Source organism: Typopeltis vanoorti, chromosome 10, assembly GCF_054136105.1.
Source record: "Typopeltis vanoorti isolate ZY-2024b chromosome 10, IOZ_Tvanoo_1.0, whole genome shotgun sequence".
NCBI lineage: Eukaryota > Metazoa > Arthropoda > Arachnida > Uropygi > Thelyphonidae > Typopeltis > Typopeltis vanoorti.
This window is the reverse complement of record NC_143558.1, coordinates 29635031-29779209: the sequence shown is the minus strand read 5'-3', so window position 1 is coordinate 29779209 and position 144179 is coordinate 29635031. Positions and strand designations below refer to the sequence as shown.

Here is a 144179-nt window from a genome sequence, read left to right as displayed (position 1 = left end):
GCCTGTTTTGGTAAGATTGTTTCCTTTTAATTATTTCATTTAACTGGTTCTAGTTCCTCGCTTTGTGCCCGTATATATATATATATATATATATATATATATATATATATATATATATATACAGGGTGTTCGGGATAAATTTGACAGTTTCGTAAGGAAAAAGAAAATCTTCTTTGTATCTATTAAATTTAATGAATTGACAAAAAAACATTACAGGCAGAGTTAATTACAATACTATCAACAAGATTTACTCAAAATAACCACCATTAGCATCGATCACAGCTTCAATTCTGCTTCGGAACCTCGAACAAGCTGATGCTACAGTCTCCCTGGGAAGGGCCGCAAAAACTGTTTTAATTTTATCCATTAACTGGGCTTTTGTATTACTGGAAGTGCGATTGGTGTCTTTTTCAACTGCGCCCCATACAAAATAATCCATGGGATTCAGGTCTGGGGAATTTGGAGGCCAAACATTTGGACTGGTGAAGTCGTAGAAATTTTCAGACAACCATTTTTGACTTTTCCCAGAGGTGTGGCAAGGGGCCGAATCCTGCTGCCATACATACGGCCTACCATTGGCTACCCTTGTTATCCAGGGCTTGACTACAGTTAGCAACTCCACGAACAAAGCCCGAATTCCAATGTCAGGGTTCTTCAACACCTGTTCCTGCAGATTTGCGAGGAATTCTGCTGTACGAACGCAATCAGATCGTCTGCTAGGGATCTTTCTTCTTGCTACATCCTCGTAGTCACCATTGCAAGTCTCTAGTTCATGCCTGATTGTTTTTACTGTATTCAGGGAGCATTGGGCAGCAGTCGTAATATCCTTATTTTGATGGCGGGCACGAATCATCATGATACAAGTTATTCTCTTCCATGATTCAGGTGGGTTCCAGCTATCCATCCTTTCTGACATCTTGTATATGAATGAAGAAGGGTCCAAACTTTTAAATGAAGAGAAGTGTGTGTTAATACATGTAACTTACGGAAAAATATAATTAATTATAAATATGTCAAATTTATCCCGAACACCCTGTATATATATATATATATATACGAGTACAAAGGTTGTCTATATATATATATATATATATATATATAGACAACCGAACATTTATATAGTGGAAAATATCAAACTGTTGTTAGGATATTGAAACAAGAGAGAAACTCTTAGATGGCTTTGAATGTAGTGGGGGAAAAATAGCCCCCCCTTATGATGGCAGTATCCTCAGGACGGTCAAGATTGATAGATTCCCACTTGAATAACATATAAAACAGTGACGCAAGGTATTTTCAAAGTCAATGACATAGACAGCCATGCAAAGCAATAGGCACAAAATCCACCAACTTTTACAAAAACGTCGTTGGGAAAAATAAAAAATAGGTGAGCGCCCTTCCCTGCTAACAACACCCCAGTGGATGAAGAGAATCAGAGTACTCCCACCTCATCAGAAGTTGGTAGAGAGGAAGAGAATACTTCCACCAAGCACAGCATTAAAGGGGAGCATAAGATCCTTTCAGGGAACATCAGCGACGCTAGAAAAAATAAAAGGTTAAGTTAAGGTGCACCTGAGTTAAGGTGCCCTACATGGCACCTTAACTCAGGTAGCGAAGGGCAGCATTTTACCTTTTTAAACTATGAATAACACACTAGCATTCCGAGCTGCCACTCTTAACGTGAATGGATTTGATTTGGCAATCCTCTTGCTCAACGCGCTGTCTGGAGACTTACTAATCTATAATATTAATATACTTTTCATACAGGAAGTACATTTTTATAAGCATTGGGACGTGGAGAATTTTTCAAGAAGTTTCCCGGTCAAAAGCTATTGGTGTATTGGGAATTCCCATTCGAGGGAGGGGGGGGGGATAATCATTTGCCATAAGGATGAAAAAAATTGGATTTTTTTTTATCTTTAGAGCATTATCTCTTGTGGATGCAACAGCTAATCATAGCGAGTGATTGGAACTGTATAGAGCAGGGGTCTTCAACGCACGGCCCGTGGGCCACTTGTGGCCCGTGGAGCTCTTTGCCGTGGCCATTTTGAAAAAATAACTACTTAACATTAAAACGCGATTAAATAAAAAATCATTTCAATGAAGCTCGCGGGCCACTAAGCTATACTGCGGTGTCTAGTGCCTTCCAGATACATCTCGAAGGTTTTCGCTACTTCGTTATTTTCATATAAATACAAGAGGATCTCATCCACAGGAAGTCAGTCGTGAACAGTGTGATATTCGTGTATAAGGTCACGCAGGTTCGTTGTGTCAGCCATAGCCTATTGTGGTTTTATATTGCCAAACTTTTTTCATTAGTGTGAGACATATTCAGTGGATAATAACCGTACCACGGCCATTTTGGATCATTTTTTTGGGTTCATCTTCCATTACTATGCCGTCTACGAGTAAAAAGAGTAAATCAAGTGATTCTTGTCGGATTTTTAATAAAAAGCCGACCAATTTGCACTTTTTTGGGTCTATCGACGATAAGCCAGTGCGTTTAATTTGTCGTGAGTCAGTGTCAGTATCAAAAGAATACAATATAAAACGACAAAATGAGACAAAGCATGCGTCTAGTTTCGATCACCTTTAACGGCAGCTTCGTGTGGACAAAAAGTGAACCGTCTCTCCAAATTGATTTAAAATGCCAGCAGGGTATACGTTTAAAAGGCAGAGGGAAGCGCGCGTCAAAGTAAGTTATGTAATAGCTGAAAAAATTGCTAAAAAAATCAAAAGCCTTCTTGGACGGCGAGTTTGTGAAAGAGTGTCTCATCGCTGCTGGGGATATTCTGTGCCCAAATAATAAGGAAGTGTTTAAAAAAACGAGTTTGTCTGGGATAACTGTAGCACGATGTGTCAAAGAACTTGCCAATGACATTGAAGGAACTTAAAAAAACGGTCGTCCGAATTTACATCGCTTTAGATGAGAGCACAGATGTGAAGGATACAACACAACTGGCTATCTTTGTCCGTGGCATTGATCAACAATTCCATGAGACCGAAGAACTGCTAGCGCTCGTACCTATGAAGGGAACAACGAAAAGCACTGATATTCTTGAAGCCGCCAAGAAAATGCTCCAGCGTTTCGACCTCAGCTTAACCAACCTTGAAGGTGTGGTGCCCCTGCTATGATGGGAAAGAACGAAGGGTTTGTTGCGCTGCTACGGAAAGAACCGGAACTAGAAGGAAAAGATTTCGTCCATTATCACTGTTTAGTCCAGCAGGAGAATTTGTGCGCGAAAACTCTTAGATTTGAGAATGTCATGAACGTTATTGTGACTGTCGTCAACATTGTTAGGGGAAGGGGATTGAATCATCGTCACTTCCAAGAGTTTTTGACCCAAGAGTGCGAAGCGGATCACGGCGATGTGGTTTATTATAGTGATGTGCGTTGGTTGAGCAGAGGGTAGGTTCTTAAAAGAGTCTTTGACTTAAGGAGCGAAATACAGCAGTTCATGCAAACCAAGGAGAATCCGACTGCGAAATTTAACGATCCGAAGTGGATGACAGACTTTGCACTTGTGAATGAATGACCTAAATCCTTGTTCTTCAACCTGTGGTCCGCCGACCGGTCTCTCACAAACAACGCTCTAGCCACGTACATCAAATTTTCTAACCTGTAAGCAGCAGCAGATGTCGCACTAGCAAAAAATTGCAATTTTATAACATCGGATTTAATAAATAAAATACTATCTACATTGGTTTATGTTTCTGTCTTAGCCGACAGCCGGTCCGCGAAATATTTCTCCTATTTTCCCCGGTCCGTAGGTGAAAAAAGGTTGAAGAACGCTGACCTAAATGCGCGGCTACAATCCCAAGATCAATTGGTGCACACTCTGTTTGATCACATCAAAGCTTTTGTGGCCGAGCTCAAACTTTAGGAGCCACAACTCACAAAAAAAAAGACTCAACTCATTTTCAGCTTCTCGCTGAGTCCAACTGTTCGTCTCTTGATGAATATGCTACAAAAATAACCGCCTTGCGAAGTGAGTTCGAAGAGAGATGTAGTGATTTCCGTAACCAACAGTCTTCTTTAGATTTATTTTCAATGCCATTCAGTGTCAACGCTGCCGAAATGCCAGGCTCAGTACAAATGGAGCTGTTTGAACTCAAAAACAACTCTTCTTTGAGAGAAAAATTATTCAATGTGCCCTTGCTTACATTTTACAAAGACTACATTTCTGAGGACACATTTCCTAATCTTCGACGGCATGCTTTGAAGATTTGAGCTTTGTTAGGAATTACATAATTATGTGAGCAGTTCTTCTCCAGAATGAAACATGTGAAGTCCAAGACAAGAACTCAGATTACGGACCAATATCTCGAGAATACTCTGCGCGTAGAGACTTCCAACAAGGAATAGCATTGCTAAGTTTCCCATTGACATTGTAAAAAATGAATGGTATCCAAAATGTCATAACCAGTTCGCAGGTTTATGGCGCCCGGGATAGATCGATGGAACTAAATCGCTTTCGCCTCCGAGATCTAATCGGTCTAGCCAAAAACAAAGATTATCCATTTGCACTTCCCTGGAGACCTTTAACCAAAAAAAAAAAAATAATAATAATAAAAAATAAATAAATAAAAATTACAGAACCGAAAATTACAAAACTCCTGCATCTAAAGAAACTAAAGCCTTTTAAGGCCAGATATTTGTCTTTCTACGGCAGAGTAATAGTAATAAGAACCATCATTACCTCACTCATGCACACTGTAAATGTCACAGACATAAGAAAAGTGCAAGAAGCCTTTATAACACATTAATAGATTTTTTTTTTTTTTGGAATAACAGGAAACACGAAAGGAGTATTTAAAACTTAAACCTTCCCAAGGCTGATTTTACCTACCCAGTCTAAAACTCATATTTTGTAAACACCTTTAAAACCATACGGAAGGCCTTAATCTCGAACCACACAGCCGTAATTTTGGTAAAATACTTTCTAGGACATTTTATTCCCTACTTTGGGAGCAGTGATCATGCGGGTCCTCGCGCAGAGGTTGTGCCCGAGTGGTATTAACACAAGAAAATTTACTACAGATGGCATAAACGTTTTATAATTAACATCGCAAAATTTATACCGGGAATTATTTCAGTTATTTTGGATATGACACCCCTGACCTGGGAACAAATCCACGGGTATTATTTAACAACATAAAAAATAACTGGGGACCGTGACTTAACCTGGAGAAGCCTATGGGCATCTTCCGGTGAAGTGGGTAAAGTCTCGTTTTAGACCAAAGGCTGTATGACTCATAATACGAGTTTGCCAGAACGTTGAAATCTATGTAGATATCTAAATTATGGACATCTATGTGATTATTTCTTTTTTCACTCGATATTTGAATCATTTTTTAAGACGGTTATGTGTAAAAGTGAAGTTCAATGACCTTTTACTCGCAACCGTAACAGTTATATAGTTAAATTGGTCGACTGAGACCTTTTATAGCCTTATACTATCACATTCCAACTTTAAATCTCTCCCCCTCTGACTACTTGCTGACCCCTCAGCACTCTATTATATTATAAAGGCCGATGAGGGACATGAACTCCCAAAAAATCTTGAACTGCTTAGAAATCCTCCTAAGTACTGAGGGAAAAACAAAAATGTATAGCTCTTTTTTTTAATAGGTAACGACTTCATTTATTTTTTTCTTTATTTCTTAGTCTACTTGGGTGTTGGGCGCCCTACTTTAGCAACTTTATTATGAATTTTGTATCTTCAGGTTAAAACTAAACGTCCAGTAAAAGTAACTCAGACAGTAATGATCCCAGTGGGAAAAAAAAAAAAAAAAAAAAAAAAATATATATATATATATATATATATATATATATATATATGTGTGTGTGTGTGTGTGTGTGTGTGTGTTTCATTACTCAATCTTATTAGCCTTAAGAGTTTCATGTAAAAAAAGCACTGCAACCTTATTCATTAAGTGCAATGAATTAACATTTCAAACAATCCAGATTTCTTATCCCTAGACATCAAAGTAAGTGAGATTATCATTAACAATTAACCAAAGATATCGTAACGAGGAAGTTTGAAGAACGCGATCTCGAGAGATTGGTGGAATTGCAGTCGTCAGAAAGCTCTTAATTTGAGTTTTGTACTTTGGAATTTTTGTTCAAATAGGACTATCGTGCAAAAATTCATGGCACAAACCATTACGAAAATATTAAGAACAAAGACGAAATAAACCAACAGGGACTTAAAAAGTACTGTAGAAAAGTACCTTTTTATTTTCTAAAATTAGTTTTTATTTATTTATTTTCATATATAAGCTCTTTAGAGTTAAGTCACGACGCCTGTTAGAGCCAATATTTCTACTGAATACGATTAAAATTGTATATTAATCCCATTTCTTCGTAACAGAATGTTATATGAGATCAATAGAAATTAAGCAGTTACCTTCTGCATGACCGAAATACATTAAACATAAAAAATTACTTGTAATACTCATCCTTAGGGAATATACACCTTCATTATTTTACCAATAAAACACTTGTTCAAAGAACAAGTATAATGCAGAAAACTACATAAGTTGTCATTGCAGAATAGATGATGGAATAGGTTTCCACTTCCGTACATGCAGGCCACACTCAATAATTTACCACCTTTCCAAAAACACTGTATCGATCACTATCTATCACACACACGCAACGAAACAACGTATGTTCTCAGAAACTGTTAGAATTGTCAGCATAACATTAGCGTATTATCATATAAGTAAGTACATTGCGGCAGACTTTCCTGTTGACAATATCGATTCCGAAAAAAACACATTCCAAACTAAACATGATTTGTCTATTTTCGTATTTTTCTTTAATAAAATTATTATTTAATAAAACTATCAATTTTTTAGCTTATTATTTTTTATAGCTTATTATTTTTATGTAAAAAACTATCAAATATAGTTTATAATCCATATTTAACTTTTTTTCTAAAAACAAAATACAGCAAATATAATTTAATGTACTTTTTTAAACTTTGTCGAAGTATTGTTCAAAGAATATGCAATATTTTAAATACTGTATCTTTTATAAAGCAAATTATACGTGTTTCAATGATAATTTATTAAAGAAATTAAGAAAATAATTAAATAAATAAAAGTTACATTTTGGTTTTATAATTTTTATACAATTTGAAGATTGTCCAACTTTCTACGATCTTCCATCCTTATTGGCTTAGAACAAAAACTGGTGTTTATCTCGATTTTCCAGGCAGTCTCCAATAAGCCTTTCCGCACTTGCAATGGACTTAAGCCTCAAAAAAAGCCAAATTTATTACCTTGAGTAGCACCTCCCTAAACCCCTTTAATTCCAAAAGCGAGTGGCTGCAGATTTATCATTCACGCTAAGGATCGATTAAAATACTTCATCTGCATATTATCACTGCTTTTGCTGCGAGAATTAGCGGTATATTTTATCTTCAGGAGTAGACCAGCTGACAAACCTCTCGTTTGTTGATACGTAAAATGACATTTAAATAACCACAACTCTTCCACACTTCAACATCCTAGGCCACTAGAATGCTTCTTGTAATGCCTCGTAAAAGTGTTATGTTAGGTATATAGTGTTGCGATAGAGCGCTCTAGGAAAGGAAAAAAACAGGCCTTCCGATAAAGTTATGGCACTGTTTGCTACTTAATCATTCGATGAAGGATCTTAAAAGAAAATTAACTTTAAGATATAAATCAATAAATTAAATTAAAATCGCAAAAATTACAACTAGTTTTGTAAATAATCATACAGATTCTCCATATCACGTCTTTTACAAGAATGCCACAAAGTTAACTCCATTATAAGTGAACTCTTGATAGGTATATAATTAAACATTAAAGTATGGAGGTAAATACAAAAATTTCTCAAATTTAATAAGCTATAATAGAAAAATATTATAAGTGCATCTATATTTTATATTTAATTATTAAAGATATTTAAAATTTTAGACGTTTAATGGCATCTTTAAGAAACTTTGAAGCCTTTTGGCTGTATATTTAAACAAACCTTTTTTTACCCTTATTCTAATGTTAAAATATCAGTAATTGAAATTTATAAACATATCTCTGCGTACAATCTAAGCAATTCAAATAGACAAATAAATGAATATATGCAGTAAGAATAATTATATATTAATTATGAGATTTGGGCGCAAAATTAGTAATAACAAAAACAACATGCATCTTTAGAATCAATCTCATTATTCATGAGAAAAGAAATTGATAATTTTTGCGAATAATTAGTATTCTTTCTCTATGTTTATCGGATCGCTGTATTTTCTAGCGAATTCTAAACGATAAAAATAATGGATGTATCACAGAAAGGTTAAGTGTTCCTGGAATGAATAAAGAATAAATCGTGGCTGCTTTTATGTAATATCTTTGTTCTCTTTCGGTATCCGATTATTAAAAACAATGATTGCAGAATTAATTATCGTCCTATCATCGATAGACGAGAGGTTGAAGTATTGTAAGGAAATGGGTAATGTTTACGTCGAGTACTAGGAATTGAGAAAACGAAACAAAACAGACAAGCTACACTGTAAACAATAGAATCCCATGATGTATGCATGTTAGCCATTATTAAAGAGACCTAGACTCATGTATTATAAGCGTTTAATGGTTTCTCGGACATATGAATCACTTTAATTAGACACTTAAATGACAAAATGCTGACACAAAGCTTTCTGATAATTTACACCGTCAAACATCTCCGATCGTACTTCGAAGTCGTATTCATACGATGGGAGATGGTGGTGGTGACGCGAAACTATGGCGATGATTTACGGAACTCCGCGGTTTCAGCCCACTGGTCCCTTGCTCGGTATTATCGCTGTTGATAAGATGATTTAGTATAACCGTACACTGGCAGTCTATGTTGCCTCGAGACAATAAGGTTGTGGACTTTTGTGTGCAGTTTTGGTTAATGTGTGTATGTGTATGAGTGCGTGTGCGGTGCTTCTCTTTTCCCCCCATCTCATCCCCCCAGTATCTCCAAGGGAGTTTTCGTACAGGCGTGAGGTGATCTGTTATTTAATATCAGTTTCCTCACCGATAACCGTGACTAGAAAATTGCACCAGGGATTTAGTTTTAAGAGTTTTCCTTTGTTTACCTCAAGGAAAGATAGGACTGCTTGCAATGATCCTGAGTGGAACAAAGCCAGTGAAATATGATATTATGTTAGGTTTACGAACCACTGATTTATTCAGATATCCTGTTTGTGTTCGAGTGTGTTACGTATTTGTAATTCAGAGTAAAATAGCCGAAAGAAAATGAGTTTCACAAACAAGAGTTTGAAAACGACTTCATTCAGGATAGAGGTTTACTAAGTTGAGACAATAAAATTGGTTGAAAATCGCTTGATGATTTCTAGAATAGAGAAAAGTAACTTCTGAAAATGGAAATATTAAGTTTTATTAGGGGATGGATATGCAAAACAAAACTACAATTTCCAAACCAAGGTTTAAAGTAGAACTTGACTTGTTTTGAAAGAATTCAGACTCTTCCATATGCTCTATACAAGTATTTATAGAAATACTTCGTACTTTAATTTTTTTCCTATGTTAAAACTTTTTTTTTGTAGGCAGTGTTTTGAAGCACTGTAACAACAGTAAATACCGAATTACATACGTTTTTTTTTTTTTTTTTTTTTTTTTTTTTTTTTGTAAATATGAATCCCATTCGCGCGAGGTTAATAATCTATAGTAGATTAGCAACTTATTCAAACCAGTTTAGGTCACAATAAGCGCGCTGGTGGTCTCACATCGGGCGATGAATGAATTCATGTGCCACCTATAGACATTTTAAACCCAAGGTGGGATTCGTACCCACCACTTGCTGGTTGGAAAGCGGGTACGCTGTTCATTTGTGACTCCAAGTTGTTTCGAAAAATGGTGACCATATTTCACTGTACAATAGACAGAGCCAGATTTTACCTTTTTAAAGTCTTAGGCTAAAGTAAAATTTGGAATTTTTTGTCTTATGAGGTCACTTATTTCTAATAGGCTCCTTAGTTACTGCTTAGAATATCGATATTTAAACCAAGCGTTGTTTATAGATTATTATTATTATTGTAATTATTATTATTAATTTTCTACATTTCACCATGCAGTGGTGTAGCTAGTGGGGGGGGGGGCGGTCCGCCTTGGGCGGCACTTTTCACGTGAGACACAATTTTATTTTTCGACGATTCTTTGAAGTTAACTTAGTAATTTTTATTACTTAATTAATAATTACTTTTTAACAACTATACTTACAACTAAAATAAACATAAACATAGTATTTTAATTTATTTCTCTATACGTCGTTTTGACTTTTGTAGTATTTCTGGTGTGTATTGAGAGGGCAGAAAACTCAGGAACCGCCCCGAGCGACAAAAAACTCTAGCTACACCACTGTCAGCATGCAATAAAAGCTTGTAAAAGTGGAGCCTATGAACTCTATCACTTACCACAGTTCATATTTATATATTCATCTTGAGTAGCTTCACCAATTTAGAGGTTAGCAATTATGATACGCCAGAGTGTCCGTTCCTCTGCCATGGTCGGTTTTATATTTGTGAGAAGAAAACGTGGTTAGCCAAATATGCCACGAGCAGGCTTAAATGAGTTACAACTAACTACCCAATTCTCATGGCTATCACAATCAACTCAGATTTCACACTTAGTCAGTCTTCTCTAAATACCTTCCGTTTGTGTTTGTCATCCATTAATTTTTGGTCTGACTAAAGACTTAAACTATCATTACTTCACTTCTCGTGCAATGACAGAAGATTCTAACAGTCAGTACACATATGCTATCAGAATATACTATAGTACATATCTGAATAAGGTTTCCGTTAGTCGTAGATGGGATTATTTATACAATACAAAAAGGTGGGAATAAAGAAAGAAGGGAATGCGCGCAACACAAATAAAGAAGAACCATGATTCTCTTGCCTGCCTAAAACAATATACAACTTCAGTATTTAACTTTCTTTAAGTAAATAAAGTGGTGGTTTCTATATATAGTCTCGTCTCCTTCACCGAAACAGGTCCGAATTTCTGACGTATATTTAGAAAATACTTGCACTGATAAAAAATAAACAGCATCAAATCCTTAATCAAATGTCATATAAAATACTGCAATTTTGGTTACTGAAAGGTACGTGTTTTTGTTACCAGAATTATATTATAAATACCATAATACCAAAACGATAAATTTTTAGTTCAAGTCTCATCATTGGCCTTTCGAGCATAAAAGTGGAGCTGAGATTCAGCAGAGAGAGAGAGAGAGGGGGGGAAGAGAAAAAGACAGAGTGAAATAGTGACAGATGACAGAAAGAGGCCTCAGTTGACCAGTTTTAGCTGTTGACCCACCGGACACTTCTAAAACGGTAGTTTGACTTTTCACTCATTAAACGAAATGTCCCAAAAAAGGGAAAAAATAAGATAAAAAGAATTAAGTTAAACGGGATAGTAAATCCCGTATTATTTTACAGCCGGGCACGAAACTCGGTACGAAAGCCCGAGTTTCGTACCCGGCCGTAAACTAATACGGGATTTATTATCCCCCTTAACTTAATTTATGTCGCCGGAAAAAAATAGCTTCTTGGCTCTTTATCGTAGATAAAAAGAATATTAAAATACTATTGAAACACTGGTATACGAAGTATGCCGGCTTGGTTTGCCGTATCCGCTCTCCAGCCAAAACGGTTGCGGGCTCAAATCCCGTCTATGGATATTTGTGATTGTCTTTCACCTTCATACATTTATTCATGCAAGTGAATAAACACTCCCCCAAGATGGACTGGGTCACCATGGGGGTAGCAGACCTAACTCTCCCGCAAAGCCTGTTAAACCCAATAAACGGATGAAAACAATAAAATGAACAAACGAAGGTCCGCCTCGATATTGGCATTCGCAACCGGAGTTTGTTCAGGCAAGCCCCCCCCCCCCCCCGCGCACACACACACACATTAAAATGAAATGAAATTAGACTAAAATGACGAAACTAATAAATCTGAGTTTAAAAGGTCATAACAACAATGATGTTACAAATATATGCACACTTTAATCCCCCCCCCCACACACACCTGTGTAATCTGACATATGGTTTGTGGCCTACACCATCTCCTTAGAAACTGTTCTTCGCCTAGGAGGTATCGTTCCTACTCCAGGAATCGAGGGAGATAGGCGGAGAAGGAGTTCTAATTCGATGGTAGATTCTGTCTTCTTCAGTGAGAAGATTTTTTTTTCCATACTTTCCACATGTGATATTTTATAACATTGATTAGAAAAATTAGGTATTTTTTGTTTTTTCTCACCGGTGGGGAACTGCAATAGTACCACTTCAGAGTAAGTGGGCAACGAGTTCCTAAGCACTTCAGCCAGCCTTCGCGAAATGCGCTGCACTGGTGAGCAGTGGTAGAGGAGGTTCCCCTATGTTTTCAATTGCATGGTATACTTCGCAAAAGGGGGGTCACAAGGTCGGGGACGATATTGTGATTTTACTAGTTTCACCGGGAGTCGGCCATAAGCGATTCTCCAAGCCAAATCCCGGTGAAAACGTTATCCCCAGCTGTTTTTGATATTCGTTAAAAAAGCACCTCTTCATTCGTGCCCATATCAGGCGTCTCGAAACCAAAGAAATCGAAACGTTTCCAGTACAGTTACTTTAGGCTTAGCGGAGGCATCCGAACCCCATCTCTAACAAATCTTTTTAGTGTTTTACGTATTGTAAATACACATGATCCCAAAACAGGATACGAAATATCCAATATAGTATTTAATTAGATTGCCAGATGGGTAAATTGATGACAATCCTTTCCGTAAGGTTCGAACAGTGGGAGTGAAATATGAGTATTTCAAGATTGACACTGCAAACCCCCACTTGTGTGGGGTGGGGGGAATGGAGAAAAGCCTGCGTACCTCATGTTTCCTGTTGCTCCAGAAGAAGTCGATGAGCTGCTTGTAAATAATTTCATACCACCATAACAATAACGGATGTCAAAATCCTCTTTATGTATTATTATTTTTTATTTTATTTTATTTATTTATTTTTTGAGGGGAAGATGGACTGAGTCCTTGACTCTTAATCCCGTCATCTGAATGAAGAAAATCTGTGTGGATCGGGTGTTATTGAGCTAAAAGCTCTAGTCATGGCAGGGTAACGGCAATAGCCGAGCCTCAGTTAAAACTTCATTGGCTTCAGCATTGCCATCCGTTACCATGGATCAGATCTTCTCACTTCCGGCTTTTCCTCATTATGTATTGCAATCTTATTTTCAATTTGTAATCCATTTTTCTTATTAATAAAATGATGTATACTAAAAGGTATCGTTAACAGTCTTATTTATAAATATTGCAATAAACTAAAATAAATATCATGAAAACTGTTTTTGACAATTTTTATTATACATCGTTTAAATAATCCTAAAACAATCCTATAAAGCTAAAAAAAAAAGATTGCCCATGACAAGGAAGGGCTATAGTAGATTTATTTCCAAATTAACAGCGAGCTTTATCTATCTATCTATTTATCTATCTATATATTTTCAGTGTGCTAGAAATATGAGCAACATTACTACTTCAGTTGTCCACTCAGTAGACTTATTCGTGGGCAGGAATCGATGATTTTAATCTCTCTCGGATGTACGAGGCTGCTCTGAAATGTTCTCGACCTAACAATGAAAAAAAAAACGAATTTATAATTTCAAAATTATTTTTATTTTTCAACATAATCCCCCTTAAGACTAATATATTTATTCCAGCGATGCTCCAGCGCCATTATCCCGTCCATGTAGTGGTTCTCAGTAAGATATGCAAAATACCCCTCTACAGCTGCAATCACCTCTTGATTCGAAGAAAAACGCTGACCAGCAAGGAAGAGTTTTAGTTTTGGGAAGAGATAGAAGTCAGACGGAGCCAAATCTGGAGAATAGGATGGATGTTCCAACAATTCATAGTGCAGATCCCTTAATTTTCCCATTACCAAAAGACCTTTGTGGGCAAGTGCATTGTCCTGATGAAAGATGATTTTTTTTTCTTCTGCAAACCGGATCATTTCTCACGAATTTTCTCGTCTAGTCTGGTTAAAAGATCGAAATAATATTCCCCGGTTATAGGTTTACCATTTTCAACATAATTAATAAACAAAATGCCTTTAGCATCCCAAAACCACGATGAAATGACCTTTCCTGCTGATGGAACCGACTTTATCTTCTTTGACGCTCAACACCCGGCTTCTGTCCACTGTTTTGACTGCTGTTTGGATTCTGTGTAATGATGAATCCAATTCTTATCCATAGTAATAAATCGACGCACAAAATCAGTTTTATTCTTGTTAAAACGCTCCAAGCACTTTTCAGATATTTTCATGCGAGTGCGTTTTTGATCTGCTGTGAGCAAGCGGGGCACCCATCTTGCACAAAGCTTTTCCATTTGCAATTCTTCATGCAAAATATATCCTGCACGTTCTTTTGAAATGCCTAGAGTCTCAGCAATTTCACGCACTTTGACTCGCCAGTCATCTAATACCATATCGTGCACTTGATCAATGATTTCTGGTGTTGTTACACTTTTTTGGACGTCCTTCACGTGGGTCATCTTCAAGGCAGGTACGGCCATGTTTAAACTCGGCAGCCCATTTCTTAATTGTCAAAAACGAAGGAGAAGAGTGCCCATAAACTTTTATGAACTTCGAATGAATTTCCTTTGGCGTTAAACTTTCTTTTACAAATAATTTTTAAACCTCACGATATTCAAATTTTATCCATTTCAAGGGATACAGACAACACTTTTGCTTCAGACAGCTGTAGAAAACAAACTACTTGACTTGCAATTTCACATGGATGCTTATGACAAATGTATCAACTTAGAAAAAAAAATCTTGCCGATAGTGTTGACTTCTATTAAATAATCAGTAAGAAATTACGCCATGAATAATCATTTGAAGACTTACTCCATATCTACTTAAAGACAATATACAGTGCTTGGAAAGAAGTCAACGGACACCATAGTGTGAGGAACAAACAATCACGAAGCCCACCTTAATAAAATGTAGGATCTCTTTTCGCTGCGATGATTGCAGCAATCCTACGGGGCATGCTTCCCACAAAAGTATGATATTGATCAATGGGAATTTTGGAACATTTTTCTTGTAGGCATGTAATATGGTCCTGGACTGACGTCCCTTGACCTCACCCGACGCTCCAGTACATTCCACAGATGTTCAATACGGTTGAGATCAGAGCTTTCTGGAGGTCAGTCAAGTGTGGTGACATTCGAGTCCACAAAGCACGCAGTTACAGCAGCAATCTTATGACCCAGTGCCTTGTTGAAAGAGACAAAGATCAGTTCCGTAGAAACGCCACAAAGTAGAAAGCATCACATTATCCAGAATGTTCACATAACTCTCAAACTTCAGTCGTGACACCACAAACAGAGATCCAAGCCCAAACCAGGAAAAACAGCACCATACATGGGAATGGGAATACCATCACGCCCCCACCTCCGAATTTCATAGTTGGGGTTATACACTCTGGTAACAGACGTTCACAGGGCATCCACCACACCCGTCCATCTCGGTAGAGGGCGTAGGGTGATTTGTCGCTCCATCACAGATTTCCCAGGTTCTACGTCCCACTCCACACGCTCTTTCCACCACTTAAGATAATGCTGCATGTTGATTCGGGTAATGTAGTGTTTGCATATTGCGGTCCTACTATGGGAACCCATGTTACGAGCCTCGGTATATGAATGTTTTTGTGCAGATTCGTATTCCAGTCGATGCTGGGAACTGTATATTCAATGTGTCTTTTGTAACACCCTATGGTCATTGATTAATAGAGTGAATCGTCCACTGCGAGTTGCAAATCCAGTTGACTCCACATCTCAGTATGGTATCAATGATTCTTGATCTGGGATGGCCCAATTTGTCAACAATTTACCGAACAGATAGGCCTGCGACATGGCATCCTATCACAATGGTTCTCTCAAACTCCATCAGAGCCCTTCTCGCAATCATTTCACCAGGACACTGTTGCACTGGTACGAACACTCGTAACGCGTTACCTTGCCCATGGGAGTGTCCGTTGACTTCTTTCCAAGCAGTGCATGCTATACAAAAGTCATCCATCAAAAGTGGGGGGGGGAGAGATAAATCAGTTGGAGAGCACATGCAATTATTATTATTATTATTATTTAAGACATAAACAGGTACTCGGCTATTTAAGATTCGATATTTAGAATTTATAATTTAAAAAAACAATAAAGTAATATTGTTATATATTACTTTCTTCCCATTGTACCTCTTCAATGAAAGCTAATGCTGAAATTTTAATTCAGAACTGTTACAAATCTCAACTTCCTACTTATATGTGTATATAGTGTTAAATATCTCACAGATATGTATAAAAGCCTTTCATTGCTACTGTTTTGGTTCTAAACCGGCTGTGCTTACTCCTCATCCATAAATACACAGTTTCAAAATAGCGGTCTTTGTCCTTTCATTTAAACATGTTTGTAAAACAGTAACTTAGTACCCGAATACAACCCAGCTTAAGACTACACATTATTAGTATTTGTTACATGACTAAGTATTCTGCATTTGTTACTGCAGCGAAATCTTGTCCCAAACGCAAATTACGTACATTAGCTGCTTGTGGTGCTTGCGTGTTGCACCTGTGTATTTTAAATAAGCCATAGTATCCAAGCTGGTCTTGTACAAAAGGGCTGTTCAAAGCAGAGTGAAAAATAGAAGTGGGTCTGGTGTTTCGAGGGTAGTGGAAGGTACAGGTAATTCTCCTCTTAGGTTAAAAACCGCATTATCTGCTTCATTTATTAACAGACTGTCAGCAGTTGTGTGAGTACAAGACTAGCCTTCATTATGAAACTTACAGAGAGAAATACGATATTCTGAGAAGGGAACAACAGAAGAAGATAGCAATAGCGAAAAGCAAGTTACTTAGTATATCTTTTAATGTACCATTTATTATTATTTTTCTTTCGCAGAGGACACTTTATTCAAATATATTTCATTCGAAGCACACAGCAAGTTATGTTAGGTAGATACAGTAAAATATGAAATGTTCATAATTATTGGAATACCAGCGACTTTATTTGCTTTAAAATATTAATTTCCTATTTTATTATTATTATTATTATTATTATTATTATTATTATTATTATTATTATTATTATTATTTTACAAGTCCCGGTCATTAACCGGCGTATATAGTTTTGCTCATGAAAATTATTATTTTTAAAGTATATTTATTATATTCCAATAAATTTCATTGCTTTTTTTTATTACCATTAATACAATTTATACAACTGATAAAATACAGATTTTAAATTAAAGTAAAAAAAGATTTATTAGAACAAATTTTATTTTGAATTCACATATACAAAATAAAAAATTTACGCACAAAGTGAGCAAAAAATAGCAAAAAAATATAACATTCACAATTAATTACATATAACAAAATATCTGAAAATTAACATATATCAGATACATACAAAATGAAATTTCAAGATGGTATCTAATGATATAAAAAATTTGAATGAAAAAGTAAAAAAAAAAAAACTTTGAATTCGATATTTCATTTTCAAAATAAGTTTTAAAAAATATCGCAGCATTTGCGGCTGCATTAGTTAATCAACTTCGTATTTTAGTTGACACTAAAATACGAAGTGGCAGGTGATTTTTACCTGCCACTGAACATATTTTTTAACATTCTGTGCTACTCTGTTTAGTTGTCAATAATGCTTCATATAATAGTTCTAAATTATTTATTCTTTTCCAGTTGATTCCAAGACACTAAATCCTGTTTTGACAGTTTTTGTGGCGCTACTCGTAGTAGTAATATTTTGTTTTAGTTTAACTAACGAACCACCTGATAGAGGGAGTAATTAATTCTGTCAATCTGCTTGGATCGGTTAATAAAACCGTCTAGTTTAGGCTATGATGTACAGCTTCATTTATAGTCATGTAATATTGTTAATGCAGATAGGGTTTAAAGGCTTCGCCTATTCCCTCTAAGGGAATAAAAGGCGTTAGCTTATTATTATTATATTATTGTTAATGTATTACATTTTAACAAATAGATGTTTAAAGAACGGTTTCGATGTGTTAATTCGTAATAAAATTTTAATCATAATCTATACGATATAATATTCATTTTACTAAAAATTAAAAAAAAAATATATATAAAAATTAAAATAAATTCGATACTTTTCTGTTTCCGATTTGTAAATTGAAATTTATGAAATATTTCGAGCTGTTTCTATTGGGATTCGAGACAAGAAAATTTCCAAAATTTTCCGAAATAGCGAATAGCGAATGAGAAAATCCATCCCATAGAAACATGGTATCTTTTTTTTCAGCCATTTCAGGGTTTCAATTATCATTCCATATCAGCATCACTGTTTCACACACACACACACACACACACACACACACACACACACACACACACACACACACACACACACACACACACACACACACACACACAAAATGCATTTAAAATGTTGTAAGGATACACAACCAGACATCCAAACCTCTTCAGTTTCAACTTTTAGGTGAATGGCAGCATTGTAATTGTTGCTGAGCGTTAAGCTTTATGATTATGGGTTTGTGACATGTCATAAAAATGAAATCCGTGTTTATACAGTCTCTGTGTATGTACATACAGTTTGTTCACGAATATTTTAAGTGATATTGATGAAATTATGGATGCGACTTTGGCGCAAGGTGATCGTATTATTATTGCTGAAATACTTGGTCACCAGTTCTAATTCAAATTTACTGTGGACTTTTGCTTTCCACTTGTTTCCGATGTTCCCCATAGTGGTCTTCGGGACATAAGGAGTTGTCTAACACTAATAACTGAAGTGGTAACACTTGCCCAATTAGAATTCGGTGAGTTTCACTTCCAGTAACAACAATCATCAGTAACATCCCAAAGAAGGATGTGCTTTGCTTACTAACAGTCACTATGAGTCCTTATTGAATCTGTTTGTTCTCTTATATCATGTTCTTATGGTCATATGTTGAGATGCTTTATGAAATCGGAGTCCGAGATTCTTCTGTGCCTTCCACAACAAGCTTTCGTTGGTCCTTTGAAGCCTTTTGATATAGTTATTTAATTATATTCTCTTAAATCATACTAACTGAAAGTCTCCAGGACGATAACTTAAGAATCTAAAACAGCTTGAAACTTTAAAAATTCGACTACTTGATTCCGTGATACCATATTCACTTCCGATAGAGAGAGAGAGAGAGAGAGAGAGAGAGAGAGAGAGAGAGAGAGAGAGAGAGAGAGAGAGAGAGAGAGAGAGAGAGAGAGACTTCACACTCTTCTTTTTTTTATGTTTACTTTTTACCACAGTCCAATCAGTATTCCAAACAGAAATAGAATCTGCCAGTTACTTGAAAAGAATCCGCAGTGAACTATATGAACTAATTTACACACCAAATAGTTCACAGTTCAAACTTAACCAAACTCTGATCCATCAACAATCAACTTGTGATTTTTCTGCAGATAGAAATCGAAATCGCTAAAATCATACCCACGTTTGATTGGTAAGACCAGGTTTAAATCTAATCTAGAATTTAAAATTTATAAGGATTTTTTTTTCAACCAGAAGAGGTGATTAGTTTGTCTTACATGGGAATAGAATGTTTTATTTTAAGGACACTCCAGAAGTCTTCCCTCTCTCCCTGTAAAACATGCAGATCAACCAAAGACGATATCTTCAATTAAGGGATCGAATACACTCACCTGATAGTCTGAAGTTTCTGTAGTGCCAAAAATAGCAACTATTGATACTTCTCTCATTATCTATATTCATAAAGAAGATTATGTTAGTAATAAATTAAAAAAATAGCCAAATTAGTACAGAGACCGGCTAACTTACTTCCAGTTGAAAATCAGTAATGAAGGTTCTTCGTGTCTTACAGGATTCGAACCCAGGTCCCTCCTACCAAAGGTTTTTGTATATACTGACTGAGATAAGAGACTCTCCTGTTCTTTATGCAAACGTCATTATATGGTGGACCGTTTAATGTAGTTCAGCCGAAGAATTAACACATTTTCTGTCTACAAATCAAAAATGAAATATAGTAATGAAAACAAACAAACAACAACAACAAAAAAAAAACGATTGCATTTAAAATCTAACCCATGGCACCAATTACAATAGCGGTAATTATAAAGCTCATCGGTAGATGATTGTTGATAGGAAGTTAGTAATGTAAACTCGTGTAGTTTTTTTTTTTGTCATGCTACTATACAAACCATTTAAAATTCATTCACTGAAAAGTTTCACTAAGAAATATATTGCAGGGAATCTCTGGAGCACGTACGATATCTGAACAAAAAGAAATAGTAAATGATTGAACGATAAACTAATTCAAATCGATTCATTTTAGTGACTTGGCAGGACTCGTGAATAATAGTCAATGATAGATTTATCGTTTCCGGTCAAAAAGATTTAAACTTTCTCTGCTACAAGGGATCTTTTTCAATCTTTGAATCATTTTCAGGTCTTTTTTAATCACATGGTGAGTTATCAGGTCTATATGGTGATAAAGGGTTTTTTCTCCCAGGAAATCTGGTTTTTCGTCCATCAGAACAAGCAAACCAGCCCCCGTGAACACACACACACACACACACACACACACATCTACAAGAATAAACACCACAAGATACACCCGTAACTAAAACCAAAACATGTCCAAAGTCGCTTTTATATTTGTGAAGAGGAAACCGGAACGCCCGTAGGAAAAATATTTCCATATCCATAGCTTGACTAATCAATGCTGAAAAAAATTAATCATATACTTAACTAATTACTATCCATAGTTTAGGTTTTAATTACTCATATTTTTACTTTACTGGTATTTAATGAGTAACAAGAAAACCATTGTATATATGCATAAAAAATATTCTTCATTATCACAAATGAATCCACAGCCGATTTTAGACATATGTAGACATGATTTTGTTTTTTGTAACTAATGGCGCAATACCATATTAGTTGTTCTTGCGCCATCAAATCTCTTGTTAAATTTCTAAATATCAAACTTTATTAAGTTTCATTAGACCATGAGGGAGTTATTATTACAGATTTTTATCGTTGTATCAATCTTGCACCCTATTTTATTATATGAAATAAACATTATTTTTAATTTCCCCTTATAATTGTAGATAAAGTATACGATCTTGCTTCTGCAAATTGTTCATAGAGATTTCTTAGCTTAGTCGGTAAGGAGGCTCTATCGAACTATTGGAAAGACCTGGATTCGAATCCCATCTAGGACGCGAGGAACTTTTATCTGGTGTCATATGGAGGTGGAAGGATTTTTTCTTCTCGGAAACTCGAGTTTTTCGTCCCACAAACAGGCAAACTGGCGAGTAGAACACACGGATTGAAAAGAATTACAGACAAAAGAATACGTATAGGCTAAACACCTCGAATTAGGTTACGAAATCCAAGAATAACTGAAAAGTCGTGGGCGCTTAAGTGCCTGCTAGAATAATTGATGATGATGATGAAATTGTTTGATTGAACATCAAAACTGCAACGATCGAGAAAATCTACTGTAGAACTCACACTATTTCAGACAATAATTGTATTTGGTTTACGAACCAACAGAGATAGATAGATAGATAGTACGCAGATGTCCGTGGTACTTTCTTCACCGGCTGCCATTTTACATCATTATTAGTTTCAGCCAACTATCACTGATTGGCTGATAGTGGAGATTGATTCCCACTGATTTCCCCCCAAAATGGCTTGCCTACTCCCTTTGGGAATAAAAGGCGAATGATTGGTATTAGTATTATTACAAAGGCAGCGAATCGACAAATTCAATCCAATGATTATGGTTCTCAAACGAAATACAGACAAGAAAGTTACAGAGAAACAAGTGTACCTTAACTGAGAAAGAATTGAGGAAGTCAACAAGTTCGAGTACCTGGAATTCATTATTAATATGAAGAATTGTAGTTCAGAAAACGTCAGAAGAAGAAGTTTAGGAATGCTAAAACAACAGTCAGAGACGTGTCTAAAATCTACAACAATAGATCTAGCTCCTCAGCAACAAAGTTGAGGATTTTGGATGTAGCTGCTTTTCCAACATCGAATTATGGATGTGAGATCTGAAACCTAAAGAAGTCTAATAGAAAAAGGACAGCTGCTTTTGAGATGTGCTTAAAGATATCATATATTGAAAGGCAGACAAATGAATGTGTGCTAGAAAGGATCAGTAGAACTTTAAGACTCCTTAATGATATTTACAGAAGAAAAATTGAAATCCTTTAGACATAGTGAAAGGATGAAAGGTGGACTTCCCAAAACAGTAAGAGGAGGTAAAGCTCCTGGAGAAAAAGAGAAAGGGGTTGACCCTCAGCGAGATGGATGGATAGCGTACTAGACTGACTGATCTTCAGAGAATTGAAGCCTCCAGAAAAGCATAAAATAGGACCACTAGGCAATGACTGGTGTCGTACATCACCGAGCAACAGTGATGTATAGCTTCTGATAATGTCAAATGAATAGATGGAGTGCAGATTTGTCAATCTTCTTCTCTCCCATAGTCCTAAATGGACCGTTGGGTTATTCATGGCTGGTAGGTGATATTCTTTGTTAGCCTCCTCCAATTATCTCGGTTTCTTGTTCTTGATGTCAGTTGAGAAAGGGAGGAATGTGTTCATTTTTTGATGTTATCAGTCCATTTTAATCGAGGTCGGTCTCTAACCCTTGATCATGGAACAATTCCTTCTAGTGCTTGCTTTGGAGTGCCATTAGCCCTCTCCACATGTCCGAACCATTTCATCTGTCTTCTTCTGATTACTGTCAGAATATTTTCCCTTCTTCTCCCGTTTATTGAATCAATCAGTTTTCGGACATTTTCATTGGTTTCGTGAGCGGTATAGGGAACTCTCAAAAGTCTTCTGTAAATTTTCATTTCAAATCAAAAGACAGGCGTCTCCTCTCATCTTCCGTCAATAAAGTCCGGGCCTCACAACCATACAAGAGGATAGAATTCATCAAGGTGTCAATTAGTCTTAGTCTGGTGGTGAATGCTATTCTGTTATCTCCCTACAACGGTTTTTACTTCTGTACGGCCACGGTTGCCTTAGCAGTTCAGTTAAATACCGAATTGCTAAGGTATTTAATTGTCGGTTTTTGAAACCATCTTGACTCAACATTCTTCCTAGATAAGTGAACTTGTTTACATTCTCAATTTGTATATTTGAGAATTCAATGTCTGATTTTGAGGTTATCAATGTAGGTTTATGTATAATCCATATTTTTTTAATGTTCCGAAAACGCGGCTGTTTATCTCTTGTAATCCCGATTTGTCAATATTCGACGAAATTATTTTGCAGTCAAAATGATTCAGTGAAACCAAAATTGAAAAACATGGGCATTTTCTTGTGCATGTACATCCTGAATCCTAGAGTTGATTAAAATTCCGTCCTGCCAGAATGGTGTTTTTGTAATATATAATTTCGACACGTTTTATCCGTTTGTGTCTCAGCAATTAAATCAGACTGAAAGAAACATGGGAATGTCCCAACCAATTTTTGTAAGTATTCCAAATTTTAAAAATAAAGGAGAGATAGACGGATAAAACGATTCATATGGGTGTTTACACATTTTGCAAAAAACGAATACCTAAACATGATCACTAATATACATGCATTTACTTGTATGTATTTGCTTGTGTGTATATATATTTACCTGTATATGTTTGCTTGTGTATATATGTACTTACTTGGATATATTTGCTAAACCATAATACAAACTTGGCTAGCAAACGCATCCAGTTAAATGGCATAATACAGTAACCTCGAACCCAGTTGGTTGAGCAGTCTTTTTCAGAATTGAAACATATCTCCATTGAAACATAACATATAAACAGTTTCCCTGACTTGGTTAAAAAGCTTGATTGAAATGTAAATGGGAAAAGAATACACCTTGATTCTCCTCAAACGAGAAGAATCTTCATATGGACTTATCAGCTGAAAGTCATACGGATATACAGTTCTTTAATATTCGTAGCCGATGCGCATTTTACCACTTGTTATTATTATTATTATTATTATTATTATTATTATTATTATTATTATTATTATTATTATTATTATTATTATTATTATTATTAAAAGAGACCTCCAGGGAGTCACGAACTCAGCGAGGGAGGCCACATACTACATGCACCAACTATCATACTCATTCTTAAATTCATTTAGTCTACTTGCACTCACAATATCCAATGGCAATCCATTCCAATCACGCACCACCCTATGAGAGAAAAATATAGCCCTAACCCCCTTCTTAGCGTCATTCATTCTCAGCTTTCAAGGATGCCCTCTTGTCCTTTCCTCACTCTCCATAAATTGAAAAATTCCATCACTTGAAATCCTGTATGATCTTTTGAGAAGTTTGTAAGTCTCAATCATATCACCTTTCTTTCTCCTGTTTGCTAGTTTCTGCAGTCTACAAATTCTCAAACAATCAAATTCTCAAACAGTCTACAAACACTCTCCTTTGCACTCTCTCCAATGTATCAGAATCACAACGGAAAGAAACCAGGAGATCAGGAGACATTGGATATCTAATCAAGCCGAAGTGAATGACTTTACATATACTGACATTGAACTGACATCCATTTTCCGATGCCCACAATTGCAACCTATTCAAATAATTCTGCAAGTAGTACATATCAGCACCATTCCTGATTATCCTACCTATCTTTGCATCATAGCAAATAGCTGTATGTCGCTTGTCAAACCCTTCCCAATATCATTAATGTATAGATTGAATAACAGTGGACCCAGCACTGACCCATGTGGTACAACATTGGTTATTTTATTTATTTATTTTTTAATCTTTGTACTGATTATGGGCAGTACTACCTTTACATCACGTCCAGACTTGATATAGGCCTAATCCTTTACAAACCTATGCCTGTTCTAATTATCATTGTAGTCATTCTCTTGTGGCATCGCCACCAAAGAATTTTAGAATAATTGTTGAATTATTACCTCTTCAATAATATTGAAATATTATTGAAGAGGTACAACGGGAAGAAAGTAGTATATAACAATATTAGTTTTTTTTTAATTATAAATTCTAAATATCGAATCTTAAATAGCCGCATGTCTGTTTATGTCTTGAATAATAATAATAATAATAATAATAATTGCATGTGCTTTCCAACCGATTTATCTTTTTTTTCCAGCTTTTGATGGATGACTTTTGTATAGCATGCGCAGTGCTTGGAAAAAAGTCAACGGACACTCCCATGGGTAAGGTAACGAGTTACGAGTGTTCATACCAGTGCAACAGTGTCGTGGTGAATGATTGGAAGAAGGGCTCTGATGGAGTTTGACAGAACTATTGTGATAGGATGCCATGTTGCAGGCATATCTGTTCGGTAAATTGTTGAAAAATTGGGCCATTCCAGATCAACAATCAGTGATACCATACTGAGACATGGAGTCAACTGGATTTGCAACCCGCAGTGGACGACTCACCCGACTATTCAACGTGTCTTTCGTAACACCCTATGGTCGTTCGGTGAGTAGTCGGGTGAGTCGTCCACTACGGGTTGCAAATCCAGTTGACTCCATGTCTCAGTATGGTATCACTGATTGTTGATCTGGAATGGTTGATATGGAGTTCCGGGCGTCGACTGGAATACGAATCTGCACAAAAAACATTCATATACCGAGGCTCGTAACATGGATTTCCATGGTAGGGCCTCAATATGCAAAGCACTACATTACTTGAACCAGCATGCAGCATTGTCTTCAGTGGTGCAAAGAGTGTGTAGAGTAGGACTTGGAAGCTTGAAAAGCTGTGATGGAGAGACGAATACACCCTCTACTGAGCAGATGGACGGGTGTGGTGAATGAACCACACCCGTCCACCAGGTGAACGTCTGTTACCAGAGTGCATAACCCCAACTATGAAATTCGGAGGCGGCGATGTGATGTTATGGTCCTGTTTTTCTTGGTTTGGCCTTGGATTTCTGTTTGTGGTGCCACAAACTGACCTCCAAGAGGTATCTGAATCTTCTGGACAATACAATGCTTCATACTCTGTGGTGTTTCTATGGAACTGACCAGTGTCTCATTCAGCAAGACAATGCACCATGTCAATAAGGTTGCTGTTGTAACTGTGTGGTTTGTGGACACGACCGTCACCACACTTGACTGACCTCCAGAAAGCCTTGATCTCAACCCAACAGAACATCTGTTAAATGTACTGGAGCATCGGGAGGTCAAAGGACGCCCTCCTAGAACAGTCCAGGGCCTTATTACATGTTTACAAAAGAAATGGTCCAAAATTCCCGTTGATTGATATTGTACTGTTGTGGAAAGTATGCTTTCCACAACGGTAGGATTGCTGCTGTCATCGCAGCGAAACTCCTCCTACATCTTATTAGGGTTGGCTTCATTGCTGTTTGATCCTGTTTTTCCCGGTTTGGCCTTGGACCTCTGTTCCGTGGTGCTACGAACATTGAACTGAGATTCCAAGAGATATCTCTTGGAGTTCAATGTTCGTGGCACTACAAAACAGAGGTCCAAAGCCAAACCAGGAAAAACAGGATCAAACAGCCATGAGGCCAACCCCCTAATAAGATGTAGGAGGAGTTTCTATGTAACTAATCATTGTATTTTTAAGCAAGACAATGCACTGTGTGTCATACGGTTTCTGCTGTAACTGCATAGTTTGTGTACATGAACGTCACCACACTTACCTAACCTACACAGAGCTCTGAATCCAACCCTATTTAACATCTGTAAAACTGGAGTATCTGATGAGGTCAAGAGAAGTCCACCCCACAACAATCTAGGACCTCATTACATGCCTACATGCTCTCACACTATTTTGACTTCTTTCCAAGTGTATACCTGTTAGGATTTTGGCTTACGAGATGGTAGGAGGTGGCTGCCACTCTCTTCCCTGAAAGTCTGGATTCACTGATATCTTGAGCTTATCTGTCAGTGAAAGTTGAAGGGAAGAGACTTGACAGAAATCTTAAAAAAGAAAATAGTTAGATAAGGCTAAAGGAGCTCTGTCTACTTCCTTAGGAGAATAAAGAGCATTATGGATTATTATTATTATTTTGCTTTCTTCTCTGACTTTAGGTTCTTATACTTCCCTAATGGATCAAGTGTTTCATGCTTTATTATATGCTTTCTAGACAGTAATGTACACTAAAAAAATACATTTATATACCAAAGATGATATATGATTCGTACAGTTATTGAGATAACTTTGTATTATTGTGTATTATATGGTGAGCGACGGAACAAAGTGTTACATCTTTGATGTTTGCTTTTTTTCTCTGACTACCTAAGCCCACTCGCATAAGAAAAAAAAAACTGGTATTCTTAAAATACGTAAAACGTCGATTATCCGAGACTTAATTATCCGTGGGATTAGATAAACCGTGGTCCTCTGTAATACATACAAATTTCATTAAAAAAAAAAAAAATTCTCTATGCAAGTGGATTTGTAGGATAACAGAAGTAATTACTGCGCATTTTAAATAACATTGCACGATTTGTGAACTAGAAGAAACATAAATGAAAAAAATAATGCTACAAAGAAAACAAACAAAAATCACGGACACTTTTCTATTTACTTCTATTTAAATAAAAAGTGAATTTTCATTTAAAAATTCGGTTTTGTATTTATATACTATCCTATCCTATTCTATTCCCTCAGTCATATGGCCTGGTAGCGGTCGCTATATGCAAACATATTAAGGAGATGACTGTAGCCGTGTGTGATCACGGGACTGGTTTGCCTGTTTTGAGGGATGAAAAACCCGAGTTATTGGGAGAAAAACCCTCCACTTCAGTATGAGACAGGCTACCTCATCTTTAGTCGAAAGATGACTACATAAAAGTTCCTCACGTGGAGGGGAATCGAACCCATGTCTTTTCGCCCAAAGGGCTTCGTCTATACTGACTGAGGGACGGAGGCTCCATTTATATACTACAAGAATGTTTATCTTATGTTTTTATAGGCTTATTTATTTATTTTTAACTCAATAAAACATAATTTGGGTTAACCGTGTTTATCAATTATCCAGCCCTAGGGTCCCTCATTTACCCTGGATGATTGGCGTTTTGCTGTATTTATTGCGCCTTGGTATCCAGATTAGTCATTGATATCTGTCCAAGGGTAAGGCTAACTAGATATCTCCTATACCTAAGAGTGGTACCATGCTCACAGTACTTGATAGATGTTACAATTTAAAAAAATCCCATTTGAGTTAGTAATTATTATTGATCTGAAAAAGAAAAAAAATCAGTCGCCGATGAGAAAAAAGTTTGCGAAAGTTAAAAAAATCTTGAGTTGCTTCACTCTTGGAACGTATTTTGGCACAGGACCAGTCAGTTGGTCACGAACCTGACTGAACTCATCAGTTCACTGAAGACTTCTAATCCCATCATTTATGTGTAAAACTTTTATAAGGTTTAGCTTTAATTGTATTCCAGTTAACCGGTTTTATACGATGTGTAAAATCGGTTAACCGGTCTGTGAAGAAAACTCCATCGAGTTTTCTTCACAGACCCCCCCCCCCCCTCCTCCCGTCCTTTAGACCAAGCAAACAATTCGGAACATACACACATCTACAGACGTAGCCCAATCTATTGTTACCTTATGGTAATTCCTTATTGATTACAGACATGCACAATATTCCTCAGTATAGGGATACAATAACAACATTAACTTTTTCCTATGAATTAATTAATCGAAATAGCAGACGTTTGTTAATGACCGCTTCTCTGCGAAGATGTGTACTTGAGAACGAGAGTTCCTTAAGTGAAAAATGGCGTCTCTCGTCTCTTTAAGTCAGCGAACTGTTGATGTAAGTAATTTCATTCTGATTATGCTTTTCGTGATGTACTTAGTTTCTTGCAATTTATCAGAAACTTCAGCGGGGTGAAAATTTCAAGAATAGCTACAGAGACCATATTATGCCAAGTATTTGATTCACCATAGTGTTATAAAGTTAAACGTGGGTGTTTGAAGGTCGTTTGCCATGTGTTAAATACTACTTAATCATAAGTACCGATAAAAATCTCCTGTCCGTTATTAGGTACATTAGTTTCAGGCCTTTTCTATTTCATCTGTTTCACTGAAAGTTTCTCTCTTGTCATGCAGTTACTTAATTACTGGTCATGAACGACATGAATTTATCTGATTTGATATAATTTGATCTGCTATGTGGAGAGGATGAGGGAATAAAGATACATTTATGTCGTTCATGACCCACTCTTAACTGCCTTTCTAATGTTAAGTCTATAGCCACTTCTGCATTAGGCTTTTCTACTCCCCCCCCCCCTTGTTAGGCGTGTTTGTTCGAAGCAATTACCAATTTAGTGAGAGATACATTAAGAAATCTAGGTCGGTGTGCGTCTCAAATCCAGCACCCTAACCATCGCACTACGAAATTCCACAGTGGGGGGAGCAGTAGTGCACTCAGAATTTAATCTTAGGGGGAGGGGGGGGTCGAATTGAGTAGATGATTTGAGAATGCACACTACGCATCGCATACGACCTATGACTGAGTGTCTTCAATGATCGCTAATTCATGAGTAGTATAGAAATAGAAGACACGACACAACATAAATAAAATAAAAACAATTATTTTAATTAGGAAAAGATTTTTTGAAAATTTTCTAGTGTTTTTTTTTTCCCTTTTTCTTTGGAGGGGACGTGGGCCCTCACCTCTGGGTGCGCCACTGGAGTAGAGGCGGAGCTAGCTCTCAGCAATACTGAAATTCTTTCTCTGGATACAGCAAAATTCATTGTTACTCACTGCTCAACTGCATTTTGCTTGTTCTGTAATATTCTATACAAAAGAAAACGAATACGCAATTTGAATACTTTTTTTCAAAGTACAACCAGTTTCGAACCGAAAATGTAAATTCCGATATCATTAGAAAAACTCCTCAAAGTACAGGGGCAAATGCTGGTCTTGAAATTCATGCTTGCTCTTGTTATCATTCAGGGAGTGAGAGGTGTGATTCATGTCTGATTAGCGGTATATGTATGTATATATATATATATATATATATATATATATATATATATATATAGGTCTGATTTCAGTATATATATATATATATATATATATATATATATATATATATATATAGGTCTGATTTCAGTATATATATATATATATATATATATATATATATAGGTCTGATTTCAGTATATATATATATATATATATATATATATATATATAGGTCTGATTTCAGTATATATATATATATACTGAAATATATAATTTTAAATAAAACTATATATTTAGAAATTTATGTATATTTAATCATAGAAATACAACATTTATTTTACAAATGATATTCTATCTTTTTCAATTTGGCTACTTGAATACAAATTCTACCCTAACGGTTCTTCTTTATGAACTGGTCAATAACATCATCATAAAAAGTTGGTTGTAACTTAATTTTCCCAAGCAACATGCACGCTTGTAAAGGCTGGCTGGATGAAGCATATGGCCCGTGTTTAAGCAACAGAGTGAGACGACATGAAATGGCTATGCATGCACATGAAATCACAGTGCTGCTGCTGCAGGATCTGGAAGCTCCTACAACCGAGCAAGCCAAGGTAGCTTTGACTAGACGAGCAAGCATCGGCTCTTGATACACAACGCAAAGCTCAATTATTGCCACGTGAGCTTAAGACGTCTTCTGGCTACAAAAAATAAAAGCCTAAATGGAATGCTTATAAATGCATGCATTTATTAACAAATAAATATTACTTCTTTCTCAATTAATATTGCACAGCAAGCATGGAGAATTCGCCACTGCCAAAGTAATAGAGAGTATATATTCTTCTTACTTTGTATTACAGAATCTAAAAAAAAAATGTTGCCATCTTTCAACTATCATGAACATTAACTGACAAATAACGTTATTTGTCAGTTATTCTCTTTGGAACAGATTTTTTTTTTTTCAGTAATAATATTAAATGTATTATATCTTTCTTTAAATTAAGATAAGAAGCACTTTATTCTGTCGTATATGTGAATATCTATGCATAATATTAAATGTAATGCTGGTAAGCAAAGCTTATATCACATGGATATCAGAAGTTAAGAGCAGAAGACCTGTTACTACTTTATGGAAGCTACTGTTCTCAGATAACTCACAAATTGACAAAACCACATGACCTACATGTACATGATTGATGCCAGTCACACTACACTATGAACATTAGGAATCATGATACATGACATAAGAAAAAAAAGCATATATGTCTAAAACAAAACAAAACACACACACAAAAAAAAAACAGTATAAGAAATTTTGTTAATTTTTAACCAAATATTCAACAGTAATAAATAATTCAACAGTAACAAAATATAATGATGGCACAAAGTAAACACACAGGAAGACACATCACTTGCAACACCAACTCATTTTTAAAGAAACAGCAATGGATGAAGCAAACACTTCAAGAACTTATTTTGTAGTAAGGCAGGTAAAATTTCAATAGCATGCAGACCAGAAACAGCTAAAGAGAAAGGAAATCATCCAAGTAAAGAAATAACATCAACAAGAATCCTGACACTGATATTAAAAAAAGAAAGACAAAAAGAAACACCAGCAATACACACAAAAGACAACTGCCAGTGCCATCAACAGTGGTAATGGTACTGACAAGCACAAGAATTTATAGAATGCCAGATGCAATCTTGGGTTAAAGCAGTTATCAAAAAGGATAAAGATAAGTTTTTTTAACTATCATTTGCAAATAATTAAAGTATAACAGAAAAATAAAATTACAAATGTAACAAAAAACACAGTGAATGAATAAAAAAACAAACTACCACAGACACTTACTGAGAACCAAAATACCAAATATCTCAAAAGTATGGCCCAAACCTCACATTTAAAATGCAGTGAAATCAACATATTACCCTTTCAGAAACAAATATACATACCACAATACTAGAAGCTAATACCAGAACCCAACAGCACACTATGCAGCACCTTCAGATTGCCAGCCCTCAAAACTAACCTAACCTTTTAAAGTCAGTTAAACTAACATATGGAAACAAAAAAGACACAAATAATAATGCAGGCACCAAGAGTCAAACATTTTTAGCATGCAGCACTCAAAAACTAATTCTATCCTTTTAAAGTCAGTAAAACTAATGTAGCACCATCCTAAGGAAACAAAGACAGCTACAAATATGGAAGCCCATACCAGACATGCAGGCACCAAAACTAAACATCTCTATTGCAGCCCTCGAAAGCTAATATGACCGTAAGTGAGTAAAAACAATATATCACCACCCTACTGAAACAGCTTCAAATATAAAAATGCAAGTAACTAGAAATTCATGACCTAAGTACCAAACACTTCTGGGCTGTGATCCTCAAATCCTCAAAAGCTAATTTGGCTTTTTTAAAATCAGTGAAATCAACATTATAACCATTCCCATGGTGAAAAAAATGCCACAAATATAAAAGTACTAAATCCGTGCACCAAAAATCACAAACACTTAGTCTGCAGCCTTTGGAAAAAAAACATACCAACCAATAATAACACATTTATTTTAAATATTAATAAATTACTATTTTCAATAGTGTTACGTCATTGGTTTTCTTATTTATATCTTTTCTTTCTATCTTTCAGTCACTATTTTACTTCTTCAGATATCGGGCCTAATATACTTACATCTAGGATTGTTTCCTCTTCGGATACTGGCAAATTTATATTATGCTGCACCAGCCAGTATCCTATAGCAGAAAATATCCTTACTCATGGAGACAATACTAAATTCCGAGGCCCTCTTACAATGTTTTACTTTAATACGGCTATATAGATTCAGACTGCAGTCGTGACCTAAATCTATGATTATATACACTTTCTAATTCCTTCCCGCCAAAAGAGGTTCTATTTTTATGAGTGGTAATTCGGAATTGTAGTCAGGCATGACTCAGGTTTAGGTAAATAAATCATGTTTATTGGAATATCAGAGAAAAATACACTAAAGAATTTCATGCATTCAGTTCATCTCAATACTAAATAAGGAAACTCAAGTTAAAGGATCAACACACTTTAAGTTTAAATCAAAGATTATAAAGCATGTAAAAATAGTAACTGATAATTGGGATAGATAGCAAATGATATGGTGTTTAACCAAAAGTCCTTTCTGCAAGCAATTCTTAAGATAATATGACAAACATTCTACTGTTATTCAGTTACTATAAATCTATAATCCTAGTCTCATTATGTTAAATCAATTGCATACAACACAAAAGATCTCTTCCAAACAATTCTTCTTATTCTCAAAAAGGAGGCTAACTATCTTATTAGAGTCTGTCCACAAAGTCCTTTAGAATAATGTTCATAATTTACATTCACAAATAATTTTCTCTCTTCTAAGGAATTCTAAACACAAAATAGAGTAATTCTACTTTACCGAACTTTTCCCGACGTCTTTCAACACCATGTGTACATCTGGTTACCTCTTGTCGATTGGCTGTCCTTACGGCAGCGTAGAGGCTACGCTATGTTCATAATTACTGCTGAATGTGGACTCGATTCTTTGCATCTCAGGAAACATCTCTATTCCTCTCGATGGGACTTTTCATCGAGGGCTCGATTCTGCTAGGACTGGAAATTTCACCTTCAGCTCTGCGTGGAATCCTACCCCATTCTTAGGAAAGCTCGCCGTCTGGCATCGTAGTACTGATGCTTCATCCCCCCTTACTCAAACCACCGACTAACGTCCGAACCAGGAAAATGATAAGACAAGAGAGAGCCAATATGGTGCTCATTCCCTTATATTCTTTGTTCAAGCGCCCCCTTTTTCGGAGTCCCCTTTGCACACGACCTATATCTTTTCTCCCTTTGGGTTCATCCCTTGCTCTCCCTTTTGCTGTTATACTCTTGTATTCACGGAATTCGAATCGACGTACCTTCCACGTAAGCTCCTGCCTCCGGCGTTGCGCTGGACACGTAGTTGTATACCTTCTATGAATTGTTACTTAATATCTACCTGATGACTCACAATTATTCTATACAGCTAAAGTGAGGCTTAAATAATATTAACAAATTCCTCTTTTAAGACATTCTCTAATTTGATCTTGGTATGATCACAATAGATTAAAGTAAATGATACATAAAACAAAAATGCAATTTTACACACATGTGAAGAAGATTCACTTTAATTTCAGCTGATGTGCAGGTATTTTTCTTTGTCTGTGTAGTTTAGTATGTTAGACCCTGAATGAATGATTTCTTTGCAAGATTCCTTCATTCAGGATCTAACAATAGGAATTTATTAATCCACTTTTATTATCACCACTTGAAAAACAAAATGCTAATTAAAATACACATTCTGCCACTACACACTAAGACACTTGTAAAAGAGTACAACAAACCCTTTTGCAGAAAGATCTGGGTTCGATTTCCGTCCACAACATGAGGAACCTTTATGTGGTCTCTTTTGATGAAAGGTGAGAGCCGGTCTCATATGGAGGTAGTGGGTTTTTTCACCCAGAAACTTGGGTTTTTCATCCCCTACAACTGGCAAATCGGCCCCATGAACACACGCACCTAGTCATAGGACACACTTTTATTTAAAAGGTAGAAGATGAGGATTAAGAAAGAAAGAAAGAAAATTATAAATAATGGGAAAAAAGTTATCTTGTAACCAAGATAACTTTTTTCCCATTATTTATCAAAAGAAACTGGTCTAGGTAGTAAATTCTTCTCGTAATAGTTTTGCGTTATGAGATATTGATGCAACTGATGCGAAGTTAGCAGACTCTATATGCACAAGTAGAATTGTTGTGAAGATACTTCATGTGCAAACATTGTTTGCTTATTTGTGAGTAAAGGATTAAAACAAGAATATAATTTGTTGTCAAGTATGGTATACATCTTAAAATCACATAAATAATATATATATTATTTATGTGTTATATATACATAAATAATATATACATAATGTATAATATATACATAATATATACATAATGTGTTATATATAAACTTAACACATAAATAATATATATATTATTTATGTGTTAAGTTTATTTTTTGTGTTATGCTGATTATTCTTGAACGTGTATGTGGATAGTTTCTGTATGCTGCTATTCTTTTATTCTTCCCCCACCACCTAAAATGAAGACCAGACTACCTATAGTACTTACACAGCATGGGCATGATTCTCGTGTTTAGTAAAATCTAGAAGTAATAAAAAATATTCATGAAAACTTATGTACTTTTGCATATTATATATGCACAATTAAGAATTTCAGAGAATTTAAATATACAGTATTTTAACATATAATGAAATAATAATAATTAGTTATAAAAACTGAATTATACAATTAAATCAGTATAATCAAGGTTGTTTGGAATAAAAACACAAGAATAAACCAGATATTTATAACTTAAATGTTGAAACAAAGAATAAGTCCCAAAACATTTCTGTATTGTTTAAATAGTTACATTTTTATTTTAACTCAATTCATCACAGTCAAAATCACCTGTGCATAATAGAACAGAAAATTATAAATAAAAAAACAAGTATCTTGTGGTATGTATATATTATTATTAGCACACACACATATTAGTGTTGATTATACACTTCATATTCATTACAGTACAAAATAAATTATTCCCTAATTGATGTTTCATACATGTTAGTAGATATAGAATGTGGAAGTAAATATAAGCTATAGCAAGTAGTGAAACTACAGTTATTCTTAACCTCCCATGTCACTGCTGGATTTCATGGTATAGTTCTGCCACTAACTATTGGAAGTGCAAACGAAAAAAATGGAAGTTGACAAATGTGTAATGGAGTTGTACTTTTTTAACATTACAAATGTAATTCTTAATTTCAAATAAAAAAAAGCAACAACTGACTGTAGTATGCTATTCTATGCAGAAAATAGGATTTTAATTGGATGAGATTGGCATGTTATTATAGATTCCCCTTCCCTCTTTGTTTTACATAACAGTCAGTAATATGAGATGGTGCATGGTATACATCCTCTCATTTTTCAAACTGCTATCTCCATATGATGCCATCCCTCTACCTTCTGCTTTTGGAACTTCCTGTACATGCTCACTTGTCCAGAAAACAACACTCTCTGCAAATGCCTATATCCTTCTGTGTTTAAATCCAATCCATCTCTTGCAAACACCAGTCTACTATCCTCAAATGCACTCTGAGCAACCACATATTCAGGACCTCTCTTCCTACACATTCTTACTATCATGGTAACTGGTCTTCTCCTCCACTCTGCACTATCATACTGAGGCAACACACTTACTATCATCCCTCTCACACTTTTTTGCTGAATAAACCCTAACATCAATATCAAATCTCTCACTACATGATTTTTTTCTATCCTCTGTGATTATTCTTATCAGCTATCACTGTCTTGTCTTCTATGTTTTCACCTTGCTTCATTGCCACACTTTTTATTATTTCTCCAGGCAAGCACTTCTCTAACATTATGCTGCACACCCTGAATCATCAAATCTCCATACATCACATTCCTGGCATCCCTGATCCCTTTCTACTTCCATTTTTTTATAATAATAAATTATAGAGAATGAATTGTATGTGTGATATAAATACAATTACAAAGGTCTAGTTGCATTTTTTTTAGCATTTTGTCTAGTAGTAGATTTAATTACTTTTTTTTAATGTTTTATGAAATTGTTCCAAATTAAAATTGTATGACAAAGTTATATTCTAAAACATCTACAGTTTTTTCAAATGTGCTTTATCAATAAATGTAATTACTATTTCACACTCATTTGAAAGCAGTAACATTTCTTACTCCAGCTGCTTAAAGAACTTTTCCATATTAATATACTGAATCAGATTATTTCCTTCCTGTTATAGAAATTTGTAGCTGTTGCCACTTTGAGTAGAACATATGCATCATCTCCAGTAAGTACATGTTCTTAACAGCTGTAGATTTTTTTTGCACTTTAATGCAGTTATTCTGAAACTTCCTTAACTAAATAAATATATGATTGAAAAACTAAGTGACTTAAATATTGTTTTCAAATTTTTATGTACATCATTGATAAAATGTCTGCAGGATATTATTTCACATGTAAAAAAAAGTTAATTTTATTAGATGTTTATTTTTATGATTATTTATTTAAATTCTTGTATTCATTTGCATTTAATATCATTGTAATTGAATCTGAGGAAGCTTTTTATAGAAATAGCAAAATTGTTGCTATAATAACCTATGTGAAAAATAATACTGTACAGGTGTTGCTTTAATCACTTAAATAATTATCCTGTCAGGTTGTGGTTGGTTGGTTGGATAGAATTATGTTGAAGCAGCTGAGGCCATGCAGCAAATATATTATGTTGCCTTTTCTCTGCCAGCTTGCCTGTTTGTAGAAGGCAACTTGAATTTCCAGGAGGGAAACTTAGATTTCCTTCTACACATTATTTAATTATAATCTGGATTGAGATTCACAATGGATTACAATTAATGACTTACCTTCTTCATATTGTAACATATATGCATTTTTATAACTATAGGTTTCCAAAATCTTTCCATGTTTTGCCACTTCGAATAACTTATCATTATTGTGATGCACTTAAGTTAAGACTTGAAGTTAATGAAATGTTAAGACTTGAAGACCAAGTCGAAGAGAGAGACTAGTAAAGTGCACAGTACATAGCAGGAAAGCTGCTAAAGGAAACAGAACATGAAGAAATGAAGGAAGATACAAGAAAGCAGAAACAGATGAAGAAGGATATGGTGATATACAATGGCATATTGGAGAAACAAGCAGTTAAAATGTATTTTCTAGAAACAAAAGGTTCATGATGAGAAATAACCAAGGCTATATGCAAGTAGAATGAGTGGATGATGCCTTGGTCAGAATGACTGATTTTAAAGAAGTTAAGTTTGGTATGAGAAAGGGAAGAGTCATTAAGTTCAACAGGACAAAAGAGAGAAGTTTGTGAATCTGCTATGGTATGAGAGGAATGAGCTTCTCTAACAGAGACTTGTGATTGCAAATGATTCAGTAAGTAGATTGTGTAGCAGAATACGTACAACATGCTAATGTGTGGGGTGATTTTTGCAGGATAGATTACTTATATTTGAATGGGTTTGGTGCCATAGTTGTTGGAAGTTTTTCCACTTGATTATACTATAAATTAAAGCTGCTAAGCAATTATATACTTGGTTCAGTCCTTTATCCAAGTGTAAGCAAACAAAGCTCCCACTGGTGAGACCTCAATAAAGATCAAAACCGTTCTGGGTAGTGACCCTTCCCATAATGCATAGTATTATACATGTCTGTAAGGATCTGTGCTTTGCATTATGGGATACTAAGGCAAGTGATGTGAAGTCATTAGCTTCTTTATACGAGTTGCCCCACTCCCGAAAATAGTTCAGGTGCAAATTTTGTTTGCTTACACTTGGATAAAGGATTGAACCAAGTATATAATTTCTAGATATCTTTAATTTATAGGGTTTGTTGTGTCAGGTGCTCAAAGAAATTGTTCAGTGAAAGAGTGAATACGAATAGTCTGAGAAACTAGATGAGATGTTTGTATGGTTTCATGACTCTGTGTGTGTGTGTGTGTGTTAAGAGGTCAAGTTATGGTTATATATAGTATGCTAGAGATAACTCCAATAATCAGAGGATTAGTTTAGTTAAGAAATAAAATTGAAAATTGTAGAAATATAATGGAAGATTTAGTTGACGAAGAACCAACTCATCTTTCTGTTTAAACTGCTCATGTTTTAAGAGTTACCAGAATGATCATCAGTCAGCCTGGTTATTTGCTATTTATACACAAATGCCAGAAGCATCAGGAATATAAGTAAGTAGTAAGTAGCATTGGTAATGTAATGAGACCAAATATTATTGGCATTAGTGTATTCAGGGAAGATATACAAGATAGGATGGGCAGGGAATTATTGGTAATGTTTGCAGATTATTTAAATCTAACCAGAGTGGGAATCTCCAGTAGTAGTAGTGGTGGTGATAGTGATAAGTCATTAATCAACCACATTGTCCTTTTCTGTGCTGGGTCAAGTAAGGAAGCTCTTAAATGGCATAACCCAGTGGTTGGCTAGATTTATGATTTATACAGAATTTATAGCAGTTCATAGGTAACGTAACATCCTTGAGGTAAACAGAAAACCTAATTTTTTGGATGCTAAGGAGACAATGTTTGAGATATGTTTATGCCAATAAGATTCAAGAATCCTAAGAAGAAATATCTTATCTTATCTAGGCATTTGAAAATGTTAGAGGCAAGACTGAAAGAAAAGGATTATTTTTTATGACAGGATTGAGTTTTACCAGCATGGAAAGTAACAACATTATCAGCATCCCATTAAAGAATTTTGAAGGTCAGAGGTAGGAATTAATATTTTGGAAGCTTTGGTGATTTGTGTAGTGCAAGTTTGTCAAATGAAAAAGATGAGTGCAGTGTGCTGTCTTAACTAAGCTGTGTATCGGATTTGCAATCGACTGTAGAAAGTTATTGATATATATATATATATATATATAGAAGAAAGAAAGAGAGAAGGTGAAAGAAAAGAGTCTTGGAACACCATTATTAGTTTTCAAGTTTTGAGGATAAGATCCCTCTATCACACAAAATGCATTTCAGACAGAATGCTGGCAAGCCAGTTGCAGAAGTGAGAAGACAGCCATGTGATGGGAGCTTAATTAACAGGCTTTTGTAATGAAATACTTTAGAGATATCAAGAGCAACCACTTGAGATTCTCGACTTTTCCATGGCATTTCTCCAAAGGGAGAAATGAGAGACATTTGGAAGATCTCCTGTTAATTGACAGTATCACAGTCCCTACTGGTGATTGTTTATTAGTTGAGAGTTTCTCCATTACTTTAGAAAGAACTGAAGTGAATCAGATTAGATTGCAGTTATATATATATATATATATATATTTACTATCCGTGCATGAGTTCTCACAACCTATAACATGATCTTGCCATGTGTGGACAGGTGATTAGAAAGAAGAATGGAATTTGTTAATGTATTTCTTGAAAAGTTGGAATTATATTCATTGGAGAAAACAGATATCAGAAAGATTATTGTAAAGGACAATGGTATATGGAATAAAGAAAAGGGATGAGAAGTTATTTTAGTAAGTATGAACTGAACCATATATGAATGTTGACAGCAGTTGTCTGCATTCATGCATGATTGGAGATTAGAGGAAAGTGGAGGTTGTCACCAGTTCATAGAGCAGTATCTATGGAAATACCTACAGAAAAGACATAATGCAGAAACTAAGCATCTCTGGGAATGTGATTGGGAAAAATTCAGCGAGAGAAGGGCTATCTGTTAAGCAGATAGCTCTCTTCAGAATACAATCTGGCATTCTGAGGGAGGTTTTAGTATGCCATTCTAGATGTGAGGATAGTATTTGAAGGTCAGATTTGTGATTTATAAAGTGTTTTAAGAGGATGAGCAAAAGAGAAGTACAGTAAGTTCTCAACTTATGCGATTAATTCGTTCTGAATGTGTCTGTGCAAGTTGAAAATCCACATAAGTTAAATGATGCATAAATCTGATGCATTTTTGATACAGTGATATATTACATAGCATTTAAATCACTGAAAAATTACAAAGCAGCAGGCCTGGATGGTATATAACCTGAGTTCATTAAACATCTTTGAAGTAATGCTTGTAAGTGGCTTTTGCAGTTTTTCTGTAAAATTCTAGAAAGCAGGAACATCCAAAAGGAATTCCTGAGGAGCAAAGTTATAGCCATCCTAAAACCTGGAAAAGAGCCTACTAGTGCAGCAAACTATTGACCAATATCTTTTCTAAGTATTCCCTATAAATGTTTTGAACGATTACTCTCTAATCGAATTTACCCATTGATTAATGCTATACCACCAAATGAACAAGCTGGATTCAGAGCCTCTCGCAGCTGCTGTGACCAACTACTTGCCCTTACTGCACATATAGATGCTGGATTCCAAAAAGGCCTTAAAATCTCAGTGGCATTTATAGACCTGTCTGCTGCATATAACACAGTTTGGGTGAATGGACTCATACTGAAATTTGTAAACTGTAATACAAGACCCAAAGATGTTTATGATTCTAAAATGCATGACATCAAAGCGCAAATTCAGGGTACAACTGAATGGTAAAAATAGCCCCTTCAAAGTACTAAAAAAATGGATTATCATAGGCTCTGTGCTAGCTCTGCTCCTCTTGAACTTATACATTAGTGATATGCAGAAGATCTAGCATTGGCAACTCAGACTAAACACTGAAAGAGTCCGAGACTGTGCTCAGTTCTGACTATGAAGTTCTGGACAACTATTACACCAAATCGTCTTTGCCCAAATCCCTCAAAGACTGAAGTTTGCACATTTCACTTGAACAGTCATCAAGCTGATAAACAGCTGAAGATTCATTCAGAGGGGGAGACTTTGGAGCACAACCCCAACCCAAAATATCTCAGAGTCACCTTATATCACTCTTTAACCTTCAAGAAACACCTGGAAAATGTCTGCTAAAAACTAGGAATAATATCATCAGGAAGCTTGTGTGTGTCCAGGCTTTGGGAGCAGGAGCCAACACTTTAAAATCTGCTGTCCATGCCCTAGTGTACTCTTGTGCAGCATACTGTGCTCCAGTGTGGTATTCATGTCAGCAAGGTTGACTTGCAACTTAATGATACCATGAAAATCACCACGGGTTGCATAAAGTCTACACCTCTTGAGTGGTTACCAACACTCTCTAACATCATACCACCAGACATAAGGAGGAAAGCTGCCGCTAACATAGAGTGGATAAAATGTATGGGAAATAACAACTTACCTATCCATGCGGACCTCCAAAATCTACCACTTATTCGCTTAGTCCTGTGACCAGATACATTTTCTCCTGAAACTGAATGGAAGAATCGCTGGCTTACTTCAACAATAAAAAATGGACACCTCATTACAGACCAGTAGAGTCCCCTGGCTTTCACCTGCCCAGATGGCAATGGAGCACACTCAACCACCTGAGGGCAGGTAATGTCAGATGTGCTACCATAATGTACAAGTGGGGCCTGCATCAATCCCCAACATGTGACTGTGGTGCTGATCAACAGACCATCAATCATATTATTCAGGACTGTCCACTGCAGAGTTTTCAGGGCACATTGATGGACCTGTTCCATGCTACCCCAGATGCAATCCATTGGATTAGAGACAATTAGAACTTAAATTTGTGATTTTTAGCATATAGTTTTAGTATATATTTGTGTATATATATTCACTTTTCTATTTTTATCTTTCTATTTGCACAAACCCAACCACAATTTTCATACATATAAAATGTATGTATGTAACAGTATTTTTTACTGTATTACATATTATGAATATGTAATAAAGTAAATACATCATGGAAAACAGACATAGAAATTCCAAAAGTCATCCCAGTTGGCATCATTGTAATGTCAAAGGTATGATACTGAGATGGACTTGGAGAAGGATGATCTATAGAAAAAGAAACATGGACAAGCTTATGTTTATAATTATCAAGAGCAGAGTTGTATATTTTTTTGGAAGAAGAGCTGGTTAAGAAAAGGTTCAATTTATTAGAAAAATGGCGATAAGTGTTTGATATTCTGGTAGGTAAACATTTTGTGTTAGATCATTAGTAAGAAAATAATTAAGCTTCTCTTTTAGCTTGGTCCTGTGGAGTTAGAGAAGGGAAGGCAGTCAGAATTATGGACTTTAGATTTTCAAGGAAGATTATTTCACTTTTTAAGAAATTGCTATACATACATGATCAACTTTCAGAGATAAATAGTCAACAATAATCAGAAGTGATAAAGGAGAGTGTTAAAGGCAACAAATGAAGGCAAGGAAATTTTGAGCTAAAGCAGATCACATGAAAAAGATTCTAGGTCTAATAACCTTACATATGGGATATCAGATCTGACAAAAGTACATATTCTACCTTTCTTACAGAAGACATGCATAATGTAATATGGAAAATTTAGATGAGCTGTAGCTGAAGAGGGTGCTATTTGAGATTCAGTAATGAATAAAAGACTGGGTTTGGATGTCTGTAAGTGCTGGTAATGGTTCAAGTTGGTGATGCTGGTATTGAGGCCCCCCCTCTGATGTTGGTAAGGTGAGTGTTTTTTTTTTCTTTTTTTTTGCATGAGGTTTTTTGCAAATTTTTTGAGTATTTAGTTATTATTATTATTATTTTGCATTTTGGATATTTTTTGCTGCCTTAAATATTAAAATATTTCCAAGTTTGATTCTAGTTGTCAACTACAGGAACTTCTTCTAATCCTTTCTTGACTGTTTCCCAAGTTAGTCAATCTCTGGCATTGGCAAGTGTTTTTTTTTTCTCTCCCAGAAACTCCAGGAAATTGATCAAAGAACCTACACTATTTCAGACAGTAAATGTAGTGTTAGGATTAGGGATCACAAGATGATGGCATTTGTAAGCTGCCTCTCTTCACCAGATGCCATGTATAATTAGTGATAGTCTTGGGCCAGCTGTCTCTGATTGGCTATGTGAAGATTGAACTATCCCTCAGTCTCCAAAACTTATATAGGACAGAACAGCCTTGCCTACTCTCTATAGGGAAATAAAAGGGATTAGTGGATTATTTATGGATTTTTTTGAATTTTTTTTTTTTTGTTGGGTTGGGGAAAGCGATTTTTTTTAACCGTAGTGACATTATTATTTTTTATGTTTTCTTTCATGGTGGTGGAATATTGGAAAATTTAGAGTAGGGGATATGCTATAAGAGTGAAGGACTTGTGGAAATGATTCTCTTTTTCAATATTGAATTACCATTAGTTGGCATAATTAAAAGAATTATAAAAACGGAGGAGAACTCAGTTCTCATGGGAGTCTGAGTATAGCAACTTGCAGAAGGCACTGTCAAAGCCACACTTTATTTACTTATTATTTATTATTAGTATTTTTTTTTTCCAAAGTCTTAAAACACTAACTTCTTTTGAGAAAATATAGCTGAATAATAATTTTTAAATGTATAATTATTTTTATATATTACATTAAACTTTTTTTTTTTACTATCTTAAGGCAACAACAAAGCTGTTTATTAATGGCCAATTTTTGGACTCTAGTGCAACAGATTGGATTAATGTTCACAACCCAGTAAGTATCTCAGATATTTTATTTTAAGTATTAATTTGAAATTAAACTGTATTATTAATCTGAAATATTTATAATACTTCAATAATATTCTTTGTTATTACACTGAAAATATTAGACATGCATTGTTATAAAACTTGTTATGTGGCTGGTCTAACATTGCAACATTCTTATTATTATATTTCAGGTAAAATGTATATTTTTGCAATGCATTGGCACACTTGTTGGAGAAACTAAGGCTTGGATGGTATCAAGAATTTTGGGTGGAATGGGAATGAAGGCATCCGTTCCAGTAAGAATTATTTCTATTATTTGGTCAGATAAAGTGTTTGGTTCAGAATAGAAATAGCAATCAGACCATGGGAAGGAGGAGTAGAAGTCACGAAGATCATCTGATTTGGCATTTTTATATGCAAAAGGACAAGACTGAGAATGGCTGGTTAAAGATGTTTCCTAGTAAAGGAAACTTGGATGATGTTATGTGTGAGTTACCAGCAGGAGAACTGGCATCTGCAGTATATTTTGAATTAGAACTGGTTAAGAAAATATGTAGAGTGTTAGTGGAATGGTGAGGCAATTATGAGGTATTCTGGGGTATATATGGACATTTTAGGTTAGATCATTTCTAACAGCAAATACCTTGTCATTCCTGTCAGTTAAGATAGAGATGTTAGAAATACTTCTTTTCATATGTGATGTCAGAGCTGATGGAAAGAATTGAGTTAAGTGTAGTTTTGAACAGTTCAGGTGGATGGTAGTTGTTGAGATTGCAACCTCTAAGATTCTGTTAGAATTAACAGATCTAAGTGTAAATGGTAGTTTAGATGTCAGTAAATGATAGTGCACATTTTGTTACTTTTAAGACCACAAATCTTTGTGATGTAGATATGAATTTTTTTACAAGTGTTATTAACGTTTTTTTGTTGTTTTTTGGTTGGGTTTTTGTTATTTTTGATTTTTTTGGTTGGGTATTTGTTTTCTTATGTGGGAGATTTTTTTGTAATCTGTAGTAAAACTGTATTTGATTATGTTGTCATTCATTGTTGATAGGAAGGAAGAGTTAAATAAAGGTAGAGAATGTGACCAGAGTTATAATTTCTGGAGTTATCCCTATTTTCAAATTAGTTTCAAAAATTAGAAGAAATTAAAACTGGGGGGAGGTGGGGGGGAATGATTCCTTTTAGATGTGGTTACTTTCGTATTACTATTAACATGCCATCATGTTTTAAAGTACTCTCACTGTTTGCAAGATTATGGAGGCATATTATTTTGGATGAGATAAGTAAAATAATTTAGCTTCATTTAAACTTAAATTTAAATTATACAGTGGTCTAAGTTAATTTAATATTAAAAAGGGTGGCCGAAGAATGAAAAGGAATAAAAACAATGGTATTCAAAACTAGTCAAAATGATGTAAAATCGTAATACATGGTTTAATGCAGGGGTTCTCAAACTTTTCCTATGACAGAACACTTCACAAATCCTGAAATTTTAACAGAACACCTTGGTTAGAGTGAAATATCATTGGTCTCATGTTCAATGTAAAGTTAAGCGCACACTATTGTCATAGCAGGCTGTATTGCATCACAAAAGTGCGATAGTGCACACTACAGGTGTGCTGGGCCACATCGCATTGACCTTGCTTGTGACCTCGTATTTCCTAGAATAGATAACTCCATACTTTGTAAAAAACATTGTAGAATCTATATGATTACACTATCTGTTTAACATCTGCTAGTTTGCTGATCACATTCCTATGTGTAAGATTTTAGCAACATAAACCTAAGCATTGATAATATTCTTTAAATTTAAATGGATTCGAAATTTATTTAAACATTTCACATTTAAAGGTGGTATGTAATAGGAGGTAAAAAGCTCGTGAACAAACAGCCTACACAGAAGGAAATCAGTCCTACCTGTGTGTGGATTCGATTCAAATGTATCCCTTGCATACCAACATATTCATACACCTTCCAGGCATAAGCCTACTCTGGTGAAGTATCTGTAGGATTATTCACTTGTTTGGGAAATCTCCTGATTCATTACTGACCCCTTTGTATTTTCTAGTTTCCAACCTGATGAACTATTTGCTGCACTGTCGATTGGGAGAGGATCTGGATCCCTGTAGTATATTTGGCATGTCACAGATTGATAGGCAGTGAAGGTCTTGTTGGCATTTCCTCCATCTAAAGAAAAATATCCCTTTGCACCAGTGATACTCACCAGATATCTGAGTCCTAATTCTGGAAACAGGTTATACTGCAAGGAAGTTGAGTTGGCTTGACTTGGAGAGGCTCATATTACACATCGACAGCTGATTAATCACCTGTTAACATGGGTATACTTAGATCAATATAATATAATATATTTGCATTCTAGTTGGTACAGAACCTATTAGGAAACTTTTGTAATGACAATTTTAAGGCCATAGACATGAATCAGATACTAATTCTTCTGAACTAGGTAGTGCTGTAATTCTTGACTTTGCAGAAACATGGGATTCAGCTAGATTTGAACTTCTCACTTTTTTGAGAAGTTCTTTAGGAGATAAAACAGAATTAGTTGCCAGAGGTCTTAGAGTCATTTGTCTGATTTTTGAAAATGATAGTTATATATTTTTATTTTGTCTGGTATTTGCATTACAAATTTTTAGCAGTGATATTTAAGGAATATATTGATCTCTGAAATTCATCTTTACTTCTTGCTATAATTATGTGGTCGTCTGCAAATAAAAGGGTATTAAATATAGTTCCATGACCCAGATTAAGTACTAGTTTTAAATTTTTCTTCCATTTCTTGACTATTTCATTTATATAGATATTAAATAAGAATGGTGACATTGGGCACCTTGACGAACTCCTCAGTTTATTGATTTCCATTCTGACTTTTTCATTGATTCTTACGTTATTTGGTTGTTTTGATGTATGTTAGTTATTGCTGTGATTAGTTTGATATGTTTAACTCGTTTAGTATGACCAACAGTTTCTCAAGACTGAAAGACTTTCTGGTAGTCCATAAATGCTATATGTGTATTTCTTTGTTGAATTCACACAATGCTTTTCCATTAGGATTTTTAATTTAAAAACTTGGTCAATTGATTGTTTTTTTTTTTCCAGAAGCCATTTTGTTTCCCAAAGTTTATCTTCTATATATGTGGCGTTGAAAGTGAGAATGAATATTGTGAAAGTGACGTATTGTGTGGCATCGAAAGTGATAATGAAGGTAAACATACAGAACGAATGAATGAATTAATGGAAAATAAAAATGATGAGACTGATGCAATGAGTGGGATTGCATGGTTATGCGGAGCGATACACAGGGCAAATCGGCAGCTGGAGCATTGGCAAAAATGTTTACCGAGCGTACCAACTAATAAACGGCAAAAGTATGATAGTGAGTGTACACAAAATGAAAGAGCGAGTGTTGTACAGAGATTCTTTAGTAAGAGGTGTGATAGTTGAGAGTAACAAAATCGTACCAACCTGGTGCGAACATTAAGGATGTAAGCGAGTCAATTAGAATGCAAAAGCAGCAGGTGAAAGAATTGAGAGAGTAGTAACAGGTACAAATGATTTGAAAGGAGACAAAATGGCTATGAGAGATGATTTGAAGGAATTGCTTGAGGTAGCAAAAGAGAAGAGAGAGAGAGAGAGAGAGAGAGAGTTAGGATGGTGAGTCTGTTTCCATGGTATGACAGTGAAGAGTATAGAAGGAGGGCCATAATTGCTAATGACTTTATGCGTGGATTATGCAGGAGGAGTGATGTGGAATTTGTGGATGTGTGGAGTGAGTTCGATGGTTGAAAGGATTTATATAAGATGGATGGTTTACATTTGAATGGATTTGGTGTACGGAGACTTGAAAAGATGTTGTTGAATGTAGTGGATGTGCAGAATCAGGGAAACTAGAGTTATTAAGGGGTGGGGGAAGTAGATATGCAGACTTTAGGGAGACAGTTGAGTGTATGAATGTGTGTGTAATATGCCTGAGTGAGTGCAAAAGACAACAAATCAGAATGGGATAGTTAGTATAAGGCATCAAAATAGGGATGGGACAAATGGGCTTCTGCAATTCGTGTATATTAATGCCAGAAGTATTAGAAACAAGAAGGAAGAATTTTTGGCCTTGATTGGCACTTCCAGGCCACAGGTTATTGTTATTAGTGAAACATGGCTGACAAAAGATAATATAACTAGTGGGATTATATAACAGATACCTGTCACTCCTGAACACACCATACCCGTTACGGGTATGGTGTGTTCAGGAGTGACAGGTAGAATAAAATCAGGGTGGGGTGGGGGGGTGTTATTGATGATAGCTGATGAGCTACAGCCAAGGAGAATAGAAGTGGAACTGCAGGTTAGAGAAAAGAGCACATTTGAGGCTATTTAGTGTGAGATTGAAACTAGTAGAACAAAATATACAGTTAGGTGCTGCTATAGACCAGGTGATGGAATGGATGGTGGAGATAGTATGCATAAGCAAATAGAAGAAATGAGTGGAAGGAGGGTAATTATTATGGGAGATTTCAACTTTGGTAACATTGATTGGAAGGAGGAGAGGACACATGGGAGGAAGGAATTGGATTTCATGCTGTTATTAAGGGATAACTATCTGCGACAGCATGTAATGGAAAATACTAGTGGTCAGAGAGTGCTTGACCTAGTAATTGCATCTGAGAATTTGGCTGTAACGAATATAACCACGTTGCCACCAGTTGGTGAGAGTGATCATAGGGTTTTGACTTGGGAGGTGGCTAAAGGTGTGGAATTTACAATTAAGACAGGGTACATGTGGAATTATCGGGCTGGTAAGTATGACAAGCTTAGGAGTTTGATTGGTTCAGTGCCATGGCCTTTAAAACTAATTAGGACTAACTAGATGTTGATAGTACATGGGAGGCAGTTAAGAAGTGTTTGTATGAGGCAATGGCTGACTGTATGTATACCTAGAGTCCAAATAATAAATCAAGTAGGGGTTTAATGGATGAATAACACCATTAAGCTTGAGCTGCAAAAAAAGAAACAACTATGGAGGGAATTTAAGGAGAAAGGTGACCGGCAGGCACATGAATGGTATAAAGCACAGACCAGAAGGGTAACGAGTGTGGTAAGAAAAGCAAAAACGGATTATGAAAGAACATTAGCCATGCAGGCTAAAGAGAATCCCAAACAGTTTTTTTCGATATGTTGCTGATTGATTTTAAAGAATATATCATCCAGGAGTCACCACCTGGATGATATACCAAGAGTATATCATCCAGGTGGTGACATTGCAGGAATGAATGAACCACTAGATTATACGGGAATTGTGGTGAATGAAGTGGAGGTGAATAGTCTATTACAAAACCTCAATGTCAATACATCTGTGGGATTAGATGGTATACCAACTCGTGTCGTACATGAAGTGGCTAAAGAATTGTCAGTGCCCCTGACCATTTTGTTTAATTTGAGTCTCGGGTCTGGTTAGTCCCGAGGGGGGTGGAAAGAGGGGAAAATAGTTCCACTGCATAAAGGAGGTTCCATTGTAATTACCGACTGATTAACATATCAGGAATCGTTGTCAAGGTCTTGGAGAAATTAGCGAAGAGAAAAATACAGGATTGGATAGATGAAAATGGGATACTGTATGGGGGACAATGGTTTTGTGAAGGGTAGATCATGCCTCAGTAACTTGCTCACATTTTATAACACAGTGACGGCTGAACTGGATAAGGGTAATGGGTTTACAGTGATTCTACTGGACCTTGCTAAGGCTTTTGACAGGATACCACATGGAATTCTAATCAGTAAACTGCAGCATATGGGGATGGATATAGGGTTGGTGAGATGGATAGGTGGGTGGTTGATGGTGAGATATCAGAAAGTGGTTTATTCAGGAGTAGAGTCCAAAAGACGGCCTGTGACTAATGGTGTGCCGCAGGGTTCTGTTCTTGGACCACTACTTTTCAATTTGTTCATTAACGATATAGGGAAAGGATTTCAGAGGAAGTGTTCACTTGTTTGCTGATGATGCAAAGTTGGGTTGAGAAATAGTGAGTGCACAGGATGTCAAAATTTTGCAAGATGATTTAGATAGCTTTGAGGACTGGGCTAAGGAAAATGGATGTCAATTTAATGTGGCAAAGTGTAAGGTTATGCATTTTAGGGTGAAAAGTTTAGCAGCAGTATATCACATTGGTGGAACCATACTCCAGGAGATTGAGGCCAGGGATTTGGGAGTGTTGGTGGATAGGGAGTTGAAGTTTAGGGGGGGGGCACATCGCAAAAGTGGCTAAATCAGCTCATCAAATCACTTGGTTGCTGAAAAATCTTTAACAAGCAGAGACAAACAAGTTATTGTTCCTCTGTATCGAGCCTTGATAAGACCCCATCTAGACTACTGCCCAGATATGGGTTGCCAGGGTTTGGATGGGAAGGAGGTGGAGAGGATTCAGAGACGAGTGACCAAGATGATAGCAGGTCTATGGAATGAACCTTATGAGAACAGGTTGAAGATTTGTGTGTTGCAGAAATTGGTTGATAAGCGGAAAAGGGGTGATATGATTGAGACATTCAAATTACTGAAGGGGTTCTATAAGATTAATTCAGAAGATATTTTTGAGAATAGGACTGGTAGTGGGAGGACTAGGGCCCATACATGGAAGCTGGGCAAGAATGTGGTTAGCAAGGGTGTTAGAGCTAGGTTTTTTTTCTTGGAGAGTGGTGAACGAGTGGAATAAGCTGCCAGAGTCTGTTGTGGGTGCCATGACTGTGAATGAGTTCAAGGCAAGGTATGATAGATACTGTGGGAATGTCGAATAGTTGTTCTTGACATGATGTTAGGGCCTCCCTCGATGAGTCTGTCGACTCCTTGGAGTTGCCCGTAATAATAATAATATGATTTGAATTCTGAAATTAATATTCATGTGTATAACTTTAACCAGTATTTAAAAGACTTATTCCTCTGTACTTATCACCTTTTTTATGTGATATGTTAGAATGATAATAGCCTTATTTTAGTGTTCTGGTATTTTTCCTTGTTACCAGTTATTCTTTAAATCATTTTAAAAGTTATTTGATTACACTATCTGTAATATACCTTATTATATATTTAATAAGGTATATGCTTATTCCATCTTCTCCAGGGAATTTTCCTGAATGATGAATTGCTTTGTTGGATTTTTTGTAATGTTATTTCTTTCGTTGTATAGTTAGTAGTTAGCATTATATCAGAGTTTGTTTCATTACTATCTTGCTTATCATAAGTTCTGGAAGAAGTTTAACTGAGTTTTCTCTTTAACTATTTCAAGTTTAACTTTTCTTTTACCTCTTATTCATATTTCTTAGAATTTTGTATGTATTCGATCTCTTCACTTCATAGTAAAATTTACAATTTTACTATGAAGTGAAGGAGGTAATAGGAGGTAAAAAGCTCATGAACAAACAGCCTACACAGAAAGAATCCAGTCCTACCTGTGTGTGGATTTGATTCATTGGTATCCCTTGCATACCAACATATTCATACACCTTCCAGGCATAAGCCTCCATGTTTTTCTATTTGTTTGTCTGTAATTTATTTTATTTTATTTTATTTTTTTGCTATTGCTCTTTTTTGTTCATAATTGATTTCTGCTTCTTTTTCGTCTTTGATTGTTGCTTCCTCATTCTCATTCCAGTTATCTTATTTCCTTTCTTCTCTTCCATTTACTTTACTTTTCTTTTAAGCCATTTTGCTGTTGCATTTATTAATATGGTTTTTAAATTGTTCCATTCTATTTCTATATCACCATTTTCTTTTATTTGCTCTAGTTTTTAATTTCTTCTTTACAAATAGAAGTAATTAATGCATTTATCATCCCAGAGTTGAACTCTACTTATTTAATGTTATAACTAGGATGGTAGAAGTGTGATCAGCCCTATAGGAGGATCCACATACTTATTGAGGTATATATGTGTATGTGCAGTTAGGTTCCCCTGAAATGTTGTACTTTTCTAATACTTATTTCAAGACAATGTATTTTCGCTTATTTAAAGTTGAATTTAATAAATTTTTGTATATACATAAATCTTGTATTATTAGGCTATTGCCCAGGAGGATGGAAAGTGTAATCAGTATCAAAAGGGGACTCACACACTATTGAGGTGTGTGTGTAGTTTGGTTTCTTGAAATGTTGTGCTGTTCCAATACTTATTTCAACATAGTGTATTTTTTAGTTAATTTAATAAATTTTTGTATATACATAAATCTTTCATTATCAGGTTTGTTAGCAACTTAGTATTTGGTTCATACTTCACTAGTCATTATCATCTGATGACACTGATACAAGCTAGTGGCCTGATAGTTGGTGCCTCACTATTAGTATGATCAGTTGTAGAGATGACTGAACTTCAAACTGAATGTTATGCAGTTAAAAAGTGACTGAATACTGGTGATTTATTTTGCTTGTGTATGCATGCATATTTTAGAACGCAACATTGTTTTGATGTAATTTTTCTTGTATTCATTATCATTAATGGAAATAAATTAAATCATATAGGCAACAAATGAAATTGTGACCAGGGTGCCTAAAGCTACTCAACAGGAAATGGAATCAGCTGTATCAGCTGCAAAGGCTGCATTTAAATCATGGTCACAAACATCTATTCTTACTCGTCAGCAGACCATGTTTAAGTATCAACACCTTATCAAACAGAATATGGTAAGTGGTTTGTTTCTAACTTAAGAGAATTTTGATAAAATAGTATTTATTTTTTTCTAATAGAAATAATTTTTTAGCCTGAAGGTATATTGAGGGTGCATTTCAGGAAATTGATGATGGTAGAAATTATTTAAATAAGATTTTTTTTTCCCCCAGAAAAAAAAAGTTTGGAAAAAACTTAGGTTTAATTCTCATTTATAATGTTAAAATTTTATAAACATTCTTTCCTTTCTGCGTTAGCCTGTTGTAGGCAGAGAGCAGTGGCACAGCTAGAGCTTTTGCCCCGGGAAAGTTCCTGAGTTTGCCGCCCCTCTCAATACACACCAAAAATACTATAAAAAGTCAAAACGACATATAGGGAAATAAATTAAAACATTATGTTTATGTATATTTTAGTTCTAAGTCATCATCATCATCAAATTCCTGATATATAACACCTCAAGGGGTGTACAGGATATGATAGTACTACATGAAAAATTTACATCATTACTAACTTCCTATCTACAATTTTCCTCCAAATCATTCTGTTACTTGTCAAGTCTCTAACATTATCAAATCTTATATTTCTATCTTCTAAGGCAGTGCTTCCCAAACTTCTGGATGTCAGAGCCCCGTTCGCAAAAATTAAAATATTTCATGGCCACCCTCGAAAAAAAATCGTAATAGAGAGATATATTATTATAATATTTATTGTATTTATATTCAATACAAAATATACACAGCGAATATTGCAAAAATCAAATGCATATATTACATTTTTCGCCTCTTACCGTTTGGTTCTGAAGATGATGCAGGCTGTTCTGGTAAAATATGAAATACTGTCCTTTTTTTTTTTTGAGTCTGTTTCTGCTTCTTCTGATTGTTCGCAGGAATTTTTTTTTATTTTTTATCAGCCACTTATCCATCTCAGGGATAAATTTTTTAACGTAGAATAGATCAAATAATATCACCACTTACCGATACTGGCACACCACAGACTGATAACATGAAATTAGTGAATATTACCTGAATAAGGGAATCCCTGGATGCATTTTTCTCTTTTGTGACTTTTCTCCCTTTACGGTAATTAAGCCTAATGCGAAACAGACAGCAAAGGCAGGTTATTAAAACGTGCATATGATTGGTGCGGTATTAACAAAAGATCGCGCAACCGAAAGATAAAAGCATAGCTGACAATTGAGTTGAAATGGTAACTCTCTTCAGCCGAATTCCATATGTGAAACTGCCATAACATTCATTATATATATATATATATTGCTTAGTTTTAACACTTTTACAAATTTTAGCACGTTCGGTTGAATTTTATTGCTGCCTTGGGAAATCGAACTCACTCACATCTAATTAATAACAATAGTTTTTAGTTAGATACTGTGTTTGCCCATGCAACATATGGTTTTGTTTCAGTCTATACAGCATAGTTTCTATATGAGGGGACATGTGATTCATTAATTAGTGTGTTTTTATCCCAGTTGTCTCTAATTGCAATATTTGTTGAGAAATATATTACACAGACTCCTCATACCTTATTCACTGGCATAATAAAAGTACTTGTTTTTATTGCCTCTGCAGTATAGTGGCTGTTAGGGAGGGCGTGTTGTTTACCACTGCAAACGAGTTACTATCTCCCCACATGAACTTGTTTAAGCTTTTTTTCATGTGTGAAGTATATGCGAAACTTTTATTGGTAACAGAAAACTAGCTCGGATGACAGTGATAATATGAAACGAGTTTTGATATGTATATAAAGTCAGTATCAACAGTCTCTGATTACAAACGCGTGATGAAACGGACAGGAAGATTTGGAGCTTCCCTGGAGAGCATTCGAAGTAAATACAATTAACCACCGCTTTGAAATGAAACATACGAATAAGCAATATTTACTAATATTCATTAAGCGCCGAAATACGCAGGAAGCAAAGTTTGTGAACCAACACCAATGTGTGAATTTTTCCATTAAAATATAAAAAATAACAAAAAAGAAATAATAAATAATAAAAGTTAAATACGTTTCTTTTAAAATAAAAAAAATCTACTTAGTCTTAAAACATTTTAAATTTGTTTTCATTATTTCACGCCCCCCCAACAAAACCTATGGCCCCCAAGGGGTCTGCGGCCCACAGTTTAGGAAGCGCTGTTCTAAGGCACTTTTTACTGTATCAATCTCTATATCTTGGTCTTCATCTGGGTCTTTTTCCTGACAACCTGGCAGAGAACACTTGTTTTGCTAATCTTTCCTCTCCCATTGTGGTTAAGTGACCATACCACCTGAGATAAGCTCTGCTAACACATTCCTGGATGCTGACAGTGGCAAGTTCTTTCCTAATATCCTCGTTTTTAATATGATATTGCCATTGATGCCATCTGTTCATGCCTCTAATCTTTCGCAGGACTCTCATATTTGTGTCTAGTCTTTGGTCAAGTGTTTTACTTCTGACCCAGCTCTCAGATCCATAAGTTAAAACTGGTTTGAACACTGTCTTGTATACAGCTAATTTAGTGTTCCGACTAATTTCTCTCTTATTCCATTTGAATTTATTCAGTTGACTTCCTACCATACCAGCTTTGTTGATTCTGTTGTCTATTTCCATATTTAATTTACCATCTTCACTAAAAATCATGGCTGAGTAGCTGAAATGTTTTACTTGTTCTATAGCTTTTCCATTCACAATGCAGTTGATATTTTCAATGTTTCTGCCTATTTTCATTATCTTGTCTTTTTAATGCTGACCTTCATACCATATCTACTACAACAATTATTCAATTGAGTCAGGGAATTTTGCAGACTTGTAGCGGATTTATTTAGAAGTATAACATCATCCGCATAAAGCAAAGAGCTGAGATTAACATCTTCAATTTTGATATCAGGTTTAATATCACTTCATAATGTAATCCATATAGATGATGAATAACAGAGGGGATAATCCTTCTCTCACACCAGATTTAACATTAAGCCACCTTCCTGTACTTCCTTCAATTCTAACTGCTGAATTACAACTCAAATAAAGACTAAGTATTGCATGATATAATGTCCCACTGACACCATATAACTGTAGCATATTGAATAGCTTCTCTCTTGGTACCTTGTCATATGCCTTTTCCAAATTGACAAAACTTAAATACAGATCTTTGTTATATTCCCATGATTTCTCAACTATCTGTCGTAAAGTGAAAATCTGATCCTGACAACCGCTATTTGGCCTGAATCCAGTAATGAATTAAGTAATGAAAATTACTAAGTTAGCATAAATAAAAGAATTGGCGAAAAATAAAATTGTGTCTCATGTGAAAAGTGCCACCCAGGCCGGACCGCCCCTCCCCCTCCTTCTATACCATTGGCAGAGAGATAGCTGAATTTTTCTCTTTGAAATGTAGGATCAAAATCAAGCAACTTGGTCTGAAAATACATCTAGTTATAAATGTTATACACAAAACATGTTATTTAAAATCCTGTCCAGTCAGTGGATAAAAAGAACAATCAAAAGATTATATAGTAACAAATGTTGCATGTTGAATTTGACATTTAAGTGGGAGCAGATTATGTATACGAGGGTTGGTTCTTGAGACAAAAAAAAGAGGAAAAATATATTTTGACACTTTTCATAATTATTTTATTTATTTATTTTATTTTATTATTTAATTGTACTCAAAGTACTTGTACTAATTAAATTGTACTTGTACAAGCTATTAGGAAAAAGAAAACCAGGACGTCCTCTTAAACGATTCAACGATGACTTCTAAGGCCCGAACAGGCCATGCTAGGCCTAAATCCTTGATACGCATGATGATGATTTTATTATTTATTTTTTTTATTAAAATTAAATTTTTCTGAATTGGCATCCACATCCAAATGCTGGCTATTCAAACATACATAGTTCTCCTCACTGAAACTGACTTTTACATTGCAGTTTTCTTGCACAAGTGCATTGTACTTATAGTTTCCTCCACTTCCAGAAAATTTAGAATTGTCTCTGGCTCTTTTCTACTTCAGAAGCAGCTATTTACATTGCACAAATCCCAAATCTATGACTTTGGCATGCTCTTCTCATATTTGGAGTTGACTTCCAAAAATGTTAATTTTTTTTTCAGCTTAATTAACTCATCTTTTTGTCATATAGAGATGATCTGTTTCTGCAAGTATCTCCATGGATTCTGTTCTTTCAAACTAATATCCTTAAATCCCCTTTACTTTTCAAAGTACCTAAACACCAGATTTTAAGGAATTATTTCTAATCATGTCATCTTTTTTTGACGTAATAAGCCCAGTGACCATTAACATGTCTTTGAAAAACCAATTTTTTTTTTCTTGATTAGGGCATTTAATCCTATCTCTATAATTCATCATTTATGTTCTACTTATAAGACCAGCTAGCCTGCTTTCAATTGAGAAACTCTTAAAAGTGTTGGTAATGTTGGTTCAAATATTACATCATAGGTGATATTTGAACCTATATTTCCAACTAAAATGCATGCTGTCTGCTGTAGGCACTTTGGCCAAATTAATTTGAAATTATTCACTTTTGTTGTCTAATTCACAAATCATGTGTAAGTTTAAATCCTGTGTTGCTTAATAAATAAGAAAAGGTTGAGCAGTTTGCATAATTAGGAAATAATAATCTCTGTTGCACATCTGAATGTCTCAGGTATAGTTGTTAGAACACTATATCTTTGGTAGAAAACTGAATTCTCAAATCCTGGAAAAGAATTATTAATTTTTTTTATTTTTATTTTTATTTTTTTAAATTAAGGAAATTGAGTTTGTTAGCCTCATATGTTGGTGGCAGTTTTTTTTTAAAGGATAAAACCTACATATTGGGTAGGTTTTAAATTAAAAATTGGATAACTAGGAGGAAATGTTCACATCACCTTCTAAGGAGTGGGGAGAACTGAGTGGGGCTTCTGACCTAATGTCTAATCCTCACCTTGTGTATTCCATTAGTAAGTATTTACCTGAATGAACGAGGATGGACTACCAGTTTGGGATTTAGCCAATGAAATTGTATTCTTATTGGCTCAAACCAAAATCCAAAATAATAATACAATATGACAAAATTTCATGCCAGTTGGGACATTCTCTGGTTAAACAAATTTCCCTTTGTTGTCATCAGGAAACCAGGGCAAAAAGTCATCTACTGAAAGAAATCCCGATTCATATCAGCAGGATTAAAGATTTACACCATGAATACAATAAGTACCAGATCAACATAATAGGCATCACGAAAACAAAACAAAGGTGAAATCTATCTGACCAATATCAAGATATATGTTCAGATAACTATAAAGGAAAAAGAGTAGCTGTAGTATTCAACACTGAATATGGAGATAATTTTCTTGAATGGCAGGCAGTATCAAGTAGAATGATTTGGGAATATCTGAATGGGGAACTGGACAGTGAGACTTATTCATGCCTATAGTCCAACAGAAGGTTCTACTAAGAAAGAAGTCAACTTTTTCAAAGCATTATAGAAGGCAGACAGCTGACAACACAATAAAAAAGAAAAGTTGGTTCTTGTTGGAGATCTAAACAGCAGAGTAGGAAATTATTAAGTGCCTCCTTAGTGCAATTGGAAGAACACCAGGACATTGCATCCTTGGATTAGAAAATACCTAAGTTCAATTCTTGTCTTGACAAGAGGAATCTTTATATCAGCTTTTTCAGTTAAATGTGAGGTAGCAGAATTTCTTCCCTTGGCCTTTTCATCCTTGGGTTATACAGGCAAATTAGCCAACAGGACACATACAGTTTACAGACAAACAAATACTATTGGTGGTGGTAGGCTGTAGATGGTGTGTGTTATTGGTGGTAGAGTGTCATAGTGTGTAGTGGGAGAATTAACTTATGTAGTGGAGTAATGTGCCTGTGCCATCCCAAATGAGTCCAAAGACTCCTTGAAGGTTTCAGATATATATAGAAATGATTTGAGCAGAAGCTGTAGTGGGTAGATTAACTAGAGGAGATGGTGAGTTGTTGTGTGGAGTAATGTGTCTCCCCAAAGACCCCTTGAAGGTGTCACATATTAGTAATAATAATAATAATAATTACCACTACCATAATAATAATATTTCCTACCACCATTGATGAATGGAAACAGGAATATCAATACTAGAGATAGAAACAGCCCAAAACCATCAAGATACCTTTCTTCCTCCACTTCATCCAGTATAACTCCACTAAGTGAGTATGTAGCATCCTTAATTTCAAACCTTACATTTAATTGCATTAAACTGGCATCCTCATTAATTTTCCAACTTGCCAGTTTATTCAAATCATCCTGAAGAACTAAAGCATCAGCAATGTCACTAGTGCCAATAATCACTATTAGTAGTATTATTACTTCAAAGAACTGAATATCTCTCTGCAGTTCCATTACAATATCAATGACATAAAGATTGAACAGTAACGGTCCCAGGCCTGAACTCCTGCTCAAATTTGAAGGTATAACAGTTTTATAATGGCTACACTGCATAATTCAGAAGGCTTGGCTAGAGGATGAAATTCCAGATAATTGGATTAGAGATCTCATAATATACATCTGTAAAAAGGGAAATGAAACTGGATGTGAAAATTAGAGAGGAATTCTCTACTAAGTGTTGCTGGTAAGATTTGTGCAAGTATTCTTGAGAAAAAAACTTAAGAAAAATTGTGGAAGGGAAGCATGGAGAAGAACAAGCTAATAAAGGTTGTTGGGATCATATTTTCACTTTAAGATAGATAGTTTAGAATTCATTGGAGGATAACAAGGATTTGTATATAATTTTTGTAGATCTGAAAAAGGCATATGACAAGGTACCAAGAGAAAAGCTGTTCAAAACACTACAGTTATATGGTGTAAATGGGACATTATATCAGGCAATACATAGTCTATATTTGAGTTGTAAGTCAGCACTTCGAATTGCAGGGGGGATAAAGAAGATGGTTTGATGTTAAATCAGGTGTGAGACAATAGTGCACATTATCTCAATGTTATTCATCATCTATATGTATCACATTATGAAGGAAAGTGGTATTAAACCTGATATTAAAATTGGAGATGTTAATCTCAGCTCTTTAGTTTATGCAGATTATGTTATACTCCTGAATAAATTCATCACAAGTCTGCAGGATTCTCTGATTAAATTGAATAACTGCTGTAATAAATTTGGTATGAAAATCAACAATAAAAAACAAGATAATCCTTTAGAAAAAAAACATTTAAGTTATTAAGGCATAATTTTTAGTGAAGATATCATGTTCAATATGAAAATTGACAACAGAATTAGCAAAGCTGGTATGGTTGGAAATCAACTATATTTCAGGAAATCAAGGCTAGTATGGTTGGAAATGAATAATCTTATATGGAATAAGAAAGAAATTAGTCAAAACACTAAACTAGTTGCATGCAGGACAGCGTTCAAACTGATTTTCACTTATGGATCTGTGAACTGTGTTAGAAATAAAACAGTTGATCAAAGACTGGAGGCCACAGATATGAGACATGAGACTAAACAAACACACGTAATAACCACATTAATAAGTTTTAATAAGTAAATATTTCATCCTTAGCATCTTAGGACATCGTCAGTACAGTTAATTCAAACATTACTAGGAATAACATACAGTTAGGGTGCATGATTACAATGGAATCCCAATATGCGTGCAGTAGCGTGGTATAGAATTAAATTAAAATATATCTGGAGGGAAAAAAAGATTATAAGATAACATATATAAAAAAATTATTTTACATAATTTTGTATGACAATTTCCCATACTTTAGGAATAGCAAGAATGTCATTACAGTTAAGATTTGGTCTGTGAAGTAGGGCTTCAGCACTTTCTTTATATAAACGTTCATGTTTATATAAAGATCTATGTAGAAGTTTGGTCTTTTTCCAATGGATCCTATGGTTTGGGTTTTCAACTCTGTTGTGCGAGGTCAGATTTCTGTGGTTTGATAAGATGGATATGGTCTTGATGTTCCAAAATGCATTTATGAACAGATCTACCTGTCTGTCCATAGTAAGACAATTTACAGGAGCATGGAACCTCGTATGTGCCAGGTAGCATTCAGAGTTGAGAGTTTGTCTTTAGGAGAAGGTAATAAGTTATAGATCTGGTTGATTGGTTTGTAGGTAGTAGCAAGTTTGTATTTCTTCATAATTTTTGAATGACGTTTGGAGATGCCTTTGACATAAGGTAAGGGAATCTTATGGGCTTATTCTTGTCTAGGTTGGTGTGTGGGGAAGTGACTGATGATTTTTTGAGTTGTTTTAAGATTGTATCCATTTAGTATGGCTGTATTTTTGATTATTTCTAGTTCTTGGTTTAGAGATTCTTCAGAGGAGCAGAATATGTGCGCTCTGGCAACTAATGATTTAATGATGCCAAATTTTTGAGATGGATGATGAGCGGAAGAATTGTGAATGTAGCGACCTGAAAATGTCCGCTTGCGATAGACAGAAGTGGAGATGGAACCATCTTCTTTTCTTTGGATGTGTAAATCCAGAAAGGAGATACACCGTGGAGATTCTTTTTCTAGTGTGAATTTGATGCGAGGATGAAGAAGATTTATTTTATCTAGAAACAGGTGTAGTTCTTGTTTGGAATGACCCCAGACAGCAAACACGTCATCAACATATAGCCAAATTTTTGGTTTGGGTTTAAATGTGAAAATTTTTTCTTCAAGGTATTCTAGAAACAGGTTGGCTAAGTTTGGTGATAAGGGAGACCCCATTGCTGTTCCTTCCTCTTGCTTGTAAATTTTCTCTTTCCAAGTGAAGTAACCAGACGTAATAACAAATTTGAATAATTTAACAATATCAGATGGAAATTTTTGAGTTAACAAGACTACCATTTCCTTATGGGGAATATTAGTGAAGAGGGAGACAGTGTCAAAGCTAATTAGCATGTCAGCTTCCAACGGTTGAATGTCTTATTTTTCCGTGAAACTCTGTTTAATTTTTAATTGATGAGGCTGAGTTGCCTATGTGAGGACAGAGAAAGTTAGATAAAAATCTTGATAATTTGTAAGTCGGGCTGCTAATAGAATTCACGACGGGTCTGAGTGGAACGTTATTCTTGTGAAGCTTAGGTAAACTGTATATCCTAGGAAGTCTAGCATGGTATGTCCTGAGTTTTTTTATTGTTTCTTTATCTAAGGAAGTGGTTTCATCAAGTAACTTGTTGAGCTGTCTTTTTGTAGGATCGAAATACATATGCCAAACAAGTTTGGCATATGTATTTTGATCTTGGAGTAGTAAATTCATTTTTTGGTCATATGATATGGTATCTAGAACAGCAGTGGTATTACTTGCGGGAAATTGTTATACAAAATTGTGTAAAATAATTTTTTTATATATGTTAGCTTGTAATCTTTTTTTTCCCCTCCAGATATTTTAATTTAATTCTATAACACGCTATTGCACGCATATTCGGATTCCATTGTAATCATACGCCCTAACTGTATGTTATTCCTAGTATTGTTTGAATTAACTGTACTGATCCTAAGACACTTAGGATGAAATGTTTACTTATTAAAATTTATTAATGTGGTTATTACGTGTGTTTGTTTAGTCATGAATTCTCCACAAGTTTCATTGTGCAAAAGAATGGTAATCTTGGAATTGACAGAAAGTAGAGAAAGAAACCTATTAACATTAAATTTGGATTATCAAAATAAAAATAATATTGTTATAAACCACCCTACTGTGGAAATACCATTGTCATTGCCAAGAAGATATCTCTGAATTAGATGCAATTTTTTCAAAGAGAAAGAGAGAAGTAATTAAAATAAACAGTGACCATTTATTCTTAATTAATTCTCCTTATTTTGTGTATGTATATATATATATATATATATATATATATATATATATATATATAGTCATTTTTTCCTGTGCACATTTTCTGTAGATATTTCCAAGATTACCATTCTTTTGAATTAGCATTTATTATTCCTTCACTTTAAATCTGTTATCATGAGTGCAGCAGACACTTTGCATCCATATTTGTATGATAGGACGAAAAGAGGAGATATGAATTTAAAAAAAAAATATTACCCATTTGTGTATTTATAATTACCATAGAAAAATGCTAAGTGTATATTGTTAATAAATATTAAAAACTCTGAATGTTGACTATGAATGAAATACATTAAATATATTGATGTTTTTATTTTTCTTTCTAAAGAAAAGGCTTGCTGAAAACATTACTCTTGAGCAAGGAAAGACATTAATTGATGCAGAAGGTGATGTCCACAGAGGATTACGTAAGTATTTTGTAATGACATTCTTTTTTGTATTATGTCATTTGAAGTTAAATCATACACTGATTGATAAAAATTAGTAATTGAAAAACATAAAATGTATGTGTGAGAGAGAATTATTCCATAGCAAATGCATAAATTTGAATAGAAAATCAGATATTTCAGTTATTCGTAGTGCTTTGGCTGTCAACTTTCTTCAGAATAAATTACTAGAAAGGTCCATTCAGAGATTCATAGCACTGTAACGAATGGTGGGGGTCCTACGTTATTATACCTTATTAGTGTACTGCAATGTGATGTAATCTTTACCTTAAATCTTTTACACTTTAATTTTTGCTCTATTTTTGTAATATATTCTTTATTCTTTATAGCAGTACATTTTTGCTTTCATAACCTTTCTTACTTATTCTGTTGCATACTATGTTTATCCACCTTTCGTATTTACTAGTCGTATGCCTATGAACACTGGAAAATTTATTTGTTAAGACTGCACCACCAGTATTTCTATATCGGCATAAGACTCAGTAATGCATCCGGTAGATCTCTCTCTCTCTTACTAGCATAAATTCCTTCAATAAAGTTTACATAAACAGTCGTGGTTTCTCAAGTACTTAAACTACGTTTTTAATGCCTTAGTTGTTTCCCACTCACAGGTCCAAGTTTATTTAGAAACAGTGCATTGTAAATTAAAAGATCAGGCGGTACTGTATATAAATATAACATTTATTTACATTAATACAAAAGTACATTAATCAAAAGATAGGGAGGTTACTCTCTCTACCTATCCATTAGATTTTTAGCATAAAGAAACAAACTTTCCCTTTTCAATACTAAATTATACAATATAATTTACTCAATTACTTCTCCATTTATTAAATCAAATTATTGAAACTCTAATTTACTCACAAAGAAGTTAGCTAGCTATGCCAACTTATCTCACAAATTATATTCCAAATGATAACAAATCAGAGGACTCTCTTATAGACACTTTTTATTACTATTTCTTATCAGTCCATCTATCACGTATCTCCTAGATTACGAAAAGGAATGTACAACAAAAAATGGAACAAACTTACAGAGGCTTTGTGTCGAACACTCATCCAGAGGTCTTGCAGCAAAGTCCCTATGCTTTTCCTTTCATCTCGGGTCTTAGACTTCCATCTGGAGAGTTTTGCATCAGGGGGCATTTTGTCGGGATGTTGGTGTGCTTTGGGCTGCAATTTTCCGGTACTCGAAAAGCTTAGGTAGATCTCCCGCTGCAATGACATCCAACCGAAACTGCCTCAGGTATTTACATCAGCTGTTCTCTCGTCATTCCCATTCTTCACCTCTGGCTTGGGCTCGCCGTAATGTCTGGTCCTCTGGATTCTACTCCTGGAACTTCTGCCTCTAACTGCCCACTACGATGTTCGGCTCAGTCCCGTTTTATTTCACGTTCTCCGGGACCTTGCATGAAAGGCTGTAATCCCCGAAGAATTCGGCACAACTCCTTGTCTTTTGTTAAGACCGACCTGTTCTTTCTTCTCCTCCGTGCACTCCTTTAATCCTATCTTTTCGGGCAGTGGAAACTTGTCTGAAACTTTCCGATATCTTTGACACTAACCTTTGAGGGTGTTTGTACGCAGAGCTCGCAAACAACTTTCTTCTGCCCTTATACAAAGCTATTATACAAAGTTCCAGTGGCAAAGCATTGTCTTTGTTTTTGACATTCTAGAAATTTTTGTTAAAGCAGTAAGTACAGTCAATTTCCATAGGGTTATTTACATTAATATTTAGCATAAAATATATAGAGACATACAAGGTTATTTTTGTAACAATCTCATGAGACTTGACCTCTGTAAAAATTGATGTCAAGTGCTTTGGTATTTCCAAGTTACATAGAGTTTTACAGCACCATTCTATTATAAAGGATCATCATTATATTGAATCTTTTGCTATAACAAGATACAATTGTATATGAGTTATCTATATATATATATATATATATATATATATTGATCAAATTTGGCAAATTTTTGAAGCATAGTTTCATATAGGTTTCATCAAATGCCTTCCATTAGTAAATTATGCTATTTTAAATGATGATAAAATATAATAAGCTGATAATAATTTGACGAGCTGTAAATAATTGATGATAATTAAAACAATATATTTTTCTTCCTTGCTACTGATAATCTGTATCATACAAAGGACATTTCTGTACTTTGGCTTCTGTTGCTGCAAGAGTTGCACCAACAAATCCATAAAAATCAGTGTTGTTTCTATAACTGCAGCTGTGCTAGATAGGCATAACCATAGTGCAACAATAATTGAAATGTACATTCACTTAGCATCCAGAAAGCAAATAAGTAATTGCAGATACCAGTGAGCCAAATTCTCATCCAATAGAATCCATCTATCATATCTCAAGAGGCCTTGAGGTACATATCGGGAATCAATAATGTGATGATATGTACCTCAAGATCCTTTGAGATATGATAGAATACTGTGATAGTACTATGTAATTAAGTTTGCATTATTATTATTATTAGCTTCCTATCAGCAACTTTCTCTCAAAGTAATCTGTTATTTGTGAGGTCTTTAATATTGTCAGATACAGGTACAACATAATGATTTGTCTGTTCCTGATGTGCATGTTAAGTGAGATTAATTAGATCACTGTAGATTAGTTCACCTCACACATTAATATCTTCGTTTTTAATATGGCTGCCATTGATGTTATGTTTTTATTCTCCTAATTTTGCTTAGTAAATATTTGATGAACTCATGTTCATCAAATATTTACCGACTCCCTGACAGAATCAGTGACCATTTCCTGTAGATTTTGCCACTGGATCACCAAGGTTTGTTCTTGTTCTTGAGCTGATATTTTTTCCCCATAATATTTGTATATTTGAGTTTGTTCCATTGAAAGCTGTTTAACTTTGTTTCTTTTTAAAATTTTCATACATTTCATTTCAATGTGATATTCATTTTTATCCTGTTCCAAATCAAATGTGATCACATCCTCAAATTTCTGCATATGCCAATATTTTGACAGTGTTCAAGATATCACTATTACAGTAAAATAATCAATGAGCCTTTTCTTATTTCTTGCATGTTTTTCATGTGAATTTGTGCACAAATTTGTTAATACACAATCTAAGTAATGAATAGTTCATCTCCTGAAATCCAACAGTTGCTTACAATAATTATTAGCTTTGCTCCTTTCTCTAGATTTTTTCAAAACATTTCTATATGTTTGGAATTCAATTTCTTACTCTGCTTTTTAGATCTCCAACAAGAACTAGTTTGCCTTTTTATGTAGGTCAGTTCCCTTTCTAATGACTAGACATAAGCTTACAACTTCTATTTTTAAAAATAGAATATTCTTGATTTTTGACGTTCTTCAGGAAATCGATTTTATTTATAATACCTTTCTTAGAGAAAAACTTATTTCACAATATGCTTATTTTCAGTGCTTTTGAATTTTTAGGAGTGGCTCCATAGTGAAACTGGATAACAACAGCACTATTTAGAAAAAAAGACTTGGGATTGAATCTTGCATAACTTGCAAAGATTCTTTATAATGACATTTCATTAAAGTTCAATTAGTCTGTCTCATCTGGAGATGGTGAGAGCCCTTTTTTCCTCACAGAAAACAGACAAACCTACCAATATTGTATTATATTTGTTAATCATGAATATATATTTATCAGATATAATACACTTGCCTAAATAGCCTTAGTTACTATGGAATAATTCAGATCAATTACGAGCTTCATGAAAATGCTTCAAAGTATGCCTGTACTATCAAAATTTTCATACAGACATACTAACAGTAGTTATAAGTGTAATAGGTAGAGTATGTTTTATTTATGATTCATTTTTCATTACAAGGCAGGCACCATTTATTCTTTATTTCAGAGGTGGTAGAACATGCTTGTAGTGTAACCTCTCTTCAGTTAGGAGAAACCTTACCTTCTATTGCAAAGGACATGGATACAATTTCTTATCGAACACCTCTGGGTATTTGTGCTGGTATAACTCCTTTTAACTTTCCTGCTATGATTCCTCTCTGGGTAAGTTTTGTTTCTATAAAAAGGAAGTAATAATTTTTTTTAAGCTTTAATAAGAAGTACTCTGAACAGATTGAAGATTTAGAAAGAAAGTTACTGTTGAATTTGAATATGTGTTGATTGTAAATTTCTGAAAATATATGTAAAAAAGATGACTTGTTAATATATAGAATGAAGAGTGCAAGTGGAAAAAAACATATCAAGACACTCCAGCATTACTTGCAGAATTTGAGAACAAAGATTCATGCATGCTATCACATGCAATGAGTAGTAGTTAGAGACATAATCATTTAATCTAATTGCTAATGATAGAAGATTACCTAGAAAGTCTTTATTGCAAATCTTAACAAATGACAGGCTGTTAGCTGAGTGGATAACATATCCATTCTCAATAAGCAGGCTAGCCTATTTCTGTATGGATATTATGGGAGTTTTTGTGAATGTCTTTAGTCCAACAGTGATAATTACTAATGTACTTATAGGCTTACATCCTTTTGTGGGCAGGACTCACATAGAAAAATAATGCCTTAGAGATTTAAAGAACATCACTTTGAGTACTAATTTCTGCAGTACTTGAGAAAGGAGTTTAATAAGTTGATTAGGTGACATGGTGTTGGTGAGTTCTGAATAAATCCTGTGCTCCCTTTTTTAATTAATGGCAGAAATTGTTGACTTTCTAAGCTGTAGGTTAAATTTTGCTAGAATAGAATGAAAAAAAAGAAGTTAATTTGCATTTAAACTGAAATTTAAGTGGTTTATAGAATTAGAACAGTAAAGACAACAAATGAAATTGACAGAATGAGGTAAAAATTTTCAAGCCAGGAAGATCAAAAAGAGATTTCTTATGCTGTAATCTGGAGTATCAGTCAACACCTGGTGAAACATGACCTTTGTCATGTTTTGCAAGGTGCCATCTTCAGTCAGGTGAGGAGAACCTTATGAACTTCATTGATACAAAATTGCAGTCCTGTATTACTTTCTACAAGAAAGATGTCACTTCATTTTCCCTTCCTTTGATGAAAGCAAATCTCAGACAAGATAATCAGTTAAACTAATCTGCAGGCTGGCTGCAAGATAGTACCTGGGACTGAATTTGATTTATTTTATTTGGTCCCAGGTTTTACCTGCCTGTTTTCATAGTTTTATATTTTTATTGCTAATTTTCATAGCTAATTTGTTGCAATTATTATCCAGTTAATTAAGGAATCTGCAGACTTGTTCTGGATTTATTTTGGAATATAACATCATCTGCATACAGTAAAGAACCAAGTTGAACGTCTCTGATTCTGAATATCAGATTTATGCCACTTAATAACTGATCCATATAACAGATGGTGAATAATAGTTGAGATAGCATGCATCTTTGTCTTATACTTGATTTTACATCAAACCTTCTTCCTGTGCCTCCTTCATTTCTAACGGCTGAGTAGAATGATGTTTCTCCACATCATTCTACTTCATATAGTGTCTTTTAAGATTATTTTTGTGTTTAGGATTGAAATACTATAGCTATTCCTTCCTTTTTCTGATCATTATTGCCTGAATATAACATTCCGTAGTTGTTATTTTGAAGAACCTCACCTCTTGTTCTCTTCTTTGTTTTGATAACACTAATTATGTTAATGTGGGACGTATCTAATTTTTCCATTGATGTTTCTTATGTTCAGAAATTCAAGAAAGGATTGATAAAATTTGCCAAGGAAGGACCAAAACTAAATCCTTTTTTAACAGGTCCTTTTTTTAAATATTGAAATATGCAAAAGAAAGGCATTATACATGTTTATTTATATAGTGTTCTGCTTTGATGGTTAATATATAAAAAAGAGTTATTTTTTATTTATTATTATTTATTATTACACAACTCCTCCAGGGAGTCCAAAGACTCATCGAGGGAGGGTATCTACTCTACAACTCTCCGTCTCCACCAATTGCCACTACCTCCATCATCTACACTAACGCCATCTACCGCTGACTACCACTAGTATTTTCACAGACAAACATCCATGCCCACGGCAGGATTCGAACCCATAGCCTTTTGGCTGGAGAGTGGATATGCTATGCTAACCACTCGGCTAACCAGGCTGGCTGGTTGTCATTTATCACATTTGTTGACATTTATCATTAAGATTCTGCTAATGAAATATTGATATGATTTTCAGTGTTTTACAAGTTACAAACAGTTTGCTCTAATTTATTGTGCATTATTGCAGTACATGATTAGTACTCATAATAGTTCTTTTGTTGACATATTTCTGTTAAGATTTTTATCTGTTTCAGGTAATGAATATTAGAAGTTTGACTTATGTACTTTAGATCCTAAATTGATTCCTTTATGTCTCTTTTGAAAAATAGCTGAAGAACTTGACATTGTTGTCATTGAGAGGTAATCTCATGTAGCATGAGCTCTTAAACAGAATGGTAAATGAAAGGTTAGTAAAACAGATGTTTGATGCCAGGAAAAAGACTCAAGTGGAAAACCAAGATCAATCTTGATCAATGTGTCAATCCAAGATCTAGTTGGATTGACACAGTTAGAAGTGTCTTAGAAGACTGCAATATAAGATCTGGCAATATTTCAGTCCTGAAAGATAAGATTTTAATGTGGAGAAAAATTTTGAATATGAAGTTAGTCATAATGTGAAGTTCTCACAGTGTACTTTCATAGTATCTCTGTACACCTCTTGAGCATACATAAGAATGAATGAAGAACAGTTCAACATTATAATTGATAAAATAACTGTTATGGTGCCCTAGGGATGGATTTAAAGCAGTTTACATTTAGGCTGCAAGTGGGTTTTAAAATTTCTTAACAAGAAATTATATTCATGTTTTTATCCTTTACCTGAGTGTAAAGGATAAAAACATGAATATAAGTATATGGAGGCAGATGACTTCACGTCAGATTGCCCCAGAATCCCATAATGCACTGTACATTTCTTTTCAGCTGACTTGTATTGCCATACATTATGGGAAAGGTAAGGCGAAGACTTGCTTTTTTAGAAGATACCAAACATTAGTATATCATATACCAATCTGTAACATATTCAAACAATATAAAAAAAAGTGGCAGATCTATGCAACAAATAGATCTTTCTAATAGAGAATGTTATTAACATTCTACATGTTAAACTATGGGGTGTCCCAAAATTCACGCAAGATTTAAATTTAGCGCCATTTGTGCGGTAAAGTGTTGCCAACGAGAAAAAAAAGACAGCGTGACAGCTGATAGTTCAGGGTTATTAAAAATGGAGCGCTACACGAAAGAACAACGCATCATCGTTGAGCAATATTTTAAAAATAATGAAGGTTTGGCAGCTACAGTTTGCAATTTTCGTACAAAATATGGTTGGAATAGTGATTTAACTTCATCAACTGTGAAAAAATTAATTAAAAATTTCAAGGAAACTGGATCAATTAGTGATCTTATACACTCTGGCCGTCCTTCAACAAGTCGTTCAACAGAAAACATCGAAGCAGTTCGTGAGAGTGTTGCTGAGAGTCCAGGAACATCAATTCGGCACCGTGGTCTTGAATTGGGCATTTTGAGAAGCTCTCTACAGCGTATTCTCACAAAAGATTTGCATCTTTATGCTTACAAAGTTCAATTGACTCAAGAACTGAAGCCTACTGACCACACACAGCGAAGAGAGTTCGTTGAATGGATTATGGAACAACAACAAGTGGATGCTTATTTTTCGAACAAAATCATCTTCAGTGATGAGACTCATTTTCATCTTGATGGCTTCATTAATCAACAAAATTGTCACATTTGGGGTTCAGAAAATCCATGAGTGATTGTTGAGAAACAAATGCATCCACAACGTGTCACTGTTTGGTGCGGATTTTGGGCTAGAGGCATTATCGGTCCATTCTTCTTCGAAAATGCGGCTGGTAAGGGAATAACAGTTAATGGTGCTCGCTATCGCAACATGATAATCCAGTTTTTTGTGCCTAAATTGCAAGATATGGATGTGGACGACATGTGGTTTCAACAAGATGGTGCCACATGCCATACAGCCCGAGAAACAATTCAATTGTATCATATACATAATGAATGATGATTTAAAATTTATAACAAATTAATGAAACTATTCATCAAGTACTCAGTATTTTAAAGACATGTCAGCTCATTATTTTAAAAATGTTCCAATAAGCCAATAGAAGTTCCACAGAATGATAAATAGTGCTACAGCATTATGGTTGAAGAAGTTATTTATTTTTATTAAATAAAAAAGACTCTATTTTGTTCATTCTGCAGCCACTCACCAACTAGTGAAATCTACTCCCCACTAACAAGTGGATGAGTAGATTCAGTTGAGCACTGAATACGACTATAAATCAAGTGCAACAAAACAGCCGCATGTAATAAACATTTTTATTACACTTAGTCATTCTTGAGTCAGTTTATTCACAGCATTACTCATCTTATCAGGCAGTTAGTTAAACAAAAACCTCACCTGGGGAAAATCATTACTTATCATGAATGGGCACATGACTGGGGATGTCGGTTCGAATGTAAGGTTGGAGAAACAAAGATGGGATGTAGAATTTATGTTTTGGTGGGGATATATTGTTTGAGGTGGAGGAAATAGATCTTGGGGTGATAATGGATAAGGATCTAAAATTTAGAGAATACACATTGCCAAAATTGTGAGGACAACACAAATTCTGGGAATGATGCCGAGGATACATGTAGAAGTAAGGAGATTCTTGTTCCATTGTATAAGGCCTTGATTAGGCCACATATGGAATACTGTGCAGAGATTTGGTCACCTAGTTTTCAAAAGGATGAAGAGATGTTGGATAAGGTCCAGAGGCAATTGACTAAAGTAGTTTCTGATCTCTGGAATGTGAATATGAGGAAAGGTTGAGAAGGTTTAGAAGTCTAGTGGATCGGAGGAGGAGGGGTGATATGATAGAGATGTACAAGTTGGTAAGGGGTTGTCACAGGATAAGTAATGAAGAGGTTTTTCATAAAACGGTGGGAGATCAGGGGAGAACCAGAGGTCATCCCTTGAAGCTTTATGAGAAGGGTGTGAACAAGAGAGTGAGAAGCAGGTTTTTTGCATGCAGAATTGTGAATGATTGGAATCATTCATTACCTTGCTTGAGAGTTGGGTGTCTGCAGTGAATTGGAATGTGTTTAAGGTGTGATATGTTGAGCTGTGTGTATGAGAAAGGGACCGCCTAGATGAGTCTTTGACTCCATGGGATCTTAGGATAGTAATAATATAATAAACCAGTAGCCAACAGACTTTCATGTGGTAATGTATGGTGATGTTATTATTTTTATTTTTAAATTTAGATCATAATTGCTAACTTGTTGGTAAGAAAAAAATTATAATTTTAATTTTTCTTAATTTTACAATTTTAAAATTAATCACTTGATCTTCAAAATGAAAACCAATATCAATCCAAAGTTTTAAAACACTTTTAAGAAATATAAAAATGAGGAAGCAGTTCAATGCAATTGCTGTCCAAAGAAAATTTTGTGTAAGGAATCAAAACATTAGTGGATTGATAAGACATTTAGAATGTATGCACAGATTACATTTTAAAACAAGGGCTAACAAAAATAAGGAACCTTCAAGTAGCTCAAAATAATAACGCAAATCAGTTCATTTTAAACTGTTGTAAAACAAGAAAATTATCATCATCCTCCTTATCAAATTCCTGACATGTACCCTCAAGAGGTGTACAGGATATGATAGTACTACATGAACAATTTACATCATTACTAACTTCCTATCTACAATTTTCCTCCAAATCTGTCTGTTACTTGTCAAGACTCCAACATTATCAGATCTTATATTTCTATCGTCTAAGGCACTTTGTACCGTATCGATCCACCTATATCTTGGTCTTCTTCTGGGTCTTTTTCCTGCCAACCTGGCAAAGAACACTTGTTTTGCTAATCTTTCCTCGTCCATTCTGTTTAAGTGACCGTACCACCTGAGATTAGCTCTGCTAACGCATTCCTGGATGCTGACAATGTCAAGTTCTTTCCTAATATTGTCATTTTTTTTAATATGATATTGCCATTGATGCCATCTGTTCACACCTCTAATCTTTCTCAGAACTCTCATATCTGCGGCCTTTAGTCTTTGGTCAAGTGTTTTACTTCTGACCCAGCTCTCAGATCCATAAGTTAAAACTGGTTTAAACACTGTCTTGTATACAGCTAATTTAGTGTTCCGACTAATTTCTCTCTTATTCCATATGAATTTATTCAATTGACTTCCTACCATACCAGCTTTGCTGATTCTGTTGTCTATTTCTATATTTAATTTACCATCTTCAGTAAAAATCGTGCCTAAGTAGCTGAAATGTTTCACTTGTTCCACAGGTTCCTCGTTCACAACACAGTTGACATTTTCAACAATTCTACCTATTTTCGTTGTCTTTATCTTTTTAATGCTGACCTTCATGCTATATCTGTTACAACAGTTATTCAATTTAGTCAGGGAATCTTGCAAACTTGTAGTGGATTTATTTAGAAGTATAACATCGTCTGCATAAAGCAAAGAGCTGATATTAACATCTCCAATTCTGATATCATGTTTAATACCACTTTCCTTCATAATGTGATCCATATAGATAATGAATAACAGAGGGGATAATGTACATCCTTGTCTCACACCAGATTTAACATTAAACCATCTTCCTGTACTTCCTTCAATTCTAACTGCTGACTTACAACTCAAATAAAGACTAAGTATTGCTTGATATAATGCCCCATTGACACCATATAACTGTAGCATATTGAATAGCTTCTCTCTTGGCACCTTGCCATATGCCTTTTACAGATCAACAAAACTTAAATACAGATCTTTGTTATATTCCCATGCTTTCTCGACTATTTGTCGTAAAGTGAAGATCTGATCCTGACAGTCTCTATTTGGCATGAATCCAGCTTGTTCTTCACCAGGCTTTTCTTCCACAATTCTTCTCAACTGTTTCTCAAGTATAATTGCATAGATCTCGCCAGGAACACTCAGTAGGGAAATACCTCTGTAATTCTCACATTCAGTTTTATTTCCCTTTTTATATATGGGTACTATTAGAGCTCTACTCCAATCATCGGGAATTCGTTCCTCTGTCCAGGCTTTCTGAACTATGCAGTGCAGCCACTGTAAGACTTTTATACCACCATACCTCAGCATTTCTGGTCGAATATCATCTACTCCTACTGCCTTTCCACATTTCAGGCCTTTGATGGCGTTTTCTACTTCAAGTATGGATATGTATTCCTGACTGTATGCCTGTTGAGTGTTTTTTACCACTTTGCTATCACTGCTTGTTTCGTTTAGCAGTTTTTCAAAGTAATTACTCCATACTTCAAGGATATCTTTTTCTGCTGTTCTCATGTCACTTTTATCATCTCTAACTCCTTTTATAGAGTGCTATAAAAGGAACCAAACCTTGGAGATTCAGTGGCAAACTCTGCTTTCTTCAGAGTTTGCCACTGAATCTCCAAGGTTTGGTTCCTGTTCTCAAACTCTTTCATTTTTTCTTCAATAATCTTTGTGTATTTTAGTCTACAGTTCACATCTGAGAGCTGCTCAACTTTTATTCGCTTTAAAACTTTCTTACATGTTATTCTTTTCAATATGAAATTCAATTTTATCCTGCTCAAGACTAAATAGTGATTGCTTCCAATTTCAAATCCTCTGTACACTCTGGTGTCCTGCACCAGGGAGAAAACATCACTCTCAACAATAACATAGTCAATGAGACTTTTCTTATTCCTTGCCTCTTCTCTCCATGTGAATTTGTGCACATTTTTATGTTGGAACATGGTGTTAGTAATAACCAGTCCATGTCCTGAGCAGAAATCCAACAGGTATTTGCCATTATTATTAGCTTTGCTCTTTTCTCCAAATTTTCCCAAAATATTTTTGTATGTCTCACAATCATTTCCTACTCTGCTATTTAGATCCCCAACAAGGACAAACTTTTCCTTTTTCATTATGTCAGTTGCTTTTTCTAAAGCCTCAAAAAATTCCTCCACTTCTACCTTAGTAGAACCTTCTGTGGGGCCATAGGCAGAAATAAGTCTCATTGTCCAATTCCCCATTCTGATATTTGCCCACATCACTCTACTTGAGACTGCCTGCCATTCAAGAAGATTAGCCTCGTATTTTGTATTGAATACTATGGCTACTCCTTCTTTTCCTTGATTGTCATTTCCTGAATATAATGTTTTGTATTTTTTGCTGAGAAAGATCTCACCAGTTTTTGTCTTTTTTGTTTCAGTCACCCCTATTATGTCGATCTGGTACTTATCTAATTCTTCAACTAGCTCCATTTCTTTGCCATTCAGGCTTCTTATGTTGATAGTACCGATCTTTAACTCTGGTGATGTTGAGTTGGGGTGTGCTTTCAGATTTGTTCCATTAACTGACTTTTCGCTGTTCGCCCTGGTTCCCTGGCGAAAACAACGGGGGCCTTATTTAACCAGGCGACGAAAATTAAATGAGAATTTATCTAGTTTGTCCACCAAAAATGGAATCTCAATTCATACAATTGCCAATAGTTATTTTATATGCAAATTAATATCAAAGTAGAATTATGTATTACCAAAGAACAAGTCTTCAAGTTATTATTGTGTAGGCCTATGTGGAGGTATAACATACTAGAAATGCATTGCTGGTATTCTTCCACATGAAAGAAACAGATGGTATAGAATAATTTATTGACTGCTCATCTAGTTTCACGAAAATACTTGTTTCACATTATCAGAAAAAAATAAGTGAAAAAACAGATTATAATATGTAATATACATAATGAAATATTTGAAAACAGGAATAACTGTAAATTTTGTCTGTGAATTAAATGCATACTTTCCATTTTTTTCTCTCTCACTGTAATGTGGCACTTGTCTTTGACAGTTAATTGTTAAATATTCTTCTTGTTTGAATTAGTTTGCTGTAATGGTCATACTAATAATGGATTATATCATGCAGTCCAAAATATGTTTGATTTTTAACTATCATAGAATTTGTTTTCTATTGTATACTATGTACACAGTAGTGTACTATGGACACCATGTATATTAATAATATATACATATTATTAATATATATTATCTGTATAATATGTATATGTATGTATATATATATATATATATATATCTGTATAATTTATTCTTCTAAAACAGTGGGTCTTAACCTTTTTAGTGATCAGCACCCCCTTGAATCTAAAAATAAGTTATCGCATTGCATTGAAAAATGTGTTTCTATTTCTTTATTTAGGAAATTACATCTATTGTAAGATCATTTATTTATTGAAAAATAAACACATACATATACATACAAAACAATATCTCAATTTTAATTGCTATGTTGTTGTTTATTCATAATAATACTTTTGAAGCGAGGCTCCTTTTTTGAAAGAGCCACACGTAAGTCATCACTTGCATTTAAGCGATTTCTGGCTTTTGTTTTTATGTGCAAAAGTGATGAAAATCCCATTTCACACAGGCAGGTGGTGACAAATGGTAAAAGTGTCTGCAATGCTGCTTTTGCCAGCTGTGGATAAGGTTCTAACTGTGTACACCAGAATTGTTAAGTCCAGTTTTTCAAATTTCATTTGAATACGTGCATTGGCTCGTATTTCAATAAGATCATCTTTTATTAAATAGCTGTTCTCCATTGAATCTGGGTCAAAATTTAGAAACTTCTCTCACACCCCCTGGAAATGCTTTCACGCACCCCCAGGGGTGCACACATCTCAAGTTAAGAACCACTGTTCTAAAAGATAATTTCTACTGTTACTGTAGATGACATCATTTTAATGGCAAGTTGTTTGGAGTATTTTGACATAAATTATATATAAGACATCATGAAGAATGTAAGAATACTATGTGTTTGCTTAAGAAGGATTAATTGATTGCTATTCTGAATTGTTGGTTATTATCAGTTGTTTTGAAGATTCAGAACTATAAACATTTTAAAATTTGATTAACACAAGACACCTCCATTTGTCCATTCCTTAAAGCATACTTTAAAACAATTTTATTTTAGATGTTTCCCCTGGCTTTGGTGTGTGGAAATACTTTTGTACTGAAACCATCAGAGAGGGATCCTGGTGCCTCAATGATTTTAATTGAATTATTAAAGGAATGCGGTGTTCCTGATGGAGTTGTTAATGTTATCCATGGCCAGCATGAAGGTTATTAATATTTTTCTAATTATTCTAATTGAAAATTTCATATTAATGCATTTAGTATTGAATAAATAATTTTTTTAATATATTTTTTATTTAGTAACTGCATTTTCTCTAGTACAGTATCCATCATTATCCCCATTTTAAAGCACTTCCCAAAGATTTAGACCTGTAATTAACAAAAAATGTTTTTCTCAGATGACTTTAAGAATTCAAGGCAATTATTTTTTTAGTTAGTTAATTTGCATTTGGTATCACTGGATGCTGTATGATAACTCTATGAGGATTAATGTTTTCCTTATTTTGGAAAGTTTAACACTTCCACATTTATTCAGTTTATTCTGGTTTTTGAGGGCAGCCGCAAATTCAAATAAGTCTCACTTTTAAACTTGTTGTGATAGAGAATGGTGTTTTTTTTTTTGTTTTTTTTTCCCCTTTTGATTCTGGGTATATGGTATCTAAAGTATAGTTTGCCAGACCTGACTATCTATAGTCATGGTTACCAATGTACTTTTTTTTCCCATTGTCTGTGGACATATTAGTAGATTAGTTACTATCCACATGTTCTTCCATGTAGATGATGGCCAGTATTCTAGTTTGTTCATGATAGGCCAGCTTATAGGAACAAGGAACTCTATATACACCAGGAACTTAAAGAGAAATGAATTAGTTTTTAAGGGAATGGATAAGGGTAGTCTGCAAGTGATGTTTGAAGCCAGTGCAGAGGTTGTATTTTTATTTATTTATTTATTTATTTTAAATTCTGGCTGTGTTTCAGACGCACCCTGTGCATAAGGAATGGTGATAGCATTACTAAAATTATTCTGAAGAGAAGGTCAAACATTGAGGTACAGGTTAACCTTTACAGATATTACCATTAAAATTTGAGACTTAAAAATTTTTAAACATAGTCATGAATATTGCTACATAATGTTTTATTTCTGTTTCTATATTTTTCCTGCCATATATAGTACATACTTTCATTTTGTTTATAGCTGTAACATTTATCTGTGATAATCCTGACATCAAAGCAATATCTTTTGTTGGATCTGATCAAGCTGTAAGTCAGTTTTTTTAAATAAAATTCTTAGTTCAGAAATATTCCGAAAGCAATTATTGTATGGAGTTCTGTTAAAATATATTAAGCATGCCATGCTTTTTTCTGTTATAATTTTTCATTTACTATTTTTTACAGTAATTTTTTGTTTAAGGATAAATATGCTGTGATGAGCATCAGTAGTGTATATTCAAGTTTTTTTGTTTGTTTAGGAGTACAGAAGCTAAGAATATTTAGTGACTTGGTTTTTTATATTTTGAATTTTCTGTATGTTAATGTATATTAGTATAGACTAATAATATATGTTAACATATATATATATATATATATATATACAGGGTGATCAAAATTAAAGTATCCCCGTTTAAGGCCTTGTGGAGCACCACTCAGTGATCCAAATGCTGTGAAACTTTGCAGGAATACATGCGGAAGCGATGTGTCATGCAGAAGCGATGTGTCATGCAGAAGCGATATCTAAGAAAAAAAAGTAGCTCTGAAATTCACCGCTGGGGATGCTATATGATGCATTGAATGTAGATGTAATTTTGTGTGTGTGTGTGTGTGTGTGTGTGTGTAAGAAGGAGAAATGTAACACAAGCATAAATAACACATTTTTATTCACTTCCATTATGCACTCATGGGCTGTACTGTTCAATGTGCTGAATTTCCCCAGTATGCAGGCCCGTTCCATACTGGGCTGCAATGAACTCAGGTGGCACAATTTAGGGGCAGTATAATTGAACATGTTCATAAAAAATAGGGAATAAATAATACACTGAAGGAGGGGCACAAAAATTTTGCACCCAGGCAGCGCAAACCCACAGAATGGCCCTGCCGATATGCCACAAACTGCATCGTTTGCATAGTATATTCAATGGCAGAATGTAGCTGGTCGAGACTGATGTTTTGCACATACTGTGTTATGCTGTCTTTCAGTGCTGGCAAAGTTATCAGGATGATCTCTATAAACCCTGTCTTTGAGAAATCCTCACTACCAGAAATCGTAGGGGATCAAATCACGTGGACAAGACTGCTATGCAGTGGAAAATGCACAGCTGATCACTCTGGCTTCTATGAAATATTCTCAAACTTCCTGTACAGATCGACTGATATGTGAAGGGGCCCCATCCTTCATGAAAATGACTGAATCCATGCACAGACAAACAACCAAATTGTTTATCATATTGCAATACCTCTTGGCAGTAACCGAGCAGTTCACAGGGCCTGACTGGCAAATGTCCTGAAAGAAGAATGGTCCAATGATAAATGAACCTATAAACCCACACCAGACAGTAACTTTGGGTGAATTCAAAGGAATTTGTTGAATTGTATGTGGGTTTTGTGTAGCCCATACTTGGCAGTTGTGGATATTCAAAGCTTCATTCAGGTGAAAGTGAGCCTCATCTCTCTCTCTCTCTTTCTACAAAATAATCCACAGCCACACAGCATTCAACTCCACTCAAGCAAGGAATGTTAAAGAGAATGTTAGTCAACTTTCAATCAGCACTGTTATTCATGGCCTGCTCCACAATGGCTGTAGCAACTTCATTCACTTGTGAAATGATTGGTTTGCAACCTCTGCCATATATATATATATATATATATATATATATATATATATATATATATACACAGGCATACCTCGATTAATAAAGAGGATGCATTCCACGAAATTACTTTGTTAAGCGATACTTCTTTCTCAGTTGTAAAAATACTATGGCCATAATAACGATATGTTTATACATAAAGAAAATGAGACTTTTTTTTTGAAAAAGAAAAGCTTTATTAAATAAAAAGTCAATATTACATACCAAACAAAGATAAAATCATGACATTTTAAAATATACGAATCTAAAGTTGATTGTTTATGCTTTTTTTCTCTTTCATTTAATAATTGCCTATACGGATTTATTGCATTTGACACTGATCGCTTAACAATAACACTTCTTCCTAAATTACGATCATTTTCACTGAAAAAATTTCAAACGTTTTCAACCTCATTCAAGCACCTTTTTAAATCTTTGGTTGCTAACACTTTTTTGGTAGGAACTTCTTTAATTTTGTCTTCATTTTCTTTGGCTCTGTTGCTAACAAGTTTTTCTAAATTTCCACTGAAAAAACAGCTTTTGCATTTAATAAATTTCTTACATCCTCTTCGTAGACATTTTCCAAACCTATTGATTGAGCCATCTGTATAACTTCATTTCTAATCTTTTGAATGTTATTTCCTTCTTCTAGTGCAACTTCTTGCCATAATTTGTGCCAAACTCCATTTAAGCATTTCTGAGTGACTTCTTTCCAAGAGCTATTAATGTTTTCAATTGCATCTTTAATGGTGTAGTTTATTCTTTAATGGTAAAGAAAATGAAAGAGTTTGAGAACAGGAATCAAACCTTGGAGATTCAGTGGCAAACTCTGAAGGAAACATTGATTGATTCTGCCAGAGAGGCATGTGGTGAGGTTGTGTGCAAGGATAAAAAAAATCAGAACTCCCTGGTGGACACAGGAAGTTAAAGAGGCAGTGAAGGAAAAGAAGAAAGCATATCAAAAGTTCCTGGCAAATAAGTCGGCTTTTACTCTTACAGAATACAGAGACAAATGTAAGAAAGCTAAACAGTGTGTAAAACTAGCTAAACAAAAGTCATGGGAGGACTTTGGCAAGAATATAGAAAATAAATATCAAGAAGGTGGCAAAATATTCTGGAGGTTGTTGAAGAAGCTTAGGAATGGAGGAAAAAGTGCTGTAAAAGGAATTAGAGATGATAAAGGTGAAATGAAAACAGGAGAAAAAGATATCCTTGAAGTATGGAGTAATTACTTTGAAAAACTGCTAAATGAAACAAGCAGTGATGACAGCACAGTGATAAAAAACACTGACCAGGCATGCAGTCAGGAATACATATCCATACTTGAAGTAGAAAAAGCCATCAAAGGCTTGAAATGTGGAAAGGCAGCAGGAGTAGATGATATTCGACCAGAAATGCTGAAGTATGGTGGTATAAGAGTCTTACAGTGGCTGCACTGCATAGTTCAGAAAGCCTGGACAGAGGGAAGAATTCCCGATGATTGGAGTAGAGCTCTCATAGTACCCATATATAAAAAGGGAAATAAAACTGAATGTGAGAATTACAGAGGTATTTCCCTACTGAGTGTTCCTGGCAAGATCTATGCAAGTATACTTGAGAAACGGTTGAGAAGAATTGTGGAAGAAAAGCTTGGTGAAGAACAAGCTGGATTCAGGCCAAATAGAGGCTGTCAGGATCAGATCTTCACTTTACGACAAATAGTCGAGAAAGCATGGGAATATAACAAAGATCTGTATTTAAGTTTTGTTGATTTGGAAAAGGCATATGACAAGGTGCCAAGAGAGAAGCTATTCAATACGCTGCAGTTATATGGTGTCAATGGGGCATTATATCAAGCAATACTTAGTCTTTATTTGAATTGTGAGTCAGCAGTTAGAATTGAAGGAAGTACAGGAAGATGGTTCAATGTTAAATCTGGTGTGAGACAAGGATGTACATTATTCCCTCTGTTATTCATTATCTATATGGATCACATTATGAAGGAATGTGGTATTAAACCTGTTATCAAAATTGGAGATGTTAATGTCAGCTCTTTGCTTTATGCGGATGATGTTATACTTCTAAATAAATCCGCTACAAGTCTGCAAGATTCTCTGACTAAATTGAATAGCTGTTGTAATAGATATGGTATGAAGGTCAGCAATAAAAAGACAAAGACAATGAAAATAGCAGAATCATTGAAAATGTCAACTGTGTTGTGAATGATGAACCTGTGGAACAAGTAAAACATTTCAGCTACTTAGGCACAATTTTTACTGAAGATGGTAAACTAAATATAGAAATAGACAACAGAATCAGCAAAGCTGGTATCGTGGGAAGTCAATTGAATAAATTCATATGGAATAAGAAAGAAATTAGTCGGAACACTAAATTAGCTGTATACAAGACTGTGTTCAAACCAATTTTAACTTATGGATCTGAGAGCTGGGTCAGAAGTAAAACACTTGACCAAAGACTAGAGACCGCAGATATGAGAGTCCTGAGAAAGATTAGAGGCGTGAACAGATGGCATCAATGGCAATATCATATTAAAAATGAGGATATTAGGAAAGAACTTGACATTGTCAGCATCCAGGAATGCGTTAGCAGAGCTAATCTCAGATGGTATGGTCACTTAAATAGAATGGGAGAGGAAAGATTAGCAAAACCAGTGTTCTCTGCCAGGTTGGCAGGAAAACGACCCAGAGGAAGACCAAGATATAGGTGGATTGATACGGTACAAAGTGCCTTAGACGATAGAAATATAAGATCTGATAATGTTGGAGTCTTGACAAGTAACAGACTGATTTGGAGGAAAATTGTAGATAGGAAGTTAGTAATGATGTAATTTTTTCATGTAGTACTGTCATATCCTGTACACCCCTTGAGGGTACATGGCAGGAATTTGATGATGATGATGATGGTGTAGTTTTTCCAAAAAAAGTTTTAATTGACATTTGCTCTTTATCTTCTAGTTCAATTAAATTGCTTAATGTACCACACAGATAAATAAGTTTTAAATGTTGCTATTACTCCCTGATCCATCGGTTGAATCAGGGAAGTTATGTTTGCTGGAAGAAAGACAACTTTGACAGGAATGTATGTGTCTAACATATTAAGATCAGTAGGATGTCCCAGAGCATTGTCCAACAATAAAAGAACTTTTTCTTCAAAATTATTTCTTTGGCAATACCATTTTCACTTCTGGACAAAAAATGGTTAACAAGCCAATCAGTAAATAACTCCTTGGTAATCTTTGCTTTTCTGTTAGCTTTCCATATTACAGATAAATTTGTTTTATGTTACCTTTTAGTGCCCTCAGATTTTTCGAATGGTAAACTGATAACAATTTTAATTTAAAATCACCAGAGGCATTTGATCCAAAGAGTAACATTAAATGGTCTTTGGCTGCTTTGAACCCAGCTGCTGATTTTTCTTCAATAGAAATGAAGCTTTTTGATGGTAGCCATTTCCAGAACAAACTGTTTTTGTCAACATTGAACACCAAATTTGGTGAAAATTTTTCGTGTTCAATTATTTCCTTTAGTTTTTCTGGAAACTTATTCGCAGCTTCAAAATCTGTACGTGCAGCTTCTCCTGATAATTTTACACTATGAATTCTGGCCCGTTTTTTAAATTTCTCAAACCAACCACAAGAGCTGCAAAATTTTCTGCAATTTCTTCAGTTTGTTTAGATTTCAGGTGATTAAACAAAAAATAATGCTTTTTCTTGAATCACCATTTGAGTTAAAGGCATATGACATTGTGACATGTCATCTATCCACAAGCTTAACGTTTTCTCCATTTTTTCTAAAATTGGACTCCTTAAGCGAGTTAATTTTGCTGCTGTTTTATTTTTTCTCATTGACTAAGTATGGTTGTTAAAGTTGACTGCGCTAATCCTAAAGAATGTGCTGCATCGGATTTTCTTTCACTCCCTTTCAACACTCATCTCATCTTCCTTTTACCCTCTTTTACCTTGCAATGTTGAGGGTTTTATTAATCATCGGACCTCAAACCGTTCACAGGATAAGGTGGTCAGCTCTACACCCCAGTGTATCCTATGTCTGTAGTGTTGAGTTCTCAAGGCCGGTTTGCCTGCTTTGTGGGATGAAAAATCCCAGGATAAACTGGGGGAAAAAACCCTACTGTCCACGCCCAAGACCAGCTAATTTGGCTATGGAAGATTCTTCGGCTCCTCACGTCACTGGCGGGAATCGAACCTAGAACACTATATGACACGTTGTATGATATTTAATTTAGTTTCTAAAGAAATTGCTTTTCTTTTCCTTGATTCTGACATTTTAACTAAATGGGTAGAAAAACAAAATATCAATATTTAAAAAATCTACAATAATGCTATCAGAGAACATACGTCATTTATTGCAATGCACCACACTGAAAACACACCCTACGAAGTGTAAGCAACAACTAGATTAATGTGGATGACACGTGAAACTGTTAAAACAGACACACCCACAGCTTGGGTGTACGTGATGAGTCTGCATCATTTGCCGGATGTTGACCTTGAACTTTTAATATTTTTACGTAAAACGGGGGTTGAAATTGTGGACTTTGTTATATCGAGGTTTTGATACCAGAGGTAACGTTAACCGAGGTATAAATGTATATATATATATGTGTGTGGTGTGTGTGTGTGTAAAATCTGATATAAGCGTTTTTTCTTTGAAACAATACTGCAAAGAAGCTCTATTTTAAAGGGGTTTATATGACTTTTTTTTTATGTAGTAGAAAAATATGCACTGATAAATGAATAATACGGGTTTTTTTATCTTTACTTTGTTTTGAGGGCAATTTTCTTTAGGTGGAGTAGATTATAGTTATGCTGTTATGTGACAGGAGTGGATCATTGGTATTATTTGAATACTTTTGTGTATTAATACTGTTGATTTTGCTTGTGCATTTACTAATTATCAAATTCCTGATATGGGCCATAAAGATAAGTATAGGATACTAAAATAACGTTACAATAATGTTAAAATAGTGTTATAGAGCCTCCAATATTAAGGCTCTATATTATTATTGGGCTTTGAAGGCAAAGAATCTTAAAGGAAATACCTTTTGATCATTCTTTTTCATCACCAGATCATCCAAAGGTATTTCGTTGAAAGTTTATTTTTCACTTGGTCAGACTATAATAAATTTAGTTTGATCCTTTATCCAAGTATGTGCAAACTTTGTTTGCACATACTTGGATAAAGGATCAAACTAAATTTATTATAGTCTGACCAAGTGAAAAATTAACTTTCAACATCTTTCTCTAAATCCAGAATAATTTAATAAAAAGGTGGCACATTGTTTGGCAGCTCCTACAGGAGATGACCTTGCTAACGCTTCTGCCTGGTATCTCCACTTGGGCCTGGCTCCCACTGAAAAGACCTCAATAAAGGTCGAAACTAGTCTGGGTAGTGGCCCTTCCATTAATGCATAGCATTATACATATCCGCAAGGAGATGTGTTTTGCATTATGGGAGATACTGAGATAGGAGTGTTGGTAACTTGCTCCACCTTTGCAAGGAGTTGCCCGGTGTTGTACCACTTTACCCCAGTCCTGAAGATACTTTCAGGCGCAAACTTTGTTTTCTGATACTTGGATAAAGGATTAAACTAAATTTATCAAAAGGTATTTCCTTTCTTGATGTACACATCCAGCATAAGCAAACTGGATCGATTTCCACTTCTGTCTACCGAAAATCAAATTTTTCATGTCATTATATCCACAATTCATCAACTCACCATCCATTTCAAAAATATAATCCCTATGGCATGCAAGATTTGTTCTTCTGAAGAATCTCTAAACCAAGAATTGGATATTGTCAAAGAAACAGCCTCACTAAATAGATATAATCCAATAATACCCCAAAAATAATCAACCACTCTCCTGTAAAGCAATCCAAACAAGAAGAAATCCACAGGACTCCTATAACATACATTAAAGGCATCTCTGAATGTGTGGCAAAAATTATGAAAAAAAAAATCAACTCATTGCTACCTATAAACCCATCAACCAAATTGATAACCTTCTCCAAAAGGCAAGCTCTCACCAGTGATACTACTTGCCATATATAAAGTACCATGTTTATGTAACTTGACTTACTATGGACAAACAGGAAGATCTATAAATAAACGTATCTCTGATCATCAAGGCCACCTTTTTCTTATCACACCTCACAAATCTGGCCTTTCACAACATGGAATTGGAAATATTAACCACAGGATCCAATGGCAAAACTCTAAGCAGCTACTTAGATCCATATATAAGCATGAACGTTTATATAAAAAGTGCTGAAGCCCTACTTCATAGACCTAATATCAAATATAATGACTGCCTCACTATTCTAGAAGGTTGGGAAATTGTTATCCTCAATTGTATTAATTAAATCTATTTCTTATATATTTTAATCAATTTTAATTTTAGCCCAGTAGTTTTACTTACAACTGCACAAGCCCCAAAGGAGTGAGAAGAGGGTTTAAAATTAAAATTGTTATACTTCACAAAGGTAGTGATAAAGCTGAGGTTAAGGCTGTAAATTATAGCCAATCTGTTTTGCATCTGGAGTTGTGGTTAAGGTATCTGAGAGGTTGGTGAGAGCTGAGATATAGAATTTTGATAGCAGCAGTATGGATTTTTTAAATAGAGGTCATGTTTTACCAATTTGCTTACATATTACAACAAGGTGATGAATGCATTGGATAAAGAAGATGCATATACTATATATTGGTATACTTTGATTTTGCAAAGGCCTGTTAGATTGCCACACAACAAATTAGTAACTGAATTAGAACAGAGGATTAGATACTATATTAGTGAGTTGGGTATCAGATAAATATTAACCAGTTGTGTATGGGACCCAGAGGAAATTCACTAGTTGTTTGTCATGGGGATCAGTTTTGGGGCCATTGCTGTTTAACTTCTATATTAATGATATTGGAATAAGTTTAACTGGAGATATGCCACTGGTTGTAGCCCTGATTAAAGTGGGGAGAACAATGAAGAGTCAGCAAATGTGGCCTTAAAGGAGGATTTGAAGAGACTGTATGAGTGGAATTGCCAGTTCATTATTGCAAAATGTGAGGTTATGAAATTTGGTAGTCAAGAATAGGATGCAAAGAATATCCTTAGTGTGGAAATTTTAAAAGAAGTAGAGGAAATTAAAGATCTGGTAGTAGTGGAAGAAAGGAACCAGAAGAAGAATATGGAGATCATGTTGCACAAGTTGTGAAGTCATCACTTCAGATTCTGGCAGTGATGCAGAGTATGCAGAAATAAAGAAGTTATGCTTCCAATGTATAAGACCTTGATCAGGTCTTGTATGGATTATTATGTGCAGATTTGGTCACCTGGTTTTCATGGGAATGAGGATATATTAGAAAGTGTCAAGAGAAGATAAACTAAGGTAGTATATAGTCTCTGGAATGTGTGTGTGGGCATCCCTTGAAAACTATAAGAAAGATGAGCAAAGTAGTAAGGAGCAGGTTCTTTGCATGAAATGTGGTTGATGAGTGAAATGCATTGCCTGAGAGTGTAATGAATGCAGATGCAATGGATGAATTTAAAGCATGGTTTAATGAGTGACATTGTGTACCTTCCATGATGAGTCTTGACTCCATAGAAGTCTGTTGTTAATAACAATTAATAACGATGATGATAATGTGTGGGTGTACACTCTCCACGAACACTTACTTGTGTATGTATGTATACATACACACACACTAAATACTAAGCCAAATCTGAAACAATGAAATGAATTGTCTAGATCTGAATATATGAGGATAAGTCAAGGCATTTACAGTATTTAATTTATTTTATTTTTTGTTATTTTATTATTATTATTATTTTTTGATTGAGTTCACTGCTAAGTCCAAATGCAACCCTGAACAGTAAACTCCATTGTTATTATGTGAGCTATTGATGTTGACTAATTGACTGCAAGTGTTAATATAGCCATTGTTCCATTGATGTATATTTACACATGCAAAAGAACAGTATTCAGTGATATGTTTTTTGTTTATTTAAAATGTAAGGAGGCACAAAACTTTATTGAAGAACTTATAGCAACGTATAGCACTGATTGTGCTATAGAAAAATGTATATGAGTGAATTGGTTTATTCAAAAACAGCCAAACAGATATTGAAAGAAGAATGAGCAAGTGTAAAATACCATAGTTCCAGTGATCAAGATGGAAGATAATATATAATGACTGGCTTGCTGCCTAGATGAATTTTTTTGCTAGTATACAAAAACATTTATGCTGCTTGACCAAAGGTATTCCAAACTGGAAGATGGGTGTGTGGGGGGGATTGAAAAATCAAGCACTTATATCAACTTGTTATGCTCATATTAAAATTAGTATTATAGCAATAGAGAATTTATAACTTCTAACAAAATACTGTGCAGATGCTTTCTTATTTTCATACTAAGCTTGCATATGTGCTTTAAGAATATCCTCTAAAAATAATGCTTAGGTAGATTATGAAAACAATATTTATTTATGAAAATATTTTAGGGAAAATATATTTATGAACGAGGCTCACAGAAAGGAAAACGAGTTCAGTGTAATATGGTAAGTTGCATTTTTTAATAGTAATTAATTGTATTTGATTTTTCGCAGTGTATTTACAAATTGGCTTCAAAAATTTAGAATAAAATGAAAAAAGTGTATTTTTCTTCATTCACTTTGAAGTATTATAAATTGCTTTAATTAAATCTGCAAGTATTCAAGCATAATTTTAAAGACTTATATTGTCTTTAGGGGAAATTTTTCCTAGTGTGAATTACATTCAGTTTACTGTTACAAAAATTGTAACAGTAAAAACTGTTCATTAATGTAACTGTTTAACAGTTTATAAAAGGAACGATTTATGTAGAAGTGCCAATATTAAATGACCACGTGGGCTTCTTGGGTTTTACTGAAACAGCAGCAGTCTTGCTGTAATGTGTTAACATTCAACTAGTAGCCATACTGTTTAGTATGCTGAATGTTTACAGTAAATGTGTACAACTGGAATATGCCTCTGCATAAGTTAGAGAAATAAATCTTATTGGAAATGTACTCACCTTAAAATGAATGTAAAAGCCTTGTGGAAAAATTGTCCAAGTTGTTAGCTGCTCTCCAACCAACAAGCTGTTGGTTCAAATCCTGCCATGGGCATGGATATTTGTGATTGTGGTTATCTTTAAGTTGGAGATAAATTTCATTGTCCATTGTGAGACCAACACCTCTCTTATGGGAGGCTTGAAGTGGCTTGAAAAAGTTCCACTTGGGTCTCTAGAGCAGGGTTTCTGGACTATTTAAAAATAAATTTAAAAAATATAAATTTAAAAAAAAAAATAATAACTTTGGGTGGGAGCAACATAAAATTAAAAAAAAAATCATTATATAACTTTTATACATGTATATAAAATGTTGTACTAACTTTCATTGTTATTACTTTTACTGTAATAGTATATCAGTTATAATACTTTTACCATTATTTCATTTATTTATTGGTTGAATGGATTATAATATACTAAACAAATTAACTTTCTTTGTGAGAATAAAATGCAAATAAATTGGAAAACTCATATGGAAGAACTTGATGTTTATTTGTAAAATTTTTGCCTGTGTTTCACAGGCATCTTCGGTGCAAAAATGGAACAGCAAATAAACAATAACAGAAAAATTCTAAAAAGTGGCATCTTAGTAGCTAATTTAAGATTAAAAAAAGGTCAATATTTTCCTAATTATCCTAATAAAAATGTAATTATATATAATTAAAAGTCAGGAAAGATCAGCTGATTTAAAAAGTATTATATTTCACAAAGAAGATAAATGTGTAGACCATTGGATCTATTTATGTTAGGACAGTGGAGCAATGTTTTACGAGTATTTTTATAAAGTGTATTTATAGTACATGTGCAGATTTTAAATGTGTGATGCAAACAGGTTAGTATATTATTATTATTATTACATGACACTGCCAGGGAGTTCAAAGACTCATTGAGTGAGGGCACCTGCTCTACAACTTTGTCTTTATCCACTACACCAACACCATTTACTGCCCACCACCACTAGTATTTTCAGAGACAATCACAAACATCCGTGCCCCAAGCTGGATTCGAACCCACAGCCTTGGCCGGAGAGTGGATACACTAACCACTTGGCCAACCAGGCCAGCAGTATATGATATAATGATAGGATAGCATATCTGATAGGATGCTATTATAGGCCAGGGAATGTAGAGAATGCTGATTGTGAAATGTTTAGGCAAATTGGTTGGACATGTAAAAAGATGATCCTAATGGGAGACTTTAATTACAGGAATATAGAATGGTAAGAGTAGTAGTATACGGGAACAAGGAGAGTGAGTTTGTTGAATTTCTGAGGGATAAATATCTTAAGCAGCATATGACTGAAGCAACTACAGGCTTTAGTGTTTTGGATTTGGGGATAACTTCACAAGTTCAGTGATATGTTTTTTGTTTATTTAAAATGTAAGGAGGCACAAAACTTTATTGAAGAAGACTTATAGCACAGTATAGCATTGATTGTGCTATAGAAAAATGTATATGAGTGAATTGGTTTATTCAAAAACATCAAAACAGATATTGAAAGAAGAATGAGATTGGAGATGCTCCAGAAAAAGAGTGACTAAACAATATCAGGACTATGGAATGCTAGCTAAGAAGAGAGGTTGAAGAAATATGGATTGCAGAGTTTGGTGGATAGGAGAAAAAGAGGTGATATGATAATGTTTAAGTTAGTGAGGGGATTTTATCGGATTAATCCACAGGGGATTATAAAATGAGTAGAAGGTGAGAGGGGAAGAACCAGAGGCCATTCTTGGAAATTGTGTAAGAATGTGGTGAAGAGGAGTAGATTTTTAATAGTAGAAGAGTAGATTGAGAATTGTGAGTGGATGGAATGCATGACCAGAATATGTTGTTAATGCAGGGAGTGTTAAAGATTTTAAGATTCGTTATGATAGACTTGGTTGAATGAATGTCCTATGATGAGTCTGCTGACTCCATGGAGGGTATATTATTATTATTACACCCTTCATGGAGTCAGCAGACTCATCATAGGACATTCATTCAACCAAGTCTATCATAATGAATCAAAATCTTTAACACTCCATAAAAGCCAATATCTTATAGAAGATACTTGTTTTATTCCAGTGAACTCTATGCTTGATGGAGATATGTTCTGTGCAATGAATAGTGTGCTAAGTAGTGCTAGTTAAGAACACAGTGCACTCACATTAGACATTGAGATAAAGGTTTCTGTTGATTGCATGCTTTTTTTTTTTTTTTGAACCAACTGTAAGTGAACTGTACTCTAGAAATTTCATCAGATGTGCAATATGGCCTTCTGTGACCAAATTCTGTGATTTTATATGTTCAGATTGTAAATGTAGACAGACTTTTCACTGCTTATCCTTTTGATGAAATGCTTATCCTGAGGATTGGTGAGCAACTTCATGAGTTTTTACTTTTGTCATTCCTTGTCGTTCTGATGTATAACATTATTCAGTTTCTCTTTAAAGGTACCACATTTAGCTGATAAACTGGGAGTATATGACCAGATTGGCTTTATGCAATCAATCTAATGACATTGTGCAATAGTATAATTGGTCTCTGATATCATTGACTTTTGAACTTTTATGAAAGTCAGATATAGTGCCTTTTCTTCACAGCATTATGGCCTTTCACATTTTGATTTTCAGATTTCTTCAGCTGCAGTATGCTTAATTTTGAACTCCTAAAGTAGAAGTATCTGAATTAAATTATTTCTGTGACTTAGCCTTTTGATAATTTGATCCATAAAACATGAAAAAAGAAGATAAAAATATACATTCTTACAATTTGTGAATCGACCCTTGCATCAGAATTTCAATACTAACAGTTTCAGGTTTTACCAATATCCATGAATTTCTAAAAGTGTTCTCTTCTGCATTTAACAAATGTGCATGCCAGATGTAGTAGACTGTGGAAATTGAATTGGCAGCCAACTCAATATATGATATGATATATGATAATGATATGATATGATATGATAATGATATGATATGATATGATATGATATGATATGATTATGATATATGATATATGATATGATATGATATGATATGATACGACACGACACGACTCGACTCGACTCGACTGTAAATGGCCTAATATGAAAGGAAGATTGTAATACCAAAAAAATATTGAAACATCAGAAATATAAAGAGCAAATATTATCCTTATTAATAAGATGTAGAGACTCCCCTCCTCTATCACAGTATTATTTAGTCTGTATGGTAAACGTTTTGCATTTTTCTCACAAATTCTGTTATGGAGGTTGATTTTGGGAAAATTAACTTGCATTCTTCATTCAGAACTTTTGGGTTCTGTCAGTGATGTTACTTCACTGTTAGCCTCTAACTACACTCCCATAGGTTTTTCCACTTTATTCCATAAGTGTTTAGTCGGATTTAGATCAGGATGATAGATAAGCTGACTAGTCAATTATAGGCATGTTGTTATCTCAAACCAAACATAGTAAGATTTTGCCACATGATAAGACATGTTACTAGAAGAGGTAGGATCCTTCACTGTAGAATTCCACAAGTTCATGTAGTACACTTATCCAAAATACGGTGGCATTCATTGTTCTTTCATGATAGTATTTTAAAAAACAAGCAAACAAACAACAAAAAAGAAAAAATAGTGGCTCAATTCTATATCACAAAAAACATTCATATGCCATCACACTACCATCACTGTACTTGCATTACAGTTCAGACAATGCAATCTTCCTCATAGATCTCTATTTTTGCATCCAATAAAAATACTGTATTATAATTCATCACTTGTCCACATTTTCAGTCTTCTCCAGAATTTGCTTCTTGCAGCATAAACAGCACCACTAAGACTGTTGTGAGCCTGAACTGCTGTTGACTCTGTTACCATTTTAGTTCATACTGAATGTGGTACCTACTGATGTTGCCTGTATATTGTTAATTTTGCTTTATTATATATTCATAATCCTGTCATATAATGTAAATATGTTTTCCTGTAATGTTTTAATGTTTCACCTTAAATTTAATGTTACAGGTTCTATCCCCAGGCCTATGCATTTGGTGTTTCCCTATGCTGCATACTTGTCTTCTTTATACAGTTTATTAACCAAGCATATATAACAACACAACATATAGAACAAAATGATATATTAAAGAAATTATGACCTTTCTACTCACTCACATTCATAACCTTAAAATATTGGGTCTTTCGGTATTAAATGCAAGATATCTGCAGAGGTAGAAGGTAATATATTTTAGTCAGAGACTCAGACATAACAGAGAACTTGTTCTGAAAGTCCAAAACACAAATTTTCTACATTGATTGTTTTGAGCTAATGTAATATCTCTAAAGGGAAACAGCAGCAACGAGTTTCCTTGCAACTCAATTACTCAAGAAATTACTGTCCATACCTGTAATATCAATATATGCCTTATTTCAAGCATATTCAATTTCTGTTTAAAACAGGGACCAAAAAACATTAACAGTTGACTTCACAAAATTCAGCTATCTAGCACTGAAACAGAAAACAATTATTTTGGAACATTCCTGCATTTTTACTTGACATCTACCAGTTCCACCAACAGAGATAGCTTTCCATCTAATTTTCACTGAAAAGAACCACAAATTACAACAGTGAAGATACATTAACTTCTCGACAGGAATTTGAAAATAATAAAGAAAAATATAAGTGCACTATTTATTCCTTATATTTTTCTTTATTTCTTAAAGGGAATCATTTACAACTCTCCTTTATTTTCTGTTTTTCTAATTTCTCTCTCTCTCTCTTTTGTGTCCATCAGCTGTTCATTTCATATCACAGCAGAGCAGCAAACTTTATTCTCTGATTTCAGATATTTTGACTGATGTCACAATAATCAGGTATCACAAATAGCAAAGAAACCTTTTTCAGTAATGGTGGACTGGATATGTATATTTGTAGTGCGATGAAGTTTCTTTTCCACTTGATGACTATCTCAATGAATTCTGCATAAAAAACATTTAATTCTAATGACATAAAGTTATGTACATCTTGTCAATTCTTAATGCTGTTGATGAATGATAAGCTGTTTCCAGTGATTACTTAAACTATGAGGCATGTTTAGGCTTATCTGCCTCACTAGTCATCCATCAGTGGCAAAATGACAAACATTGCTGCTATATTTTTTTTACAATAGAATATCATTTTAACAAATATAATTTTATACATCTCTTATTTCACCTTTAATTAACTAAAATAAAAATACCTTTTGTAAACAATATAATATAAAGATATTTAAATATATTCCAGGAATTCTATCTTGTAATTTGCATATTCTTTGTATTGTGTATGCTTCTTGGAATGTATAACATACACTATTTTTACATAGAGTATATTATATCTTTGTCACTAATACCAGTGTCGTGATGTTCTCTTCTTCATGTTCGAATCCGCCATCTTGTTACAAGTCACTTTCATAAAAAAAAACAACTAATTGTAAATTGATCACCAATCCAAGGGTAGAGAAATTTCTATTATACTGCACCACTCTATCCTTAGATTAGTCTATATAAAATAGCAGGATCAATTCATAGTTAGTTAGCAGTCTCCTCATTCATTCTGGCCGAGGTATTTAATTTTCCACTTGGGATTCCCGCAAGATTCGAATTTTTATGAACGGTGCAATAAAAAGGAATTCAGGCAAACACAATAATTAGATTAACAAAATAAAACATTTAATATAAGCTATATAACACATACATAAATTCTACTTCTAATTTAAACAATAAAAACAAGTCAAACATTAAGCCAAGTCAATCACATTAGTTCAACCTTCCAAGCCTTCACATACACTTTCTCAGCTTCTGAGTTACAAAGTTCCTACACATATATAAATATAATGGAACTTCCTATCTAATCAGTTTTCACACACTTCTCAGTCATGCTATAAGTTCAAAATATCGCAGGCACTAATAGTTGAAAATATCTCTCTAACAATTCTTAACTTCAACTCTCAATCACGAAGAGTTTCCACAGTTGAGGTTAGGTTAAGCGTAGCGTAATTAACACTCAATTCTTCAAGCATTGAAATAATACACTAAGATAGTCCTTACCGGAAATAGTTCCTAGTACATCAAATACGTTGTGAGCAAACTTTTAAATTATTTTTATTTCACTTAAGAACACATCTACAAGACTTATCCACAGTTATAATTAAAACACTATCAATCGTGCTTCAGAAATCCAGACATCGACTGCAGGGTACTTCAACTATCCTTGTTACCACTCATAAACTAATTAAAACACTGTGCGGTTCTCCTTAGGGCAAATCGGAAATAAGCCGCAATTCTAGACCAACTGGGTTTATTCAGAATTCTTCCTTGAATGTCCAGCTTTTTATATTATCCGATTACAGCATCAATTTCCCTTTTATTATTACTGCTGGCTTCACTTTCAGCTAACTATAAAATTCACTTCATCCTTGCTCACTTATAAAAATTATCCTCTTAACTCCTGCCCTTAGGAACCTTTCATTTACTTCTACTTCTCTAGTTTATGCCCTTGCTTCCTTTCACTTCCAAGTTTCCCTCCCAACTCCCTCTTGTTACCTCTATATAATTTTTTTATTATCCTTGTCCTAGCTCACGCTCTGTTCCACTCGCGCTCGCTTCTTCATGCGTCTCCATGACAACAAATAAAATATAATAAAATTGAGCTATTGCATAACTCTAAACTTCTATAACAGAAATAAATAGAGAATATTTACATTTCAATTAATACGCAGTTAAAATTATCAAGTACAAATTCTATAATATTAACATAGTAATAAATAAAATAACTTAATAATATTTAATACAGTATTTTCATTATTAATACATATATCTTCGATTAATTAATTTAATATTAGACAAAATCAAGGTAGTTATATGAATATTTAATTGTAAAATAAGTGATTTACATTAAATAATATTTACAAGTTTTGCCTATGTGATGGAAGATCATGTTGGATTCTGAAACAAATAATTACTTCAATCTCTCTATAATTCAGAATCCAACACCAGCTTATTTTCATTGTTGCTATTGCTTCTGCTGAGCAAATTTTCAATATATATATATATGAAAATAACTATATTTTCCAAATAACTCACATTTTCTTCTTCGATTATTATTATTTATAATGGGTACTCAATGGAGTCAAAAGCCTCATCACAGGAGATTCACTTTATTCATTAACTCAATACCTGTCATACATCTCCTTAAACCTATTCACTGTTCGGGCACTCAAAACCACTTCTGGCAATCCATTCCACTTATTCCAATTCTCCATTCCACTCTCCGAGAAAAAGAACCTAGTCTGCACAACATCACTAAACACACTCTTGGATAGCTTCCAAGTGTGATGACTCATTGTTTCCCCCCTCCCTACTCATCTATTGAAAAATTTCTTTTGTGTCAATCTTATAGAATCCCTTTAGTAATTTATAAGTTTCTATCATATCCTCCTCTCTTTCACCTGTCAGAACTCTGCAACCCACACGTCCTCAGTCTATCCTCAAAGGAAACATTCCACAGATCTCTCACCATCTTGGTCACTCATCTCTGAATCTCCTCTCTACCATCTCTCAATCTCCAAGAAATGCAGGTGACCAAATCTGTGCACAGTAGTCAACATGTAGTCAAATCATAGCCTTATAAAGAAGGATAATAACTTCCCTATCTTTATTTGTCAGTATCTTCTTCAGCATCCAAGAAATCCTCTGAGCTATTTTGCCAGCTCTTGATATGGCCTCTAAATTTCGAATTTCTATTCACTATCAGCTCCAGATCCCTAACCTCATCAATTTCCCGTAAACTAGTACCATCAATATGATACGAAGTGTAATCTTTTCATCTCAAAGTGCATAACCTTACATTTTACAACATTGAATTGACAACCATTGTCTTTTGTCCACAATGCTAATTTATTTCATTCATACTGCTAGATATCTACATTACACACATTTATTTTTCATTTTCAAGGGTGATGAAATAAATTTGGTAATTGCTAAATACTAAGAAACTCAGCATGTTAAATCGATACCTTTATCCAAATGACTTCTGTTAGAACCAAATATTTAAAAATAAATGTAATCATTTTTGCATGAGATCTGCATGAAGACATAATTTTTCTTTGTTATTTAGGGAGCAAAGAATCATGGTGTGATTATGCCTGATGCTAATAAAGAACATACATTGAATCAAGTGAGTATGTTAGTGAGAAATTGTCATTGCGTATTATTAGTCTCAAAAATTTATTACTGAATATGGAGCATGAAAATATGATTAGTTGAATATGTTAAGGAAATGGCATTTCTTCAATGTATAACTGATATATATTTGATTTTGAATTTTAAACATGTTTATATCAAATAAACAAAAAGTTTAATTAAGAGTAGCAGAAAGACAAAACACACAATACATGTATATCGAAAATATGTGACTTCTACATTGATTCAAACACGATATCTTCCTGGATCTGACTTCCACTAATGAGACCTCAATAGAGGTCAAAACCAGTCTGGGTGGTGGTGGCGGCCCTTCCCATAATGTTTTTGCATTATGGGATAGTGAGGATTAATATGAAATCAGTAGCCTCTATATACAAATAGTGCAGTTGTGAAGATGCTTCACATACAAATTTTGTTTGTGTACACTTGGATAAAGGATTAAACAAGAAACAAATAATTTCTTGCCAAATATAATTGTATGCTCATTGTTGTGATGTGCAAAGAGTGCTTTGTGGACTTAAGAAGTTAAGCCATAGGTTAATAAGTGGCATCAGTCTGATATGGTGAATGATCAAGTTAAAGCTTTTTTTGTTTTATAGAAATTTTTATAATGTTTTAAAGTATGGAGCAGTGTGTTTGCATTAAATTTTGTGTTAATTGCAAAATATCTAGTTAAACATGTTATTTAGTCAGCATGGATTTGTTACAGGGTGCTCTTGTTTCAGTAATATGATTGCCTTTTATAATAAAGTGATGAGCAAACGATGAAGAAAAGCATATTCTGCTTTTTTTTACAAAGGCATTTGACAGGGTACCACATGAGTTTAGATGTCAGGTTAGTGAACTGGATTTGGGATTGATGAGTGTATGAGGGAGCAGTATCAAGGAAGCAGAAGGTTACAAGTGGGGTGTCCCACAGGGCTCAGTACTGGGACCTGTATTGTTTAACCTTTATATCAATGACATTGTTAGTGGATTGCAGGGGGATATTCAGTTGTTTGCAGATGGTGGGAAGCTGAGAAGGATTATTACTAATAGTGTAGCCCTGCAAGAGGATTTGAATAAACTGGACAGATGGGCAAATGAATAGGGCTGTCAATTTAATTCATCTAAATGTCAGGTCTTGAAGTTTGGGATACATTGCTGGGAGGCTGCATGCTCTGTTGGAAGAAGTGTGGGAGGCAAGGTATCTGGGGGTGATGATTCATAGAAACTTGAAATTTAGGGGGACATATTGCAAAGGGATGAAGGTAACCCAGAGGATTGCTGCAATACTGAAAAGGACACTGACCAGCAGACATAAGAGTTGTTATTCCATTGTATAAAGCCCTGATCAAACCACACCTGGACTATTGTGCTCAAATTTGGTCCCCAAGATTTGAAGGGGATAAATTAACTGTGGAAAGAGTGCAGAGGCACTTAACAAAGATGATATCAGGACTGTACAATGCTAATTATGATACATATTTATGAATTTAGGGACACAAAGCACACATGTTGAAATGATTATTTTACTAATAATTAATAAAATAACACTCGATGTTTCGATCCCTGCATTCTATACTAGTAAATTAAATCTACGCTATTAATTAACAGCGTAGATTTAATTTACCGGTATAGAGTGCAAGAGCACTGTATTGAGTGCAAAAGCATGTAACTTGGTTCCCTATACACATGTATCCTTCTGATGATGATGATGATGATGATGACCTCAATACAGGGGTCGAAACGTCAAGTTCAAGTGTCATTTTATGACACTTGGACTTGACATTAATTATTAGTAAAAGAATCGTTTTAACATGTGCATTTTGTGTCCCTGAATTCATAAATATGAATGCTGATCACCATGTAACCTTAAAAGAAAGAGCTAATTATGATAGGCTGAGGGAATGTGGACTGCAAAGTTTGGTAGATAGAAGGGGGAGAAGTGATATGATTGAGACTTTTAGACTGTTGAGAGGTAGTTACAGGGTTGACACTGGTTAGTTCTTTCATCTGGTGGAACGGGGGGGGGGGATGAATGGGGACAAGGAGCGATCCTTGGAAGTTATGAAAGAAAGGGGTGAGCAAGAGGATAAGGAGTGGTTTCTTTGCATTGAGGTGGTTGAACTGTGGAATGCATTGTCTGATAGAGTGGTGAGAGCATTTGAATGGTCAATGCGTTTGAGGAGTGGTATGATAGACTTTGTGTTTTTAGGGTGGGCCTCCCATATGTCTTGTGACTCCATGGAGGCCTGAATCATCATCATAATAATAATAGCAACATGAGATGCTGCTATAGTATGTAGATAAACCATTGAGTAGTTTCTGCTGACTTAAAGACAGAATCTTGTTGAAAGTAATGTGCATTCTGGACAAAGATCAGTGTCAAGAAGTAATGAAATTGTGAAAAGCATGCAGTTTAGCTGAAACAATGACCTATTAACTGTATACAGAATAGCCATAAAGGTTGGCATTTCTACAGGCTTGTACAACATGAATGTCAACCACAGGTCAAGGCGAACTGAAGACTAAAGACTGTTTTTATTATGAAGGTTTTATACATAAATTTGCTCCAGTATTACAAATAATGAAAAAAAAATTATAATGAAGTTTTCTCAACCATGGACAGAATAATTACACTTAATTATTCTATCAATGAATAATTCTAAGATATGGATAATTCTATCCATATCTTAGAATAACAAGAATAATCCAAAGTAATTACACAATAATTACTTTGGAAAGAACAATTTTAGGGGTGTTTCCAAAGGATGTTGAGTGGGGGGTGGGCCCTCCATTGGGAGTGGAAATTTGCATTTGGTTGTCTGAGTTATGTTGCAGAGAATAATTATCTGTGTATTTGAGAGAATATTAGGCAGCAATGATCAGTAGTGTTGGGATGGTGAGGACTGTTTATTATTCTAGTAGGTAAATGGATATTTCATATAAAGACATTGCTCTCAACCATCATTATCCAGCTATCAGTTGCTGGTAGTCCAAATGCAGAAAATCAGTTTCACTTGTTTGGAATGATTTGCAGAATTTTCCGAGCAGTAGAGACAGTAAATAAATGTGAAATGGAGCAAAGAAATTTCGATCTAGAAGTTCTCTGTTAGAAATGTCAAAATGCTGACCTTCACAAATACTATCCTTGTTGCAGAAAATTTGTAGAAGGTTTGGTTTGGACAGTTAAGATGAACAAGTATTGTGGTAGCTGCTAACTGTGGCTATTAGGGTAGAACATCAGCTTTAGATGACTCTGGACAGTAAATTGTAGTGTGCGTTGTTTAGATCATATTGAGACCACTATCCTCCTTAATGGAGGCCTGAATTTCCTTTAAAAGTTTTCCATACTTGGTATCTTCAGACTAGCATTTTCAGATGATCTAGCTCTTAGTCCATTCATGGCACTAATTTAATATAGGTTACAACCTTTAATTGATGAGATTTATATAAAAAAAAAAAAAAAAATTGAATGAAAAAAAAAACACGACTTAACAGTTTTTATTGGATTTTTTACAGTTTTTTTTAATCTCCCACTAAAGTAAGAAATACTTTAGTGGGAGGTTTTACCTACCCAAAGAGTTAACACTATTGCTTATGTTGTTTTTTGTGGTGGTGTTTTAGAGAAGAGAATAGGGTCATGAAATATGGACAAGATGATTTGCTTCCCATTACAGGAATTATGTCAATCTTATGGTCATAATGGCTTTAACACTGTTTTCTATTCCATTCGTTGTTCATATTCTCATCATGTTTCTTCAGGAAAGAATATCTTGATTTTTATTCATGCCTTTTACCAGGCAAAAGGTAAAAATAATAACTTTCTGCTGTCAGTTTTTATCCTTTTATCAACTTATCTGCAGAACAACTTTTTTTCTGTACTCTTTAATGTAGTAGGTGTTTGGTCTCCATAGGCTATCATGCCCTTGAAAAGTTTGATTCATATTACATGTAAGCAAAAGAGTGGGAATGGAAGGAGTAAGGATGTGGAGCTCTTGCTATGACAATTACATTGGTTACTTCCAACATCTGTTAGCGAGATGATGCTTACTGAGTGATGATGATTATCTAATGTCCAGAGTATATGTAGTGTGCCTTTTAAAGATTGCATTTGTGACATCAATCAGATGCTTTTATTTCAAAATAATAAAAAGTAAAAGTTCTATTTTTGCTAAAAAAAACAATTTTTTTTTTTAGAATCAGTTTAATGTCAGAAAGAAAATGAAATGTATCCAACTTTTATTTTCAGAATGAAGTTTTTAATACGTAAATTGCTTCTCGTGATTACTTTAAGCTGACGTGTAAATTGACCTGTAACACAGCAATATTTTGATATATAGAAATTCTTAACAATATACATGTTAAGAAATATATCTGTGAACATATGCTATTCCAAGGTATTTTTCAAGGTTCCTTTAGAAGGATGAACCCACACACTGCCAAGGTGATCCATACTGTTTTGTGTTTTTGTTGCTATGGTCATAGCATGAACTTTGAAGTGTTCTATGTACCCAGAATGTTTCATTCCTGTCCACATGCATACGCGCACACGCTGCACTGATGTACTATAGGTTTGCTACCTTTCAAGTGTGGAGTTGATTTAAAAAAAAAAAGTCGAGGCAGTTTTACTCTAGCAACAAAACTGCCTGGTGTGTTCAAAGCACTCTCTTCAAAGTTTTCCATGTAGATGTCTTCAAATGATGGGAATAAAGACTTTTCTTTTGTTTATAGATTCAGCTGTCATATTATGATTATTGCCTGGTATATTCTCTCAAAAGGTATACACTATAATCTGAAGTTGCTATCAGTGATTATTTTTCAAATTGACCTTTTATTTGTGAGATCTCCCCAATAGTTAGTTTTTACATTTCTGTCTTCTAAGGAATTGTTTTACTATCTGCATCTCTTTCTTTTTACGTGACCATATAAAGATTACGATTAAATCTACTTACATATTCTTTAATGTTAATAATATATTGTGTTCCTTTTTAATATTTTAGTTTTTAATGTGGATGTAATCTGTTCACGTTCCTGATTTTCCTCAAAACATCACATTGCTGGTATGCTTGTAAGTAAATTATATCAAGACTCACAAATATATCATAGCAGTCTGTATATCTTCTGGTAAATGATACAAGCTGCTATGAGTTTTGCCACAGGAATTTATCTGCCAGTATATGGTTTCTACATACAGATATGCATCATCATCATCCAGCACAAAATAAAGGAATGATTAAAGCCTGTTTACTAGAGTTGATAAATTTATTAAATATGATAAAGCATAGACTAGAAGGTCATTATGGAGACAGTTCAGCTCTGAAGAGGTATGATAAAAAGTTCATACAATCATCAAAATATAAGACAAATAATTATTTCATAGAACAGCAAACATGCTTTTATTATTAGTGATAGTATATTATTCAAATCATCAACATGCTGTGAATATACAATAGCACAACTCTACAAATGACATTTAGCAAAATAAACAAAGATGTTATAAAGATATTAATGAAAATGTTAATCTTTTATCCAGTTAAGTTTTGTTATTTTTCATATAGTATTTCATTGTGGTAATGAATTGAAATGTTATAAATCAAGAAAAGCAATTTGATAGCCCTCCATGATGTGTTTATAGTTTTCATCCTTAAAATGCTTGTATTGTATTTAATTTATATTGTAACTTGCAGAGTACTATACATTCTTGAACTCTTTTGAGCTGGTCTAGAATCTTCTGAATACTGTACTTGCATTGGAACTCCATTTTGTCAGCTGTTCATTTTCATGTTGTCTTAAAATTGAATCATTTGATAATAGCTGATATTTAAATATTTGTACCATTTGTACAATATTCATGAAAGAAATTTATCATAAAGGTGGGTTTAGAATTCCTTGATTTACATAAGAAATAGATGGTATGTTATGCATTCATAGACCGAGAAAAGCAGATGGAAATAAGATTTTAGAGATATCACAGTTGATATAGTCTTATCTTCAAACTCTTATCATACCAACTTCTCATTCTCCTCTTTCTTCCTGCTTACTTTTTTGCAACAGCATTCCCCATATTATTTTGGAATCATTATCATCACAGGAATGCTCCCTGTGATGATAGATTAAGGGAAATTTTTGGTGACAGGAGTTGGGTGATAGGCAGAAATGAAGGGATATAATAGATATGTTTAAATTAAAGCATTTATAATACTAAAATGGATTTATAGAATTGATGCAGAAGAAATTTTCAGCATTTGGCTAGAGGGGTCAGAACAAGGAGGGCATTTCTGGAAATTGAGTGAATTATTTAGCAAAGGTTGTGTAAACTAAATTTTCCATATTCCCTCACAAAGTGGGAATATGTAGAATAATGCATAAATTACCTCAATTCAGGTGTGATTACACTTGTTACAATACTGCTGCATCACTCTGAGAAAAAAGTCTTTCCCTTGTTGCATAAACCAGTCCTCAGCTGCAGTCATATCTGCAGCTGATGACAAAATTTACCACATCATCTGTGGTAAAATGCTACTTTCAAGTGTTTCTTTAAATTTGAGAATAGGAAATAGTCAGATGGGGCCAGGTCTGACAATTAGGGTGGTGTGACAGACACTGAAGCCCAAGTTGTGTATTGTCTATTCCTATGATGTTTTTTCTTCAGTACCTCTTTCAATTCCTTCAGAGCTGTTGAATAAACTGCTGCTGTAACAGTTTTATATTTTTTGAGGTACTTGGTAAGGATTACACCATCCATATCCCAAAAGACAATGGCAAGAACTTTCCCTGCTGACTTTTGGGTTTGGAACTTCTTTGGCTGTGGAGAACCTTTGTGTTTCCACTCCATTGATTGTTGTTTGGTCTCTGAGTCATAGTGATGAAGCCATGTTTCATCAAAAGTCACAATACAAGCCAAAACATTTGCACTTGATTTCTCAAAATGATCCCAAATCCCTTGAGATGACAGCATACGTTCTCTCTTTTTTGGTTGGCATTAAAACATTTGGGGACCCACTTTGCTGAGAGTTTCTGCTTGTCCAGATGTTGGTGGATAATGAACCCAACTCATTCCCTGGATATATATCCCCAGCCTTTGCAATGTTAATGGCTGGTATTCATCTATCATCAAGGATCATGGCATGTACTGCATCAGTGTTTTCAGGTGTGATTACTGTATAAGGTCTTCCTGACCTGAGGACATCTGTTGTCTCAGGATACCCAGTTTTTAACATGGCCATCCATGTGGCAACTGTTGGATATGCTGGGACACAGTCCCCTTAGGTCTCTCACAAAGTTTGGTGAATCTCAGTTGCAGACTTTTCTTGCAGTACAAAAAATTTGACTGCCACCACCTCTGTGTCTTTGAATTTCTTCGAAACCTCTGACATGTCTTATTATATATCCTAAAAGAAAAAGAACAAATTATTATAATTTGATGAAACATGGGGTCAAAGAGTTTTAAGATATGTTCTTTCTTGTGGTTATATTAGTTTCCTTAATATCATTAAATAAATTGACTGCAAAAATTTAGCTATATTTTAAAATTGGATATTTTAAAATATAACTAAAGTAAAATATACATGATTACTAAAATAAAATTATTGAAAATGTTTGTCTTTTTTAGTTAGTAGGTGCTGCTTTTGGTGCTGCAGGCCAGAGATGCATGGCATTGTCTACTGCTGTATTTGTTGGGGAAGCCCAAACATGGATTACAGATTTAGTAGAGAGGGCAAAAAAACTAAAAGTTAATGCTGGTAAGTTGTGCATTTTTTCTAATAAAAAACACAAAACAAAACAAATTTTTTAAATTCATATGTTAAGTTTAGAATTAACCTTTTTTTTATAAATTACAAGAATAGAGTTATTAGAGTATATGAAAACAGTTACAGTTTAAATCAGTATTTCTCAAACTTTTAAAACTGATATCACCTCTGAATCAATGCATTATAATTTCCTGCATTCTTTTTAATATAATGATACCCACCTCTCATCATCGAAAACACTGTTATAGTGAAATCTTTCGTTATAACAAACTTTCAAAAAATTCAAGTGGCAGAGCAGCACTGATGCTGAAGCAGTATAGCATGAGTGCTATAGCTTTTGTAACTATCACTTTTATTAAGGTTACAGGTTGAATGAGATTGAGAAGCTGCTGCATAACTTGGATAAGAATTTGGCAATGGGGACAGATGGAATATCAACACTTTTTTTTTGTATAACTTGAGTCTCAGCTCAGGAAAGATACCAGAGAAATGGAAAGAATGTATGATAGTTCATTGTACCAGGGTGGTGCAGAAAACTAATGTGTTTTAATTACTAATCTATCAGTATTTCTGAAGTGATAGTGAAGATTTTAGAGCTGTTGGAAAGAGCTCACAGAAGTGGGTTGCGATAGACAAGCTGTACTGTGAAAGGAAGCACGGGTTTATGAAAGGGAGGTCATGTTTTAGCAATTTACTCATATCATATAATAATGTAATGGTTGGATAAAGGAAATGGATACACTGTGATACTGATGAATTTTTCTAAGGCATTTGATAGGATACCACATGAAAGGCTGCATAAACTGGAGAATATGAGTTTGGAATATAAACTCATGATTCATAAAGTGGTATAGAAGGGATGTGAATCCCAGATTTAAGGCAATATCTGAGGGATCAGTCCTTGAACCATTGTTTTCAGTCTATATATTAATGACATTGGGAAGGTGTAACAGAAGATGTTCAATTGTTTATCTATGATGCAAAGATAGGCAGGGCAATCAGGAATGCTGCTAATATCCAGCACTTACAGATTAATTTGAATAGGCAGGAAATTTGGGCAAATGATAATGGCTATCAGTTCAACGTTAGTGAGTTGAGCACTTTGGCATGATTTGATTTCCATATTATATTAGTTGGATTATGCTGTACGAAACTCATCAGTGATGTTGGATTTTTTATGGTGGATAGAAATTTAATGTTCAAACAGTCACATAACAAAAATTGCAAATACAACTCTGAGGATAATTGTGATGTTGAACTTTGACATGTAAGGCCAGAGTGATTTGTGGAGAAAAGATTTGTGCAATGCTGTGATGGACTGTACTTAAATAGATTTGGAGTTAAGTGTCTGGAGAGAGCTTTATTCACCATGAGTATGAAAGCACAAAGTCAGGAAAACTAAAGCAATTAGGGTGGATGCAGATGAGTGTGTGAATACACTCATGAAGTGAATGAGTGTGTGAATGAGTAAAAAATTTGAAATCTATTCTGTCAGGTAACAATATTGGGATATGATAGAGATATGATATCTTCGCCATTAATTAGTTGTTCAATTTAGAATTGAACAACTAATTAATGGTGAAGATATAGTAAGATATATAAAGACACAAAGAATAGCATGGTTGGGGCGTATAGAAAGAATGGAAAAAGAAAGAGGAGTTAAAAAAATATTTGAATGGAAACCATTAGGACAAAGGAAGAAAGGTAGACCAAGAAAAAGATGGATTGGTGATGATGGAAGAATATTGCACAGAAAATAAAATAATGGCTAAAAATTGTTTTGCAAGCTAAAAACCCAAAGAGTTGTAAAGCTAGAAGTCATTTTAGAATGTAAAGCTGGTTAAGGGCCTAAGGGGATGCTATAGTTTCTATATACTAATGCTAAAACCATCAGGAATAAAAGAGAAGAGTTTTTGGCATTTGTAAGTGCAACCTTGCCAAAAGCTATAGGTATTAGTGAGAATTGGCTAACAGGAGATGAGATAGTTACAGAGATAGAATGTGATGGATTTAATGTATATTCAGGGAGGATAGAGTAGACAGGATGGGGGGGGGGTTAGGATACTGCTGATGATAGCAGATGAATTGCAGCCAACAAGATTAGGAGTCAGTTGGGCAGATGGCAGTTCTTTTGAGTCAATCTGGTGAGATCGAAGCCAATAAGACAAAATATAAAATTGGTTGCTGCTATAGGCCAGGAGATGCCAGTGATGATGTGGAAGATATGTATCTGCAGATTAGTACAATGAATGAATGCAGGTTGAGTAATTATTATGGGGGGGGGGACTTCAACTTTGAAGATATAGATTGGAAGGAAGAAGATCACACGGCAGGACGGAAATGGAATTCATACACTTACTGAGAGATAATTACTTGAAGCAGAATGTGATGGAGGGGACTTGGGGTATTCAAGTTAAAAAGGGGTATATGTGGAACTATAAGGCAGATGATTATGATAACGTAGGAAACAGCTTGAAGCAGCACTATGGCATAAAGATCTGCAAGGTAAGGATGCTCAACGTGCATGGGGGATTACCAAGGGATATCTGGAGAAAGCTGCATCACACTGTATACCCAAGGAGAATAAATTGGGTAGGAGTTAGATGATTGAGTAGTATCATTAAGTATGAGCTGAAAAAAAAAAAATGCTGTGGAGGGTATATAAGGTGAAAGATGACCAGCCAACTCATGAACAGTACAAGGATCAGGCAAGATCCTTGTACTGTTCATGAGTGCAAGAAAGGTGACTAGCATTGTAAGGAAGGCAAAATCAGATTATGAGAAGAAATTAGCCAAAGAAACAAAAGGAAATCCCAAAGAGGTTTTTTTTTGTTATGTTGTAAGAGGGAGGATAACTTTAATGAGTACAGATAGTAGAAAGTTAACAGAAGATGACGAAATTGTTGATCTACTGAGTGACCATTTTGCAAGGGTATATCATTCAAGTAATATTGTTATGGCAGAGGTGATGACGGACTAATGTGAGAACAGAGGCTGATGAATTAGAGGTACTTAGGATATTGCAGAATCTGAATGCAAATACAGCTGTGGGATTAGATGGGATATTGGTTGGCATTTGAAGAGAATGTGCATGGGAACTGGCAATGCCTTTGCCTAGGCTGTTTAAGTCTTAGCTCTTAGCAAAGTTCTACGAGAGAGGAAGGAGAGCAAAATAATTCCTTTGCTAAAGGAGGATCTAAATCTGGAAGCAAATTATAGACCCATCGGTATTTCAGAAATAGTGGTAAAATTACTGGAAAAGTTGGTCAAAAAGAGAATTCAGGAATGGGTGGATATGAATATGATACTCTGAGGGGCAACATGGCTTTGTGAAGGGTAGGTCATGCCTTAGCAATGTATTAAATTTTTATAATAGGGTGAGTTGGATAAAGGGAATGGTTGCATGATGATACTGCTGGATTTTGCAAAGGCATTTGACAGGATACCATATGGAACGATATTATGCAAACTGCAACAAATGGGTATGGATATGAAAATGGTGATATGGATGAAAGGGTGGCTGATGGACAGATACTAGAAAGTAGTATATGGAGGAGCAGAATCCAGAAGGCATGTGACTAGTGATGTGCCACGGGGCTCTGTGTTTGGACCACTGTTGTTTAATTTATACATAGATGAAATAGGAAATAATTTGAAGGGAGATATTCAGTTGTTTGCTGATGATGCAAAGTTTGGTAGAGTAATAGTTATCAAAGTGATGTAGAGCGCTTGCAGGATGATTTGAATAGCCTGACAGTATGGACAAAACAATGGATATCAGTTTAATGTGGAAAAGTGTAAAGTCATGCATTTTGGGATACAAAGATTACAACTGTGTACTACATTGAGGAAACTGTACTCCAGGAAATTGATTAAGCCAGGGATTTGGGGTAGAAATAGATAAATAGTTGAAGTTTAGAGAGCACATTACTAAAGTAGCCAGGGTAGATCACAGGATTACTTTCTTATTGAAGAACATGCTAACAAACAGAGATAAGGAAGTTACCATTCCTCTTTATAAAGCCTTGATACCACAACATCTGGATTTCTGTGCTCAGTTCTGGTCACTTGGTTTCTTGGGGATGAGAAAGCGGTGGAGAGGATCCAGAGGCAAATGACCAAGATGGTGAGTGGTCTGTGAAATGCTCCCTATGAGGATAAACTGAGGGTTTGTGGATTGCAAAAGTTGGTTGATAGGCAAAGCAAAAGGGAGGGGGTATGATAGAAACATTTAATTTACTAAAAGGATTTTATAGGATTGATGCAGGGGAAATGTTTGAACACTTGGCTAGAGAGAGCAGAACAAGAAGTCATCCCTAAAAGTTGGGTAGGAGTGTGGTTAGCAAGACTAGATTTTTTGCTTGGAGGGTGGTGAATGAATGGAATGGATTGCCTGAACTAGTTGGTTGTGATTCAGGCAATCCATTGTTGTTAATGATTTCAAAAAGAGGGTACAATAGTTGTTATGTTGATAGTTTGGGTCTCCCATGATGAGTCTTAGGATTCTATGGAGGTCCCCATGCAATAATATTTAATATTTGTTAACAGCTAACAATAACAATAATATTTGTCAATAGCTAATAATTGGACACTAAAAATGTTTTCCATATGTTTATGTTTTGTTTTCTGTATATGTTAATGTAAGATAAAATGGAGCTGTGAACTGTCTCATTTTGCCTTCCATTAACATATGAGGACCAAGTAGCTCAGCTTTCACAAACTTCATTTTTGCCAGAATATAGCAAAAAGTCCTATCTCCATGGTCTACTATACCAGTGTGTGTGTGAATTCTCTGGCCAGTTTTGTCTGTTTTACAGTGGTAATTTTAGGGGAATGAGTTTCTGAAGGATAGGGGTGCTGATGTGAAGTGGTCTGTTAAGTAATGCTGTCACTATATTATCAGTATATTAAGCATTTGGGAGTTGCCCACATTAGAGAGGCTATATTTCTTCACATTCCAAGCATTTACAGAGGTGATTGTTCCATTTTGGAGAAAGGGGACATATCAGTTAAGTACTGTGACATCGCTGAAAACATTAATTTGCTGTCATATCTATGCATGAGTCCTGGATTCCTGGAAGATAATTCACAGTAGTAATCTGTATTTCGGCCATAGTTTTCAATGAGTATAAGAATAAACCCAATTCCATTAACCAGTGGATAAGAATATGACCTCATTCTTGTGAAACTCAGGCCAATTAACAAATAGATTTCTCAGTACACTCAGATGTTTGAGGGATTTCACCAATAAAGAAATTAATATAAGTATGAAAGGATGTTTGCTAGTAAAATACACAGCTATGTTTTATGTGTCTTTCTATAGGTCATGTTCCAAATACAGATTTAGGACCTGTGATTTCACCTGAAGCTAAAAAGAGGATATGTGATCTTGTACAGAGTGGCGTTAAAGAAGGTGCTAAAATTATCCTTGATGGCAGAGACATTGTTGTTCCTGGATATGAAAAAGGAAACTTTGTTGGTCCCACTATCCTAACTGATGTTAAGGTTTGGATTATTTATATAACATAATTTTTATATATAATGCATTATATACAGTCAACTCTCAGTATAAAGAACTCAAAGGAAATAGTTTGTGTAGCAAATCTGGTCAGAACTTTTAATTTTTTTAATTTTAATTTTATTTTATTTTATTTTATATTTTTATAGTGAGCAAATTTGTCATAACAGTTCGCTGTAGCAAGAGTTGACTGTATACTTTTTAAGATTGTTTCTTAAATATATATATACAGTACTAGGGGGTTTATATATATACTAGGGGAGACTCTTCCCCCCTCGAGTTCCAGGCTGGTAAGCCGGAGACAAAAAACATGACATAAAAACGTTTCAAATTTCGGCTTATCTTTTTATATATATAGAGTAGATATACTTTTTTTTGTTTTAAATTTAGCAGAACAATACATATCAACCTAACATTGGCATTGTTATGTCTTTCAGACAGACTCAGTGCATTATATTTGTGTAAATAAGCACATGTATCATCATTTTTTTTTACCTTTTTTCATCTGTCTTCATGGTTAAGTCGTATTTGGATAAATATTCTCCAAATCCGTCTTTCTGTGATTGGGCATCTTTTGAACATATTTAAACCACTTTATCTCATACTAGAAATAGTGTAAAATAAATCCTTTTTAAAATTTTATATTCCACAAAAGGAGTAGGCAGAATTCTTTTGGCTCTGAGTGATTTGCTTAGAAAGAGAAAGTTACAAGCAGTTTGATTGAGGAAGAGGAAGACAAGCATGAGGTGGCTGTAGGTTTGACATTAGGTAGTGTGACTGGCGACATAAAAGATCTAAAGGGTAGTGTCAACTGTTTCATTGAATCTCAAGTGAGGTAGGATGCTTAGAAAGGGAGATATGGGTACTAAGAGAGGAAGTGGAAGGTATGAGAAATGAGCTGACTCAAAGGAGAGAGAGATTAGAAGGCTGAGTGAATCGAGACAGACAAGAAGTGAGAGAGAAAGTTATGAGAATGAGAGAAGAAGAGAAAATAGGTGAACCAGATAATGAGAAAGTTGAAAAAGTACAAGAGCAAAGGGTAGAGAGAGAGAGAGAGAGAGAGATGTGAGGAAGGCAGATAATATATGAATGCAAGAGGTGTGTTGGGGGGGAGGGGGAAGAATGCAAGTGAGCAAGGAATGACTGCATCTGTGAGGGGAGTGATGTATGAAGATTCAATGATTTGTGGTATACAATGTTAGAGGGAGCTTGCTTGGAAGAATCAGAGGGAGTTTGTGTCTATGGCAATAAAGAAAAGTGAGAATGTGGATGAAATGATAGTGGTGGTTGGTACAAATGATCTGAGAGGAAGTGTGAATTGGGTGGTGAGAAATGTGAGGTTAATGTACATACAGCAGAAAAGTGTGAAAGGGAAGATAGTGATGTATTGATCAGATATGATAATTCAGAATTGAGGAGGAAAGCAGTAGTAATGAATGACATGATATCAAGAATGTGGCAAAAGATAGGTCTGAAATATATGGATACTTGAAGTGCATATGAAGATAGAAGAGGGCTGTGTGCAAGTGATAGACTGCATTTGAACATGGAAGAGCATAGGCATCTGGAAAGGTTGTTACCATGGTAGATAGTAACCTCTTTTGGGGATAGTATCTTGGGAGAAAGAGAATGTATGGTCCATTGCAAGGTCAAATGGAGTTTGGAGGGAATAATAATTGATATTATATGAAAGAACAGGACAACATTGATTTTTCTTTATATAAATGCTAGAAGTATTAATGGCATTTAAAAAAGCCTGTAAAAATATTATAGGAATCAATGATCTGGTTGACAGATGATGATATCCTGACAGGAATAGAAGGGTATATTGGCATGACAGGAAAGGTAAAAAGGAGTGGTACTTAGGTGATGAGTTGAGTCTTCTCAGAGTGGTGAATTTGGAAGGAAATGGCACTAATAGTTATGAAAGCATTCGGTATGAGGTGAAGGTTAGGGAGTGGATATTTAGTGGGATGTTGCTATAGGCTATGTTCCATGGCCTATAGCAGTGATGGCGAACCTATGACACACATGTCAGCACTGACACACTTGAGGGTTTCAGGTGACACACACCTTGGATGTTGAAAAATATTGGTATTCTGATGAAAAAAACTGCGATAAATCGTGTAAGATCACTCTCAGTTAAGGCGAAGGTAGGTTTGTTCATTGAAAGAACTTTCTACCAGTACTCAGCAACAGAAAAGTCATTAAATGTAATGTAAGTTTGTAATTTAAGTTTATTAAATTAATTGTATAATATGAATTCATAGATTTTATATCGATGTCCTATTAAATAAATAACCTAATATGATATGTTTAAGTCACCATCTATGATTATGTAATTACATTTATAATGCATATATGCAAGTGGCACATCAACAACATCAATATTTAAAAAAAAAAAAAAATGTTGACACACCTGGGTAAAAAGGTTCGCCATCACTGGCCTATAGCAACATCCCATTAAATGATAAGCAGGAAACGTTTAGGTAGATCAGCTATAGTAGAGATTTTAACTATAGTAATATAAATTGGATAGTTGAAACAGCATAACAGCAGCACAAGAATGGAATTTCTGGAATGCTTGAAAGACAAATGTTGTAGACAGCATGTAGTAGAGGGAACATCTGGATCAAAAATTTTGGATTTGGTCCTTACATCAGAGAATCTGATTATAACTGAGATATTAGTCTTGTCCCTTTTGGTGTGAGTGACCATGTAGTCGTGACTTTGAGGCTGAATAGACATGCAGAATAGAATAAATATCTTAGAAATCAGTTAGAGACAGTTCCTTAAATAAAAGAATTTCAAGGGAGAGATATCAGCAGTGAATGGAAACTAGTGAAGAAATCTGTATCAAACAATAGTAAATTGCATTCCTTAGGTAAAACAGATAACACAATTTGATGTAAAGTGGATTACTGATGAAATCAAACAGGAACTATAGATGAAAAACATGTTATGGAAAATGTATCAAGAGACAGAGGTGGGGAGCAGTTGCATGAGGAATATAAGACCCAGAATGGTGGCTAGTATAGTAAGGAAGACAAAAATGAAATATGAGGAGAGATTAGCTTTACAATCTAAGGAAAATCATAATCAAAAAGGAATTATTTTATGTGGCCAGAAGTGTGGGGAGGGAGCAGTTGTGATTGAATGATCCTATTAGATGGAAAAGGAAATAAAGTGACAGTGCAGATGATATAGTGGGGTTGTTTGATGATTAGTTAAATTGAAGCATTTCGTCCTGGGAAAGAAGGTTTTATTCCTGAAAGGATGGGAAGAGTTGAAGGTTTAAAGGTGCATGAGGAGAACGTGTTTCAAATACACTCTGGAAGTCAATAAGGCAGTGAGACCGGATGGGATTTCACTGCATATTTAAGAGAATGTGCTAAGGAACTGATGACCATTGATCTGTTCAATGAAAGGCTAGCTAGTGGGAAAGTGCCCATGGAGTGAAAGGAGGGTAAGATCCTATAATTCTGGTGGTGGTGGTGGTGGTGGTGGAATGCAGGCATCAAACTATGGACCAGTTTGTATTTCTTCTGTAGTTGTTATGATTTTGGAAAAATTAGTGAGAAATTGTATGTAGAATTGCAAAGATGAGGGTAATATTATCTTTGAAGGTCAGCATGGATTTGTTAAGGAATATTGTTATTTCAATAATTTGCTTGCCTTTTATAATAAAGTGACAAGAGTGGTTGATGAAGGAAAGGCATATACTGTCATTTTTTTTTAAAATTTTATTTTGCATAGACATTTGATAGGGTACCACATGGTAAGTAGATATTTAAGATGCTGCACATGGAGTTAGATATCAAGTTAGTGAATTAGCTTGGAGCAGAGTCATCTAAGGGATGTAGTATCATGGAAAAGGAAGGTCACCAGTGGAGTTTCACCATTTTGCTTTTTTTAAACCCAAGATGGTTTGATGTAAAATCAGGGGTAAGACAAGGATGCACATTATCTCCTTTCTTATTCATTATCTATATGGATCACATTATGAAGAAGGTGGCATTAGGCCTGATATTAGAATTGGAGATGTGACACTTAGCTCTTTGCTTTATGCAGATGATATACTCCTAAACACATCTATTGCTGGTCTTCAGGATTCACTAACTAAATTGAATAACAGCTGTAACAAATTTTGCATGAAAATCAGCAATAAAAATACCTTAACTATGAAAATAGGCAGGACTTCAGTTACATTCTGAATGGAGATCTTATAGAAGAAGTAAGATATTTCAGCTATTTAGGCACACTTTTTAGTGAAGATGACAGGTTAAATCTGGAAATAGATAACAGAATAAGTAAAGCTAGTATGGTGGGATAGCCAGCTGAATAAATTTATATGTAATAAGAGGGAAATTAGCCAAAACACCAAACTAACAATATACAAGACAATGTTCAAGCCAGTTTTAAGTATGAATCTGAGAATTGGGTTAGAAATAAAACACTTGATCAAAGACTAGATATGAGGGTTCTATGAAAAATTATCAGAGTGAACCAATGGCAGAATCATATTTAAAATGAAAATATTAGAAAGGAACTTAACATTATTAGAATTCAAGAATGTGTCAGCAGAGCTAACAGATGATATGGCCACTTAATAGAATAGTTAGCAAAACAGGTGTTTGATGCCAAGATCACAGGAAAGAGACTCAGAGGAAGTCCAAGCTGGATTGATTCAGTTCAAAATGCCTTAAATGCACAGAATGTTAGATATGACAATATTGGAGTGTTCACGAGTAATAGATTGATTTGGAGGAAAATTGTTGATAGGAGATTAATAATAATGTAAACTTCATCATGTAGTTCTGTCATAGTAACTTGAATATCCTTTGAGGATACATATCAGGAAATTGATGATTCCTCTTTTCTCCTTTCTAATAAAAAAATGACAGATGAAATTAAAAAAAGAAGGGGAAGAAGAAAATACAAAAGTAGCATTTTGCTGTAATAATATTGTAATATTGCTTTAGTATCTAAGTCATAGTTGCCAGTTATAAGCATAAATGAAGAATAGCTATGCCATTTGAATGGATGTTTTCTGCTTCTTATTGCAAAAAAAGAAAAATTTTAGAAAGAAATAAAGAAATTTATTTATTTTCCTTTGTTCTTGTGTTTAATTTTCATTTTGTATTATTACTTGTCCTGAATAACCAACCTGTATAACCTGTCCCTGGTTATCCAAGTTTATAAAAGTGTTTTTATCAATTTCTAGACTTTCCTTACCTATGATTTAATATTGTGATTCATAACAAGAAATATTTTCATTAGTTATCAGTATTTTAGTGATTCAGACAGCATAATTGGATGATGTATTTGTACTGCTTTTACAAGAAAAAAAAATTGGACATAAAATGCATATCCTGAATATTAAAAGTAATGTCAGTTATGACATTACTTCCGTTTTACTGGTGTATTATTTTATTTTGTTTTTATATGTTGCTCCCACCCATGAAAGGTTATTTGCAAACCTATAGTTCATTTTTTACCTTGGGTGGTCTAAGGGTAGTTTTTCTGTTTTTATCAATTTTATATATATTTTTGTGTATTTTTAATTTATTTTTTTTACATAGTCCAGAAACCGTAGTCTAGAGACCATACATGGAACCTTTTCAAGCCACTCAGGTCTCCAATTAGTGGGACAGTGGCCTTACACCAGGCGATGGAATTCATATCCCATCTAAAGATAGTCACAAACATCCATGCCTGTGGTGGGATTTGAACCTGCAGCTTGTTGATTGGAGAGCAGGTATGCTTTTTGTGTGTGTACATGTGTGGGTACCAGTTATTTGTGTGCAGAAATTATTTGGCATCTAAAATTTTTATATTTAGTAAAATATAATATTGCATTTCTGATGACGATTCTCACAAAATGGCCAGTACACTGTCATGTTGCTGGTCCTGTATCTACTGGAGTAGTTTTTGTTCCTTTTTGGTCTTTCATTTTTAGATTTTTTTTTTTTGTTTTCATAATTTTAATGTTTAATCCTTTAAAATCTATAGTACATTTGATGCATCATCTTCCTTGTTTACTGGTTTTATTTATGTGTATTTTCAGCTATTGACTATACATATTTAAGTTCACAAAATTCAGCTTTATTCTCAACACCTTTCTCTTACCATATATTTTGACTCAGCATTTCTTGTCAGCTCTACCTTCTAAAAATATAAACCAGGTATATTTGTTTAATTACTCTTTTAATATAAATTAAAAAAAAAAATTATATTAGTCATCTAACTAATTTGTTTTGATAAGCAGGGTAGTGGCATCACAGTAAACTGTGCTGTTTCTTGTTATTGTATTTCTGTTATTATTAAAAATTTTTATAAATGTTTCTATTTTCATTCTAGCCAAACATGAAATGTTATAAAGAAGAAATATTTGGCCCAGTGTTATTAACTTTATCTGTAGACACAATGGATGATGCTATTTCTTTGATTAATACCAACCCTTATGGAAATGGTACTGCTGTATTTACCACAAATGGAGCTACTGCCCGCAGATTTACTCAGGATATAGATGCTGGACAAGTAAGCTGCATTATGTACTTTACACACACACACACACACACACACACACACACACACACACACACACACACACACACACACACACACACACACACACACACACAAGATAACTTTGTTTTATGAAGGGGTTAGGTTCCCACCTTACTGTTTGTAAAGTCAATCATTCGTAAATTGTGCTAAAATTAAAATGTATTTAAATAAGATTGGTTCCTTCAGTATGAAGAACTTCTACAAATGACCCATTTCCACCAGCCTGTTGATTTATTTCATTTGACAATGACTTTGCTTTGTCCATGATTACTGCTTGAGTTACAGGAATATTGTTTTGATTCATATCATCAATCCATAGCACTAGTAATGTTTCCATTACTTCACTCCTTGAATATGATGTTCTTGGCACTTTTGCATTGACCATTCCTGCACATGAATGCGTTATCTTATCTGCACTGGTTATGATTGTTGAAAATGTAGAAGACATTAACTTTAATGCTTTATGCACATCAGAATGACGCTTGCATGATTTGATGCTTCAAATCACCTTCATTTTTTCCTCAATAGTAAATGATTTTCTGCTTTTTTTTTTTTTTTTTTTAAAGCTGAAAAGACATCAAATTACTCTACATTTAAATGACATTTTTAATTTATTGTTTAAATACTAATATTGGTAAAACTTTTTTAGGGGACCAAAATGTAAACAGTTTTGTAATCTCTACCTGGATGCTTTATATTCTATATAAAACAAAAGTTAATTGCAAATGCTGCCAAAATGCTTCATACAAATCTTTTTGTCTTTTGTTTTGTTATGTTTTTTATTTCATTGTTTTGATTTTGAAATGTTCATTAATTTGAATCTTTGTAAATAGAGGAAACATAAAATGAGGCCTTCCTATATATTGCATTTTTTCATTTACTAGTCGTTCTTCTTTTTATATGCCAGCTTTATTTCATTTTATGTTACATATTTATTCCATATTGAGTGATGATGTTTAGGCATCATTAGTGAGAGCAAAGAATGATGGTAAAGATGAACAATGGAACAGTGCAGTATATGTACCAAATTTGAATCCTTGTAGTTGCACATTTGTTAAATTAAAAATTATCAGGCTGAAAATGATAATTAATTATTTATAATAAAATCTATTTTAATACAATTGAGTATAATAATTTCCCTAATTTTGGGGATGGTAAGGCAGATTAAGGATTGGTCAGTGAAGAAGAGGAGTTGTTCAACATGTGGAAATTTCAGCCAAGAAAGGGATTTTGCAGAACTACAAAGCTGGCAATTATGACAAACTTAGGAGGCAACTTGGAGCGGTGCCATGCCATAAGAAACTACATGGAATGAATGCCATTAGTGCATAGGAAGTGTCAAGAATTGTTTGAATGAGGCAGTATCAGAGCATATACATTTGGAGGATAAACCGAGTAGGGATAAAGTGGATGACTACCAATATAAAGCAGGAGCTGCAAGAAAAGAAAGCATTGTGGAAGGAATATAAACAACAAGGAAGGCTAAATCAGATTTTGAGAGAAATTAGCTAATCTGGCCAAAGTAAATCCAAAAGAGTTTTTTTTGCTATGTAGCAAATAAGAGAAAGAATGATTATGGAAAGATAACTTTACTCAGTGCTGAGGGTAGGAAAGTGACCAAAACAGAAGAAACTGTTTCTTCTGCTTTGATCACTTTACAAGGGTATGTTATCGAGGTGGTGATCTTGCAGTTACTGATGTGAGCATTGAGGTAAATGAACTGGAGGTACTCAGTATATTGAAAAATATCAATGTGAATACTGTCCAGCAGGCCTGGATGGTATGTCTGCTTATGCTATGAGAATGTTCAAGTGAACTATCAGTGCTTCTGATGAAGTTGTTTAATCTTTAACCTTAGCTCTGGCAGTCCTATTCCAAGGAAGTGGTAAGAAGGTAAGATAGTTCCATTACATAAAGGTGGTGGCTCCAAGACAGAAGTAGCAAATTACAGATCAATTAGTATCTTTGGAGTAGTGATTATAGTATTGGAAAAGTTGGTTAAAAGTAAAATTCAAGAATGGATTAGATAGGAATATGATACTTTATAGGGGGGCAGCATGGCTTTGTAAAAGGTAGGTTCTGGCTCAGTAATTTATTCACATTTTATATGATGACAGCAGATGTTCAGACGATATGATATTGACATCAAAATCAGAAAATCTCCAGAAGTTAAATTCAACATATTAAGCACTTTTCTCTCCAGCCAATAGGTCATGGGTTCAAATCCTATTGCACTGTAGTCACTGGTGTTGGTAAACGACTAGGTGGTAGATGAATTTCACTGAACATTGTGTGAGACCACCACCCTGCTTATCAGAGGCCTAAAGTGATTTTATAAAGTTCTGTGTTTGGTCTTTAGAGCAGGATTTCTGGATTATCTCTTAGCCTACCCATGATACTAACGTACAACAGATTTACAACTTTCCATGGATGTTGTAATTTACATTAAAAAAAAAAAAGTAAACTCTACTTCTTTAAAACAAGGTTCCTAGATGATACTAACCCTAGCTCATCCATTGTACTAAAACACACAGTTTTACAGATTTTCACTGGTGGAATTGACATTAATGGAAAAAAAGAAAAAATTATTCTTTCAGAAAAAAATAAAACCTTCTAAACATATTTTTTGCATTATTAAAATTTCTTAATTTATATCACAAATGATTTTATACTAAAAAGAAGTTATTTTTTTTTTAACTTTACAATCTTGTATTAGATTTATTAACATATAAATCTTTTTATTAATTATTGTTTATTTTTATTATTAATTTTTATTAATTAATAATGAATTCTTTTTTTTAATAGTGTTTTTTATTTATTGAGGAACTCATTTTTCAGTTCATCATTCCTTGTTTTTCAAAGTTGTTTCAACTTAATATGCAGTAATAGTGAGATACACCATTTTCATATTACTATGTTAGTGTTGTGCACTTTAATTTTAAAAATACTTATTTTTAGGTTATATTAACTACCAAAAGAAAATATTTTTGATGAAAGTCTTTTCTGAATTTTTCTTGATTTTATAACAGGTTGGAGTTAATGTTCCGATTCCTGTTCCTCTACCAATGTTCTCATTTACTGGATCCCGTGGCTCTTTCCTTGGAGATGCAAACTTTTATGGAAAGAGTGTGAGTATTAATTTGGTTAATTATTTTGTCATATTTTTAAGCATTTTTCAGCTTTCAAAAACATGGCTTTTCTACATATCATAATGTTCTGCTTATAAGTTTCATGTTCAGTAATGGCTATATATATATATATATATATATACACATACATACATACATACTAGAGCAAGTATTCCTAAACTTTTTTTCCCCATATGACAAAAAGACAAGGAAATGTTAATGATTGGTTCAGATCCTTTGGATCTGAACCAATCATTAACATTTCCTTGTCTTTATCAGAATATGTTCTTAGAGTTTGAACAATAAATAGAATAGGAGTGAAATGGATCCATAATCTTCTAAAGCAAGAGATTCATAAGAAAATGATAATGTGAAAGAAATTCAGTGTGCATAAGGATGATGTCAGTTATGAAAATTATAAGGTGCAGGCCAGAAGAATTACAACTGTTGCATGGCAAGCAAAGTCTGAGTATGAAAACAAAACTGGTTCTGCAAGCTAAAGACAACTCATAAGAATTCTGTCATTATGCTACAAGTAAAAGAAAGAATGAATATGCTATCTCTTCACAGAATGAAAAACCTCAGGTGTTTGAGGAAGGTACCAGAGCTGTTGCACAAACTGAATAAGAATTCGGCAATAGGGACTGATGGGATATCAGCACAGATGTTAAAAGAGTGTTCAGCTGAAATAGCCATTGCTTTGACCAGGCTATATAATTTGAGTCTCAGAAGATTTCACAGGAGTGGAAAGAATGTATGATAATTCAATTGCACAAGAACGGTGCAAAGACTGATGCATGCAATTTTCAACCTCTCTCTCTCTCTCTCAAGTGGGGGTGAAGATTTTGGAAAAGTTGGTTAAGGCTCACATACAGAAATGGGTTGAGAGAATCTATATCTTTCAATGAACAGCATAGGTGTACTATGAGAAGGTTATATTTGAGCCACTTGCTCACATTCTATACTAATGTTACCATTGAGTTAGACAATAGATATACAGTGGTACTTTTGACTTTGTTTTATTTTATTTTATAGCATGTGACGACATAACGGCCATGAGGCCCCTTTTACAGGGAAGTACGGCACCGTCTCAATCCCCCAAATTTTATCTGCGCTCAGAAAAAACTTTGATTGACTTTGCTAAGGGTTTTTGATGGAATACAGCATGAAAGACTCTTGTGTAAATTGAAGAATATGGGAATGATTTATAAAATACTGGTGGGAGATAAGAGGATGGCTGATAGACATCAAAAAGTGGTATATGTGGCATATCTGTCTGCAAGATTTAGGGTAACTAGTGGTGTATCACAACTATCAGTCTTACGTTAGTGACATTGAGAAGGATTTGATGAGACATACAGCAATTTGGTGACAATTCAAAGTTAGGCAGAGTGATCAGGAATGCAGTGCTTGCAGAATGATTTGAATAGGCTGGAATTGGGGGCATGTGAAAATGGTTTATCAGTTCAGTGTTAGTAAATGTGAAGTCATTCACTTTAGTGTGATGAGATATCCAGTGTCATATTATATTGGGGGGATTATGCTAGAAGAAATTGATCTTGCTAGGAATCTTGGAGTTTTAGTAGATAGAAAGTTGAAGTTCAAGGGTCATATAGCAAAGATTGCAAATATAACTAAAAGGATAATTGCCATGCTGAAATGAACTTTGACACGTAAAGATAAGTAAGTCATTTAGCCTCTTTTCAAGGCCTTGATAAGATCTCACTTGGACTGTTGTGTGCAAGTCTAGTCTCCTGGTTTTCATGGTGATACTGATTATGAAGACATATTGAGAATTTGTGAACTGCAGACACTAGCAAACAGGAGAAAGAGGAGTGATATGATTGAGACTCACAAACGTCTGAAAAGGTCATATAGGATATCAGTATATTGAATTTTCCTTTTGTGGAGGATTTGGAAAAGATGAGATTGCATCCTTGGAAGTTGAGAATGAATGCTGTCAATAAGGGAGTGAGAGCTAGATTTTTACTCATAGAGTGGTGAATGATTGAAATGGATTGCCATTGGAGGTGGTGGATACAGGTGGTGTGAATGGATTCAAGAACAGGTATGACAGCTTGTGTAGGTAATATGTGGCTTCTCTTGATGAGTCCCTAACTCCCTGGAGCCCTCTCTCTCTCTTAATAATATAAAACATCAGATTATTATATGTGAGCACAAATTTTATTTTCATTAATTATTACTTAATACTTTTTCTTTAATCTGAATCTCACCAATATATGTTATAAACCTTTTATTATAATGGGTAGGCTAAAGTTAAGTAATCTGTTCTCTGTGCTATAGAAAGCAAACAGTACTTTTTCAAACCACATCAGGCATCCAATAGGATGGCAGTCTCATCTCCAGTGATGAAAATTGCCTGTTACTTTAATGGTAGTAGAATAATTAGACTATTTAAATTACATTGTGCAATTAAACATCAATTGATGACAAAATGACTTAATTTTTCCAAACGTATTTAATATTTGTGATTATGGCAAATTTCATAATTTTTGTATCATTTAGCTATAATTGCAACTTGTCTTTTTTATGACGTTCAGTTTCGTAAATGTTAATTGACATTGCTTATAATTGAATGTCTATTATTATTTTGAGGATATGATCATGGTCATATCAGATGATTCAGATATTTTATCAGTGACATAAAGAAAGGTATGTTCACTGAGTGGCTTTCTTAAAAGTGGAACCAAATATTGTAAATATCATACTTTAAAATAAAGACACTTTGTAAAGATATACTACAAAAATAAATATTTTATGTATGAGATTTACGGCCTTGTCACCTTCGGAGTATTCTCCTCCTTTGTATACACTGCTGCCAACATTTCTTTCATCTTTTGAAACATTTCAGGAATGCTTCTTTCGTGGTACTGTGCAATTCTGTTAGCAATTTTCATTGAGTCAATCGACTCAAAACATTGGCCTTTCAGTGTCAATTTCAGTTTGGAGAATATAAAATAAAAAGTCAAGGCGAGTAAGCAGGGCTGTGGAACCACTGTTTGTTTCATGTTTTGCCAAAAATCGACAGATTAGTAATGATGTGTGCATTATCATGATGAAGCATCTATTGGTTTTCCCTCCAAGCATCAGGCTTTTTTTTTTTTTTTGATAGCCTTACAAAGCTGTTGCATAATTATTATTATTATTATTTGTCACCTCCAGGAAGTCCAAAGACTCATTGAGGAAGAGCACCTGCTCTACAACTCGGTTTCCACCACTCACAATTCACCAACTGACCGCAACTACACCAACATCATCTACCGTCGACCACTACCACTAGTATTTCCACAGACAATCACAAACACCCATGCTCACAGTGGGATTCGAACCCGCAGCCTTTTGGCTGGAGAGCGGGTATGTTAACCACTCGGCCAGCCAGGCTGGCAACTAGTATCATCAGGAGGATTACCTCAAGATAATACTAGTTGTTGACTGTCTTGCCTTCTGGAATAAATTCATGGTAAACAATGCCTGCAAAATTGATAAAACTGTCATCATCACTTTGACATTTGACTGCACTTGTCTTGCTTTTTTTTGGATCATGGTCAGGGCCACGCCAACCCGAGGGTGCAAGGGGTACACCGCACCCAGGTGGCAACATTGATAGGGTGACATTTTATGTAGCTAATATCTAATTTGGATTATACAATGCAGTATTAGGGGCAGCTGATAAAAGTTTGCACCCAGGCAGCAAATACCCTTGCCGTGACCCTTTTGACACCCACTGTGATGACAATTGAGCTTTTGTTTTGATGTCATAGCTGTAAACCCACATCACATCCCCAATAATGATGTTTTTTAAAAAACTTTCATCCTCATGAGCTCGACTGAAAAGCTCTTGACTCACATCAACTTGAATTTGTTTTTGATCATCAGTCAAAAGGCGAGGCACAGATTAGCTGCAGTGCTATGCATGCCTAAATTTTGTATAAGAATCTTATGACAAACAGTTTTTGAAATGTTTACTTCTTCAGCTACCTCATAAACAGTTAAATGGTGGTTAGAACGAAAGACTTCACTAATATTTTTTAACATTTTCATCAATTTTTCGATCTTGAAGGTCTTCTTCAACAGGGATCATCATCAACTGAAGGTCGGCCATCTTTAAAACATTTCCACTACTCATACGTTGGAGTCTGCCTAAAGCCTCATTCCCAAATGCTGTTCTTAACACTTCAGATGTCTCCATGAAAGTTTTTCCTAATTTGATGTAAAACTTCGGACAAATTCGTCATCATCATCACCAAATTCCTGCCATGTACCCTCAAGGGGTGTACAGGATATGATAGTACTACATGAAAAAAATTACATCATTACTAACTTCCTATCTACAATTTTCCTCCAAATCAGTCTGTTACTTGTCAAGGCTTCAACATTATCAGATCTTATATTTCTATCATCTAAGACACTTTGTACCGTATCAATCCACTTATATCTTGGTCTTCCTCTGGGTCGTTTTCCTGCCAACCTGGCAGAGAACACTTGTTTTGCTAATCTTTCTTTGCCCATTCTGTTTAAGTGACCATACCACCTGAGATTAACTCTGCTAACGCATTCTTGGATGTTGACAATGTCAAGTTCTTTCCTAATATCATCGTTTTTAATATGATATTGCCATTGATGCCATCTGGTCATGCCTATAATATTTCTCAGGACTCTCATATCTGCAGTCTCTAGTCTTTGGTCAAGTGTTTTACTTCTGACCCAGCTCTCAGATCCATAAGTTAAAACTGGTTTGAACACTGTCTTGTATACAGCTAATTTAGTGTTCCCGACTAATTTCTCTCTTATTCCATACGAATTTATTCAATTGACTTCCTACCATACCAGCTTTGCTGATTCTGTTGTCTATTTCTATATTTAATTTACCATCTTCAGTAAAAATCGTACCTAAGTAGCTGAAATGTTTCACTTGTTCCACAGGTTCTCCATTCACAACACAGTTGACATTTTCAATGATTCTGCCTATTTTCATTGTCTTTGTCTTTTTATTGCTGACCTTCATGCCATATCTATTACAACAGCTATTCAATTTATTCAGAGAATCTTGCAGACTTGTAGCAGATTTATTTAGAAGTATAACATCATCCGCATAAAGCAAAGAGCTGCTGATATTAACATCTCCAATTTTGATATCATGTTTAATACCACTTTCCTTCATAATGTGATCCATATAGATAATGAATAACAGAGGGGATAATGTACATCCTTGTCTCACTCCAGATTTAACATTAAACCATCTTCCTGTACTTCCTTCAATTCTAACTGCTGACTTACAACTCAAATAAAGACTACGTATTGCTTGATATAATGCCCCACTAACACCATATAATTGTAGCATATTGAATAGTTTCTCTCTTGGCACCTTGTCATATGCCTTTTCCAAATCGACAAAACTTAAATACAGATCTCTGTTATATTCCCATGCTTTCTCGACTATTTGTCATAAAGTGAAAATCTGATCCTGACAGCCTCTTTTTGGCCTGAATCCAGCTTGTTCTTAACCAAGCTTTTCTTCCACAATTCTTCTCAACCGTTTCTCAAGTATACTTGCATAGATCTGCCAGGAACACTCAGTAGGGAAATACCTCTATAATTCTCACATTCAGTTTTATTTCCCTTTTTATATATGGGTACTATGAGAGCTCTACTCCAATCATCGGGAATTCCTCCCTCTGTCCAGGCTTTCTGAACTATGCAGTGCAGCCACTGTAAGACTCTTATACCACCATGCTTCAGCATTTCTGGTCGAATATCATCTACTCCTGCTACCTTTCCACATTTCAAGCCTTTGATGGCTTTTTCTACTTCAAGTATAGATATGTATTCCTGACTGCATGCCTGGTCAGTGGTTTTTACCACTGCGCTGTCATCACTGCTTGTTTCATTTAGCAGTTTTTCAAAGTAATTATTCCATACTTTAAGGATATCTTTTTCTCCAGTTTTCATGTCATCTTTATCATCTCTAACTCCTTTTACAGTACTCTTTCCTCCATTCCTAAGCTTCTTCAACAACCTCCAGAATATCTAAGATGAAAAGCCAAAAGGCTATTTTTTTCCTGGCGAGGTTGATATAAGTTAAGGGGATAAAAATCCCTTATTGTTTTTTCAGCCAGTAAGCGAAACTAAGATCGAACACTACGATCTGTAACGTTTCATGCCGACGAACTGTCAGCCTTTTCAAGCATAAGGGACCACTTGGTAGTGCCACACCACGGCAACTCGTTGCAAAGGTGAAGCAAGCTTCCTCACTGTTCTTGATATTTTCTCATAATGTAAAACACAGCTCTTAAGAGATGTAGTACTGTTTTACATTATGAGGAGAGGTCACTACCCAGACCGGTTTCAACCTTTTTTGAGGTCTCATCAGTGAGTAGCTAGACCTAGTTAATATCAGAGTTTAAGTGAAGAAAACTTACATACTTTTGCTATACGATTGACCGTAAGGTGTGCCACTATATTACATTATAACATAGTATAACTAAGATGAAAAGCAAAAAGGCTATTTTTTTCTGGCGAGGTTGATATAAGTTAAGGGGATAAAAATCCCTTATTGTTTTTTCAGCCAGTAAGCGAAACTAAGATCGAACACTACGATCTGTAACGTTTCATGCCGACGAAATGTCAGCGTATCCAAGCGTAAGTGACCACTTGGTAGTGCCACACAGACAGTTCGTTGACAGTTCGTCGGCATGAAATGTTACAGATCGTAGTGTTCGATCTTAGTTTCGCTTACTGGCTGAAAAAACAATAAGGGATTTTTATCCCCTTAACTTATAACCTCCAGAATATTTTGCCACCTTCTTGATATTTATTTTCTATATTCTTGCCAAAGTCCTCCCATGACTTTTGTTTAGCTAGTTTTATACAGTGTTTAGCATTTTTGCATTTGTCTCTGTATTCTCTAAGAGAACAAGCTGACTTATTTGACAGGAACTTTTGATATGCTTTCTTCTTTTCCTTCACTACCTCTTTAACTTCCTGTGTCCACCAGGGAGTTCTGATTTTTTTATCCTTGCAGACAACCTCACCACATGCCTCTCTAGCAGAATCAATCAATGTTTCCTTCAGAGTTTGCCACTGAAGCTCCAAGGTTTGATTCCTGTTTTCAAACTCTTTCATTTTTTCTTCAATAATCTTTGTGTATTTTAGTCTACAATTCACATCTGAGAGCTGCTCAACTTTTATTCGCTTTAAAACCTTCTTACATGTTATTCTTTTCAATATGAAATTCAATTTTATCCTACTCAAGACTAAATAGTGATCACTTCCAATTTCAAATCCTCTGTACACTCTAGTGTCCTGCACCAGGGAGAAAACATCACTATCAACAATAACATAGTCAATGAGACTTTTCTTATTTCTTGCCTCCTCTCTCTCTCTCTCCATGTGAATTTGTGCACATTTTTATGTTGGAACATGGTGTTAGTAATAACCAGTCCATGTCCTGAGCAGAAATCCAACAGAAATTTGCCATTATTATTAGCTTTGCTCTATTCTCCAAATTTTCCCAAAATATTTTTGTATGTCTCATAATCATTTCCTACTCTGCTATTTAGATCCCCAACAAGGACCAACTTTTCCTTTTTAATTGTGTTAGTTGCTTTGTCTAAAGGCTCAAAAAATTCCTCCACTTCTACCTTAGTAGAGCCTTCTGTGGGACCATAGGCACAAATAAGTCTCATTGTCCAGTTCCCCATTCTCATATTTGCCCACATTACTCTACTTGAGACTGACTGCCATTCAAGAAGATTAGCCTCGTATTTTGTGTTGAATACTATGGCTACTCCTTCTTTTCCTTGATTGAATATAACATTTCCTGAATATAATATTTTGTATTTATTGCTCAGAAAGATCTCACCAGTTTTTGTCTTTTTTGTTTCAGTCACTCCTATTATGTCGATCTGGTACTTATCTAATTCCTCAGCTAGCTCCATTTCTTTGCCATTCAGGCTTCTTATGTTGATAGTACCAATCTTTAACTCTGGTGATGTTGAGTTGGGGACAAATTCGTTGAACTCAAAAAATCACTCATTTTAAACACAACAAAAAATCGGCAGAAGCACCAAACACGTTGACACAAACATATGTAGTACAATAACTAAGCAAAATATGTTGTGGTTATCGCTAGGCCATTTCCCAATGTTGCTGTTAGATTGCAGCATATGAAGCATGCAACTAATAGTGCTTGTTTTGCATGATAATTCAAAAGTTCAGGGATTTTCTGGATAACCCTGTATAAAGCAATTATTTTTGTGGCATATATTTAGATTATTGAATTAGGCTGAAATAGTCTGCACCAACTGCACCATAGTCTGTCATTGCAGGATCCCGGTTTATTATTATTATTATTATTACCCCCCCCCCCCCAAAAAAAAACCCATGGAATCAAAGACTCATCTAGAAGGTCCTTTTATCATAAATATAGCTCATCAGACCATGCTTTAAACATGCTCAGATTCTCTGCAGACACTACACTCTCAGGCAAGGCATTCCAATCATTCACAACTCTGCTTGCAAAAAACCTGCTTCTCACTCCCCTGTTCACACCCTCTTTATACAATTTCCAGGGATGACCTCTGGTTCTCCCCTGATATCCCACTGTTTTCTGTAGAACATCTCCAACATTGATCTTATAATAACCCTTACTAACTTGTTGGTCTCTATCATATCTCTCCTCTTCCTCCTATCCACTAGACTCTGTAAATTGCATCTTCTCAATCTTTTCTCATATTCAACATTCCAGAGGTCAGAAACTACCTTAGTCAGTCTACTCTGGACCCTTTCCAACATCTCTTCATCCTTTTGAAACCCAGGTGACCAAATCTGTGCACTATAGTTCCATGTATGGCCTAATCAAAGCCTATAGAACAAGAATCTCCCTACTTCTACAAGTCAGTGTACTCTGCATCATTCCCAGAAGTCTTTGTGTTGTCTTCACAATTTTGGCAATGTGTCCTCTAAATTTCAGATCCTTATCCACTATCACCCCCCTAGATCTCTTATTTACTCCACCTCTGACAATATATCCCCACCAAGCATAAATTCTGCATCCCATCTTTGCTTCTCAAATTTTAAAACCTTACATTTTGTAACATTGAACTCGCATCCCCATTCCCATGTCCAATCACTCAATTTATTCAGGTCTCCTTGTAAGGCCACAATATCTTCTCTACTCTTCATAGTTTGTCCCAACTTTACATCATCTGCAAACCACTGAATATCTCCATCCAAATCTTCACCAATATCATTAATATACAAATTAAACAGTAATGGTCCTAAAACAGACCCCTGAGATACACCACTAGTGACTTTCTTTTTCCGGGATATTGCTTCCCCATACACAAGTTGTGTTGTGAAGTTGTGTTAGCTATCAGACTGGCTATCTGATAGCTATCAGATAGCCAGTCTCTGATCCAATGCACTAATCTAACATCCAAACCCATCCACTCTAGTTTGACTACCAACTTATCATTGGTAATCTATCAAAAGCCTTTGCAAAATCTACGTATATTACTGTGTATCCCTCTCCTCTGTCCAAGGAAGCAGTCAGCTTATTGTAATAAGTAAGTAGATTACTAAAATATTATAATATAATATTATGCTACAGCTTTTTTTGAAACGGGAGAATATAATTAATTTGTCATTAACTGTTTATTATTAAAGATGCAAAAACTTTAGAATAAAAGCCAAAAGGCTATTTTTCTGGCAACCTTAATAATAATGAAGGGGATGCAAATCCTTTGATGTTTATCTGCCAGTAAACAAAACTCTAAGAACTAGGACTAAGATCTATGAGTTTCATACCGAAAAACTATCGGCAAATCCAAGTGTAAGTAACCACTTGGTAATACAACACCAAGGCAACTTGTATCAAAGATGGAGCAAGCTCCCTCACCATCCTTGATATTTTCTCATAATGTAAAAACACAACCCCTAGGGGATGTAATACTGTAATTACATTATGAGGAGAGGTCACTACCCAGACCAGTTTCAACCTTTTTGAGGTCTCATCAGTGAGTAGGTAGACCTGGAAGATATTTTTCATAATGTTTTTACATTATGAGAAAATATCAAGGATAGTGAGGGAGCTTGCTCCCTCACTATCCTTGAGTTTCGTTCTCACTATTTCTTAGAGTTTTGTTTACTGACAGATAAACATCCAAGGATTTGTATCCCCTTCTTTAATATAAAAACTTTATTTTTAGCTAGTAGACATTTATAATTATCAAATTGTACATTTGCACTAGAATATATAGCAGTCTACTGATATTGCATTCTTAATTTGTTCATTGAACAAACTGTTTATAGGTCATTATTACAAATATTAAGATAACATATTAAATTAATACTAGATGGGAATGGACATTTTGATAACAATCAAATATTTGGTGTGTGTGTGTGTGGGGAGCGGATTATAAGAACCTATGTTCTCGAGTATGCCTTGTAATATCTGGGTATGCAGAGAGTAGTGTTTTTGTTTCAAAAAAAGGAAAATGTTAATTAAAAAATGGTCATCTTGACAGTATATTGCATACAGTTTGCAGACTCATAAATAGAGTATGTTAATGATAGATTAGTATATCTAGTTTTAATTCAGTGATGCACAGTCAGTTGCAGATCCCATTTTAGTTCAGTAACACTTACTGAAATTGCAATAATGCTTGCCTGTTTTTATTCTTTTATGGTTTTGTTTTATGGCCAGAAGCATAGAAAGAAAATAATTCTAAAGCTGGAGAAGATTCTAGAACTGAATCATTGCCAAATGACAAAATTGGCAGTGGTATTAATTTCAGGAATACCATAGCTCATTGTACTTGGACCATTTGAAAAAACTTACAAAGTATGAATATGGAAATTAGCTTAAGGGTCAAAGTATAACTGAGAAGAGACCTCCACATAGCCTTTAAAGGAATGCGGAGAACCGACCTGGGCTTCTGACCTAATGTCCAATCCTCACCTTCTCGTGGTGCACCCTGTTGGGTATCTACCTGGATGCTGAACAAACGAGGATGGGCTGACAATTTGGGATTTAGCCGACCAAATTGTATTCTTATTGGCTTAAACCAATATACAAAATGATGATACAACATGACAAAATTTCATGCTGGCTGGGGCGTTGCCTGGTAAAACAAGGCCCCCCCCCCATTGTTTTCGCCAGGGAACCAGGGCGAACAGTGAAAATTCAGCTACTGGAACAAATCTGAAAGCACACCCCAACTCAACATCACCAAAGTTAAAGATCGGTACTATCAACATAAGAAGCCTGAATGGCAAAGAAATGGAGCTAGCTGAAGAATTAGATAAGTACCAGATCGACATAATAGGGGTGACTGAAACAAAAAAGACAAAAACTGGTGAGATCTTTCTGAGCAATAAATACAAAATATTATATTCAGGAAATGTTATATTCAATCAAGGAAAAGAAGGAGTAGCCATAGTATTCAACACAAAATACGAGGCTAATCTTCTTGAATGGCAGTCAGTCTCAAGTAGAGTAATGTGGGCAAATATGAGAATGGGGAACTGGACAATGAGACTTATTTGTGCCTATGGTCCCACAGAAGGCTCTACTAAGGTAGAAGTGGAGGGATTTTTTGATGCTTTAGAAAAAGCAACTGACACAATGAAAAAGGAAAAGTTGGTCCTTGTTGGGGATCTAAATAGCAGAGTAGGAAATGATTGTTCAGACATACAAAAATATTTGGGGAAAATTTGGAGAAAAGTGCAAAGCTAATAATAATGGCAAATACCTGTTGGATTTCTGCTCAGGACATGGACTGGTTATTACTAACACCATGTTCCAACATAAAAATGTGCACAAATTCATGTGGAGAGAAGAGGCAAGGAATAAGAAAAGTCTCATTGACTATGTTATTGTTGATAGTGATGTTTTCTCCCTGTTGCAGGACACCAGAGTGTACAGAGGATTTGAAATTGGAAGCGATCACTATTTAGTCTTGAGCAGGATAAAATTGAATTTCATATTGAAAAGAATAACATGTAAGAAAGTTTTAAAGCGAATAAAAGTTGAGCAGCTCTCAGATATGAACTGTAGACTAAAATACACAAACATTATTGAAGAAAAAATGAAAGAGTTTGAGAACAGGAACCAAACCTTGGAGATTCAGTGGCAAACTCTGAAGAAAGCACTGATTGATTCAGCCATAGAGGCATGTGGTGAGGTTGTCTGTAAGGATAGAAAAATCAGAACTCCATGGTGGACACAGGAAGTTAAAGAGACAGTGAAGGAAAAGAAGAAAGCAATCAACAGTTCCTGGCAAATAAGTCAGCTTTTGCTCTTAGAGAATACAGAGATGAATGTAAGAAAGCGAAACACTGTGTAAAACTAATTAAACAAAAGTCATGGGAGTACTTTGAGAAGAACATAGAAAATAAATATCAAGAAGTGGTAAGATATTCTGGAGGTTGTTGAAGAAGCTTAGAAATGGAGGAAAGAGTGCTGTAAAAGGAGTTAGAGATGATAAAGGTGACATGAAAACAGGAGAAAAAGATATTCTTGAAGTATGGAGTAATTACTTTGAAAAATTGCTAAATGAAACAAGCAGTGATAGCACTGTGGTAAAAACCACTCAACAGGCATAGAGTCAGGAATACTTGAAGTAGAGAAAGTCATCCAAGGCTTGAAATGTGGAAAGGCAGGGAGTAGATGATATTCTACCAGAAATGCTGAAGTATGGTGGTATAAAAGTCTTATAGTGGCTGCACTGCATAGTTCAGAAAGCCTGGACAGAGGGACGAATTCCCGATCATTGCAGTAGAGTTGTAATTGTACCCATATATAAAAAGGGAAATGAAACTGATTGTTAGAATTACAGAGGTTCCTATTGAGTGTTCCTGGCAAGATCTATGCAAGTATACTTGAGAAATGGTTGAGAAGAATTGTGGAAGAATAGCTTGGTGAAGAACAAGCTTGGTTCAGGCCAAATAGAGGCTGTCAGGATCAGATCTTCACTTTACGACAAATAGTTGAGAAAGCATGGGAATATAACAAAGATCTGTATTTAAGTTTTGTCGATCTGGAAAAGGCATATGGCAAGGTGCCAAGAGAGAAGCTATTCAATATGCTACAGTTATATGGTGTCAATGGGGCATTATATCAAGCAATACTTAGTCTTTATTTGAGTTGTAAGTCAGCAGTTAGAATTGAAGGAAGTAGAGGAAGATGGTTTAATGTTAAATCTGGTGTGAGACAAGGATGTACATTATCCCCTCTGTTAATCATTATCTATATGGATCACATTATGAAGGAAAGTGGTATTAAACATCATATCAGAATTGGAGATATTAATGTCAGCTCTTTGCTTTATGCGGACGATGTTATACTTCTAAATAAATCCGCTACAAGTTTGCAAGATTCCCTGACTCAATTGAATAATTGTTGTAATAGATATGGTATGAAGGTCAGCATTAAAAAGACAAAGACAATGAAAATAGGTAGAAGTGTTGAAAATGTCAACTATGTTATGAACAGGGAACCTGTGGAACAAGTAAAACATTTCAGCTACTTAGGCACGATTTTTACTGAAGATGGTAAATTAAATATAGAAATAGACAACAGAATCAACAAAGCTTGTATAGTAGTGTTAGATCCTGAATGAAGGATTTTCTAAGAAGTTGCTCATTCAGAATGTAACATGAAAATTCTTACTGATTTAAAATAATACCTGCACACCAATGTGCAGGTATTAAAATATACATTGCAGATATTAAAATATACATTAAAATATACACATTACTGCACACCAGCAGAAAGTAATACGACTTTGTTTGTTGTATAAGAGAATGCATATTAATATGTGAATTGTATTAGAAATATTTGTAGTCAAAAATGGAAAACTAAACTAGAGAATTGTGTACAAATTAATGATTCCACGTAAAAGACGTTAAATTTGTGTCCTATTAAGCTGTCTCAAATAACGTAAGTCGACAGACAGGTCATGAGTAACAGTGCAAGGGTCGCGTCTGAAACGCACGTATCGGTCGTAACGCCAGAGGCTATAACGTAAGCGCGCTTTCCTCGAAGACAGCACTTAACAACAATAGGGAGAGTAGGGATCATCTTAATGGCATTAAAACTAAGGATCATGCGAAAAAAAGGATACAACAAAAAGAGGGCGCTAGAACATGGGATATAAGGCAATGCGCGCCATATTGAGAGTCCTTTTTTGTTCCGGATTTCATCTCGAGGATTCTTGACCGGTGGTCGGAGAAAGGACGAGCCAGGGTTCTATGATGTCGGACAGTGGGCCGTTTTCCTGATTTATGCTGAACAAGATTCCACGCAGAGCCGTACGCAAATCATCAGCCTGTGCAGAGATCGAGCCAGCCGCAGGATGTCCCATCAGAAAGGAGCGGAGATAGGCCTCAGTTGAGGAAGAAAATAGTTTGAATCCGGCAGCAGTAGAAAGGACGATGTAGCCAAAAGCAGACGCTGAGATTGCCGATCGAAGGGTGACCAGAACAACATGTGGTAGTTAATAGACCTTCGGAAGGAACTGGGTAATGTAGAGATCTTTGTTATATGTTATGGAAGTGATAGAAGATTGAAAGTTATGTTTCATTAAGTAATGTGGACAATCCTTTAGAGAACTTGGATAAGATTTCGTATTTGAGACAGCAAAATTCTGTTGGACAAGGAATTGTCAGGAATGAATCTAATTGTATGTGACTGAAGTAATAAGTGTATTTTGTTTAGTAGATAACCTTAACTGAGAAAGCAACAAGTTGTATAGTATGTACTCTATGAATAGCATGCATGAGAGAATCTTAATTTAGTGTAATATTGTCATTGCTTTCTATTGTTCTGTGTGATTAACAATTTGATCTGTCTAGGTGAACTTAATTAATTTAGAATTGTTTAATTATCTTAGCATGAGATTTAACTTAGCATGGGATTTAGAAGTTTTAGTAATTTGATTCAATTAAGTTGTAATTGTCATTTAGTTCCAATAAACATGTTTTATTGCATATGCCTGAGTCATGCCTGAATTTGAGATATCAAATTACCACTTATAAAATTAGAACCATGGCGGGAGAAATTTTAGATATATATGTTTAACTAATAGATCATTGGTCATGACTGCAAAGTACCGATATCTATTTAAGCGACTGTTAGAGTGTATGCCAGTGAATCTAGGAATATTTCCCTGAACTTGAATAAATTCCTGTTATAGGATACTGGCTGGCGCAGTATAAATATAAATTTGCCAGTATCTGAAAAGAAAATATCCCTAGGTGGAATCTAGTTAGAATACATACAAGAAAAGATAATAGAGGTTAATGAAGTATATAAAATAAGAAATTATAGAGAGAGAAACAACAACAACAATATAACAAAACAAAGACAAACATAACAATGGCGCAGCAGTCGACAGGATGTATTTAGGGCCCCTAAAATTTAATTGAATAGATCCTATAGCACTGTAAGTTGGTCTTGAACTTGCATCAGGCAGTTATTGGAATTGAAAAATTTGAGAAAAGGTTAAATTTAGTAAATTGTAAGCTGATAGCAGGTATGTCTAATCCGACCAGTTCTGAATTGGATGATTTGGAATTTTTCTGAATAATAAATCCCCAGCAAGTAATTCCACAGTTCTCTGGGGAGGAGACTGATGATGTGGTCATGTTTTTCGATTTTGTAGAAGAACTAAGAAGGATTGGCAGATGGTCTGACTTCCAACTTTTTGTGCTGTTATGCAGCAAGTTGGTATGGAAGGCCAAGACTTACTTTCAATCATCGCCAATCCTGAAAGAAACACGTGATTACGGTAAATTTAGAGAGATCTTAATCTCACAATTTTCCAGAGTGAAAAATGTAGGGCCAAACCTTTGGAAGCTGCAAAAGATGATACAAGGGGATCGGGAGAAGGTGTTGGATTTTTACAACAGACTACTCACTCTCTCAAATACCTTCGACATCCCCAGCGAAGACAAGTGTCACCTAGACTCGGCAGTCTTCCAACATTTCCGAATAGGCCTGAGACAGGAGTTGAGAGAGACAGCCTTTAGAAAAGGCATATCCAATTTAGCTGAATGCTACAAGGCTGTAATAGAACGAGAACAGTTGCTAGGAGACATTAGTCCTGCAGCTGCTTCTGTGCATGTCAGGGTAATTAAGGAAGAAAAAGATAGTATTAGAGACATAAGCACTACAAAGGGAGATAAGGAAAAAAAGATAAGGGTGAGCAACAGAAAGCACAAAAACAGAGTGAGGAGAGTAGAGTTAAGTCAGTTTGTCAGATCACAACAGCCATTCCCGATCAAGATGAAATCCATTCCATAATTAAGCAGGAGGTTGAGAGATTGCAGCAGCCGGTAATGGAACATCTTGATGCGATGCTTAACTGACTACAGTCAGGCTCAATGGAAAATACAGAGAATTCTCACTCCCAAAATGAGAGAACTACTATCTTAATTCGTAGGGAGGTTGAAAGGATGTAAGAACTACTACTTAACAAATGGACTAGGAATCTAGGAATATTTCCCTGAACTTGAATAAATTCCTGTTATTATAGGATACTGGCTGGTGCAGTATAAATATAAATTTGGCAGTATCTGAAAAGGAAATATCCCTAGGTGGAATCTAGTTAGAATACACACAAGAAAAGATAATAGAGGTTAATGAAGTATATAAAATAACAATATATGAAATAAGAAATTATAGAGAGCGAAACAACAACAGCAATATAACAAAACAACGACAAACATAACAGTAGACAGTCAATTGAATAAATTCATATGGAATAAGAGAGAAATTAGTCGGAACACTAAATTAGCTGTATACAAGACAGTGTTCAAACCAGTTTTAACTTATGGATCTGAGAGCTGGGTCAGAAGTAAAACACTTGACCAAAGACTAGAGACCGCAGATATGAGAGTTCTGAGAAAGATTATAGGCATGAACAGATGGCATCAATGGCAATATCATATTAAAAACGAGGATATTAGAAAAGAACTTGACATTGTCAGCATCCAGGAATGCGTTAGCAGAGCTAATCTCAGGTGGTATGGTCACTTAAATAGAATGGGCGAGGAAAGATTAGCAAAACAAGTGTTCTCTGCCAGGTTGTCAGGAAAACGACCCAGAGGAAGACCAAGATATAGGTGGATTGCTATGGTACAAAGTGACTTAGACAATAGAAATATAAGATCTGATAATGTTGGAGTCTTGACAAGTAACAGACAGATTTGGAGGAAAATATTAGATAGGAAGTTAGTAATGATGTAAATTTTTCATGTAGTACTATCATATCCTGTACACCCCTTGAGGGTACATGTGAGGAATTTGATGATGATGATGATGACTAGTACAAATCACAGCTTACTTATTAATTAGAAGAAAATAATGTTGTGGTAAGCAGAAGTTAGAGTAATATGGATTAGAGAAGGATCACATGGTCCACTCATACTGGACTATAATTACCACTTAATTTGGAAATAACAATATATATCATCATTATAAATTGTACTGAGTTTTTATCTTGCTGCCATCCACAAAAGGTTATTTGTAAACCTATAGTACATTTTATACCATGGGCAGGCTAGAGATTTTTTTTTCTTCTATTTTTATCAATTTATATATATATGTATGTATATATATATATATATATATATATATATATATATATATATATATATATAAAAATATAAGCCGAAATTTGAAACGTTTTTTGTCTCCAGCTTACCAGCCCGGAACTCGTTTGGGGAGGGGGGGGGGCAGAGCCTCCCTGGTGTATATATATATTGTATTCTTCATTTTATTTATTTTTTACATAGTCTGGAAACCCTGCTCTAGAAACTAAACATGGACATTTTTCAAGCCACTCCAGGGTCCCAATAAGCAGTGAAGTGGTCTCACACCAGGCAATGACATTCACCTCCCTCCCACCTGAAGACAATCACATCAATGCCCATGGCTAATGGTCGGAGAGTGGCCAACCAGGCTGGCAAAAGTACAGTGCCAAATAGGGAATGGAGGAGAGATAATGTTTTGAATATGCTTTGCTTAACTTTGTTTTTTAATTAATTGAAATGGAATTCAAAACCAGTATTACAATTTACTTCAGTATTATTCCTGAAAAAGTATACATTGCATTTGTTATCTTGATGGTGATAGTCATTCCAGGATGACACTGATGTATCACAATCATTAGTGAGTTAATTTGATGCACAAAGTGTTGACTTCTGTCAACTTGTTTCAGTTAACTGAGCATTCTGATATGAACCACGGAAAGGCTTATTGATCATCTTGAATTTCTAACAATACTACTGCAAGATATGCTATCCTTAACGGCAAACCTCAGCTAGGTTATGTTAAAGCTGTAATTGAGATAAAGTATATCTTAGCATTATATAATAATACTGATTAATATAGATCATTAAACATACTTAGTCCTTTGCTGACTTTCCTAGACCACCCTGGGCTTGATCATTATTGCAAACTGTTTTTGACTATAACTAATCTTTATATTCAGCATGGAAAGTTGTCCCCTAAGATTGCAGTGATCATTAAAAACAACTATCAGAATGAAAGAATTCTTTCTTACAAAAAAAAAAAAAAATTATTATTTGAGGATAGACTACTAAGGTAACTCATTTTGAAGAAAGCGAAAGGATTGTAAAAAGTCATGCCATCAAGATAGAAGCTTTTGTTGTCTGGTTTAGAAAATATATATTCTTATTCACCTAATATATATTTAGTTTAATCCACTAAAATTTAAAACCTTTATAGGCTTTAATAAGTCAGCTATAGACTTTAGAATTTTAATATTGTTTATATTAAGCCTTATTACTAGATTATTTGCTGGTCTAATATTTTATTTTATCTATAGGGAATCAACTTTTACACACAAGTGAAAACTGTTACGCAACTCTGGAGGGGACAGGATGCAACACATTCTCAAGCTGCCACAGCCATGCCTGTTATGAAATGAATTATGAAGCTTTTCCATTTAAAGTTCAGCACTGGAGAGTATGGAGTCATAATGTACTATAGCTTACGTAAAGAAAATTTGATCAGGTTTCTGAAAAATCAGTTTGTTTCATGCTCCAGATTCAGTAATGTTGGGATGGAGAAGATCATACTAGAATTCAGTCTTCCATGTACAGAAAATAATTATGAATGTATATTTCTCTGGTATTGGCCAGTTGTAAATTGTTTGCCACAGCTTTGATGACCATGTATTTCTCTCTTCCTAAGATATATGATGTATGTACAGCTTTACAATTTTACAGTAAAGTCCTATTTTGTTTTACGTAATCCTTATTTCTTTGCCAATTAAATTTACATGATTGTTTTTTGGGGGATTAGATTACTTTTCTATGGTGTAACCAGTAAGTCTGAAAATTTGATTTTATTGTGGAATTAGCCAGAATTGAAAGTGTAGTTGATCTAATATTATGTCAGCCAGTGACATGTATACACATCGTATGAAAAGAGGATGTGAAATATTCTGTTATTATCTTAAACATAATCATCTTTTCTGCAAGTTACCACCTTAATACATTCTAGTTCTCATTTGATGTCATTTCACTGGATGAAAACAATAATATATTTGCTTATATAACAAACTAATGTGGGCCAAAATAATTGTTGATTATAATGGAAGGTTTGTAGAGTGAATTTCTTTTAGGATATCAATAAGTGCTATTGGGACTTGGGCCAGAATAATACAATCTCCTAAAATCATTTTACACGTAATTAAAAAGAATAATAATAATAATAAGTATATGAGAGTGTATGATGTTACTTGTAATTTAAAAGTGGCTATTTGCTAACAAGATTCTTTTAATTGTTGAGGATGCAACGAATGCCTTAAGATGAAAATGAAACAGTGTCAGCCAAGTATCTGCCTTTGAATTGTAGTTACCATCAGTACTTGGCTCATTTTTTAGACACTTATTTTTTAGATGATGTAAGTAAGCTAGGTAAAAAATAGCTGGTTTGAATTTGCTTAACTGTGCTAAATGCCAAATCTGCAATCTGCAAATGTTGCAAGCCTGGTGAGACATTTGCAGTGCTTTACTGTTTCCTCCTTCACAACCTTCTTTTATTTAGGTCTAATTAATCTGATTTTAGGAGATCTTAATGAATTTAAAAGAAAAACAACTGGTTTTCCAAATTTGGCCAATTAATTGTGACCTGTATTTAAGATACCAAGCAATTTTATATAAACTTGGTTTTTAATCCTATTTCCCAAGTAAGCAAACAGACAAAAAAGTCAAGTTTGCACCTGCACGTAGTGCAAGTCCAAGGCAACTCTTGGTAGTGCAAATTGAGGCAATTCATGGTAAAGGTGGGTAAAGCTCTGATCACTTTCCTTAGTATTTTTCTCCTAATGTAAAGCACATCCCCTTGCAGAGATGCATGATGCTAAACATTAAAGGCAGTGGTCACTACCCATACAGTTGAAGTAATGCAGAGCTCATTATAATGAGCTCTGCATTACTTCAACCTTAGCATTTTCAGGTCTGGCTCCCAGTGATGAGACCTGAATAAAGGTCGAAACCAGTATGGATAGTGACCATTGCCTTTAATGTTTAGCATCATACATCTCTGCAAGGGGATGTGCTTTACATCAAGGGAAAAATACTAAGGAAAGTGATCAGAGCTTTACCCACCTTTACCACGAGTTGCCTCGACTTGCACTACCAAGAGTTGCCTTGGACTTGCACTACATGCAGGCGCAAACTTGACTTTCTTGTCTGTTTGCATACTTGGGAAATAGGATTAAAAACCAAGTTTATATAAAATTACTTGGTATCTTGAATACATAATATACCCAAGTAAAAAAACTTTCTACATCTAATTATGACTTGTAGAAGTGTCTGTGGAAGAGAAAATGAAGAAAAGTACTACTTTTTTTGGTTGCTTTTTAAGTCAATAACTCTTCACTATTTGGCTTAGGAGTCATTGCCATGGTGCATGACAGTAGATATACTACTTAACCAGGTATTTACAACTTTCTCAAATTCTGAACTCAGTTGGAATTATTTTTTGTATTCAGAAAAAAAGTATAAACTGAATTTGATGCCATATCACAGGAATACTAAGGTAAATCAAAAAGTCTGACAACATTATGGACATTTTTAGAACATACAAATTGTGAATGAATTCATATGTGTTTATATTTTTTTCTGCAAGTGACTGACTATATGCACTGGCTGTTACAACATTCCAAATATCTCCTCCTCTTCCCCCCCCCCCCCCCATCTGTGTCCACACCAGATGAACAGTAGTAACGAAGTTTTGTGATTTTTTTGTTGTTCTAGAATTTCACACCAAGTGACATGTCTTGATATATGATTCTTGTAGGTAGGAGGAATATTTGTACTGCTAGACAGAAATTAATGATATGAGAAGTTCAGATTTGGATGGACTGAATTGACTTTTTGATTTATCCTCATATTTTATTCGTGGTGTTTTCAGAGCAGTTAAGTATGTATTAGCACTTTTTGTTGATCTCTTTCTCCACTTTCTCAGTCAAGATGAATTTCAAACTAGTCATTCTTAACTAAAATTTACCAACACAATTTAGGGTAAATTCTAAGAGATTATCCTCAGATTTTACTGTGCATTTTTTCAGATTGCTATAATATCAACATTGTTTTTCATGTTATATGCCTGTTTATTGCATCTCATTGGCATTGAGATGCACGTATGAGCTGTTTTCTTAGAAACAACTGGAATTTCTAAAATGCATGAAGTTAATCATCCCATCTTCTGTATTCTGTGTGCCCTTGGATCACATTCTGACTTACTCGCTAGGAACTTTCAATATGCCTTCTTCTTTTCTGTGACTGCTTCTTTCACTATAAAGTTCTGATTTTTTCCATCCTTGCAGACAGCTTCACCACACACCTCTCTAGCTGAATCAATGTTTCTTTCAGAATCTGCCAACTGAATCTCCAAGGTTTGTTTTTGCTTTCAAACTCAGTTTTTCTTGAATAATAATTGTATATTTGAGTTTACAGTTTACCACTGAAAGTTGCTCGACTTTAAAAGATTAGTAATCCAATTTAAATAAGATAGCTTTTGGTACACATAGAGTCAGTTCTCACTATATTAAACTCATATGGACCACAGGAATAGTTTATTATATTAGATCGTTTGCTATAGTTTTTTCAGCATTGCATAGCATTGAATTTATGGAGATCTGATTAGGAATTTTTCTGGTGGTTTGTTGTAGTGATCAAGTTTGTTATAGCAGTGTTTGCTGTAGTGAGTCAACTGTACATGAAATTTCATTGTATTGAATGATATAAAGCTTTACTAAACCATGTTATTCAGAATTAAATTCTTTTATTAATATGAATATAGATTTTCTTGACTGAAATAATATCTTCCTAACTTCTTTACCCACTGATGACTTTAATCAGTAATTCAAAAAGAATTATTCATCTACTCTAATCCCAGAAGCAGTTCATGAAATTGTGGCATCATATTATATTGGATGCAGATAGTATTTTTAGTAGGAACGACTATAAAACAATCAGTTATATCATTTTGCTACAGTACAATACATTTTTGTTCAGTGAAGTAATGACTGAATTAACTTACCATGTGCTATTAACAGGGGCATGCCGGCCATATGTGCAATGTGTGCGATGCACACAGGCACCAGGATAGTAGAGGTGCCAAAAGAGGAGGAAATACTGAAAAAAAAGTTTGTTTAAAGTGATTTTTTTATTGTGGGGGGGGGGGGGGATAGGGGTGCCAACTAAAGTTTTGCACATAGGCGCTGGACACTACTGGCATGCCTCTGGCTGTTAATCCTGAATTTTGCAGTGATCATAGCAGGTTTATATACTATCAAGTTGTATCATGTTCAGTTGATATATGTAACAAACTGGATAGTTAAGTATATTTTCCAATCCTTGTCATTCTTATAAACTCTACTTATAGAGGTGAAAATTATTTTTAGTATATGTCACATGTTAATGATAATCTACTTAGCTTTTTGGTTATCATTATGATACCATAAAATATGATAACCATTAGGTTATCATATTTTCAGTACTTTAATTCTGTTGATTCTGTTTTCAAAGAATCAAGAGGATTAAGTATGTAGCTCACCTTGTTCATTTTCTTATAAAATGAAGCTGTTAATTACACACTTAAACTTGGGGTTAGAGGTGATTGTTACTAATAATCTCACAAGCAGGGAGTGAAACAGCAGCATCATTTCAAATGTACTACTATGAAGTTCGTATGAAAGATATATCTTCTTTAAAAAGAAATGATGAAATTTTATTAGTAATCAGGAGTTAAAAAAAGAAGTCCAAAGTGGGGGAAAATACATGATATAACAGATAATTTTTTATCCTATATTAATACTATAATTTATGTGCATAATCTGGTTTATAAAATTTAAGATTTTTTCATTAAATTTGAACTTTAGCAGTGCACACACTTTATATATATATATATATTATATATATATATTTTTTTTTTGATAAAGCTTTTATTTATACAACCCCTGAAAAAAAGTATCCAATCAACAACTGTAACACAAACATTTTTCCTCAATACGTTGAACAATTTTGTTCAATTTGAACAGTTATAAATATAAATATGATTAACCCGACGCTGGTGAAGTGAGAAAATGTAACAAAAGTGGTAAGGTGGTGTCCCACAGACCCACCCAAATAATGTAGTGTATTATAGAAATCCATATCTTTTTAATCAATATTGGATTATATATTGTGTAAGTGTCCTGTAATTTTACAGAATAAAAATGCAGATCCACAAAATTAAATTTTTATTACCCGAAAATACTTAACTAATTAAACCTCTTTATTTTTACTTTTAGCATCATTTATAAGTTGACGTAACCTCTGTTCTTCCTGCTCGTAACTTATAAAAAAAAAAAGATATTATTCTCTAAATACCCTCTAAATATTTACGAAAAC

The 144179-nt window shown here is 34.7% G+C and overlaps 1 protein-coding gene and 1 non-coding gene across 2 annotated transcripts in view; both read left to right on the top strand.

Annotated features, from left to right (window-relative positions):
- The window catches only part of LOC150102288 (U2 spliceosomal RNA), a 187-nt gene extending 76 nt beyond the window's left edge, over positions 1-111 (top strand). Inside the window, exon 1 of the small nuclear RNA XR_016548982.1 lies at positions 1-111. This exon is cut by the window's left edge and continues 76 nt beyond it. This is a non-coding gene — a small nuclear RNA (U2 spliceosomal RNA).
- Positions 112-28819: 28708 nt separating this feature from the next.
- Positions 28820-139522, top strand: LOC150102287 (putative methylmalonate-semialdehyde/malonate-semialdehyde dehydrogenase [acylating], mitochondrial). The gene is made up of 15 exons (XM_090399642.1): positions 28820-28888; positions 36938-36985; positions 44124-44198; positions 52714-52875; positions 63038-63116; positions 67020-67174; positions 77197-77344; positions 78334-78398; positions 88490-88546; positions 97187-97246; positions 104870-104999; positions 110332-110513; positions 116887-117066; positions 120126-120224; positions 139100-139522. The coding sequence occupies exons 1-15, from the start codon at positions 28850-28852 to the stop codon at positions 139199-139201; spliced, it is 1581 nt and encodes a 526-aa protein (XP_090255768.1). The 5' UTR covers positions 28820-28849; the 3' UTR covers positions 139202-139522.
- Positions 139523-144179: the final 4657 nt, after the last annotated feature.

What these genes read in the sequence shown, in the direction of transcription:
- LOC150102287 (XM_090399642.1), top strand. Translation starts at nt 28,850, where the DNA reads ATGGCGTCTCTCGTCTCTTTAAGTCAGCGAACTGTTGAT. An exon ending in CTGCTATGATTCCTCTCTGG is followed by an intron (nt 67,175 to 77,196) that starts GTAAGTTTTGTT and finishes ATTTTATTTTAG; the next exon opens with ATGTTTCCCCTGGCTTTGGT. An exon ending in AAAACTAAAAGTTAATGCTG is followed by an intron (nt 105,000 to 110,331) that starts GTAAGTTGTGCA and finishes GTCTTTCTATAG; the next exon opens with GTCATGTTCCAAATACAGAT.